At 36.7% G+C, this 144,179-nt stretch overlaps 1 long non-coding RNA gene and 1 pseudogene across 1 annotated transcript; both read left to right on the top strand.

The window, feature by feature from the left end:
* Positions 1–22,911: 22,911 nt before the first annotated feature.
* On the top strand, positions 22,912–130,498 carry LOC132023934 (uncharacterized). Its single transcript, XR_009406098.1, has 3 exons — positions 22,912–23,050; positions 113,173–113,227; positions 130,415–130,498. It is a non-coding gene; the product is annotated as an uncharacterized LOC132023934 (long non-coding RNA).
* A 3,934-nt stretch (positions 130,499–134,432) lies between these two features.
* On the top strand, positions 134,433–134,861 carry LOC132023933 (small ribosomal subunit protein uS12-like; annotated as a pseudogene).
* Positions 134,862–144,179: the final 9,318 nt, after the last annotated feature.

The raw sequence follows: 144,179 nt of genomic DNA, 5'->3' as shown, positions 1-144,179 counted from the left end.
TATTGTGGTAAGAAAAAAAAGTATTTGGACAAAGTATATATTTGACATTTGATGAGACAAGTTCATCTCTTATTTCATGTTGATTTTTGTAACTGTCCAGTGTGTGCCCAAGAAAAATATTTTTACTACTTGTGAGTAAAGACTTTTGTATGTGTCAAGGAGGTGAAGATTGTTAATTGTGTTCAGAGTGTATCAGTACTTTTAATTTGGAGGTATAGGGAGCTGATTGACTTTCGAGTTTTTAAAATGGTCTTGAAGTATTCCATTTTGTTAGTGGATTTGTCCATTTCTTCCAATCTTTGTCAAAACCTCTGTAATTTGAAGATATTTTATTAGATGTATGTATTGTTAGACATACTTAGTTGAACACTTTATTATATACTGGCCTCTATCTCTAGTAACAAAATAATTTTAAAGTCTATTTTGCTCAAGATAAAAATATTTGCTCTCCTTTGATTAGTATTTGCTCACTGAATCTTTGTCTTTTTCCTTTCAATGTTTATAAAGCCTCACGTTTTAATTGTATCTTTTTTTTAAAGTTTTTTTAAAAATTTATTTATTAGACAGAGATCACAAGTAGGCAGAGAGGCAAGCAGAGAGAGAGGAGTGCTCCCCACTGAGCAGAGAGCCCGAGGCGGGGCTCGATCCCAGGACCCCAGGATCATGACCTGAGCTGAAGGCAGAGGCTTTAACCCACTGAGCCACTCAAGTGCCCCTTAATTGTATCTTTTATAAATGGCATATAGGTATATTTACTTATCTGTATGTTAATCTAATTTTAGAATATCTTTTACATGGTAGATATTTTATTTATTTTTAATTTTAATTTTTAAAATATATGTAATTTTTATTTTTTCTATAATTTTTTAATATATTTGAATATATTTCTGCCTATTCTACTCTTGAATATTCGCTTATCCTTTTCTATGCTTTTCTCTCTTTTCTTGCTTTTACTTAAATTAACTAAGATTTATTTGCTGTTATTCATTTTTGGATTTTACACGTCATATTTATTAGTTTATCCTTTATCTTTTTCACGAATATTTAAAGTCTGAAGTACAGAAAATATGTTATCACACTTCTAAAAATATAAGAATTTTGCAGTAATTCATTTCTGATCACTTTCTCCTGACTATACTATTTTTATTCCAACATTTTCATGGTTTACACCTACATTTTAATTCTACAAATGATAAATTCTTTATATATGTACACACAACATTGTATGTATATGTGTGTGTATAGTCTGTACACTACTGTCTGAATCTCAAATTGTGCTTCTCAAATCATGCCCATCCACGGAAATACATTTGGAGGACATTTGCTGGCACACTAGTTTTGTATTTTATTTTCTTTCTTGGAAAATAATTTTGGTGGGACTATATATCTAATTAACAGTTATTTTCTTTCAAAATCATAAATGTATTTTTCTGTTGTCATTAGGCGACTGTTTTTAATGTTGAAAAATCCTTTTTGATTGAGCTGTATTTTTAAGATTCTTTCTTGTTTTTTTGTATTCCTCCATTATATTATGTTTCTTGGTATCTATTTTTTTCTTTAGATACTTTATTTATTTATTTGAAAGAGAAGGGGGGGATGACTGGGGGAGGGGCAGAGTGAGAGGGAGAAGAAGACGCCCTGCTGAGCAAGGAGCCCAATGTTGAGCTTGATCTCAGGACCCCGAGATCATGACCTGAACTGAAAGTAGATGCTTAAGCAACTGAGCCACCCAGGTACCCTGATTTCTTTACTGTTATTCTGCCTGGGATAGATTCTCCTTTCTGCATCTAGGTATTTATGCTTTCAATTAACTCTGGAATATTCTGAATGATGGTCTCTCTAAATTTTGCCTTATGTCCATTTTCTCTATTGTCTTCTCCTGAGGATCCAATTAGAAGCATTTTAAGTATCTTCATTCTCTAGACCTCTTAATTTCCCTTTGATAGTTCCACTTTTTAATCCTTATTCATTTACTTATGAGCACTATTGTCTTTGCTTCTTCTGACACTCATACATGTTGGCTTCTCTAATTCTGTATTTGTCAATCTTTGTTTATGGACTGATCAGATGATAGTAAGCCATGGAAACTTGCATGCATTCTTTAGGGAGCTTTCCTCCAGATTGGATTTGCATATGCTTCTTTTGGGCATGAGAGAATTCTGATTATATCAATTCAGTCTCCAGCTGAGTATCCTAGCATAATATAGGTGTTCTGAGCACAATTTCTATACTCCCTGGTTGACCATGGCTTAGTATCAAGATCTCAGTGATGCTGTTGGCATCTACTTTTGGGACAACCATACCCTTTGTCTACCTCTTACCATGTAACACTTTCAGTTTTACCTCTGGATATAGCTCACATTATTTTCTTTTTTCCTGCCTCCCCCCTCCCTTTCCCCTTTTTCTTTGTTTCCTTCTCTTCCTTTCTTCTGGACATCAGAGAACTTACAGATAAGTACTAACCCTTACAATCCCAGTAATAAAGTTGTCCCAGTTTTAAAATTGTCTTATCCAAAATGTAACAGTTCAAGATAGGAAGGATCCCTCATATTACTTAGTTAACTGTGTGACATTTCAACCTAAGGAAATATAATTTTCTTTGATTCTAGAAACTTCGCAGTTTCTTTGAATATAACTTCCATTTCTTCTGGTAGAGATGGAGTAGTAGTAGTAGTAGTAGTGGTAATAATAAAAAAAAAAAATAATAATAATAAAAGAAGTAGCATCAGTAGTTCTAATGGCAGTGTGCTGTGATGGCCCTTCTAGTAACTTCTGAGTAAAGGCAGATTAACATAGATGACTAATCCAGTGTAGCCTTGTAAACCAAATGAAAGCATACTAGGGTAGTAGTTTGTATTCTAAAGAATTTATAGAATGGAGAAGCAAAAGGCATCCTTGGGTACCTATCTTGTGGAATTTTTAACAGAAGGGCAGGGGCATCCTGTATTTTTAATAAATCCCTCCTTTAACTGGGAATAGTTCATTGTGTGTAGGTACCAGAGAAAGTATTGACAAAAGTTTGTCTCTAAGTAGAATTGGAATGAAACTCCTCTGAGAGAAGATCACCATTAAAAGAAACAAACAGGGGGGTGCATGGGTGGCTCAGTGGGTTGAAGCCTCTGCCTTCGGCTCTGCTCATGATTCCAGGGTCCTGGGATCGAGCCCCTCATCAGGCTCTCTGCTCAGTGGGAAGCCTGCTTCTCTTCCTCTCTCTCTCTGCCTACTTGTGATCTCTGTCTGTCAAATAAATAAACAGAATCTTTTAAAAAAAAGATAAAAACAAAAAGTATTTTAAAGAAAAACAAACATAAAATTATGATTAATACTCATTGTGATTTCCTTAATTTTTATCTTAAAAATAAATTATTCTCTTAGGTGTTCCTCAAACTCCTCTTTTTGGTACTGAAATCCATATACTTGGTCTCAGCCTGAAAACGTTTGATACCATTTCCTGTATTTGTTTGTTCGTTTGTTTTTTGAACGTTAATGTATGTAGATTTTTATTTTATTTTATTTTATTTAGATTTTTATTTATTTTATTATTTATCTTTAAGTTTAGTTGACACACAGTGCTACATGAGGTTCAGGTGTACAACATAGTGATTCACTTTCCCTGTGTGTTACTGATACTGTGTACTATTGATGTTTCTTTCTTTGCAACTCTCTGTTCATTTATTTATCTCCATATTCAGTTTTAATCACCACCGATTCACCAGGACAATCACAACTTGGTCTTCCTGCCTCTTATCTAAAAAAATCATTTACAGATTTTTTTTCCTTCATGTTCTAATCTGATCCTGTTGCTTCATTATTCATTTTGTATTTTTGATTTTTTTACTGACATCTCAGTCTGAGCTCTCTCTTATCTCCATCTATGTCCTCCCTATTCTCACACTCCCACGCCATACTAGATACAACTATTTCCCAAAATACCACTGATACATGACTGTGTGTCACAGATTTTATGAAAATTTTGGGAGGTTGCAATGAAGTGATTATATCACAGTGCACCACAGAAAATAATTTATATCGTATGATAGAAACCATATTCTAAAACACCAGAGTCTTCCCTGGGATTTTCCCCTTTTGTATTCAAATCTGTCTGTCAAGGGATTTATCTAAACAAAGGGCCCTCTGCTCAGGAGAGCAATCTTCTTTCTCCTAGAGGGCAAACATGGTTTTCAGGAGTACGTTTTTCCTCTGATGTTATGGAACATAGGAAATTTCTTCTCTGCTGCTTTCCTACTCTTTTCTCACACACCACACCAAACTTCAAATAATTATTCTTTTGCCTGTTCAACAATAGTTTGTGAGCTGAATGCCCTTATCCCTCTTCCCAGGCTAATGAAAGTAATGAAATTTCCATGTCCAATGACCTACCCCTTTGGCAGGTGCCTTGGAATATTTATTACCACCTTTGTAACACCAGGAAGGTATTTCTCTTTCTTGTGAATACTCATGTTCCTTAAAGATAGATATTGCTTCCTGGTACCATGCCATATAATAGCTGGAACAAAGTATGTATTTTATACTTTTTTGCAGAATGAATGATTTTTGTGTCCCTTAAATTCCTCCAAAGATATGTAAGTAGAATAAATGCTACCCTCAGAGTAGTATGAGAAGAGTTTATTAGCATAATATATGCAATCACAACAAAGTATTATAAAATATCACAAGCAAAAGAACACTAAAATAATTTATAAATGCCAACCCTTTATAATCATTGTCGCTAACCTTCACAATAACTCTGAGAAGTAGATAAATTAACATCCTGATTTTGTAGATGAGCAAATGAGTCTCAGACCTATTAAATTGCCAAAAGATGAATTATTTAGAGTTTATATTAGGATATGGCCTCCTAGAAGAGGGTCTTTTTGATCACAAATCACAGTCTTTGAAAAAAAATAATAATAATTGAGCATGCCTGGGTGGCTCAGTTGGTTAAGCATCTGCCTTTGGCTCAGGTCATGATCTCAGGGTCCAGAGATTGAGTCCTGCTGCAGGCTCCCTGCTCAGTGGGGGTCTGCCTCTCACTCTGGCCCTCCCCTAGCTCATGCTCTCTCATTCACTCTCTCTCAAATAACTGAATAAAATCTTTAAAAAAAATAATTTAATTTATATATCAGTTTGGAATGCCCCTCCCCTTTTTAAAGATTTTATTTATTTGAGAGAGAGAGAGAGAGCATGCATATGTACAGTCAGGGAAGGAGCAGAAAAGGAGAGAGAGGGAGGGGGAAAGAATCCCAAGAAGATTACACACTTGAGTGTGAAGCCTGACCCAGGGCTCAATCACCCCAAGGTCATGATCGGAGCTGAAACCAAGAGTCAGACACTCAGTTAACTGAGCTACCCAGGTGCCCTGGAAAGCCTTTTTCTTGTCTGATTAAAACTTCCAAGAAATGACGGTAGTTTCAAGTATTACAGTGAGAATCTTAGGTTAACTGGAACGGGATTGGAGATACCAGGTTCTTCCTAACTTCAGTCAAACAAAACAAAGATGAGGCAGAGCAACTGTTTTCAAAAGATAGGGAGGGAATTCAGGTCACCTAATTACCAATTGCCAGTATTGAATGTTGGTCCCTGGGTCTCCCACTTCAGCATTACTCTCTGCCTAATGCTCTTTGGTGTCTTGGCCAATCAAATTTATAATGGTCCAAAGGAAATGATGTACCCACTACTTCAGTAAAAACTTTATTTCACAATCTGAGAAATTTTCATGAGTAACACTGCTTTTTTGAGGATTAGCCAAAATTGTCACTTCAGTGTCTATATACTTTCATCCCACCTCTTTCTATCATAATTGCCTATAACATTTCTGTTTGGGAGGGACAAAGAGGATATTTCAGTTAAAACCATTGCCTCAAATCCTGTATGCTCCTTCAGACTTTGAAAGGGCCAGTAAGCTTGAGAAACATTGAACAGATATTTTTTCATATGTTCAGCAGATACTAAGTAACCTACTTTATAACTAATACTTTGTAAGACCCTGAGAAAAGAGTGAAAATGTGGGATTGGTGGAGGGCAGCATTAGTCCTGTTCTAAGTGAGCACATGGGACAAATAGAGCTTAATTGGTAGTTAAAACACAGGTTTACAGTTATTTTGTGAGTGAGACAGGTAGAAGAGAATGTCTATGAACTCCACAGCAAGAGACCTTCCTAAGGTTTTGGAGGGTCCATGATGCCTTCCAGGAGGCAGGGCTATCTCACCTGAGCACCTCCACTGAGAAGCACAAGGAAGAACATTATGTGAGGAGAAGCACAGATGCACGTAGGAAAAGGTTAATGACAAAACATTGTCAGTTTCAGAAAACAGGATTCAGTATGGCTGAGATGACTGAAGAGGAGCTATGGTCCAGATCAATATGCAAAGCAAAGGAGGAGTCAGGAGTGAAGGAGAACATCAGAAAAATCCCCCATGGGTGAGGGTTGGGGGGCAATTCTAATACTCATTGCTACCAAATATTATATACCGTTTGAGCGTTGAGTCTTTTGTTACCTGTTTTCTCTCAGAATCTCCATTAAAATGCAAATGTAGTTGGAAAGTGTATTAATCAAAACCCCTTTACAAGCTGAGAACTTGGTGGTTTTTAGAATAGTTGAGCGTGTAGGTGGAAAATTGCCAAAGGAAACTTCACCCATTCCACAATCTTGCTGCAGGCCACCTCCACTTGTAATTATCATATCCCCCTTCTACTCCCTAGGAGGGCCTGTATTAATGCTTCAGTGCCAAGACCTTAAGGCAGGGGCTTCCAGGCTGGCTGGAAGCAAACAGTAGCGAAAATGTCATCAGCACATCCTCAGTAGGTTTCCACTAGTTTCTGCAGACTCTGATATGTGATTCCAAAGTTTTCTGGGTAAGCTTCCAACTCTGGCCTTCTGAGATTCACCCATCACCAGTCTTTAATCCTCTCAAATGTTTGAAAATGATAATCATATCCCTCTTCCCTTGAGCTGTGAAGATTGCATTTTTACTTGGTTCTTCGTAAATCAATCCTTTCTGACACATACGCGATGCCTTTGCACCAGATTTACAATTGTATTGTTAATTTAGGACAAGATCAGTGTATACAGAATAATTTAAGGAAAAAATCTAAATAGATAGGCAGGAAGATTTTAAGTACAAAATCACAGATTCTGGTTATCTATATCGCTCCTTCATCTTTACCTTTTAACTTCAGAGACACAATAGGAAACTCTCAAATTGGGATTTATAGGGGCGCCTGAGTGGCTCTGTGGGTTAAAGCCTCTGCCTTCAGCTCAGGACATGATCCCAGGGTCCTGGGATCGAGCCCCGCATCGGGCTTTCTGCTCAGCAAGGAGCCTGCTTCCCTTCCTCTCTCTCTCTCTCTCTGCCTGCCTCTCTGCCTACCTGTGATCTCTGTCTGTCAAATAAATAAATAAATAAATAAATAAATCTTAAAAAAAAAAAAAGGGATTTATCATTAATTTACATTAGTGCTTGGTATCCACCGTATTCCTTATTTCATTGTTTTCAATAGCTTATTTGGCTGCCTTGTGGAATTCTGAGCCTAAAGATACACAGTTTTCCTAGAAAAGAAGGAAAGTTTAACAGGTCTTAACAAGCAAGTATAGAAGAGAGAGGTGTAGATAAAAGTATGCAGAAACAAAGGATGCTGACTAGGTGGCTTTTATATATGTTTAAACAGTGCCCATAAAGATACCATAGCAGAGTTTTATCATAATTCATTCCCACCCTACCCCCCACCTTCCTTTCTTCCTTTTATGCTAATGACTGGCATGATTCATTAATTAGACCAAGACAATTTTGAGGAGAATCTAAAACATACATTTTATGAGTTAGACAAGTGTAAGTTTAGTCTTCAGATGACTATTTTTTCTTCAGACTGTGTTATATATGCCCAGGATAATGGAAGAGGACCTGAAATAAGAGCAGAATTTATATGTATTTTATTTATTTGCAACATATAGCATTGTAGTAGAGATCATTAAGACTCACTATACTTAAGCTATAACCCATTTGGGAAAAGTAAAATGAAGTACACATTTTTACACATACAAGGAGTATAATTTCCAAATTCAATTATTTTGACTCTCCCCCATTCTCCCTTCCAAAGCCTTTTTTGCCAGACTAGATCTATGACTTTGGCTGTTGAGTTGATGAAATGAACCAGATAATTGCCAAATTTTTACTTTATTATATGCCCATGTAGACATAGCCTAATTGGACCATATAATGAAATGTTTAAATATATCCATACATTTTGCACGAAATGAAACCCCACGCCAGTCCTCCTCCTAGAGCTTGGTCACTAGGGTATTTAAGGATGCACAACTGCAGCTGATGCAGAAGTTCTTTCCCAGATGTTCAATTTGACCTGGGGCAGCTCAATCAAAGTTTGTAAGGTTTCCAACATTCCTAGTGGGAATTTTCAGAAAAGGAGGCATATGGATTATTCTGGCAAGTGGATATGCAGACAGAAACTCATGTGCAGTGACTCTAGAACTTGAAATCTCCATGAGAGCAAGTCAAATAATAGCATTATTTGTAACAATAGTATTAATAAATAATGGAAGGAACAGTGTTAGTGCTTTTAAAGGAAATGAGTCAACAACCCGTAAAGCAATGGCAGTGAAGAAAGTGAGGTTGCCCACTGAGAGAGAGAGCAGAGACGTAGGGGAGAGAAAACACAACAGGGGTGAAGCCTAATGCATAGCAACTCTATGGTAAGGGAGACACGCAGGCAGAAGTTCAGGAACAACTCCTCCTTCCGAGTTTATCGCCTGCATCCTAAATCAGTCAGATTAATGCCATATCTTTATGCCAAGATGTCTAAGCCATGAGGAAAACTAATTTTTACTTTAGAACTATTAAATTCAAACCAACAGTTACACACTGACATTTTTGTCAGATGGTCAGCAGTGTCCTGGGCACTCTGAAGGAAAGCAGGAGTTTAGGGCCTTAGACCTAGTTAAAAATTAAATAGTTTTGTGAGATTATGCAAGGCATTTGAATTTAACCCATTTTGTTTGTAAAAACAGAGCTATTAAACATCTGCCTTTATTTTTTGATACAGGAAATATATATATACACACATACACACATATATACATATGTGTATATATATACATGCATGTATATATATACATTTATGTATATTACATATACATTATACATAAATGTATATATATGTATATATACATTCATGTATTATGTATATATGTATATATACATTTGTATCTGTACATATATACATATACACACGTATGTGTATATATACATGCATGTGTGTATATATACACGTGTGTGTGTATATATATGTGTGTGTATATGTATACATATGTGTGTGTGTATATATACACACACATATATATGTATACATACACACGGACATGTACACACTGTACTCCAGATAGCTAACAAATCTAATTGAAGGTTAATATATGTATAAATATTAGGTTATTAGCAAAAATAATGAACTTGTGCACCATTTGTGGATTAAATACTGTGTTCCAATATAGGCAATATAATTACGCTAAGAAAGGAGAGCTTGATGATGGTTGAAAAGGATTTGTAAGAGGTTTCCTGAAAGGTGAAGTTTGACCTGAGTTCAGATGAGCTTGTTAGCTTGAGCGAATTATGGAGAATATTTTCCTGAAGTTTAAAACCATGAAACGTGAATCAGTGGTATAGAAGGATGACCAGTTAAGCCTGGGTCACGGAGGAATTGTGTTGAGTATGAAAGAGTACAGTAATGGGAAATATGACCATTGGAGGTAGGCAGAATTGGAGACCTTAAAGAGACACCAAGAATGTCCAGAAACCTCTCATTCCAATTTTGCTATGTTGGAGTGTAATGACCTGATTCTTGAATTCATTAATATTCTTCACTCATTGACAATGCCACCCACTCAGACACTTCACCCATTTCCTTCGTCTTCTTGAATTACACTCCGAAGACCTTGTTTCTTTCTCCTCCTCCTCTCAGGCAGACTATGCCAAGGTATGCTTGTAGGTGCTGCTGCATGGCAGAGAGAGGTGGTTATCTGGGAGCTGAGGAAGAAGAGTTGGAAAATGAATGAAATGTGTACTTGGGAACCATCTGTGATTCAAATCTGAGTTAAAAAAAATTATCATGTCCATAGAGTATATATAAAACAGAATATGGAATCAAAGTCAAAAGGTTGGGAGTGAGACTGGTGAAGAGACAGAGCAGACAGATTAAATGAATGGAAGAGCAAAAAGCGGGTATCTAAGATGTATGTCATGGATTGGGTTAAAAACTTTGAAATTTGTCATCACTAGGAACTAGCCATGCATTCAAGGGGAGAATGGAATCTTTACAAGCATCTTCTGATCATCAGATGTATGGTATAGATCTTAATTTTCAAGAGGTATTTACATAGTATTTTTATTTTCTTGAACTCTTCTCTTCAGAACTCTGAAAGCATATTCTTTTTCTTTCTTCACCCCCTAATCACTATGGTCCCCTTCCTAGCCCCTTTACCTCTCCTGAATTCTGAAATTCTGGTATTCTGTAAGGCTAAAATGGAGGGGTTGCAGAGAAAGAAACCACTTCACTCATAAAATAGAATTATTTATCCTGTGCTCTCTTTTTATCAAGTACAAGACTCTCGTCTACTACATATCACTTTACTTGCAAGCAAGTATATATCTGTATCTGTGAACTCTGAGATTCTCAAAGGCATGGGACATTTTATCAATGGGTTAGTTAATGGCTGCTTGCATAAACAAATGATTGTCTCTACCCATGTGGTCTAGAGAGGTATTTCAAGGATGTATTTGAAACACAGCCCAGCAGCTTAATTCTACTCAGACTTTTTACCTCATTTATCTAGTCACATGATTTATCTACGCTTACATCCTATTACAGGATACCCAAAATCATTCTCTGAACCCATTCTTGATTGTATCCAATCCATTCTGACAATGTGAATAGAGATTGTTTTAAGAACAAATATGATACTGACAAATTCCCACCCCATCCCCACATGAAAACCTGCAATTAATGTCCACCATTCTTAGAATGAAATAATTAATAATGAATTAATAATTCTTACCACAATTTAAAAGAATATTTTAAATATTGGAGAGCAACCCATTGGTGAACCATGATATAATATTTTATTTTATTTATTTATTTTTTATTTATTTATTTGACAGAGAGAGATCACAGTAGGAGAGAGGAAGGGAAGAGATCACAGAGAGAGAGGAAGGGAAGCAGGCCCCCTGCTGAGCAGAGAGCCCGATTCGGGACTCGATCCCAGGACCCTGAGATCATGACCTGAGCCGAAGGCAGCGGCTTAACCCACTGAGCCACCCAGGCGCCCCGATATAATATTTTAAAAGAAGCAGAAAAAAATGAATAGAAGATACCAAAGAACATCATCCATATTTAGGGTAATTATTAAGTGCACATATGTGCTTGGATATGGGCTTCCAATATAAAATGTAATTTTTACTGTAGATCATAGTTTAGTAATCATGAAAACTTTGGCCTCTGCTGATCTTGTCATTTTCATTTCCTGCTCTTCTTTGTCTTTTGCTTGCCCCACTGGTCTTTCCTTACAAGATAGCCATTGCATGTCTTCTATCTCAAGGACTTTGTACATTATCCCTGAAAAGCTCTTCTTCCATTTCTTTATGTGCCTAAATTATCCTCTAATCCACAGTTTAAACAAAGCTTCAGGGAAAATTTCTCAGCCTTAAGATGAGATTAGTTTGCCCTTTTGTATATTATCCTAACACTCTAAGTGTTACGTTTCCCTAACATGGATTCTTTGTCCTGGTCCATTATTTATTTAACAATATATGATTATTATGGAGCAATTATCAACACAGACTTTAGTCTTCCAGTTTTAGTACCAAAAAAATGACTTTAACTTAATGTATTAAGAATTACAGGATATATCCTTTGACATGGTGCTTGGTTTGCATATGAGATAATAATATTTGGAAGAATTCAATAGTTATGGATTAATTTCTTCTATTTTATCAGATTAGCCATTTCAAGCACAAACTGTAGTCTCTTTCTCTGTTTAAGAAGATCTATTTTGTCTCTCTAATTTAGTTCTGAGTCCATTTGTTCTCTCCCTCAAGCTCCTCTGGAGAATCAGTGTCTAATAACATTTCTTTTTTGTTTCTTTAGGCACAATCCTTTAGCCACAACTCTTTAGACTCAACCTACTTTAATTCATGGATTCATCTATGAAAACATCTATCCATCCTTTCAAATGAGTATTTATTACACATTAGTTGTGGAGTGGTAGATGAAGCTGCTTTAATAGAAATGCCCCAAAATTAATGATTAAGAAAACAACAGAGAAGTTGATTTATCTTTCACATAACAGTCTAAGGGGAGGATTTCAGGATGTTAGTGGCTCAACTCCGGGGGACTAAGCTGATGGGAATTCTGTTGTCTTTAATATTCAGTCTCTAAAGTAACTGGACTCATTGGCCCACTAGCACAGGGGGAGAAGACAGGAAGTTCAGGATCAGAAAAATCAAAGGAAGTGGAAGTTCACATTTGTCAATCTGCTCATATTCCATTGATTATAGTTTGGTCATATGGACAAACCTAGTCGGAAAAGAGGCTCGGACACATTGGTGCAGGTAGAATTACCATGTTCCATCTTTACCTGTGTTACTGTTGAAGAAGGGGATAGCAGATATAGAGAGACAATTACCAGTCTCTATTATATTGAATTTGAGAAAATCATGTGAAATGTTAAGAAAAAATGAATACTGGATTCTGTAATTAAAATAATTAAATGTAGCAGAGGACAAACTAGTATAGAAATAACTATAATACTGTGCCAAAATCATGTAAGTGGTAACTGGGAGTCATAAATGTTATAAAAATTCACAGAAGGGAGAAAAGTTGCAGATTGTGTGCCTGGAAGCCTTCAGGATATTGATGAGACATGAGCAGTGTCTGGAAGAATGACTGAGGCTTCAGCAGGTGAAAGTAATTGTCAGAAATGTACATTTTCCCTCAACTTCTCTGTTGCTCAGTTTTTCTGTCCTAAACATAAATTTCTTATCTACTTTAAAATCTGAAGGCACATATATAACATCATATTTAAGCAAGTGGTTGTTAATTCATTATAGCTGCCCAGTGTCCTACATTTTAAATTTTGTGGGAAGCACATTTTTTTTTTCCCATGGGGTTGAATTCATTGAAAAGCACCCCTTTTGGGAATCTAAAATATCTTTATGAATATAATGGGAAAATATAGGCTCTAAATGGAATCATTGGTTCAATGGCAATAAATAAGTTGGCATGTGCGTTGTGTCAAAAGCTGCTCATGGGCCCAGAGCCCACAGATATTAGTGAAAAAATCTGAAGAGGTCAGAAGGCTGCAAGAAAAACCTGCTCTTCATTATGGACAAGTCAGAGATGATGCCATTACCTCATATTGCCTCCAAGGTGACATGGAAAATCTCTGCTTTGTCATGCATTTGTTCAGGGTCATGTATAATGCACTGCTTATAGTAGTGGATATTCAGTCTCATGTGCAAATATATGATTGGTTCATCTGTTGAAAAGAAACTAAGTGGGACTATCACATTGTTAGTTGCAAAGAAAGAAACCTTTTCCCCCCCTATTGCTTTAATCAGCTAAGTGTTCATTCTCCTACAGAATATTAGAGTCATCCTTTTGACTTTGCACAGAAATTTAGGCAATAGATGTGACAAACAGATTGACTCCTACTTCTTAAAATCTAAACAGGCCTAATCTTTCAGGGGTCTGAGGTGTTACCTGGCACAGCTGGGTTTCTGTCAATTTTTCTTACCCATCTGCTGCCCCTCTAACACAATCCTCCACCTCAACTGGTATTTCAAAGGTATAATGTTTTCAAATTTTCACCATTTTTAAAATGACTATAGTAGATATGAGTATACCACCTGGTATACTCCTTACTCAACAGAAGGAAAGGAGACACTGTTGTTAGCTACTTGACTAAAAATGGTGAACAGTATCATCTAGCTACAATTCCTATGCTTTTCCTCAAACATTTTAAGGCCTAAATTACCTCTCAAAGCAGCTCCTAGCTTTTCATGGATCTTACTAGCTTAATCCTAGCCTCTTCTTCAAGACCTTTTGATTTTTCTTCTCTGATCTTCATTTTGTCTCAGCTACTTTCTTCCAAATAAAATTATATGACATCACTTGGTATGTGATCTAGTACAATGCATGTGTGCCATTCACAGATGTATTTATGATTCAGTCTTCAGTAACAACGTTGCACTCTATTAACACACTTGACAACCTTTGTTGTATGACATCAACCGATGAAGCAAACTGTTGATATTAGTTGAGGTAGTAGTTAAGGTTTGTGAGGAAGAAAGGAAATGAAGTCAGGAATACAGTATCTGAAACAGAAGTTTATTTTCCATTGGGGAACAACCAAGTTATATTCCCCAAGTCCAAGGTGGACAATGGTACTGTCGTTCTTAACATGTGGGAATTCTCCAGCTCTCACCATTTTTGTGTAGCTCTAAGAGAAAGAAATCAGGAGAGTACACAATCTTTTGTTTTGTTTTGTTTTCAGAGCAAAAGCTGGCATTCATACACAGCAGTTTTCCTAATTTCACTGGCCAGAACTTGGTCACATGGCCATAACTGGCAACAAAAAAGACTGGGGAATGTAATTTTTAGCTAGATGGTCATGTATCTGTCTACATGCTGTTAGTATAAATTAAGCAAATAATGGATATTAGGCTACAATTAGTTATCTTCCACATATTTATGTATGTATGTATGTATGTATGTATGTATGTATGTGCTGGAGATATCTAAGAGCCAGAATTCTTCAGTCGTACATACAAAAAAGTTCAGTTTATCAAAGGGTAAATGCTTCTTGATTCACCATCTCTCTGAGCTGAGGTCAGAAGTTTCTGCCAGGAATGCAAGTTGCTTTAAGGTGTGACTCTCAGACCAATTTTCTATAATCTTTTGCACTCTCCAGATAAAACAATGTGCCATCAATGTCAAGCTCTAAATGTTTTGTTTTTTTTTTTTGACATGCTACATTTGAGCAATACTTATCAGAATTTTTCTTTTAAAAAAATATAGTTGTGCATCATTTTCATTAAAAAGTCTGCCCATTTATCCTAATATTTAGATTTCCATTAAAATTTAACATCTTCTTTTACTTTAAAATCCCTGAGGTGGTATTTTACATATATTCTTCTCTCCATGCTGAAGAGTTAACCTGTGATAATTTGCACACATTTTTCTAAAGCCTCATTTTACCCAAGGATTTCTGGTACAACAAAGAGTAAATAAGCTACCTTTAATTGGCATTTGTTACATATTACAACTTCCATCATTATTAAAACACAGGGCTCTACTTTAGTTTTCTTAATCCAAATGTTTTTAATTTTTAAAAAGGTATCTAAGAACGTGGTTTTGTAATTGAGCAGAATGCAAAAACTTTTTTTAATCCCACCTTATGTGCTAGACCTTATGGGAAATTAAAACACAAGCACCACACAATTCACTTGGCCTTATGAAATGTATTCTTTAGTTAGGAAAACAGAATCCACTTTCATTAAACTATTAACATGAGAATATAGCACATGGTTAAGGGGCAAATATTATGTTACAGACAATAAATGTTTTTAGGTATTAGAAAAGGAGCTCCTGAAAAGCAGACTCTATGTCCTGTTTCTTCATGTTTTGCTTTGTACTCAGTAGTTACACAATAAATGTTTGCTGAAAGCATCAGCACTTTTATCCTGAGTCAGGGCCTTAAAATGGTTGTCCCAAGGTTCAGTGGACATGAAAGAGGATCAAATTCAGTAAGGAAAGTATAAAAAAGGTCAACACTAGATGAGAGATCAGAAATATTCCAACTAACTGATTCCAAAAAAGTTTTTTGGACATTTATTCTATAGTCAGAATCTACTACTACTTGGCCCAAGATTTCTGAGCTGCTAACTTCTCTGTGCAGTAGTCTTTAGTGTAGATTAAGAGGGGGAGAGGGGATGAAGGCATTCCTTACCAAATACACACTAGCTCATATTAGGGTATGTGTGGTCACTTGTGCATCTTAAAACTTCTTGGTAGAAAACTTCCCTATGTCTGTAGAAGGAAGGCACTAAATTTGGGGGTAAAAGCATTTGATCTATGTGGCCTCTTGAGTGCCATGTCAGTGGAACACATTAACTTTTCCCAGTGCACTCAATTGCCCTGTCCTTCACAACTGCATCACTATGCTGAAAAATGCGATTTTCATAGAAATGTTCAATTTTGCAGCTTAGAGACTTTGTGAAGGAGAAAAATATCATTTTTGCACTTAAACTTCTCCTTAAATTGCTCACTTCAGAAAGTTAAAATTGGCCCTGAATATAATGACACTAGATCAACATATGTTGGGATATTTTTAACCCTTTCATCTTTAGTTAGCTCTGCTGTCCTTTGGTTGTCTACTGCAGGTCAAACATCCAAACCAGAATGAAATAAACCTTCTAGCTTTTCCACCCTGCCCACAAACAGTTTGAAGTATCTGGATATTCTGAATGCTCAGATTTCAGTTTTTTGTTTTTATTTGGCAACTTGAAGATAAGTGACAATTTTGACACTGAATTCTATTTAGGACTACACAGGACTATGGAAATATTCCTGTAAAAGAAAGGCTGCTTTTAACTCAATATCATTCATCAACCTTCTCTTCCCCACACACTTACACCAAGGAGTCCTGACTTCATTTTCTTTCTTATTCTGCTTGTTTACAAGCCATCTGTAAAAGAGCTTCCTTTTCTGTGAAGACTAGGATAAAGCAGTCAGGTTTTAGTCATACATATTCAAAAGTGAAGTTGCAAGAGTCTTCACATCAGAAGATAAGGCTGTATATTTGGTTTTTTAAAAAATCATTGAGTGGTGTCTGAAGTTCTCTTTGACAGTTTATCTATCACGGTTCCTCTATTGAATATTCTAACACTGTGCCTATTTAATCTTCTGATGTAAACAAAAGTTTAGTTTTTTACATCTCCTTCACTATCTGACAAAAATTTGAGGCTGAATTTTGATTTATCTGTGAAAAACAACTATCCAGAGTAATGAAAATACCCCCCAATAAGCAAAATGCCTATAGCATAATTCTGTTTATTCTAGATTCTTTTCCTTATCTCTGGCTTTCTTTTGATCATTATCAGTTTAACAAATATTTCCTACTCACTGTAGATAAACCCATTGTATGGCACTGTGGGGAGAAAAAAAAGGGAACAGGAAACAATCTGTTTCCAAGTGAGTTTTGCAATCTCCTGGGGTGGATTAGTCACCCTTCGCTTCCCATATTTGCCTCATAAGTATTATTTATATTAAAAATTCTATGCTGACAAAATCCTATCCTCCTCCCCATCATCCCTCTCTCCATTCACATCAATAAGATTTATTCATAGTACACTTTTTTTTTTTGCAATTAGGGATGAAAAGAAATACTAGATACAGTTCTCATCTTTAAGTAGTTTGAATTTAATAAAAGAAAAAAAAAGCTGATTATTTATTAATTTATTTATTATTCCTAAATTATATAATCAATTATTTAGTTGAGGTCCCAAACTTCTGATTATAAGAATTCCCTGGTGTGCTTTTTCAAAATATTTTCCTGAGCCCTTCTGAGCTAGATGTTATTTCTCATCTTTAATGTTCAGGTGAAGCTGCTGGTTCATCTGCAGACTTTGAGTACCAAGACCTCAGGACATACTGAGGACATATGAGACCTCAGGACATACTCAGGACATGCTGATTTTATGGTGAAAGGATCCAGTAAACTATTTTTTATGTGGACCCCAGGTTTCATCATGCTAGGTTCCGTAACACTGATCTCATTTTTACAAGTGAGAAAAAAACATGGTACAGCCTGACTAAATGAGTGTTAGATCCAGATGGATTTTCAAAAACCTTTACTTTTCTCTACTGAATAATACTCAAGTGGGAGATAGCCTGGGCATTGCACTTTTGAAAAGCTACCCAGATGATTCTTATGCATCATCAGGGTAGACATCTCCACTCCAGCACTTACCCACACTTATTACAGCAAGTTAGAGTAGGATGTTAGAGCCCACGGAGTGAAGTGTGAATATGAATCATCACTCAGTTTTATAACCTCTGCTAAACGTAGTACTCATTGGTACTGTTCTCCTTGCAGGCACAGAATAGAATTGTATATCCTGGCCTCATGTTGTTGGGTTGGGCCAAGTGACAAGTTCCTTTCATAGACAGAGAAAGGTGAAACTGAAATGTCAAAGTCTTTTTCCAGTGTGTGAGTGAGCGCACCTGAGGAGTGAGGTTTAGAGTAGATTGACCCCTTTATTTCACCTCCCATGTTAATAAACCTTTGGATTTTAAAAAAGGGTATGACAATTTAATTGAAAGCACAGAACTAAACTGTTTTGCATGATCAAGGAAGAGGGGCTGATTGGCAAAAGTAGCAGTCATGAGCCAAAGAAGAGGGACTCCACTAAACTGAGAAGAGGGGCATGATATGAGAGGAGAATCCAGGGGTGGAGGAACGGAGGTGGACAGCAAGAAAGAAACATTTAGGAAAGAGGAATTTTTCTGAAAAGCTGAGAGGAGAATGGTGATCCAAATGGCAGGCAAAGGATATTTAAGAAGAGAATGGGTATTATCCAGTTTGAGTAATTTACGTATTACTAAGTAAATACATTAACTACTTATATGTGTGGATGCTTGTATTTAATATGTATGTATTCAAGACTGGAGCCTAAGGAAATGAGCTCTAAGAACTTGGAATATTAATAAGGATTGATAACTTAGTATAATGTCTTTGCAAAATTGAAGGAAATGAAAATTATTTTTGATGCCCATTCATACCCCCCCTGTAAATTCCTATTCATCATCACCTATAGACCTCTTTTCTTTCTCACCATTCTCAGGACAAACATCTATAACATATTCTGGATTTGCTTTTTTGTTTTTTTACTTGATTTCCTGTTGCTTTCAACTCATCTATTTTTCACTGTTGATGATGGTTTGTGTTACTTCTCCAAGGGCATTTTCATACTAGAAAATTAATAAATGAGCAAATATTTATGACAGATATTTATATGGACCTTTAGAAGTGACATTGTAGGCCAGTAAGACAGATTGATACTTTGGCCTGGGAAAATGTAATACAAAAATATCTAATAAAATTCCTGTGATTATTGAACTATTTTAAGGTCCAGACTAGAATACTTGGAAAAGGAAGAGATGCTATTTTTGAGGCATTTTGCAGAGTTTATCACATGTAAACTTCTCAACAAACTGTGAACCTGTGAGCTAGGTATTTTGTCACCAGTCTTACATATCAAAATCAGTAAACCAACAACAAATTAAAGTGAGGAATAAGACATGTGCCTATATTACATGCCCTTAGTAGTAGGTGTTGGAGTCCAGACTCAACTCACTACCATAAGATTCTGAAGATCCATCCATTTTCATTCTACCTCAACTCATACAAATATTTGGAAATGGAAACCTTTGGTCAGTTTTGCACCAGAAGGCAGAGCTATAAACATGGGTAGAATTTTAAAAGATGAAGATTTTACTAATTTTTTTAAAGCACAAGACTATCTAGTAATGGAATAGTTTGCCTCAGAAGTGATTTCTGCCTTGCTGAAAGGGTTCAAAGGGAAGACGGATGACAGTCAGCCTGAGATATTGCAGAAAGGACTCCTTCTGTTGTCTGAAGTTGGATTAGATGTCAGCCAAAATCCTTTCTAAATCCCCGATTCTATGCCTCTAGGGCCCTCAATGCTTTGTAGTGTGGAACAGAATATAAATAAGTTAAGAGAAGCGATCAACCAACAGATACTTATTACATTTCTACAGTGTGTAAGGCACCAAGATTCTCATCTCACACCATGAAGATAGCAGCTTCTCCTACTTACTCCCTGATCTCTAAGTGTGAAGGAGGCTTGGTGTCAAGAAGGAAGGAACCAAGAGAAAAAGCTGTCAAAAAAAAAAAAGGACTGGGGGTGGGGGGGAGCCAAATGTTAACTTCTCACCATTTGCTCAAGTCTGGCTCTTCATGAGCATCTTCTTAAAGTTTTGTGTTGACCTCTCCCTCTCCCCTGGGTGTCAGAATGGGGGGGAAGAATCCTGCTGATTGACTCATGAAACACATTACCAGAAGCTCTCTATTTTAATAGTTAAGGCCACGGAAGCAATTTGTACTTTACTTAGAAGTTTATTGCATTTTGATAATTGCTTTTCCCCTTGAACTGTAGAGTTTTAAAATATAATTTTTGACTGACTATAAAAAGGGGAAAAAAAATCCATATAACTTTAAGAGCATTTTCAAAGCTTTTAAAGTCTCCACTAAACCAATGCAGCCCAAAGTTACCTTGTTGAGTTGTTTCAAGTTAGCTTTATAATCATTTTTTTTAACCCTCCCACATCCAAAACACCCAGAGAAAAAGAAAAGACAGAGATATTCTCTCTTACAGAGAATTCTCTCCAGGAACAGTGTTTCTGAAGGATGCATTGAAGGGAAGAGAATATCAAATAACTCACCAACGAGCTTGGAGGGCTCTGTTTGTATGCACACAAATAAAAAATGAGCCTCAAGTACCCAAACTCATAGAACTCAGTAGTTGAACAGTGTCAGTGAAATTAGCTTTATGAATAAATTTTCCTACGGGTCATCATTTTTCAGGTGTGAACATCCATATGGGCTATTAATCAATGGTCTATGCTGGTTTATCAACATAAAAATAATGACTGATGGAGACCATCTCTTAGGAGTTACAAAAACCTTTTACAAATCTTCTCATACATACTCTGTACATTTGGAAAATATTTACTTTATCTAGATCCATACACATAGCCAGGATAGTTTAAGATACTATGTGCCATTTGAAAATGTTTCCTAGGATTGTTTTTGAATTTTTCCACTTCCGTCTAGCTATGTTTGTATTAGACTTAGATTTAATTAAATCAGCTGTTTTGTTTCAACACAGTGATGATTCACAAGTGTTGGTTAGCCAGTCATCTGAAAATCAAAAGAACAATTATCTGCTTGTCTATAATAATTTATATTCAGTAAACTATGTTCATCCTTTATTTATTTGATGATCATGACAACCTTTTATAGGATTATAACTTCTATTTTCTGGAAGAGGTCACCAAGCTAGCAGAAGGGTTTAGTGACTTGCCAGTACCCCACAGGTAGATAGCAATAAAGCCGGAGTAGAAACCAGAATTGTTGATTCAAGATTTAAATCGGAAGTACCCATTTTGAGACCAGTGAAGCAAATTATCTTCCACCCTCTTATTTCTGTGAGTAAATGTGGAAAATTGTGAATTTAGAAAAATGCAGACACCATAGGATAGAAGAGAGTTTTCCACAAATGGTTTATACTCAAACAGAATATTTCGAGTAGGGGGCAGTGCATGTAGAGCACTCATATTGAACATGTTTCCTTTTCTAGTGCAACTGATACTGAGTTTATTATAACATCTGTGTAATAAATCCATGGATGATAGACCCCTAGTGGGTGATGAGGGGGAAATTAGATGAATAACAGCTCATTTATCTAATATTCAGTACTTTTCAAAGTGCTTTCAGTTATCAGTGATATTTGATAAAACACCCTAGTGAGGTTGATAAGGCAGAGATTTGTAGTGTTGGGCAATAGAGCTAGTTAAGTGACAATGATGATTTTATAAAATTGAAAGCCTTGTAAACAACATATAACCTTCTACATAAATGTCCTTAAAAAGTAATGATAATTGAGCTCAGAACAACCACTGGACTCTTCAAGTGAATTACGTTACCTTCACACATATTCAGGGTATGCTGTTCTTCAGTTTATAAAGATGAGGAAACAAAAGCAGTTAGAAAAGCAGACTTCATTACTCGGGCAGTTAGTGCAAAACCAGCAATAGGTGGGAGCTAAGATAACAATGGACAGCCATACTTCATTCCTGGTGCCCCCTACTGTCTCTGTCAGAGGAAATTCTTCACTAGGTGGGCCATGAGTCCAGTCATCGTGGCACTTCCTGTAATTTTTTATGAGAAGCCATATCCTAGTGTAAGTATAAAATGCTTTTTTCTCCATGAGTTTTATGGAAGCTTTTTCCCTCTTTGCATCACAAGGTTGTTCAATATTGTATTGGGAAGCACTTTGAACTCCTAGGAAGATAAGTGCTATTTAATTGCAAAGTGTTATTAGTCCTATGACTGTCATTATGTGCACCAGCACAATTTTACAGTTAATGCATCTCAATATTACTGCTGTTGACATTCTTCACTTTTTTTTTTTTTTAAACTGGCTCAACGGCAGAATTGGATGTCTCAGGGGACTGGTTATTGGAAATTGGATTCAGTGTCTCTTGCTTCTAGGTTTTTAATATCCAACACATTGCTCTATTACCCCATGCTGAATGGTATTTTAGTAGTATCAATACTGTCCTCACACACAATTCACAATCCCACAACATTAAGCATCAGATCTACTTGATGGGAAAAGATCAATTTGCAGAGATGCAGAGATGTAGTTCTTATCCAGACTTAATGATTTTAACATTTCTACCTGAAAAAATAATTTATTTCATTAATTGTATCCCATTTTTCTTCTTTCTTTAAAAAGAAGATATTTTTAGTTAAAATGTTTCATCTGTACTTGCTAAGACAATCTCATATGGCATATCTTTTAGGTTCCTATTTCCCTTTACAAATTCTCCCACAACTAACTCCAAATGCATGTCTCCTAGTGAGACACAGATATTCATTTTGGTTTCATATCTGTTGACAAAAAGTAGTGACATATGTAAACTATATCAGGTGTTCTTTCTCATTTTGATCATCTAACAACTCAGTTCTTCGCCCGATCTCATTCCTTCCATATCTTAACCTCTCACTCCCATCTTATTGGCCATTACAGCCTGGATTGTCAAATTCCGTACTTGCCACCACACAGTACAGGCAGCTATTTGGATGGCTGAAACGGTGAAATTTGCATTTTGGAGTGAGGGAAGTAGAACTTTTGTGCAGAAAGGAAACAGAGTACTAAACATCAAATGAGCCAAAGAGGTAAGTAACTATTTTGTCTCCCAAAGCAAAGCTACATATTGAGAACCACCATTTATTCTTGATATTGCTATTTTTTACTGTCTGTGAAAATATGTGCAAAAATTAGGGATATAATAAATTCTGGCAAATGGAAACATGGCATTTGGGGACAGAATATGCCTTACAGTGTAAAGAATTATGGTATATGATTTTCTTATCGGAATTTTATTCTAAAGTTATATTCTTTAATTACTTGTGTGCATGTAACACAGGTCAGTTCAACTCGGTATAATCTATCATGTGTTCAATGTTCATTCATTAAATATGAATGAACAATTCTTTCTATAAGTGCTTTTCATCAGGGATTTTAAAATATCACTGGGTAAATAGAGCCTATAGCATGTATACACGGAAAAAAATAAAACAAAAGATATGGGTTAATAGATTCTGTAGCTCAAAGCACTCTGACAAAGCATATAGCATTTTACAATTAAGATCACTATTATTATCATGACATAATAAATTATGCAATAATAGCAAGCTATACTTTAGAGAATCAGAAGGGAAACACCAAAGTGACTTAGATGAAGGTAGACTTAGATTAATTTTCCTTAATGGGGAAAAAATGTTTTGATTTCAGCTCTAAAGGTTATGCTGGACTTGAATGAGCAGAAGTAAGATAGTTAATCTTTGTCTTGGGTTAAATTTCCCCAGAAGTGAACGCTGAGGCAAGGATTCATGTGTACAGGGTTCATCCAGAAGGTGCCAGAGTGGGAAATAAGGCAAGGAAGAGAAGCTAGGAAGCCCAGGAGGGTACAGGAATATCCTTCTACAAGGAACCTTAGGGAAACATGCTTCAGAATTATCCCATCCAAAAGCAAGCTAGCTGGGTTATTTACAGACCAACTACCAAGTCATTGGTTGAAAACTATTAGTGAGGATGTTCGTTCTTGGGCAGTTATGGCCAGACATGGAGTGGGTTCTAGAATTCTAGAAAAACAAACAAGCAAACAAAAAACCCAAAACAACAACAACAACAAAGCAACCCTCAGACACACAGATTTTTTTTTTTTATATAAAACATTAAACAGCAGGGGTGCCTGGGTGGCTCAGTTAAGCATATGTCTTTCGCTCAGGTAGATCTCAGTGTCCTAGGATCAGGGAGCATTGTGTCAGACTCCCACCGGAATCTGCTTTTCCCTTTCTTCTGCCCCTCCCTTCCCTTGTGCATGTGCATTCTCTGTCTCTCTTTCTCTCTCTCCCAAATGAATAAATCTTAAAAACAAAACAAAAATGTAAAACAACAAACCACGATTAAGAAATAATGATGGATTGGACTAAATGAGATGAAATTTTCTATACAGGTTAATAAGGATACCACAGATAATGAGGAAACAAAACTTAGGATAACTTATCCAAAGTCCTGATCAGGTCATAAGAACACCTACAAAATATGATTCTAGAGTTTTTTCTCATTGACTGTGAAATGATAAAAGAAGGAGGTTACATCAACTATTGATGGAATTGGTTGAGAATGCCGCATTTAGTATAAAATCATGTTTTGTAATGTGGACATAGAGTTCAGACAGGTTAGGAATTAAGTCCTGGTCCTATTCCTTATTGGCTATGAGAACTTGAGAAATTTACTACAATTTCCCAGTGGAAAGTGGAATTAACTACCATATACTATATTTAAATATTAAATATTTTCAGTCTGTAATAGTGTATAGCTCATGAGTAAGGTAATACAGTGTCTGCACGTATTATTAGCTCACAGTTGTTTGTTTATCCCCTTTGTCTTTCACCATTCTTTCTCCATTTCTCCCTCATTTTTTTTTCTTTCTTTCGACCTGCAGGTGTACCAGGGCATGGAAATACAGTGAGGATCAGTTCCCCGAGGAATTTAAGTCTAAAATTTGGGGCATTAAATAATACTACCAATAATAAGCAGCAACAAATTTTCAGTAAGGTCTACCTTGGCAAAAGTAATACTACACAGGTGTAGAAAAGTATGAATTTCACAGATTTAACAACCTGTAGAGATAACTTTTCAAACCCATATTTATGCTGATGACAGAAAACCTAATCTTGTCAATTCAGGGTAAAGTCAGTAGTCATTTCTGTCTAATAGCCATCTTTTTGAGACAGAATCTATGAATTATGTAGAGTTTCCTTCTTCCCCCTTTCTTACTCCCTTCTCTTCTGGAAGGAGATAAGTTAGTTATTAGATACGAGTTATTAATGAAGTATAAGATTCTCCAAACTGACTTCTTCTGTGATATAAGAATAACAATAGCATTAATGATGAGCAGAATAAAAATCATAATACTAACTGTTTACTGAAATCTATTATGTTTCAGTTGCTATTATACATTGTATGTATTTTTGTTTCCACTCTAATGCAGTGAGGTGGATACTGTAATTCCCCATTTGACTGATGAAGAATCCCCATTGATCATCTGCCTCTACTTTGACTGCTTCCACATTGCAATGTCTATGTCTCTCCCTGCTTCCCAGGCACCAGGCCCACACATGTCTTTCTCTGTCTTTTTCAGGTCTGTTAGTCTGCTCTCAGCTACTTCTGTATCACCTGAAAGCATAGGGAATTTTGGATGTTATGCCACATCACACTGACCTGTGTGAGACTCTGTGAGGCTGCAGCTAGCCATCATGCTGTGTAATTGTTTCTCTCCCCGAAGGCACTATGCCAGCATCAGGATATATGACTTTCCTTAGTGTCAATTTCTGATTTTAACGAAGAGGTTAAGACTTCCTTACTTCCACAGTGATGACACTAACATTTGGAATTGATGCAAATGAGGGATTAGTAACTTGGAGGTGGACATAACCCAAACAGAAAGACCATCTTCCTCTCTGCCTAACCCTGATGCGAATGGCTATTCTTTGGGAACATAAGGTCTATACATTTCTAGATCAGGCTGTTCTTTGGGAACATAAAAGCTGCCCATTTCTAGATCTAGATTTCTGTGTCTAAAGGCATAAGACTGGAGTGTCTGCATGTCCACGGACGGACATTCTGCTCTGTCTTTTCTCAGAGTTACTCTACTTCCCCAAGGAGAAGTAGAAGGCAGAGAGCACAGTCACCAAAGAATGATTTTGGATTGGCAACATAGGGAAGAAAATATAATTCGTTGGATTAAAACTTCAGTGAAAATGTGAATTAGGAATGGGTTTTATAAAGGAGAGACTGTCAGTTACACTGAGAAACTAATAGGCTGATTTCCATCCATTGGGACAAAGGAGAAGGCAAGTAGAATGAATCACCATTTTCCACTATAACAATGACAGTTGGAAGACTGTTATGACTCTTCCGATGATAATAATTTCCATTTCGATAGGCTCTTTTTCCAAGACATCTAAAGTATTTTACAAGTGATTTTTGCCATCCATCCTCATGTATCAAAAAGCAAAGATACAAATACTTGCATCCTCATTTCATAGGCAGCAAATGCGTCTGAAGGATTCTGAATACACTGTGCTTTTTCCAAAGAAATTTTTAATAAGGTAGGCTGTGGAAACTGAAGCATTCAGTCATATCTGGGAAGGAAAAAGGACAGAAATATAATATTTGGACACAAAATCCCCTACAAGTTCTTATTATCTTCTTATAACCCATATTTTGAAAAGAAGAAAATCAGAGGATAAAATATTTTCTCTGTGTATTGTGACTTTTGATTAATACCAATTTTAGTCCTTTAACATTTAGACTTTATATACGTCTCCGATTCAGATGTTGTTCTTTCTTCCCTCATATCATGATATTTGTTATCTTCTTTTTTATTTAAGCCAACATCGAGGATGAGATAAGCATGTATGAGATGCTCTGTAACATTTTATTTACTCGGTGAGTGTGCATAATCTCAGGTGTGGAATAAAGGTCTATAAAGTCATTCAGCACAAGAAAGGAACTGAAGAATATACTCATTAAGAGAAAGGAAATATCCTGTAAATGGTGACAATTTCCCTGATTCTTCCCCTTTTTTCTAATTTAGAACACAGCTGCACAATGATGTTGTCTTTCTCTTCCAGCTTTTCACTCATTAAAAAAGGAGGGTTTCTGGTAATTATGTATGGCAGGCAGAATAATGGCTATCCAGAGATGTCCACATCCTAACCTCTGTAACCTCTGAAAATGTTGTTACATGGAAAAGGAGCATTAAAGTTGCACATGAAATAAAGATTTCTCATCAGCTGACCTTAAGATTGGAGAGGACACTGGATATTTGGAGGGGTCCAATATAATCAAAAGGGCTCTTTTAATATAGAAGAGAAGGCAGAAGAGTCAGTGCCAGCCTAATGTGGTGGCCATTGCTATCTCTAGCTTCCTCTGAACTAAGGAATGTGGGCAGCCTCTAGTAGCTGGGAAAGCCACAAAAATGGATTTCTCCCTAGAGCCTCCAAAAAGTAATGCAGCCCTTGCTGACACCTTAATTTTTTTTCAATGTTCCAAGATTTTTTAGTGTTCCAAATGTGTTTATGCACCCAATGAGTGCTTCATGCAATATATGCCCTCCATAATACCCACCACCAGGCTCACCCAACCCCCCACCCTTCTCCCCTCCAAAATCCTCAGTTTGTTTCTCAGTGTTCACAGTCTCTCATCGCTTGTCTCCCCCTCCGATTTCCCCTTTATTTTAGCCCTGTGAGACCCATTTCACCCATTTCACTTCTGACTTCCAGAAGTATAAGATTATAAATCTCTATTGTTTTAAGCAACCAGGTTTGTGGCAATATGCTATAGTAGCAATAGGAAACTAATACAGTATGCAGTACACATTTAGTAAATAATTGAATGAATGAATGAACCAACTAGAATAAGTCAGATCCTTTCATTTACTCACATTCCAAAATCTGAAAATGAGCTGGGAGAACTAGAGTTCACAGGCCACTTTCAAAAGATAGAATTAAAAACCATGACAATAGCAATGCTTTTATACATCATTTTTTAGTCCTAGTGCCATGCCTTGCATCTGTGAGGGAGAGCATAGTGTGGGAAAAGGAATAAATAGTTGTCCATAAGATATCCCAAAGGAAATTTTGGAAGTGCTCCAGTTGCACAATAATAGTTATGCTAACATAGTGCCTATTGTGCTTACTGTGTGCATTGTTCTAAGCAATTTATGTCTATTAGCTAGCTTAGTCCTCACCACAATCCTCTGAGATACTTTTTCTATCTCCATTTTGTGGATGGGTAAGATAAATCTCATGGTCACACAGCTAGGAAGTAGCAGAGTCAGGACTCGAAGTCGTCATCATTAAAATATATTCCATCTACAAAACTCTTTTACTTCCCTGTGCCATTTTTAATAAGTAGTTTTTGATTTGAGCGTTAATTACTATGTTTTATGTCCATGTGAAGGGTAGGGATAAGATATTCTAGAGTGAGAAAACAATGTAAGACTGAGGGCAAGTCTAAGTCAGAGAAGCACTTTGCTCTGTTTTTTGTCTAAGGAATATAGAAAACTAGTGAAAAATGAAACTAGAAGGATATTTTGGGCTGATGTTTGGAGGTTTCTGGACTCTAGCATAAGAAATAAAATTCTATTCAGCCATCAGTAGGAAATATTTGTTTTTTAGTTGTTGTTGTAGTTTGGTTGGTGTTCCAGTATTTTGTTTTTGCAATTTAAGCACAGAAATAAGCTTTTAGAGTTTTCATGTGAGGCAGGTTGAGTGTATATTGGCTCATGTCAAGGGTGATGACAGCAGAAGCAATGAGGCATGGAGTTCAGTGAGGAGATCACTGCAGTCTCACAAATGAAGAGTGCTGGGGAGGTGAAGAAGTGCGTTGACTACTAACGTGGAACAGATGTAAGAACTATAAGACTATTATGTAGGTAGAATTGGTTGTGAGGCTCTCAAAAGGTGGGAGAAACAAGCTCGAATGGTTTTGAGCATTTGAGACTGGATGATAGACTTGTATTTAGTTTGTATTTGAAAGAAAGGATAATGAATTTGGTTTGAGGGAACACCATTGAAACTGAAGGAATCATCTACATCTGAGATATTTAGCCCCACGAGTAATAAGTGCCTGTTTTGTGCTTGCTTAGCTTTCAGGTATTTTGCAAACTCCTTCAGTAAAGTCTCCATTTTGGAGCTACTATTGTAAATTTCATTGATTGTAGCGATGACTGTGATCCCAGGGTCTCACTTGGATTCTTAGATACTCCATCAGTAATTCTATAGTCCTACTGCTCTGCTGCATTTTCACAACCTCTGGTTGGTGGTTGCTCTACCTGCTGAAATGAGCTTCTACTGATATAAAGAGACATTTTGGAAATTAGTAGAATCCTGATTGTGTAACCAGATGCAACCCAGTAATAGGCACCAGGACTAGACTTCTCCACCACCCGTAGAGATCTTCAGGTGTTTTTGAAGATCAGTGTGTTAACTGTGCGACTCAAAGCAGACTCCTCTCCTCTCTATTACAGATTCCTTAGACCCATTAGGCCATTAAAATATTGCTTTTCTACCACCTTGATATTAAAACCTATGGACCTTCTGTGGTTTTCTCTGGAGAGGTAGATGCTTCGGCAGAGAAGTAAGGGGTGTGTTCACCGGCTCAGCTTACACACCGGCCTGCTGCAACCTGCTTCTTCGTTGCCTGTATCAAACTCCTAAGCCATGAATATCTGTAATGACAATCTTCTTTCAATTGACTGCCCCATTTATATGTAGTTTAAAAATTCATCATAGTCAAAAGTCATAATGGATGTGCAAATTCTCATTTTTGTTAGAATCCATCATAATGCCTCACAATCCATTGCAACAATTACATTCAATCATGTTAGGAAAACTCTCACAAAGTTTATTACAATAATATTAAACACATCTTCCCCATTGGTCTTTAACCAAAGCAGTTTTTTATGTTGGAGTATAGTTTTATGAAGCTTGTCAAATGCCTATATTCCTTTTAGATCCAGGAAACTCCAAAGCAAGTGTTTGGTTATTTGAATCTTCTTTGACAACTGCCCCACCTCCGAGTGAATTATTCACTTTCTCTTTTTTCTCTTTCTGACACTAAACCTTCTACATAGTTCTGTTGTTATACTGATAATGCCTACATTTTTATTCCCATGCCTCTAAATTCTCCCAGTGCACCATAAGGTCTCTGAGGGATATATGGTTTGGTCCAGGAATGTCAGAATCAGAAAAAGTCGACTTTTGTCTCCACCTTCCATCAATGACTCCACTATGTGACTAGGTCTCTCTCATCTTCACTTTCCTCATCTGAAATACAGGACAGATCTCAATACCCCATTTCTTATATACCTTGAAGGGGTGTGGTACGCAAAGGAGAATGCTTTGTAAACCCAGGGTGTTCTGCAGCTGCAGGCCTGATTTTCACCTGCTGGTCCATTTCTCTTCTTCAGTCTAGATTTGTTGGCCCATCCTGACTCAGTGTTGCCCAATATTAACATAGGTGTTTCCGGTATGAAATAAGAGATTAACAAAAACACATACTCACATTCTCTCTCTCTCTCTCTCATACACACACACACACACACACACACACGCACGCACACAGATAACTGTTGCCTGTAGTGTCCTTGAACAGAAAGAAAAATGATATAAATAGCTGCTGTATGCAAGAACAGTGATCCACACCACGGTCAGACCCTTCCCAAAGTCCACTGGGAAATTAGACCTTATCAGTGTCAAGCATCAATTCACAATCACCACAACAAAGTGGCAGAAGTTGCTAGAGTGACACGCTCGGCTGCTGAGGCCAAGACTCTGTCACAAAGAAATGAAGAAGGACAATTATCCTGAGATTTAAGTCTGTGTAGACAGCCACCTTATATCATTCAGGACCAAAATTTTCACATTGTTAGAGCTCCCCAATGACTGTCCCCAACTACTGCCATATTACTCCCTATAGTTCACATTACTTTTTACAGAGTACACTGGGTCTGAACTTGGAGTCTAAAGAGGGATAAGGGCTACCACCAAATTACACTTGGTAAGTTTTGACAGCTTCAGGCAACCTGAGAAACCCTGAGCTGTTGTCCCCCTGGGGCCCCCCTAGAAAATGACACATGTATCTCATGAAGATATCCTAGCAGGTAGCATTGGAAAATAAATAAATAAGTCTCACTATAGAACACTGTCAGGTAATAAGTATCGAGTGGCTTTGGCAACTAAAGGCATCAGCCTCTTGGGGATATGTTAATCTGCTTGTGTCTGCTAGGAGGGAGGATGAACTGGCAGATGAAAGTCTGAGGCTGTCACTGCCTACAGGCAAGTGATGGGTGAACATCAAACTTCAATTCAGATGAACATCTCTACGCCTCGGTAGGAATTTCACTGTGGGGCTCAGTTGATTGGGAGGGGTCTGGAGGAGAGGAAACACACTGACACAGTCGTGCCACACACACCTCACCAGGCAACCTGACTTTAAGGGTAGTAGTGAATCTTCGTAAAGGGAAATAGAAAAACTTAAGTGCTGAATTCTGAGCTCTGCACAAGATAAGACTGTCAATAAATCTTAATGACAATAGGAAATATGCTTCAGTCCCTTATGAATTCTGGCCACAAATTAGTGCAACACACCGGCACATAATACCACTGAGATGAATATGCTTGGAAACAAGGAGGAATGTTCATATTTAAGCTAAATGCATATCGCAACATAATGTTTAATATTCAGGGTACATGAGGTCAGGCTGTGAAGGCACTGTCGCTGGGACAAGGCTTTTGGCTTTACTCGTAAATCAAGACACCTAAGGTCCTTCCTACTCTATTCCTTAAGATATTTTTCTAATATTCAGTGATTTGGTTGGTTCACATTCAAATTTTGCAAATTCAAGTTTTTGAGGAAAATGGTAACATGTAAATCAGGTTTTAATTTACCACAGGATTGGCTGATGAGATTATTTAGAGATTTTTTTTTTAACTCCTAAATATTCACTTCTTAACAGTATCTCCCCTCTATTCAATGTCAGATTGGCAAATACACCATCACCATCACGACCCCAAAATAACAAAAAACATGTTCAGAATGTTTTCTTTTCCTGGTCCCCATGTCCTGCATTTTGAACCGATTATGCCATCTCACCCTTACACTGACCATATGAAGTTGGTGTTATCGTTTCCATCTTGTAGAAAGTAAACTGAGGCAAAGACTGCCTGAATAAGATCACCAGCTAGCAATGGATAGAGCAAGAATTTGAACTTTAGAAGATTCTAAAACAAAGAGTATACACTTTGGAGACATTCATTTTGTCACCCTCATATTTAACATGGATGATCAGTCCTGGTCAGAGTTTTGAGTCGAATTTGTACATTGCAATAGGATGTTCATCAGGTGGCCGCGTGGTATTGTATCCTGCATCTTACCTTTCTTCAAACAAGATGCAATCTAGCAAAATTGTTGGTCAGACAGATTAAAACAAAACAAAACAAAAAACACAAAAAAACAGTCAGATAACCTGTAGAGCTTTAGTTGTGAAAACCACTGTGGTAAAAAAAAAACCAAAAACTGTATTATCAAATTTTTACTTACATTCTGTTCTCCCATTTCGAATGATCTCACTGAAGGACTACAGCTATGTGAAGAAAAGTCATCCCCCAGACATTCCACTCATAGGATATGTGTTGCTGTGTAATTCTTGATTTTCCCAAGGCAGGTCTAGTTCTGTGTAGTGTAGCCTTCTGTCATATGGTGCATCCCTATGTTTTAACTGGCAAATACAAACAGTGTATTTTTGAGAATACTGGCATTATCTATTTAAAAGTTAAAAAAAGTTAGATATAGCTATGTCTCCATATACAGAAATTAAATAATGTATACCTATACATATGTATGTTGAAGATGGACATATGCTTTGAATTATGAGCAGTAAATCTTAGTTTTCTGATTTCCATTGTAAAACTAAACATGTATTTTTGAGAAGTAAACAAAAAACACCTGAACCCTGGGACATGATATAATCATCCTTAAGAATGGAGAAAATCTCTTAAAAGCATATATTGAAAAGAAATTCAGTCTTATAAAATGCTAATGATCCTAGAGATATGTCTCATATTATAAATGCAAATTAGTTAGTATTCTTTTTTATATTTGGGAAAATGTATTGAGCATCCACAGGGAAAAAAAGACTGACAGCCTAAGAGAGAACACGCTGGAGTGTGAAGTTCTTTAGCTTTTAAATATCTTTGGTTCCCAGTATTCCTCAAGAGGAGGACATGTCCCTGTCTTTCTTCCTCAAATCCTTTCTTTAGCACTCCATGAAAGTTACTGCCTTTAAGAGATGAAATAGATTGATCTGAACTAATGGGGAGAGGCGTGCACGCGCTCTCTCTCTCTCTCTCTCTCTCCTTCCGTCCCTCCCTCCCCGTCTCCTCACTAGCTCCCTCTCTCCCTCACCTTCCTCTCCTTTCTCCCTCTTTCTTCCTCGTTCTCTCCCTCCATAAAGAAGCATACATATACATGCGCATTCATATATTCATGTACTGTAAAAGAATTACTAAACACCTCTTTGTTGTGATTTTTAAAAAGTATATATTCATGGTATAAAGTCTAAAAAGTGAAGGAAAAAAATAGAAGACATCAAATATAGCCCATAATCCCAAACCTAAAGAAATTAACTCATAAAGCTTTGCTCTTTCTTTCTCTGTATATGTATTTGCTTAGAAATATCGACAGTGGTACATCCATACACATATTTTAAAATCCTGTTTGATGCATTTAATAGAATTTTGAATATCTAAGATAGAATGGAGAAAGAGATTTCTCCTTTTTTTGTAGAAGAGATGGGATTGGTGTTGGGCAGAGTAAAGGACATATGGAGAAAAGAGAGGTAAAATACTCCAGTATTCTACAGAAGAGATACTATCAAACAACAGTTATAGAGGAAACTTCCGAACCTGGAGCTTCTGAACATGGCTGGCCAGGAGACCATTTGCTGAAAGGATCAAAACTTTTCAGTGTACCAAAGAGCTGTTCTTCCAAGTTTAAGAATGTTTAAGTTCTCAGATGGAGAAACAGCCATGTCTGAGAAGAAAACAAAACAACCGTTTCTATTACGATATCAGTAGAATTACAATATAATAACACAATTAATTGTCACTTAGGAGTTTCTTCTAGTGTGCAGTTGGAGAGATATCTCTCTATCTATCTGTCTATATCTGTATCTCCTTGATAATTTAGTTGTGTTAATCCAAATGTAATATTTTATGTTCTCTTAATAATGTTGACTTTATTAATGCATCTTTTTTTTTTAAAGATTTTATTTATTTATTTGAGAGAGAGACAGTGAGAGAGAACATGAGTGAGGAGAAGGTCAGAGAGAGAAGCAGAGTCCCCGTGGAGCTGGGAGCCCGATGCGGGACTTGATCCCAGGACTCCGGGATCATGACCTGAGCCGAGGGCAGTCGTCCAACCAACTGAGCCACCCAGGCGTCCCTTATTAATGCATCTATTATGATCCTTGTATTTCCCCAGCAAAAAATCAGTATATTACTTGGAGCACAGTTCGTACCCCCAAGAACTTTAAAATAAGGGAAAAAAAATTGACTTTTGGGTCCTAAAGTATAAAATAAGTACCTGATTCATAGCAAAAAATGCATAAACATATTAAAGCATTACAATGAGTCCAGAGCTAGTATGACAGAATTGTAGTCTGACTGAAGACTAATTTGTCTAGAGGGGGAAAAAAAAAAAAGGAGTAAGCAGAAGTTAGCAATAGGACCTCAGGTAAAGGAGGGATAAACTATAAATGCTTATCTAAATGCACCCCTAGAGTATAGAGTGCCCTGATTCAGGGTGTGATCTACTCTTTCTCATGTTAAGAATATCAACATTTTCTGCTCTCCTGTTCACTAATTCAATTTCTGATTATAATGTGACATCCCATGTAGCTCTTCCACCATCAATGAATGAGTGGTCAGAGCACATGTTCATCCAGGCTGTTTGACAATTATGTTACTGTCAATTGTTATATTGACAGAATAATAGAGAGTACAGATATGCACACTTGTATTTGTTCAACCTTGGGGTGCTGTGTAGATAGTTTCTTTCTTTTCAACACTAAGAGCCACATCTTAGACAATGTTGATTTTACTAGTTATGTATGCCTTGTCTAAAAATACATAATATGTAGTCTCTGATCTCTCTTGGCCACTCGGGAGTTGACATCTTCACGGCAACACCAAAACCTTCCTGCAACATTCCTCCATCTGGCAAGTGTGCCAGATATGTTTTCATCTTAGTGTCAGTATTTCTGTGTTCAGCTGGAGTTCAGGGATTGTGTGATAAAAGAATACAAAGGAAGGAGAGGAAAGACAAAGGTGGATTCATCTGCGATAGGGATATCAAAGGATAAAAGTTATGTGTAAGAAATCGTCCGAAGTGTAGGAAGATCAACAATTCAAGAATAGATAGAGAGGCCATATAGAATTAATGGCCATCCATGTTGCACCAGCAGAGGACAGAGAAAATGAAAAGAAATTCTGCTTCTGCTTGAGAGGGAGGAAAGGAAATGTCCAACATACCCACCCACATCTCTGCAATTAAGGGCAAAAACTAATGATCATTTTGGGCAGAAAGGACACTTATGATGACAGTGTCCTAAGGCAAAAGGTTCCATGATATCCCTGATTTTCAAAGACCTTTTTGAACCTTCTAATTAGATGATGCTTCATTATGTTCAACATGCCTTTTTATATAATTTAATTGAGTAGAGTATGTGGATCCTAATTCATTAATAGCATTCCTCTGGCAATTTCATATCCTATTATTATTCAAGCAAAATGCAATTTTTTAACCAGCAAAATTCTTAGGGTAATTTACCAATATCCATTTCTCCATAAAACCTATTTCCATGTAATGATATTTGCCGTGCTCTGTATGATAAGGCTTTGCTAACCTTCTGATTAACTTAGCATTTAACAAGCATTTATTTAACACCTTCTGTGTGCATAGGCAAGGTCACCCTGATGTACAGCCCTGGGGCACTGTCAGCTCCTCAGAATAGTATCTTGTATGGTGTGAAAGCATGTGGCTGCATGTGGCAGCACAGAGCTAGGCTCCGCTGAAAGCTTTGGGCAGACAGTGACCTAAAATGCCTGATTCCTGCGCAAGAGACTAGTTCTCAAACCTCTACAATGGTTATTTTCATGGATTGAATGTTTGTGTCCTCCCAAAATTCATGTTGAAATTCTACTCCCCAATGTGATGATCTTAGAAGGTGGGGATAGTTCAGCCATGCTGGTGGAGCCTTCATGAATGGGATTTGTGTCCATATAAAAGATACCCCAGAGAGTTCTCTTGTTCCTTGTACCATGTGAGGAGGTAGTGAAAAGATGGCCACCATGAACTAGGAAGTGAACTTCAGCCATACAGCAAAAGTGTCTCCACCTTGATCTTGGATTTCCAGTTTCCAGAACTGTGAGAAATAAATTTCTTGTTTATACCACACAGTATACAATTTTTTTTGTTATAGCAGCTTAAACTAAGACAGTTGTTTTGAAAGGATCACTGGTGAGAACCTGACTAGAGAGTGAAGGAGGTAATACCACACCTCTATGTTTTACAAACACCAGCCCCCATAAGGAGTAATAACGTCCCAAGAACTTTGCAATTGTCATAGGCCTATTCTGCATTTCTTGAGTGGTAAGTGGCACAACTTATGGTAGGGGATAATTCCCTTCTCTATATCCACTATATCCATAATTGCAGTTCAACTATATACCAAGACTTGTATGATGAATCAAAGAACACTAAGGAAATCTGGGTTGTAATAAAAGACAATTAAGTTTCTGTGTAAAAGTGTGAGGGAGGGAGAAGCTGGCTAAGACTGCACGTCCAGGGACCGCTGGAGAGGCATTTCTAGAAGTCTTTACAGGAAACAGTGAGAGGTGACAATCTGTTTGGAAGGAGAGGCTAGGCTGTTACACTGGAGCTACTGAATTAACATATCGAAGATACTGCTTTTACTCAAATGTTTATCAGGTGTGCTTGGCAGCACAAAGATTGAGATTATGGCTACAAAGTCCTCTCTCGCCATTTTAAAACCCTGACCTTGGTATCAGCAGAAAAAGAATGACAGAAATAAGCCTGCCTAAAATCCCACACTCTGGGCCCTCAGTACCATCAAATTTCACATGTGTACTGATGGTGAACCTACTAATTCTAAGATGTACCTCTCTGTATCAGTATCTCCTGTTACCACAAGGGTTGACTCCAGCAGACTTGGCTTCCCAGACTCTAAAGACAACTGAAATTCCATCTGGATTTGGGTAATGGGAAGCAAAAGTGAAAAGTGGGAGGACAGGAGAAGGAGCATGGTTGAGTTGTTTTCTCCCTTGTTCTGTGCATTAAAAAACATCTGCGGAATTCGCCACATAACATCTTGGAGCCATCTCCCACTGAGAAGGCTACTGTGTTTCATAATTACACTTTCTTGCTTCAGCCTATGAGCAATAGCTTCTTTTCGATGTAATCTCTGGGTTGCTTTACCATTTCCACCTGGCTTCTCAGATTTGCTATTGTGTAATAAATTTCCTGCATTAAATTCTCTCTAGTTACTGAGAGATGTCTGCTTCTTTGATTAGTCCTGAACTTGATACTATTAGAAACTACACTTTTTGATAGAGGCAAGTAGGGCTTCACCATCTGAAATGTGTAGTGTTACTATATATTCAACTCAGATGGCAAATTAACCTGCCACATACTGGTTCTAGCATTATTTAATTCAGAGCAAGGGTGATTTTTTTTTTTTTTTAGAAGATTGTATTTATTTGAGAAAGAGAACGTGAGTGGATAGAGGTGCAGAGGTAGAGGGAGAAGCAGACTCCCTGCTGAGCAGGGAGCCCAATGCAGGGCACCATCCAAGGACCCTGAGGTCATGACCTGAGCCAGAGGCAGATGCTTAACTGACTGAACCACCCAGGCGCCCCAGAGCGAGGGTGATTTGTAATTCCCTTAAATAGATAGCCTAGTTTTTATAGTGTGCGGTATATTGCCAGTTCAGTACCCTCAATGCTATTCTTTTTGTTCTTGTTGCTTTGTTTTTCGCTCCTGTTGTTTCTGAGTTTTAAGATTTTGAAATGTGAAGACAATCTTGAGAGATTTTGGAAACCAGTGAAAGTTCCATTTCAGTATCCCCATTTTTCCTTATGATGGTGACTCAAATGATACATGTCTTGATTTCCTGATCTTCCTTTTCATGAAAACATGGGAATTTAACATAATCTGCAGTTAGATTATAAAGTAATAGTGTGTTATTAAAGATTAGTAGATACTGTAAAGATTAGTAGATACAAAGTATTCTGTTATGGTAAAGTCACCTCTAAAAGCAAACCTACTTGAATACTTTTCATGAAAACTTAACATAGATCTAATTCAGACCATTATTAGGAAAGAAACTAAGATGTGTTCTATTAATCATGAGAGTATCCATCCCAACTGGAAACTTTAAATTTGTTTGCCTGTGTTCTTTTTTCCTTGAATGTTTTCTAGACATCAAAAACATTCTTCAAGAGCTACAACAATAGTAATTGACTTTTCACTGGGGAAATATGTCACAAACAGCTCAAATTTTATGATGTTTCTACAACTTTAGAAAAATCAAGTACACAGCTTCAAAGAGATAACAGTTAAAAATAAAATTTCCTAGGGAGGCTACCTTATTGATGGGCAGAGCTCTTAAGTTTTTGAGGTTCAATTCAGTGAAGTATCCACATGTTATAATAACCTTTAACTTGTCTGAATATGTTGCAACTGTAAATTGAATCTGAAAATATCCTCAGGATATCCTTTATTTTAAAACTTGTCTACTACTAGACTCTCCTCTTCAAATCTGAAGAGTAGAAAAATATTACACTCTGTTCTCTTCCTACACCTCTAACTCCTGATAAAGTAATGTTGCACAATGTAAACTAAGAAGTGTATAACTAAGTTTGATATTTAGGAATACTGTTCATGGTGTTATATCTAGATGAATAGGTGTTCAGAGAAACAGGAAGCTGGGAGAGTGAGTCTAAATATCAAACAAGACCCAAATACATGATAATTAATTAAACATATTCTCGGAGATGGAAGAAAAAATGTCAGGAAAAGGTGATAAGGGATTTAAGGGGGAACAGATTTGTAAATGAGTTGTTTTAGTTACAATGTGCTTAATATTTTATTTTGTAGCAAATTGTATGCAAATACTTCTAGAGGGAAAATGAATCAGAAATAGCTCTTATATTTCTCCCCATGTCTTTAAAAATATAAGACTTTTTTCATAAAACAAAGACAGAAACAGTTTGTTTAATAACACATAAAGATGGAAGTGATTATAAATTTTGTTATCAGTCCTGATCGTGTTTGTAAAAAAAAATCATTTTTGACATTTAAGGGACTCTTAGATCTCTGACAAGGCCCTGGAAAGAAAACATACTTTTTCTTAAGAAAGCAGAGATTTTATAAATTTTCATATAAAGCAAGGTCACATCTGAGGGTTTAAAAAATAGCAGGTGCTTACATCGAAACTTTCAAAATCAGATTTCAAAATTCTGAAAATGTAGTCATTTCTATTTTAAAAGGAAGGAATTGTCTAAAAATTATTGAGGGGTAAAAGCAAGTGATCTGCTTTGGCAAACAGAATGACAATTATAGAGTGCATGGTAAAACATAGGTTGAGAAAATACTTTTTGTTCTAGGCTTTTGAAGATTTTATTTATTTATTTATTAGAAAGTAAAAAAGAGAGAGAGCTCAAGCATGAGCATGAGCAGGGCAGTAGGGAGAGGAAGAGGGAAAGAATCCAAAGCAGACTCCATGCTGAGTGTGGTGTCCAAAACGGGGCATAGTCTTATGGCTCTGAGATCATGACCTGAGCCAAAACCAGGAGTCAGGGGCTTAAGCAACTGAATTCCCAGACACCCCTATATTCTAAGCTTTTGGATGGCAAAATCATATCAGGGGTGCTGAGGAATATATATATATAAAGTCCCAGCCTTAACCAAGGGATTTTCTCAAAAATCATATGGTATGATGTCTGTTTAATTTTTAGGGGGAAAAAAAAGAATACAGATATCTATATTTTTTTGTCTAACTATTTAGAAACTTTTCCAATAAGAAATAAAGTATTTGGCTATATAGCATATGTCTTTGGAAAAATAAAAAAAGTACAACAAATGAATTTTATGAGGAAAATGCTGGGGGATTTAGTAGACATTTTTGCCATAGGCTTTGAAAATTACCTAGAAGTAGGTTACATATCATTGAATTTTTTGAGGAAAAGATTAGAAGGCCTAGTAAACAATTTGCTGTAAGCTTTATTAATTACTTAAAACTGGACCATGTATCATTCATTTGAAGAGAATGGAGTATGTAGAAGACACTGACTTGTCCTTTAAAAGGAGGGGACAGGGATAGCTCTTAACCATCCTTCCCTCTGCTTCCTGCAGAATCTAGACTCCTTTCACAGTTAGCGAAAATCCTGGCTCAATCATGCTTCATTTGTACTGCAACTTCTTTCTTTTCTCTCAGGAAAATTATCCAGTCAACATTACCAGGCCTGATGCAAGGCACCTAAAATAGAGCATTTCTATTTGCTGAGCAAGATTACTGGTGACATTGCTAGCCTGCCTGGGGCTTTTTGCAAGTGACTGAAATTCACCCCTCCATATGGAGGAGCTGTGCTCCCAGGAGCCGGGATTTCAAATCCCACTTGTGCTCTCCGTTGAACACCCTCTGAAAAACACGATTGCAACAACCAAGTGTGGGATCCAGAGTGACACAGTGAGCCCCAAAGGGGGGACGTGGTGAATATATCAGTAAGGTTGATAATGAATAATTGAGGGGAGATTAATGGATTATTCACAAAGGCACAGGTAGGCCTAAGAAAAATCAATAGGAGATGGCAAAGCACTGAGGCTAAGCCCCGAGGAACAAGGGGAGAGAATAATCAGAACCCAGAAAAAGTTGTAGCAAGAGCACTTGCTGTAGCTGCAGCTGACCCACCATGTAAGCCAACCCTACAGGAGCTGTGACCTTATAAAGGAACACAGCCACTGCCATCTCGTGCCCTGCAGGAAGGGAATAGGTAAATAAATACCCAGACTTCTGTCTCCTCTCTTCAGTCTGTCTCCTCCCATTTGAGGAAACCCAAACAGAAGCCAGAGTGCAAAGGAGTTTCATTGATAAGGGTTCAGCCTCCGGAAGCAAAGAATAGGGTGAAGAGTAGAAAATAGATCTGGTCAGGCAAATGGAAAATACTGGGCTTAGTAAAGCTATCCATTCAAAGCTCTGTATCAGATCAGGCCTTCAGACAACTCAATCTCTCTTTGCCTGTCTAAAATAATTTATTTTCTGCCTCTTCCCTATTATTGAGACATTTCCTGCCCCAGTTATTCCTTGGATTCTCATTCAGGAACTGAAGGTACTTATATGTTCATTCCTTTCCACTTCCATTGGGAAAGAGAAGATAAACCATCTTATACTCTCAGCACTGGTGTTTTTCACTTTGGTCTTTGTTCTTCCTAACAACAAAATGAGAGACTTGCTTGGAGAATATATGAGAAAATCAAATATTTCATGACGTATGAGAAAAGCAACATTTATTGCTAACTCTGGGCAATAAATGTGTCATATGGGCATGTGACCTTGTCAGCTTCCCTTTCCTTTATGTGTAAGAATCAATGTGAATCTTGAGTTGAGATATTCATCAGGACACTTGATCTGGCTAAGCAGGAATTCAAATTTTGGTACTGGGAGTGTGACTTCTTCACATCTGTTCTCTGTATAACCACTTGACCCCTTATGCTTAGAGGAAGAGATCTAAAAATTATTAATTAATGGTCAACTCTGAGACTCTGCTATAAACAATGGTGTCCTTGAACAGAAGACAAAGTTTCCTATAGAGTTGGGCATGAGGTTCTTCTCTTTATTCTTTCATGGAATCAAGCATTCTGTTGCCTTGAAGATATGTGATTTTGAAAATGAAACTATACCCTTTACATAGAAATTTATGTTCCCTCAGGAATCTTTGTCAGCATTGTTAGCATTAAGGCTCTTTCCAAGGTTTTGGAGACAGCAGTCATTGACACTTAAAAAATAATGTTAAAGATTCATATGATTGACTGACTTTTGAGTACAAGCCAGACCCTTTCTGAGGTCCTTTGTTATATACTGAAGTCCTGCTTGGTGGAGGAAGTATTCAGATTCATTTTAATTTTGCATAATTATGTGACCTCACTAAGCACTCACAGATGACCTAGTCCATGAGATACTGAGTTACAACTGTCTAAAAGGAGATATGATTCCAACTAAGAAATGATGAATGATTGCCTTTCAAGACATGGCCCTTGAAAAGAATGAATCCCCTTATTACTAATTGTGCTATCTCTGGAGTAAAGCTATCAGGGACAATTATTCTTGATCACAGCTCCAGGTGTGTGCTTGGAGATGGAGGAGTGAGTAGATGACCTTTCTCTCAATATACTAGGTGGGCAGTTTGGGGAAAATTTTGAAAAGTAGTTCTGACCAAGAACATGGGGAAAGATAATAAAATAACATAATTATCACTAACCTTCTACCTATTATTGCTAATATGAGAGGATTTTACTCTATAGAATCTTCCTACTAAGGACTAAGGATTTTACTGTTATTTCTTTTTAAACCTTCAAATAACTTCAGATCACTTGACCACCTCAGTCAGAAGTGATATGCCTCAATTTCCCTCACTTCATTAGCCAGTAGTTACATGGCCCCTACTTAAAGACAAGGAATCCTAGGAAATGCAGGAAAGCAAATGGGATGTTTGAAGTGCTATGTCTTCCACAGAGAGATTGCTAAGGAGTGTGCACAACTAAGTTTGTTTGGATGAGTAGTGGATGAAGATGTGTTGGGAAATCTGTCTTTTCAGGAATAAGAAAGCAATTACATCTTAGATTTAAATTCTTTCATGGATGCAATCCTTTTATGGAATACAAGAATAGGAGGGCAACAAAAGACTTAGGTGCTGAAGAAATGTACACCACTTTGAGACAGTGCTTGTTTGGAATTTCTGATCTCTGTGATAGTCTAGCCTAACTTCCCCATGAATCATTCCTCAAATATAAGATTCTAAGTATAATTTAGTTTAAAGAGCTATTTTTAAGGCTATATGATAGATTTTGCTTTAATAGAGGGACACGTGTCTAAAGAGTAGATCATAAAAGCCATCCAGTTGTCCTCAAACTGATGGACATGTTAAAGGGAACATGGTTTGCTAGTTCTCTGGAAATCTGGACAAAACCAGCACTATATTTAATTCAGTACAACATGATTTTCTCCTCAGATTGAGTAGGCATATGGCTTTCCATTACAATTCGACAACCATATCGAATCTTGAGATCTAATTGTAGCTCATACTCCCTCTTTTGAAATGGTTGACTTGGGCAAGCAACCAACAACAGAAGCATCAGGCAGGTGTTCCTGAATCGTCTGCTGGTTTCAATTTGGTTATTCTGGCAGACCCTTTGGCAAGGCTGTCTGCTGATAAACTCAAACCTGCTCATTGTTTGGGATTCATGGGTCAGGAAATGAATACCTTAAAGTGAATGGTTTCATGTGCAGCTGACACCCAAGGATTTCTATTTACCTGAGAGACTGTGTGGGGCACCATTCGATTATAAAACATATGCTGAAACAGCAGGGTTTGAACTAAATACAAACAAAAATGTACCATTTGGCTTGGACATATTGATAAACAAGAGCAAACTATGTTCCCAGATGATATTTAGGTTACAAATGGACCAATTAAAATTCTGAGGGGTGTCTTTGGGAGTCAAAATGGCCCAACGTTATACTGATAGGAGGTAAATTAGCATGAAAGTGTGTGATGTGGAGGCAGACTTGAAAGCTATCTTTTTTCAGTGAAATCAAATCCTTCATATCTATCTGATCAGCATTAGTGCCCAGACTTGGGTCATAATAACTTGGATAAAACCTGTTTTGTCAGTTTGAAAATCCAATAAAATATTTAGGGATTCTATTGGAAGAAGAATGTTCAGTCAGTTCTCAGTCTATTAGCTTAAATTGTTTCATGGTGTCCATAGGAAACAGGATATACTAAAACCCTATACTGTTACTCAGAACCCTATACTGTTACTGTACTGTTACCGTCTCTTCCTAATAAACTGGCTTCCAGTGTAGTGACTCTCCAGATTCCTTGCACTTTGCAACCATCTGGGGAGCTATATAAAATTCTGATGCCCGAGTCCCACCACCCATCCTGGGCTTAATTGGCCTGAGGTATGGGATAAGCACTGGAATTTTGAAGGCTCCCCAGATGACTCTGATATACAGTTGTATTTGAGAACCACAGTTTAATCATTTGCCATGGTCAACTCCTGCTTTGGGCTAATAAAAGATCCTTAAGCAATATGTGTTACCAAGGACAGAAGCACCTGAAAGATTCATTGTCTAACATGCCTCTAAAATAATACTGCATTATAAATGTGAAGAATTAAGTAGGGACCCAGAAAAAATGAGAGTACATAAGAAAGAAAGACCCCAATTCTAAAATCAGCTTTGATCAATTTATCTTTGGGATTTAGGTTTTTCTGATAAGGAAGGTTCTCATGAGTTTTCTTTTCTTTTCTTAATATCTTTAAATATATAAATAATAGATTTATATAGATTTATATATATGTACACACACACACACACACACACACATATATGAGACAGCACGAGTTGGGGTATGGGAGCAGAGGGAGAATGGGAAAATCTTCAAGCAGACTGCACTGAACACAGAGCTAGATGCAAGGCTTGATCCCAGAGCCCTAAGACCATGACCTGAGCTGAAATCAAGAGTTGGTTGCCAGGCACTATGGTTCACATAAGATTTCTAAGTAATTCTATGCAGTGTACCTTAGAAAGGATATAAAGTGAAAGGTAAACTAGGTCACCTTTATTTCCTTAAGTCTCAATTTCATCATCTTAAAAATAAGGTTACTATACTAGCTAAGAATATCATGAAATTGCCTGCTGTATACAAACTTCTGTGATTGAAAGGTTAAATTTGACTACCCCTGTATTTGGAGTCCCTTGCCCTTTCTTTTACCAAATTTTGCAAGAATTATCCATTAGCCCTTTAATTTGAAGTCCTATTTGGGCCCAGGGAATTGGGAAGTTCAACTATGTTAGGAACTTCAGTGTAGTTCCTATGTGAGGTACAGGCTGGGCCTCTATACTGAGAGGGACACACCTGGAAGTAAACACCTATTATCACAAATGATGCTTTAGAATGGCCTTGGCCAGAATATTTGTGTAGGAATTGCATAGGCCCAGTGAGGCAGAAAGTGTCTTTGGGATCACTGAAAAGGATGCTATTTCATTCAGATAACTGATTACCAAGTAAGTTCAATGGAAGAAAAACAAAAACAAAAACAAAAGCTAGATGTTAAAAACAATTTTATCGCCATACAATATTGGGGATTTTTATCATAAAACTAGAATGATCTAAAGAAAAATCAGAGGAAATAGTGAAAAATGTATGCGCCATGAAAGTTACAGGAAAGTGCGTATTTGAAACTCATTCGGTTCATTAATATCTGCTAAAGACCATCTTGGTGACATGCTTTATTAACATTATTTTTCCAAGTTTCAATATTTTTCAAAGCACTCTTACAAGAGACCCTCACTAAATCTTTTTTTTTTAAGAAATAGTGATTCTTGGTTGGATAGGTGAGAAATTGATTGCTTATCAGAGATTTTTAACTCACCCAGGTTCTTCTCATAGTCTACTATTTTTTTCCGTCAGTCAAATATTGATTTTTTAAAAGATTTTATTTATTTATTTGACAGAGAGAGATCACAAGTAGTCAGAGAGTCTGGCAAAGAGAGAGGGGGAAGCAGGCTCCCTGCTGAACAGACAGTCCAATGCGGGGCTCGATCCAAGTACCCTAGGATCATGACCCAAGCTGAAGTCAGAGGCTCAACCCACTGAGCCACCCAGGCGCCCCTCCATCAGTCAAATATTAATACAGCCCAATCTATGAAAAGTACTTGGTGTCTTCTCTAATGTTTACATTTTGAATATATGATATTTCCTGTCCTGAAATATTTTATTCCTTCAGACAAAACTGCCTTCTTTGGCGTCTTTCACAGCCTAAGACAAACAAGAGTGCAAACGTCGGATGGCATGTTAAGTATCACAGTTGGTCAATCTCTTTCCATCCATGATCCCATAAAGAACGTCCAAAGTTATCTGGGGCCAAATGATGCTTGTTTCTATCTCTGACAACTTCCATCCCATCCCCACCCCCCACACCCCCGTTTTCAGTGTCAGAGTTGCTTTAAAGCTAACCTGAGAATGAATCTCTGAAGTGAAATGTAGAGAAGGCAACATTTAGCCCAGGTGTTTTGAGAATTGAGAGGGTGTTGGGTTAGTGGGAAAGTTCTAATTTGGGTTTTAATAATGGCATTCCCAAGCAATTAGCTGAACACACAGGAGGAAATTAAGGAGGAGGTGGAGAAAGAACAGCAATTTATGAGCAGCAGCATAACAGGCAGCTAAATGGGACTCAATTTTGTTCAACCAGACGTAAGGCACCCAGGAGAATTAGGCTAAAATGTTACCTTTCTTTGGCTAGTAAAGGATGGTTGCGTAATCTCATGTAGATCTCATAAGGACTTTCCTTTTGTTGAGATTGTGATTGAACATTGAGAGCAGTGCATGCTTGCTGTTCTGTGGCATCTGCGCTCTTCTTAATGGACTGCAGTATGCCTGTTTTTTGTTTTTGCCAGCAAACGTCAGTGGAATTATTTGTATATATTTCTTTAAAATATTTGGCGGAATTTTTTTTTGTAGGAACAGGACAGCACTTTCCTGTTTCCACGCACAGTTAGTGAAATTTACCCTCACTCAAAGACAGAATTTAACCATATATCAGTGCAATTAGTTCTCTAAATGTGTGCAGAGAAACCACTGAAAAACTTCCAATGTATTGACTATTGGAGTAAACGGTTTGCTGAAAGAGAGTTGTATAAAGCGAGACATTTTGGGAAGGAAAAGCTGAAAAGAAAAGAATCTATCTTCATAAGTTCATTTCTTCATGATTCCCTGTTGAAAATACTTGGAATATTTAGAGGTGTGGATTGAAGTTTAGGGTGTATACTTGTCAAGAATGATTATGGTTTCCCCCTCCAATCCTGAAAATTTGAAAAGGATACTGCCTTACAAATCTCTCTAGTTTTGAAATGGATTTTTCCATTGTCCTTTTAGAAAATCAGACTCTTAGTATGATAATTAGCTAGTTTACTTAACTGAGAAGCAAATATCCCTGTGATCACTCAGGCTGACAGAGAGAAAGAGAGCTGAAGAGCGAATCCATATTCTAATGACTGCAGATGGCCCCACCATCATACATCTCACCTGTTCCTAGGTGCAAGTTTTTTTCTTCTTAATATCCAAACTTACGTCCATTTTAGATCCGTGGGTTTTGTGTTTTATTTTGTTTTATGTCACCACTAGTTTCTCACTGGGGTTGGTAATTAAAAAAACTCTCCAAAGTAGATCATAGTTAATCTAAGTTTGTTTTTCCCTCCAGAGCTTTATAATTAGTAAAAGTTACTACCTTTAGGGCTATATACACTCCCTGTGTGTTATCCATTTCCAAAATAACACTGTTTTGGGTTTTTTTTTCTTTTTTTTTTTCTTAATAAGCTAGAAACATGGCACAATGCATAGAAAGAGATTTAGCAAGGTAACACAGATTGGTGAGTTCCAGTTAAAAACAAAAACAAAAACATAGTATACAGAGAAGGTGGCCATTTTGGCAGTTTTGTCAAGGAGTTGTAAGGTCGATAGCAATAGCAATAATGACAACACTAGGTTGCCAAGTTCTTCTTTTGGCTTAGGAACAAATTGTTTATGGCTGTCCACTCCCGATAAAGACCTCTGTGCTAAGGAACCTATTGAAAATTTGGGCAATTGAAGCCTATCTCGTTGCCTCATAAAGAAAGCAGCTTACCTGAACCATGTTACTGACACACATGCTGCTGGTTTTGAGCTTCTGAAATGATTGTCAGTTTATTCGGGCTTAATTCATTAATTGAATATGCTGACTTCTGTTGTTCTGATTTTTGAGGCAGTACTAATGTAGGGCAGTATAGTAATGAGGAAAAAGAATATTAAGATGATGTCTTGTAAAAGGAAATAAAAAAGGAGAAAAGTCACCTTTACTCTAAAAAAGATTGTATATGTTTTATAATCGAATGTCCCCATTAATCTCTTCATTACTTTTTAAACTCTGTTTATTTGATTAACTCATAAAATTATGATACAAACTTGTAAGCATACAACTGAGTTCAAATACAGTGGATTTTCCACAGCAGTCAATACCCGCTTTTAGTCAATATAATTTTGAGTGATTGGGTCCCTGATTAAAAGGCTAGTAGTGAATGACTATCTCCTCCAGGGTTTCTGTTTATTCAGAAATATTCTACTTTCTTCTTCATTTGCACGAACAAATGAAAAAAGGTCTCCTTGGTACTTTTAGGGAAGGAAGGGGCCATTCCTATTTTCTTGCATAAACCCAAGACCAAACACCCTTGAAAAGTATGAATGGCACTGTGGTGGTTTCATGTCTGAATTGTGGAGAAGATAATGCAGAGCCTATGACTGAGCTGCCTCTTTTCCCATTTTCAAAGATAGATTGGTGTTAAGAATCATGAATTGCAGTCCAAAAGACCCCCAGAAGTGAATCTGTCATAAAGCGCTCTCATGGGATCAGTTGAATATCCCTGTGTACTTTTGGGATCTCCCAATTTGGTGCAGGCAGAGACTCACTTGGTTGAGAGTATTACTCATTCAGCTTGGCTACATAACTAATTTTATTATTTTTTTCTGCTGGACTTAAATTTAAAGTTAAAAAGGAGAAAAAATTTTACAACACAGTTGAGTTGATTTTTTTTTTCCTTTGTATTTTGTCAACATATCTGGGTAGTTCCTTTAAAAAGAGATAAACTGAATAAAGGTGATTAAACTAAAGTGAGATAATTATTTTCAGCATAAATTTATAACCAATGTCAAAGACATTCATTGAACAAGCTGTCATGTTATAAGGAGGTCCACAGAATACAGAATATAAAAGTTGTCTGTCCTGGGAGACTTTACATTTTAAATGTCACCAGAAATTTCATCCAATTATATAATCTTTTGAGATGCATGAAAAAGTTCTGTTTTTCACTAGCCAAATGCCTTAGCCTATTGTCATTTGTCTCCTTGCCAAATTTTTCAGTAGTCTAATATTTGCACACTCTATTTTGTGTCCTTATCTAAATGGTAGTACTATATAAGTAAATGACAAACTTTTAGGACAGAGAAGATTTTTGTACCCATCTTCCTGGAGAAATATAGTTTGATTAGTTTGAAGGTAAATGTGATTCTGTTGTGGTAGTCAATTTCTTTTCCTCAATGCTGAATTTCTCAGTAATGCAACTTTGTTTTGTCATGGGAGGCAAGAGACTCCAGAATAGCAGTCCCCCTCATTCTAAAGACAACAGCCAAAAAAGATCTCAAACTAACAATTAAACAATACCAATAGGGGAAAGGGATCCAACAGTTTCCTTCATACTGACATTTTGGACTAGGTTTATCAGTTTATATAGATTACAGCAGAAAAGAGAAAACTAAGAATTCTATCTTATAATTGTATATAATATTACAAAATTATTTCACAGTATTTTTATATTAAATCTTTTTAGGAAACTTTGGGAAAAAATCATTAGCATGAGACTAAGAAATATTAAATAATTTAGTCCACTAGTTTTGTAAACTTAAGTTAGGCAAGTATTACCAAGTTAAATTTATAGGTGAGGGAGGGGAGGCACATCATGAGGAACTTTCTTGCCCAAGGGCTCAGAGACAGTACATAGCAAACCAGGGCTAGCAGCCATGTCTTTTGGCTCTAAGTAATTTTTTTTTTCAAGGAATTAAAACTTCTTCAAATCAATAAACTGGTGTTAATGGACCATTAGCAAAGTGAGAACAATCATAGAATTTCCTTCAATAATCTGTGATGGTAAGAGGCTGAAATCAAATGGGTTGACCATTAAGATGTTCCAGGGAAAACTGTGATATTGATTTTCAATTCTCAACCTTTTTCTTAGTGACATTTGGTTATAAGATTTATATGCTTTAAGAGCACAAGATGCAGCTACTCTCTGAAGAGAAGAGCTTTTGAAGGCCCCATACAGCTTAAATCTCATCATCAAAGCCATGGTTCCACAGCTTCAGCATGCTTCTGGCTTACCCCTGGGCCTTTTCAAAAGGCAGAATCTGATTCTGGGGCAGGACCCAGAAATCTGCATATTAAACAGACACTCAAAGTAAACTGATGCAGGTGATTCAGGGACCTCATTTTGTGTAAAACTGATCTATAGAGATCTTGAATTAGTAATTATGTAGGTGAATAATTACTGCTAATTTTGTAAGTGAGATAATATAGTGAATGAGGGAGATACATTATTAGGCACTGTCTAAGACAAATAGCACTGTTTTATTTATCCACAGAATAGATTCCGTTAGAGAGTCATTCCCCCACATTCCTGGGCCAGCTAGCATCTTTGCTGACGTATAGGGACAACTTTTAGATGAACCTTGTAGCTAAATTTTCATGGCCCATCTAGTCCTTGGCCTCTCTGCTTTGCCTGCCAACAAAGGGGCCAATTAGGGAAGATGGTTTCAGTACTTTTATCAGAGATAAATCCCTTCCCACTAGGGAATTATATAAGCCTACTGGCATACTTTGCATAACATGGAAAATCAGTTCTAGGAGGGGCTAAATATTCTGACTGAGGGCTAGAGGAAAACAAGGCCATTAATCTTTTGTGGATGAATGAAAGGTTGGCCCATTTCAGTAGGGTCTTGGGCACATTAGAATCAAACTTTTAAAAAGTGATCACACAAAGAAGGCAATGCTATCTGTGTGTCTTAACTGTAATGGTAATGCTGAATTCTTACACTTACTTTCACAGCGTATCCAGATAATGTAATATGTATCTATTCTAGGCTGTTACAAAAACAACACAAAACTAAGAAATCTAGCTACATAAAGGGGGGAAACAAAATGTAATCTTTTATTCTGAATTTTCATAGCAGTGTCTTATAAAATCTTTGTGTTATAGGAAGCTTTTACTCTATCATCCAACTCCTAAGTTTCCCATTGAAAATACATTTTTATTGAATTACATTTAAATTATTTAGCTATTTTCATAGGCGTAAAATAATCAGATACATAATGTATCACACAGCTCTCCAAACGTCCCTGATGGATGCTGTCTTTCTGCTAATTAAATCTACACTACTGTTAGGAGGGGAGAAAAGGGTTGGAGTTTTTCTTTCCTTTTTTTCTTTCTTTCTTTCTTCTTTTTTTTTTCATTATGCTCAGTTCCTTTTCTTTAAAAGGAAAATTAAAGGTCAGCTGTTAATTAGCTACTTTTGAAAAGTATCCATTAATATTACATAAATTACTGTCTACAAATCCAATTAAATTCTTAGGTCATATTGGAACTAAATAGATGATTTAATTTTCAGGGCACATTATGAAATGAGGTCTACAGGAGAAATCAATACAGACACAGCAAAGAGCTGAGGTGTGTTTGTATATGTATACAGGTTTTCTATATATTTTTACAAGTGATACATTCTGTGATAAAATGGGAGTATCCTGGAGGCTTAGTTAACCCTCTGGATTGCTTCTGAGTCCAACAGCCAAAATTTACACAGTAGTACCTCAGTGGTATAAACAAGTAAATAAATACGTAGGGAATATGGGGGAAAACAAACACATAGTAACTTATAAATATTTACATTGGAGTATAAGAAATGAAGTGTTCAGAATATTTGTTCCCCAATCCATTAATTTAGGTCTTCAGAAAATATTCATTTACCCAAATTTAGTATGTGTGATAGTAATGAGTGATAATCAGATTCTATCCATGGAGTAGAAAAACTGGGTATTTAAAGAAAAGAGAACAAAGAAATTTTCCCTTAAATTACCTTTAATTCAGTAATTTTCAACATTTATTTTGCCTTGTGGCTACCACGATGGCCTTAGAGGGTATGCTAGTTTTTTCTAGGGCTGCCATAACCAAATACTATAAACTGGGTGGCTTAAATATATGAATTTATATTCCCACTGTTCTAGAGGCTAGAAGTCTAAGATCAAGGTACCCTTGGCTTTTTGTCTTCTGAGACTTCTTTTCAAGGCTTGCAGATGACCACCCTCTTGCTATCTTTTATTGTGGTCTTTTTTCTGTTCTCCTGCATCCCTGGAGTCTCCCTGTGTGTCTTAATTTCCTTTTCTTGTAAGGACATCAGTCAGATCAGATTAGGAACCACTCTAAAGATTTCATTTTAACTTAATCACTTCTTTAAAGATCTTATCTCCAAATAAGGTCATATTCTAAGGTACAGAGAATTAGGGCTTCAATATATTAATTTGGGGTGGGGAACACAAGTCAGCCCGTAACAGAAGAGTACCATGGTGTATTAAAAGAACACTGTACTTCACTTAGACTTATTACTTAACATAACTAACATAACTAAGGAATTATTTATTTATTTTTTTAAAAAGATTTTATTTATTTATTTGACAGAGAGAGATCACAAGTAGGCAGAGAGGCAGGCAGAGAGAGAGAGGAGGAAGCAGGCTCCCTGCTGAGCAGAGAGCCTGATGTGGGACTCGATCCCAGGACCCTGAGATCATGACCTGAGCCGAAGGCAGAGGCTCAACCCACTGAGCCACCCAGGCGCCCATAAGGAATTATTTTTTTAAGATTGTATTTATTTATTTGACACAGAGATCGAGAGAGAGAGAGAGAGAGAGAGAGAGAACACAAGCAGGGTTAGTGGCAGGCAGAGGGAGAAGCAGGCTCTCCACTGAGCAGGAAGCCTGATACCAGACTTTATCCCAGGACCTTGGGATCATGACCCGAGCAGACTCTTAACCAACTGAGTCACCCAGGTGCCAACTAAGAAATTATTCTGAGACTAGGCAGTATAACATCGTGATTAAAGTCATGGGGTTTTAATTCACAAGTCATTTCAAATTCTAACTTTCCTTTTACTGTTTGAGAAAGCTAGCACATGTTATTAAAGTTTGTTTCAATTTCTTTATCTGAAAATAACAAATATTTCTGAAGACGTGACGATTAAAAAAATGTTTAAAACATTTATTTAGAATTTGCATGATAAAAAGATGTGGCTAATAAACGGTGGCTATTGTTTTTTAAAAACAGGTTTGTTGAGGTCTAATTTACCTAACATAAAATTCACTCATAGTATATGTACATTTCAATGGTTTTAATAAATTTACAAAGTTAGGCAACTATCAGCACAATTCAGTTTTCTAAAATTTTCACCAGCCTCAAGAGATCTCATACTTTTCTGAAGTCACTTGTTCCCATTTCCAGCTTTAGGCAAAAATATCTAGCTTTTGTCTCTATAAATTTGTCTATTCTGGACATTTCATGTAAATGTATGCATACATTTATGTTCTTTTACATTCAGCTTTTTTCACTTAGCATAATCTCAAATAAGATTTATCGATGTTGTAACATGTATTAGTAGTTTCCTTTGTTCCCTGAATAAAATTCCATTGTATGGATATATATTTTGTTTAATTATTCATCAGATGATGGATATTGGGTTGTTTCTGCTTTTGGCTATTGTGAGTAATACTGCTGTGACTGTGCGTGTACGAGTTTCCGTATGCATAGTTTCTTTTCATTTTTCTTGTGCAGACTCCTAGAACAGAAAGGGCAGAGTTGTATAGCAAAATGTTGCTTAATGTTTTAAAATTTTTCCAAACTATTTTCCAATGTGACTACACCATTTACATTTCCACACAGCAAAAAGTGAGTGTTCCCAGTTTCTGCACATCTTCCTCAATACTTGTTATTATCTGCATTCTAGCCATTCTAGTGGGAGTAAAGTAGCATTTCATTATGGTTTTGATTTTCATTTACCTAATGAGTAATGATGCTGACTGTCTTTTAAATGTTTTTATTATTCATTTATGTCCTTTAGGAAAATGTCTATTCTTTCCAGATCTGTTGCCACTTAAAATAATTCAGGTATTTGTTTCTTATTGCTGAGCTGCAAGTATGCCTTACCTTTCAAATTGTAGTTATAAATCCTTTCTCAGGGGTAAGATTTGTTAAGTATTCTCTCTCAGTTTGTGGTGTGGCTTTTTTTTTTTTTTCAATAGTAGTTGGAAGTGCAAAGTGCTTAATTTTGAGGATGTTCAAATTGCTATTTTCTTTTCTGAATTCTGCTTTTGTTGATGTATTTAAGAGATTTTTACTGAAGGTATGAAGACTCTCCCATGTTGTCTTCTAAAAGTTTTATAACTTTACCTAAGTCTTTAATGTATTTAGGTCTAAAATTTATTTTGAGTTAATATTTGTATATGATGTGAGGTAAGGGTGTGTGTTAACTTTTTCATGTGTGAATATCCAATGTCTCAGTAAGCAATTTGTTGAAAAGATGACAATTTCCTCATGTAGTTACTTTGATACCTTCATCAATAATGAAATGACCATAAATATGAGTTATTTTTAGATTCTCTGTTCTTTTCCATTGATCTGTCTCTGTCATGTTGATAACACATTGTCTGGATTCTCATAGCTTTGTAATATATTTTAAAATTGGAAAGTATTAGTCCTCCAAATTTGTTCTTTAAAATTGTCTTGGCCATTAGGATCTTTTACATTTCTCTCTCTATATACACACACTGTGGTTTCTCTTCAGATCATACATTTCCATATATAAGTTGAGTGCCCAATTTCTGCAAAAAAGAATGCTGAGATTTGATAGGGATTACACTGAATCTGGATGAATCCGTGTGGGATGAATTGCCATCCTAATGCTGTTGAATCTTCCAATCCATGAACATAGAATACCATGCCATGTATTTAGGTCTTCTTTAATTTCTGTCGGCAATATTATATAGATTTTAGTGTAGAAGCTTTGCCTTTTGTTCCTTAAATTTAATAATAATTGCTTAATTTTGGAGTGCTATTTTGAATGAAATTATTTTCCTAATTTCATTTTTGGATTGTTTATTACTAGTGTATAGAAGAGCAATTGATCTGTTTTTATATTTATCTTGTATTCTGACTTAATTCTTTTTTTTTTTTTTTTTTTTTTTTTTTTTTACAGGGAGGAATTCTTTAAGATTTTCTCAGTACAAGGTTATATCATCTATGAAGAAAGATAGTTTTACTCCTTGTTTTCTGATTTTGTTGTATTTTATTGCCTGGTTGTACTGCCAGGAATTTCCTTTCTTTTTTTTTTTTTAAATTTTACTTAATTTATTTATTATTTTAAAAGATTTTATCTGTCAGAAAGAGGCAGAGCAGCAGGCAGAGGCAGAGAGAGAAACAGGCTCCTGGCTGAGCAAGGAGCTCAATGCGGGACTTGATCCCAGGACCCTGGGATTGTGACCCAAGCTGAAGAAAGCCGCCCAACTGACTGAGCCACTTAGGCATCCCTGGAATTTTTAATATAATGTTAAATAGAAGTAATGAGAAAATGAAATCTTTGCCATGTTACTGATGTTAGAGGAAATATTCTGTCTTTCACTATTAAGTATAATCTTAGCTGCAGAGTTTTGTGAATTTCTTTTATCAAGTTGAGCATATTTCCTTCTATTCCTGATATGTTGAGAGTTTTTATTATTACTGGGTGTTGAATTTTGTCATGCTTTTCCCACATGTGGTTCTTATTTCAACATTATATCTTCTTATTAATGTTCAAGAGTTTTTTTTTTTAGAATAAATGCTTCTCAGTTCACTGTTTGTCCTTTGCCAATGTCCAGAGTCCAGAAGTTTTTGTTTTGACAGTTTTTTCCTGGTTTTATCACTGCTTTTTAAGGAAAGGATTAGCTGAGCTCATCATCTAGGCATTTCAGAAGTCACCCCCTACCACAACATAACTATTACTCTTGATTCAATTATTTAATTTCAGCCTTAAATTTTCTTCTTTTGTAAAATAGGATTTCTAATCCTCCATTGGTTTGTGGGAAGAGTAGATATGGGATATAATTGAAAATGCTTATTGGAGCACCTAGTATGTAGAGTACTGAGTAAATATTATTTGCATTCGAAGATCAGGTGAAGATAATAGAATAGGATCATTAAGAAGTGACTGAAAAGTGTGGGATTTTAATATAACTTGGGTAGTGCTATGGACACCCCAGTCAAACTAAGAAAAGAAAGACTCAATCTATATTTGCCACTGCTCCTTACCTCTTTGTTCTCTGGGATTAGTATATTTGCATTCCTTATTAAATCAGGGCTACCTTGTGACAATCTGCCTTTCTTCTCTTAGAACATTTTACTTTGAGTTGCTCCTTAGTTAATAAGTATAGGAATAATTTTGGAATGTATCTGATTTATCAAGACTTTGGAAAGTACAGTGGCAATATCCTAGGTACCAACTTACCATGATACAATCCATTTAATTAAAAAAAATGTTGTTGCTTATGGACATGTTCTTCATATCACAAATATCTGACATCATTAAGCAGGAGGTACAGACTCTAGTAAGTCCAGATAAAATTGAATTTGCTGTCTTGAGGTTTCTTTTTGCCTTCTTTCCCTTAATATTTTGGTTATTTACTGTAGTATATGCATTGTTATGATATGCATATTGGAACATTGGTAGACTTGTAGGGAATTAAGCAAAGAACCAAACCTTTGGAACTTTTAGATGAATTGAGCTAGGATTCAGCCCTATCTGCAAGATTCCATAATTTTAACTGACTCTTAAGGGATCAAGACAATATTCTGGAATTCTCTAAAATAGACTGTTCTCTATATTCTTGCCTTAAATTGCTTATCAAAAACTCTGTTCTCTTTAGTAATGGCTCCTAGTGGGGAAAATGTTATCCTGGTGGTGATGTTACATTTATTTCATATTGGGCTTGACTATTTTGCCATGCATATATATCTTGATCTATTCTTTATTCTTTAATCTCTCTTCTCTATTCTTTTAATAATGTCTCTCATTATTTTATGTTATTTCTCATGTCTCCTTTTCTTATTTTTCCCCTGTCTAATTTTTTTACCCACTTCTGTCTTACTTTTCCCATGTACCCATGCCTGTCTTTATTTCTTTTCCACAAAATGCCTCACTCACACTTGTTTCTTTGTCTTTTCTACACCATTCCAAACATATCTAAGTATATTGGGAGCAGTTTACACTCCCCAAATAATCCACTTGGAGAAGCAGTTAATGTTATCTTTCTAATAAACAATTTCAATTTTAGTAGCCATAAATATATCAGAGATGATGTTCTCTGCATTTTCATTAAAGCCAGAGCTTTGTTTGGTGTTTTGGTTTTAAACAAACACTTGTCCCAGCAGTGCAGCTCACCAATATAGAACAGAATTACAATGTACTTCCAGCCAAATTCAGTTTATTGTCAATTTCAGTAGTGTTTCTTATGGTAGCAATTATTTTCTGAAAGCCTGCAAGCAAGCAGCAGAAAACTGAAATCATCAAAGAGTTTTTATCTGCAGCAATTCCAGAAATGGCAGGTAGCTGATAGTTTAAACTTTAGTTCTCTGCAGTGGAATAGTGCAAATAAGAGAATGCCATCTGCCTGCTCCTGGAGGCTTTCTGAAAAATATACCCAAGTTAATCAAGTTTTGGGGTGATATTCGATGACTTTTGTTACTACTTCACTGAATGCTACAACATATCTATGACCCTTTACCACTGCCCTAGACACTCCTGAGATAAGTTTCACAAGTTGGAGTGGTTATGACTTTTTTTAATAATATAAATTAAATACTTGAATTTTTATTTCAGTTTTCTAATTACTTGGAGCAATATCTTCTAAACCTAAGTTCTTTGATTTAACCTGGGAGTTAGGGCTTTTGCTGAGAGTTACATGAACAGGAACAAATATAAAAATGGGAATCCAGCTTTGGATTTATTTTTGAGAGAATTCTTAGGAGATTAGATCAAGGGATGATTGTAAAATGTCACCCAGTTTATTCTACCTGTTGATGATAATTTATTTCATGCATACTAGATAGCAAGTGGACTGCCATTTTTTACAAATGTTCTGAAAGAAAAAGATTTTCCTTATTTCTTTAATCATTAACTCAACAGATATTTATTGATCTTATTTGCCATGCTCCTGGAATATAGTAGTAAAGAAAGCCCTGAGGTTAAAACTGTGAATAAGATAGAAATACTCTCTTGTAGCTTATATTCTAGTGTGGACAGGTATTAATAGCACAATTGCTTAAGTACAGTTGTAATAAGTATACAAAGGAGTCAAGCAGAGAGTGCTAAGAGGACATAAAACAAGGTGACATGGTCTGAATATTTGTGTCCCTCTCAAAATTCATATGTCAAAATCCTAATGCTTAATGTGATGGTATTAGGAGATAGAGCCTTTGGTAAATAAATAGGTTAAAAGGGTGGAACACTTATAAATGCGAATAGTGCCCCTATAAAAGAGGCCCAAGAACAACATTGCCCCCTTCATTAAGCGAGGACACAGTGAGAAGATGTCTAAAGAGAAGTCTATAAGCCTTCACCAAAATCTAACTGTGCTGGTACACTCATCTCTGACTTCCAGTCTCCAGAACTGTAAGAAATAAATTTCTATTGTTTATGAGCTACCCAGGCTGTGGTGTTCTCTTATAGCAACCTGGGTGGATTAAAACACAAGGGAACCTGTTCTTGTCTCCAGAAGCTTTCTTAAGGAAATTTGACAAACCATAAAAGATGAATTCACTCAGTAAATGAGGAGAGTGTGTGAAAGATCATTCCAGGCAGATTTGACAAAGTGAGAAAAGATTCTGAAGCAGAAAGGAACACAGAATATTTGGAGACCAAAAAGAAAGCCAGTATAGTTACAGCAGAGTCATGGAAGAGTTGTTGAAGGTGAGGATGGTGAGGTAAGCAGGGTTCGATTTTGCAAGGATTTATAGGTGAAATATTTTGATCTGTATTTTAAGAACAATGGAAATCTAGGATTTTAAGCAGGGGTATATCATTGTTCGTTCTTTCAAAATAACTCAACCTGAAATGTAGAGAATCAATCTTTGAGGCCAAGGGTGGATAGGATATTAGGAGGCCAACGCTAACTTAACTCAGAGGGGCAATAGAGAATTAGCTTTGGGTAAGGGGGTGTTTAAGAGTGTTTGAGGTGGCAAAGTAATGTGCGCTGAAATGAACCGAATAGGGAATGGAAGATGCCAAGATTGATTCCTGTGTCTTTGAAGTGTACAATTCGAAGTAGCCAGATTGAAAATTTATAGAGATATTAAGCGGACATTTGGCAATCCATAAATTTTAAACTGTGAAATAAACTAGGCTGGTGCAAAATACTGGAGACGATCACCCATGTGGCTCTTGAGGCCATGGCTAAAATCCTTAAGGAGAGAGTATGGAATAAGAAGACACGACCTGGGTTCTAGTCTATCAAAACTCTAATATTTAAAATTTGGTAGGATGAGGAACAGCAAAGGATATATTGGCAGAGAAGTAGAAGAAGAAATAGGATAATGTGGTTGCCAGGAAGTCAAGACACACTGTTCTACGAACATGGGATGGGTGTCAGTCATGTGCTGCCAAGAAGTTAAAGCATCTTCTTGTCCTAAGTGTACTCAGTTTTAATCAACCTCTTTTCACCTGCTCTACGCTGAAATTAAAGGGGGCATAGAAACTACTAACTTTCATTATTGACTATAGATCCTTTATCTCTTTTAGGTTAAGAATGGAGTCAGAGTACTGTCTGACAATAAGGAAAATCCCTCTTTTATACAAATAGGAGATGTAAATTGAAGCACAGTGCTCAGGTGGGCAGGAGCAGTGCAGCTGGATCCAGGGACTTGGGCTCTGCCTGCTTTTTAATATACCTTTTACTTACAATTACTCTTTCTGTAAATATTACGGAGAGAATAAGGGTCACATTAATCCATAGGTTGGATCCTATTGGAAATGTATAAAATAGGTAATTCTTAGAGTTTTAGGGAACAAGGCTTTGTTTTAATCATTATATATCTCAATTTAAAAATAGATAGGAATTAAATATGTATTTATATACTTATGTGCGTTTTCTATAGTTACATGTAAATAAAGATTTTTTTTAATTAAGAAATGTAATTCACATCATATAAAACTCACCACTCAAAGTGTACATTTGAATGTATAAAGAGATTTGGACTAATAAATGTCAAATCTTCCACTAGAGATTTGATGAAATCCATAGATAAGTGGGACTAACAGGAACATTTGTACTTGGCCTTAACATCTTTTTTTGCCTGATTCTGATCCTCTTCATTCTCCTTCCTGAGTTAACGTACTCTACCACCCTAATTGTTTTTATGAGATGCTTATGCAGATTCTTAGTTCTTTCTCATGATTATTGCAAATTCATACTTGAGATTTTCATCAGTTTTATCATAAGCACTAGCTGTAGCTGTACCAATATAATACTAACAGTGATCTTACCACTCCTATAATTTGAAGGAGTTAATTCTCAGTAAATATGTGATGTTAATGATCATTGGATATTGAGATGATCTCCCTCATCTAGGTATCATTCAATGATGGAAAATGAAAACTCTATACATTGTTTCCTAGCAATAATATACTTACTGTTAGGAAGAATGAAATGCCATCTATGCATTTCTTTGATGCAAAAGATTAACTGTTACTTTCTGTGACACTATCAAACCTTTATATTTTGCTAAAGCTACTTGGGATGTTTACTATGTAACTTTTTCTTAGTCATTATATGCAAACTATATATATGCAAGTTCTTGAGTTTATATTTCATATTCCACATTTTGAGTGTATATTCCACATATGCAGTTACAGAAATTAAACAATGACTGTCTTTAATGAAACTAACTGAAGTTCTCACCTACTAATTGTTACATTTCAGAATATAGAAAACTTCACAAAATAATTATAATTTTGAACTTTAGAAACTTCTTTTCTGTGACAATATTGGTTGATTTGTTTGATAGGATTTATAGGCTCATTTCCATTGAGGATACAGAACTACAGTCACCTGTCTTCATAGATTTCTCCTTGGTCTTTAGGATCCTTTCAAACATTGCCACAGATCTAACCCATTTTTTTTTTAATTTTATTTATTTATTTGAGAGAGAGACAGTGAGAGAGAACATGAGTGAGGAGAAGGTCAGAGGGAGAAGCAGACTCCCCATGGAGCGGGGAGCCCGATGTGGGACTCGATCCCGGGACTCCAGGATCATGACCTAAGTCGAAGGCAGTCGTCCAACCAACTGAGCCACCCAGGCGCCCCAGATCTAACCCATTTTGAATGGGCTTTTACTGAAGGATTTTGGATAGTCAATGAAGAACAGATCCTGCTTTTTACCACATATCCTGCTGTGTATGATGATTTGAAAGATACTTAGTTTAACGTGGCTTCTTGTATAGAAATGACAAATGGCATTTTATATTCAATTCTTTAAAATTTTATGGTGCTCAGTTTCAAATATTTTTAAAGCTATTTGTCTATAAATGAAATAGTCACTTTTAATAGTTTCTAGCTTTTTTCACTGATTGGTTTAAATGTGTCTTTTCAGGTTCTTTCTTATTTCCTTTTAATATTTTTTTTTCTTGTGACAACTACCACTAGTATCTCTGTTCTTACTCTTTCACCTCTTTATAGCACTTTATACTTCACCAAAAGTTTTGCAATAATTATTGCTTTTGATCCTTACTCATTAAAGCCCTGCTAAATACCCAAAACAACTCCAATTAAAATTAATGAATAGATAAATCAACTGAGACCCCCAAATTGAAGCAGTTCTGTGAAGGTGTCTTTGCGCTATAAGATCAGAACCCTGAGCCCAACTTTTCTAGAACTCAAACCTCTGATCATGGTATAATTCTTCTCCCCATAAATCATGAATTTCATTCTCAGGACTTACTCCTAAGGATATTTGAGCTTCTGGTCTATGCTTAGCAGTATGCTAGGAAAGGTGGGTGCAGAGAGTAGACATCCCTCCTGAACAAATATATAAACTAAATAGAAACCACACAATCCTTTCTATAAACCATCTGGAATGAACTTCACTGGGCATAACTGTAGAGAAAGGTCTTTTCAAGGCTTACTGGAAGAGGCTTGTCTTATTTAGGTTCATTGGAACTTGATTTTCCATCTCCTTATTCTATTCAGTGGTTCTATATCTTTTTATCCTGGGCTTTCTCCAGTTCTGTGGAAACAGGGCCAGGTCTGTGGAGTCATAAAGGAAAAAAAAAAGTTTACATTTAGAGAGTATACACATTTTTTTTTTTCAGTATGTCTATATTCCTTAACTATGAGAACCCAGCCCTAGACTTTTTTCCCCTATGTTTTAGCTAAATCAATGTTTGGGACTTGATGGAATCAGAGCAGGAAGGTAATGTGTTTTTCTAATGACAGGGCTGATTGGATTCCTCCCAACCTTGAATGGCTCTCTCTTTCATTTACTAACAATCTGGGTAAGTGTTGGGACCAAATGTGCTACCCGCCTAATAGTAAAAGGACAATAAAATCACATTTATAATACTGTTGTTTTCCTTCTCCACTGCTGGCAGCCGTGTAGAAGAGAGAGATCCAGTCCAAACTCATTTTCGCTATATTATGCCTTTGAAATGTCTCTGTATAATAAGTAACAAAGGCTTGCAGACTCTCCCTCTCCTCAAAATAAGGAGGGATCCTTCTACAGAAAGAGTGAAGAGATTGATCACTCATTTTCTTCAAAGTGTGGTATTCATAAAGAAAAGTTAGAAAGTTGGACTTGAGTCTACAGAGAAAACCTCAATCCACTTAAAAGCACTTGGATTCAGATTCCTTTTATTCTCTTTCTTCATTTTCCCTCTTCTCTTTATTCCTTGCCTTCCTTTTCCTTTTGTATTAAAATAAGTTTTATGATGGGATAGGCAATATGCTAGATTCAAGAGATAGTAGAGGTTGTCCCTGCTCTGAGAAAAAGTAATTACTGAGATTAAGATGGAGCCATGGCTATGTAGAAAAGATTGATAGTACAGGAGAGAGAATGGGAAAGAAAAAAAAAAGTTTTAATTCATATAACGAATAAACAGGGCATGAAAGAAAAAGTATGTGGGAGAGTTGTCACCGAAAGAAATACATAAAGCTCTAGTAAATACATAAAGAAGAGCAACCATGAAAACGGTAATGATCATGACACAGTAAGGTCATTTTAGGTCGTACAATGTGATTTTTTGAAAGGTGTACAATGTAATGATTTGAGATATCTATCTATCTGTATAGATAGATAGATATGTTGTGAAATGAGTTGTTGAGAAATGAGTTATTGAGAAGTCTAGTTAATTAACACATCTTTCATCTCATATAATCACCTTTTCTTCTGGGAAGGTTGATAAGAACACTTAAGATACTCTTTTAGTAAATTTCAAATATACAATACCTTATTTCAACATTTTATCATTTTTTAAAATACATTCTGATCAGAGATTTATTTATTTATTTTATTTATTTATTTTTTTTGGTTGAGGGTATTTCTTGAAACTTTCTCTATGCTTATGGTTAATTTTAAATAGCTGGTTCTTTTCCAGTTTTTGGGTTACTGTTCAGGATGTTCTGGGCATGTAGTCTAGCATTTGAATTGTGTTGTTCAAATGCTCTTTATTGCTTTTTTCAGCTTGATATATTAATAAAAAGGGGGGGGCATTAATGTGTCTCACAATGTTTTTCCTTCTTATTTCTCCTGGTGTTTGGATAATATTTATATACTCTGAGGTGTTTTTATTAGATTCTTATAAGTTTAGGATTATGTATCATTCTTGAAAATTAAATCTTCTAATATCATGTAATTAACCTTCTATTTTTTAGTAATATTTCTTGCTTTAAATACTATTTTTTCATATTAGTAGTAGAAAATTTATAGTGTCTTCCATCTGTTTTCTCCTGAGTTATTGTGTTTTTAGTGTTGTGTTAAACAGCTGACTTAATTTTTAATTGTTTATTTTATTACATCTTACTGTGTTCAGATCTATTACTACTATACTTTGTGCTTTCTCTTTCCTTCAGTTTCTTTCTCTCTTTCCTTTTAGATCAAGGTTTCTCAACCTCAGCACTATTGATATTTTGGGCCAGATAAGTATTTATTGTGGGGGCAGTCCTGTACATTATAGGATGTTTAGCATATTCCTGGCCTCTACCTAGTAGCAGTAGCCAATAGCAGCAAAACTCCCCCCTCACCTATGAGGTACAACAATAGAGCCCTACTCCAGACACTGCCAAGTAAACGTTCTCTGGGAGGCAACATTGCCTACAGCTGAGAAGGTCTGTTTTAGATTTAGATTGTTTGACTTCTGATTTTGTCTTACCCATTATCCCCCTCTAATAATATGGGCATTATACAGCCTGAGTCTATTATTTTAATGATTTGCCTAACACTTTTAATATTCTTATTTAACTTATAAAGTTTAGGGGAGGTCATATTTTTCCTTTTCAGAATAATAAAACTGCTAGGTAGAGCCTTATCTCTGATTACCCTTCTCAAATTGTTTGTTATTATTGTTTGGTATTTGAGTTCTAGGTTTTAAATTCACAAATTAAGCATTATTGCTATTGTGTACAATCAGTTTGTTATCATTACCTGGTCTTTACTATTTCTTTGCTCATAATGCCTTTCTATTATGTTTATGTAAATACTTATGACGTATAGATATTTCCTTAACGTTCTTAGCTTCCTTTTCTTCATCATTTTCTTTCTCTCTGGAAATCAGTTTTCAGCAAGTCTTCTAGAGCAAATCTGTTGGTGACAAATTCTCTCATTTTTCTTCCATTTGAGAATGTAATTTTTCCCACTTATTTTTCCTAAGGTATTGTTGCTGGATGTAGAATTCAGAGTTGACGATGGTTTTATTTCCTTTCAGTGCTTGCAGAACATTATGCCAGTTCTTCTAGTTCCATAATTTCTGATTGGGACTCGACTGGTATTTCATTATCTTTAACCTATATGCAATGTATTGATTCTCTGCCTGCATTCAAGGTATTTTTTTAGTTCCCACAGATTTGATTCTGAGTCACGAGTTTCTTTCATTCTTCTTCTTCTTCTTTTTTTTTTTTTAAGATTCTATTTTTTCATTTAAGACAGATACTGAGAGAGAGAACATGAGTAGGGAGCCAGGGACAGAGGAACAGGGAGAAGCAGACTCCCTGCTGAGTGAGGAGCCCAATGTGGGGCTTGATCCCAGGACCCCAGGATCATGACCTGAGCTGAAGGCAGATGCTTAACCATCTGAGCCACCCAGGTGCCCCATGCTTCTTTAGCTCTGTCCCAACTGGGATTTGTTCAAATCTGTAAATTTGTGCCTTTCATCAACTTTAAGTAATTTCAGTTATAATTATTTAAATAATTTTTCAAACCTGACTCTTCTCTGGGACTCCTATGATACAAATATTAAAACATTTGTTACTGCCTTACACATTCTTCAACTCTGCTCATTTTGTAAAAATATATTTTTCTCTGTTGTTCATATTAAATCATTTCTATCAATCTATATTTAATTTGAATGCATCTTCTGTCATCTGAGTTATGGTGTTGAATCCATTAAGTGTGTTTCTCTCTCTTTTGGTACTGCATTTTTCAGTCTCAATATAATTTGACTCTTATTTTTATTTATTTCTATTTCTTTGCTAAACTTACATTTTTTTTTCCAAGTGTCTGTGGTTGCCTTGTGGAATATTTCTGTGATATTTGCTCTAAAGTCCTTGTCAGAATATTTTAACATTCTTTGTTATCTTGGCATTTCTGTCTGTTGACCACCTTTTTTCATTCTGGCTATAATGATAATTCTGGCTATAAATATAATTTTGGGTATAATGAGCAGTTAAAATTTTTTCCTGGGCATTTTGACTTCTATGAGAGTTTATTCTCCATTGACATCTATTTTAGCATGTTATCTACCCTTTTAGGTCTAGAATGCTCATTCTGGCTCATTCATGGACTGTGGTTTAGATGTTAATGTGGTTTTCCAGTTTTTGCACTGCGATTCTGGTTTGCCTGACTTGTGTCCTGCAGAGACCAGTATGAATCCTTGGTCCTATTCCACTTTGTAGTTCAGTTCTCAAAGTGTTCATTGTGTTGATTCTGGCCAGGGTATTTTTAAGTTATTTCTTTATTTCTTCATTATCTATTTAGAGAGATGGGAAGTGTGTGTGTGTGTGTGTGTGTGTGTGTGTGAGAGAGAGAGAGAGAGAGAGAGACAGAGCAGGGGGAGGCCAGAGGGAGAGAGAGAATCTCTAGCAGAGTCCACACTGAGTGCGGAGCCTGAGGCAGGGCTTGATCTCATGACCCTGAGATCATGACCTGAGTTGAAACCAAAATTTGAATGTTCAACTGACTGAGCCACCCAGATATCCCAATTCTGGTCAGTTTTTCACATAGGTTACTTAAAAGTTTGCCTCAGACTCAATGCACAGATGTTAAGGATCCCTTCCTCCATATTTCTTCTCTCCATAATTTACTGTTTGGGAGGAAAAGGGCTCTACTCTCTATTCTTCACTTGATGCAAAGCGGGAATAGGTAACAGGACTCTACAACATAATATCTGCGTTGCATGGAATGAAGGAAGTTAGTACCATATCTGGTCATTATTTTACAAGTACTTTGATTTACTTTTGATTTACTATTATCTGGGTTCCTGTGTTGTTTTTGAGAAGTCAACTGTCAGTATAATTAACATTCTTTTGTAGGTGATTTCTCTAGCTGATTCTAGGAGACATCTATATCTTTATCTATATCTATATCTATATTTATATCTACACACAAATAAAGATTTTATTTATTTATTTGACAGAAACCACAAGTAGGCAGAGAGGCAGGCAGAGAGAGGGGAAGGGAAACAGGCTCCCTACCTAGCAGAGATAGGGCTCAGTCCCAGTACCCTGGGATCATGACCTGAGCCGAAGGCAGAGGCTTTAACCCACTGAGCCACCCAGGTACCTCTGATTCTAGGATATTTTCTTTTCTTTTAGATTATGCAGGGTTTTTAAAAAAATTATTGTACTTGGGCTTCATTTTCTTTTGGAATTAAGACACAATGAATCATTTGTTATGAAAATTCCTTATCTGTTTTATCTTTAAAAATTGCCTCATCACCTCTTTCTAGTCTCTTCTGTAATTTCTTTAGATATATTTTACTCTTTCTCACTTTGTCATCTGTCCATATTCTTTTATATTCTCCCTTCTGTCAGTTCTCTATATTCATTTGGTGGTATACTAAAACTGTCTTATACCAGCTTTCAAGAGCCAGTTGCAAAATATTCAGAAACTTTGTGAGTCATTTTAAAACCATCATTGGTTTGAAAATGGCAATGGTGAGAACATTTAGAATTGGCAAATTATACAAATCAAAGGTTACTTTTTGGAAAAGCAGTATTACTAGCATGTCTCTGATTGCATTCTCGACAATTTCTTCAGATGTATCATCCAGTTCCCCAATCACCTCATCAGCTATGTCTAATTTATTTTAATCATCCATTTATTTCCTAATTTCAGTTATAAATTTCAACGTGAAGTTGAAATTGATTGTGTCATATCCACCTCACCGCTTTTGATAATTTCTTGCTCCTAAACTATTTTTGATGCCCCCATATCACACAGATGTATAAGACATTATTATTTGATAATTCCAATGACTATATCTTAGTCTGCAGTACTGATTTTGCAGATTTTCAAAAATACATGCTTTTGTTGCTTATCTCCAATGTCTTGTTAAAACTTATTTCTGTTCCATAAAGTATTTGTAAATGTTCTTCAGTCAATTCACCGAGACTTACTACCCCTCCAGTGGTAGTTTTCATCTGTTTTGGTCTCCAAGAATTTCCTTTATTTTTCAGTAGGTTCAGAAATAGTTAAAAACATAACCTTTAAGGGCACCTGGGTGGCTCAGTCATTAAGCATCTGCCTTTGGTTCAGGTCATGATCCCAGGTGCTGGGATTGAACTCCGCATTGGGCTCCCTGATCCCTGCTTCTTCCTCTCTCACTCCCCCTGCTTGCATTCCCTCTCTCGCTGTGTGTGTGTGTGTCTCTCTCTCTAATAAGTAAATATAATCTTTTAAAAAATACAAAAAGTCAGGGCGCCTGGGTGGCTCAGTGGGTTAAGTCTCTGCCTTCGGCTCAGGTCATGATCCCAGGGTCCTGGAATAGAGCCCCACATCGGGCTCTCTGCTCGGCAGGGAGCCTGCTTCCCCCTCTCTCTCTGCCTGCCTCTCTGCCTACTTGTAATTTCTTTCTGTTAAATAAATAAATAAAATGTTTAAAAAAATACAAAAAGTCAAATTTATTTAAAAAAATACCTTTAAAAACATTTTTTTCCAGAATTGTTTGAGGGATTTTTTGAGGAAGTATTTTTGCATATCTGTTTCACCATATTGTTAACTACCAAAACCAATACGATATTTGGAATGTCAATTGAAATTATTTGCATAAATGCCTTAGATCAACATTATATGATTTACAGTCGTTATTGCTGGCATTGACTCTACATTGAATAGTGTATAAAATGAAAAAATCCATAGTGCGGTGGTACAGTAGATACAAATAGTGATCAGCAAAGTTTAGGTATCCTCTTCTTCCAGGTATCTCTCTTTGACCTTAATAATGGCTGTGTGACTCGTCCGGTCAGTGAATGGGGGCATAAGTGACATGTGTTATTTCTTGGTGAACATTTTAGAAGCAGTGTGTCATTATCTATGTTTCCTTCCCTTAATCTGAAAAGATGTGTTAATGTAAAGATACTATCTTTACATTAGACCCATCACAAGGACATCTGCTTTTGAGAACTGCCTAGTCCTTCAGTGATTATTGGCAGAATAAGAAAGAAATTTTTATAATTGTGAACCGCTGAGTATGTATGAGTGTGTATGTGTGTTCATACATAAGAATAAGTATGTATATACCTTTATAGCAGACATATAACGATGTATACACAACACACTCATATATATATACATGTATGTGTACATTATATGTGTTTGTACATACATAGAACATATAGATATTTTTGTCAATTTTACTATATGTTTATTAAAACATATATATGTATGCATATACACAAATTCCATATACTTACATATACATAACATATACGTATGCACATGCATACATAAATCTCTATTTTTTATAACACAGCTTAGCCTGACTGACAAGTATATATTTGATATGCTTCATGTTCATGAAATACTAGTTTATACCTCCTTAATATTTGTTACATTATTCCTACTGCTCCATATGCTTTTTTTGTTCCTCTCTAATTAGATAAATTATCCTTGGATCCTAGGGTCTTTTGAATACTTCTTTCTTTTATTTAACTTCGTGCAAATAAAAAAGGAAAACATGTCCTTTCTCACCATGTAATTTTCCAATTCTTAGAGATATGGATGACGTACTAAACTCCTTTTATTTCACCAAGTCATTCAATTCAATTTAGCATCTACAGTCTATTTTCAGATTGTTTTTGAAATAAAATATATTTTAAATTAATAAGTTTAGAAGCTTCTTTGTACCATTTCCAAGAATATGTCTAGTCAGTGAAATACTAGGAGGATGAGAATATAATATATACATGTTTTCTATCCCATAGAATATTATAAAATTTTTAAATAGCAGCAATGGTGATACATTTGTAAAATGTGCAATTTATAGGAAAAATAAATTATTTAGATTAAATGGTCCTTTAAAATAATAATAAAAAACAGGTTGTGCTCATTTATTTGGACATTCATTCTCTCACTTCAAAATAATACTGACTGGTTTCAGTCCATACCCTAAAGCTATAGCACATGTTTTATAACAGATGTTTTATTGCCTGGCACTTTGCAAAACTCATCCATCCAAAATACTATAATATGCCCCCAACCCCAACCACTACTGAAAATAAAACAGCAAGATTTTTAAAGCAACTGAAAATTGAACCCAAAAAGTCATTCCAGAGCTTAGGAACTCTTTTGTTCTTAAGTTTCTCCACATGATGTGCTTTCTCTTTCTTAATTAAACTTTGGTCTTAAAAATTGAGTACTGTGAGGCTTTGCTCTGCTTTTCCTTTGCATCAGTGCATCAAACTCATCAGAAATCATGACTGTGAATAATGTTACTTGTACAGTATCACTACTTTGACCTTTGTTAATAGTTTAAAATTTATCAAAAATCTCTCCTACAGTTCTTAACATAATGTCAGAAGTTGGACACCAGAGAGGAAAATCTGTTCTATTTTATTATATGCTTTTGTAAAGATTAATTCTGACTCCCTGTCTTCCTGACCGATAGTGTGAATCCACAGTTTGTACATACAAATGCTTCTAGTGTTTAGATGAACAAGGTAGCCGGTCCACGTAAAAGGAAATGCTGGTTCGGAATACAATAACAGTAGGGGTGGATAACAAAACTCCCAAAAAAGCAAATTCCAATAAAACTGCTTTGCTAGGAGAAAATTCAATCTTTGGTCTGCCGGTTTGCATCCCCTGTTTAATGCCTAATTTAACTAGATAGTGCTTATGTCTAACTTATATAAAGACTCATACTGGGAAGAACAGTTTTCACTGAAATATTTTGGTCTGTGGTACTTCTATAAGCCTAATGGAATGTCCTGAAATATATTTACACTTTATCCTAAGGCCTCTCTATCCTTGCATTTATTCATTCATGTACTTTGTTTTAATCATACTTCCTATCCAATGGGCCAACAACAGTAGCACTCTCTTTCCTTTTACCCACTTCCTTCTCCCTTAAACATTGGGTTCTTTTTTCAAGATGTTGAAAGGAAAAGGGTCTAAGTTTCTGTGATCCCATCCTAGATCCTGGGGATATTACTGTCATCTAAAAACAAACAGCAGAAACCCTGTGAGAAATGATTTATTACACATTTTCTTTAAGGACAGGCTATTAAAGCAAGTCAATATTATTATTTTGGAAAAGATCAAAAGAGGTCAATCTGTTTTTTTAAATAGTGTCTAAGTATTTTCCTCTTAACATTTCCTTCAGCTTTCAAAAAAAGAAATTAGGAAGGAAAGAGAGAAGGAAGCACAGTAGCCACTGGTTTGTTTTGTCACTGAGTCACGAAGGGATAATGTACTCAAGCTCCAAGAGATAATGATCTTTATTCTAAAGTTGTGGATATTATATCCTAGGAGCAAATGATCTCACAAGATGTGTTCAAATAATGTGGATTGGCCTGAGATTCTCTCCATTAATTAGAAATCCTCAGAGTATTTGAAGTTGTCTCTGTCTGAATGTTTGCTTTATGTTGATCCTGTAACCCCCAGTGAGAACTTCTGGTATGACATATGGTCTTCAATCAGCAACAGTGTCCTCAAGGTTAACCTAAATTAGGAACCCTGATAATTCTGTGTTTGCTCCTACATTATTAAATGGAACCTGCTTACTCAAATCAGGATGGATCCTCCTTGCTTTGGAATATTTGCAAGTTGCTAAACTTCAGTAGATGGTAGAAGTCCTATGGAAAGCTATTTCCTTGTAAATATGTAAGAGGCCCATGAGTGGGCTCTAGTGGGGGAGAGGGGAAAAGAGACTGATTCATGAAGTACCTAATTTCTTTCGAAGAGGACATTAAATATTAGAAGAATTAGGGTTCTCACACTACAGGTAATGAGTGATCATCCACAAAGCACTCCTGTAAAAGACCTGGAGTAGAAAATGGATCATATAATCCCATCTTTGGGGCCTTTTGTGAATCTGGAGATTTTCCAATATGGTCCAACTGTACAAGATCATAAAATTTCCCCAATATACATTTAATTTCATGAATGAGTTAAGATCTGAGAAGTACCCATAGGAAATAAGAGACTATAAGAAATCCATCATTAATCATATTCGCTTAATTTTTAGTTTCAGCTAAAATAGACTGATGAGGCCCTGAAAGTTAGAGTCTTCCTCATTTCTCCTGCCTCAGTCTTCCTCAGCTCATAAAACTGGGTCTGTGTACATTCTCCATCTTAGAATGAAACCAAGTTACAGGCAGAGCATGCAAACAGGGTCTAAGTAGCCCCTGGATTCCTTCTTCTTCCAAAGGCTCTGTCCGGGGATTCATTGTGCCAGAACTACAACCTGAACCCACATAGCTATGAATGCCAGCACTCCTGCATTCTCTCTTCCTGAACTATCCCATGATTTTATATTTTCTAGTTGTAATGGTTTGCTGGAAGACTCCAGGATTCCAGCCCCATTTATCTGCTGTCATTGACAAAGGGAACAAAATAAAGCTGCTATGGAAATGCTATAATGTTTTGTTACCTAATGAGAGGCCAGGAGAGCATTGCTTTTTGGGGGTAGCTATAGGGACAAAGAAATGAAAATGACTGTGTGGCTGGTGGGGAGAGGAGTTCTTGACTGAGACATAGGTTGTAAGACAGTGGCTCTGTTTGTTATTTTTGCTACTGATGGATGACATGGTCACACAGAACACAAGGTTAAACGGACATCCAAATGGAAGCTGGGGTGAAGGTAAGATTATAAGAATATATGGTCAGAGGGCGCCTGGGTGGCTTAGTGGGTGAAGCCTCTGCCTTCGGCTCAGGTCAAGATCTCAGGGTCCTGAGATTGAGCCCCACATCAGGCTCTCTGCTCAGCGGGGAGCCTGCTTCCTCCTCTCTTTCTCTGCCTGCCTCTCTGCCTACTTGTGATCTCTGTCAAATAAATACATAAAATCTTAAAAAAAAAAAAAAAGAATACATGGTCAGCCCTCATTGTTTGTGGATTCCATATTAATGAATTCTGTATTCGTGGATTTACCTAGTCACTTAAAATCTATTCTTAACCCCCACATTAATACTTGGTGAACTTGTGGTCATTTGCGGGCATGTGCAAGATGGTGAAAAATTCAGGTCACTCAATCAGCGCATTCCCAAGTAAGCAGAACAAGACAAGTTTCTGCTTTCTTGTGCAGCTCTCATGCTGTAAACAAGTGTCCTTTTCATGGTCTATTTAATGATACAATTTTTTTTTTCCATTTTTTCTACCTTTCATTGGTTAACTTCTCTGTTTAAAATGGCCCCCTTAGTGTAGATTGAAGTGCTGTGTAGAGTTCCTAAATGCCAGAAGGCCGTAATGTGTCTTAAAAAGAAAAGATGCACCAGATAAGATTTACTTAGTTATTAGGCATGTTATAACTCCTAACTATAATTTAGGAGTTAAAGTGCCATTGGCTATGATTTCAATGTTAACAAATTAATGATATGTATTAAATAAGGTGTCCTTCTACAGAAACACAAAACAAGGTTATGTATTGATTGATTGATGAAACTGTGACCAAAGATTCACAGGAAACTAACCTTCTGTGGTTAGTATTTTGTTAACTCAGGGTTCGCAGCCACTCTGTGGCACGTAAGTACTACAAATAATGAAAATCAGCTGCAATTTGTTTAACTTCTTTATTCACCTTTTTGGTGTCCAGCTGGAGAATGAACATCTCTTGTGGTACAGTAAACCTGAGAATTTTCCTACACGCAGAACATTAGGACACTTGTCATGTTCTAAATGCTTCTCTCATAAGAACACCTAAGCCCCTTGATTGTGACTTGTATCCAGCCACACCCTTCTTTGTGAAAAATGACTTTGCAGTTTACATAGATGAAAATGTACAGCAGGCTTCTGACATACTTGCTTCAGTGGTGGACAGCGCTCTGGCCCAGCAGCTCTAGAGATGTACTTCAACTGCAGGGGTGACGGCATGCTCAAACTCAAGAAAATTCTCTTTCTCTCTCTGTCTTTTGTCCCTTAAGGAAGAGTCTCTCAAGATCAGGTTCTTGTTTCTAAATATACCCTGAGCTAGGGGGATAACCACTATAGTCACAGATGCACTTATGTGATCATTTCCCTTTTTTTCCTGAAAATTACAGGGCTTCATGTGAAAAGAACCAAAATTTCACCATAATTTTTGCTGACTTCAAACTTGGGCTGTTTGCAGGAGTGAGAGAAATTTGGAGTTAGTACTGAGCTCGATAAGGACAGGTTTGCAAATCCATCTATATAATTGCCATTCCTTCCAGAGGCCCCAGCTAGCCAGAATTCTGACACAAAGCCTGGTAATAAAGCTGCAAAATATCCACTTGGAATCTTAGAGTTACTAATTCATTGTTATAACATGGTTCTCATAAAATTATGTAAAAAACTCATTTTACGGTTGTCAGGGGAAATAACTACCCAGATAAATAGGCATGAAAATACCATAACTACAGCATAGAAAGCCAATTCAAAATTGGGCCCCATCCCCAATCTCCTAATTGGCCTTATTATAGTGTCATAGGAATGAAAAGTTCTGTTAGCAATAGTTTTAGGTTTAGTCCACTGTTCTGTAAGATATTGCACTGTATGCGTTATTGCTTAGAGATTGTGCTGTAGTTTGCTATAGTATAAAACCATTTTTTTGCATCGATTCCTATATGAATTTGTCGTACATAAGCAAAAATGGCAAGGATTTCTGTTTAATTCCTACAAGCATTTTTAGTACTTATTCTATGTAAAAAAGACTTTATTAATTAAGCAATGTCACTTTTTAGTTTTTTTAGTTCAGTTTTGTTTTTTTTTTTTTTCCTTTTAACAGAGGGAGCAAGTAGGAAGGAGGGGCCGTGAGAGAGGGCTAGAGACTCTTAAGCAGACTCCTGGCCCAGCACAGAGCCTGATGCGGGGCTCGATTTCACAATCCTGAGATCAGGACCTGAGCCGAAATTGAGAGTCAGATGGTTTAACTGCTGAGCCATCAGGTGTCCCTAGAATATTTTTAAATGTAATTTTTCCCTGTGTCAGGGCTTCTTATCATTTGATACTATATTTTCAAATAACTAAAGAAAAGGCAGAGCATTCTGTTCATATTTTCTTCTAGGGTAAAATCATAGTAGGACTCCTGGGTTCTCTGAGTCTGAAAAGGAGGCAAGTCCATGTTTATAATTACTTCAAACACTTCCTATACAAATTGTTTTATTAAAAAGTATGTATTTTGATAAACATCTTAATGTGCATATGAGGCTATATCCAAATGACATAAAACTGACATGTAATGTTGAAGTTAGGATAAAGAGAAATCATTACATTGTTCATCTATACACACACACCAGTGAACAAAAGAGTGATTCTAATGCAATCCTATAAACCAGGGTTTCCTCCATGAATAAATGTCACATTTACTTTCTCTAGGACAGAAACCTATAGTCCCTATTTGCCAGGAGTCCCCAAACTTGGAGAGAATACTCTTCTTTTCTACTCAAGAACATTCATGGGATAGACTTACCAGGAAAAGATTTATTGGCCTCAGGAGATGGTGATGAAGATTCAAAATTTAGCAGAAGAATGATAAATTCCTTTACCTCTTTGCCATGATAACTTGAGGCACAATGAGGGAGGCAGGACTGGGGGACAGCAAGTGGGATGGGGACTCATGTCTTACATTGTAGAGGTGTGGGAGAATATTCCTAATCTAAGAAAAACTGCGTGACTATGGAATGCCTTTACGTTGATGACTGTATGGATGCAAAATGGCTATGTCTTTCAGGATATACTAACCAGGTCTAATCTGGAAAATGAGAACAATTTAGTACATGTCATTTCTATATTCCAGTGTTTGGCTTTATACTGTACTCCCAGAATGCACTGAGCCGTGTGTGTGACACATGCTGTCTGCCGTGTTGCCTTAGCAGATGGGGAGGGAGGGAAATAGGGGGGGTGAGCTGGTAGAACCACAGCTCAGGACAGCTTATCGGAGGACAATAGACCAAGCGAGAGCCTTTATTTATTTATTTTAATTACTTTTCTCTCCCTCCTATTAAGTGCCTCCTCCTTTGTTCTTAATTTGAAAGCATCCCCATCCCCATTTAATTACTGTGCTTTTGATGGACAGGAACAGAGGACAGAAAAAAAAAAGAAAGCTGTCTCCTTCGTGTCCTATTTGACACAATATAATGAATGTGTGATGGCCAGTTTATTTTTTCCTTGACAACTTAAATATTTGAAGATGAAATGTGGAATTTAAGAACATAATGCCAGAGAGCAGAGAGGGAGAAGAAGAAGAAAAAAAGAAGAAAGGAAATTAATTGGACCAGGAACCAAATACAATACTCATTTGTGAATTTGCCTAATAGTTTAATAACTGCCAATTTGGTGCAGGGATTCTGTGTAATTGTAATAAGAATTTCATCTTCAGCTCTTTCCAGCAAAGAGGACTCAGCAAATAGACTGTGTCCACCGGATGCCCTGGTCCTGTGTTTTATTATGTTTACTTTATAATCCCATCATCCCCACGCCACCAGCATGCTTGAGGGGTAGTGAAGGCAGCAGCGGCGGCTCCCTCTCGGCCCCCTGTCTTTCAGAGCTACCCTAAGGTACTTAAGAATGACAGTATAAAGAATATCTGTGCAGATGAGCCTGTAGATTTGGGGAATTGCCTGCTTATAGACAGGGATTCTTTTGGTAGACTTAATTCCTTTAGCAAGGGTGAAGGACCATCTGTGGGGATTCCTGTCATGTATAAGGAAGTTAGTCATGCTCTCTGTGGAGTTGAGTTTCTTGAATTTTAATGAAACCCATGTCAATCTGTCTCTTCTATACCCTAGTGTTAAAATCAGTGGTCAGCTACTCAACAATCACAACAGTAAATCACAGTAGATAAACCAACCAGGACAGCTCTGAAGAATTTAAGGTTGTGTTCCCCCCTCAGCCCTCCCTTCACAACCAGGACTCTGGGAGAATACATAATGAAGCGGTGGCATTTCTGTTTTAAAGGGACAGCCGGGGGTTCAAATCAGGAATCTCGATTTTATTTTATTTTAAATGTCTTTCCTCATTGGGAAGTTTTCCTCCTCTGTTATTATTTATGTTCCTTTTAATAGATCTGTCATGGATTCCGGGGCTTTTGTATAGGTTATGTATGGTAAAGCTGTACTTTCACAAAATGCTCTGGGAGAAATGCTGATTCTAACTAAAGAAAATGAACTGTTATGTAGAAATTAAGAGAAAATGATGTGTGTGCCACCTGAATATAAATTAACTGTGAATGATGTAACTCAGGGAAGCAGGTGGCAGTTCTATATGAGATATTTACAATTAGCTGTATGCATCACTCTGAGAGCACAGCGTAGGAAATATCTCACCCAGATTGGATTGGCTCCCAACGGGTTATAATAGCATTACAGACCTCAGTGTAACTTTCTAATTCTTCTGCGATGTGTCACTACCATCTCAAAGACAAGGTCATTGGAACGTAACTTTCATCGTCACTTTGTTTGCATGGATAAGCCAAAAATGTTTCTATGGGGAGGACTGACAGAGCTAGTTGGAACTGGAAGTTCTTTTTGGCAGAACAGTTCTGGCACCAAATGCAGCTCTAACTGGTTCCTTAATGGTAAAAGCCACAACCTCCATTTATCTTCTTGTTTGAGCTACTAGTTTGAGTTACTGGCTGGCTGTCTTCACAGATCTATTGTCTCTATTCAGTGTACTGTTTCTCTTTGTTTTGTTCTTTTGTTGGTGAAGGTAAACACCATTGTAGCATGCTGGCAACTTCTGTATTTTGGTCTGAAACTGATAGCCCTCCCACTTAAATTAACGTACATTTCCTCAGCTACATCTTTGAGTTAAAGGCATTATGGACATTAATATGTCAGTGTATGTGCTAACCCGCATTAAAGCTCCATTTAAAATATTGCCTATCTTCTATTCAGATTAACACACATGGATGTAAAGTTTCCTTTGCCATTTTTTTCATGGCTTCATCCATTTACTCTCATTTGACATTTCAATGTATCAGAAATTACACTGATGCAAAGTCTCAATAAATAGAAAAAGGGCAAAAAAAAAAAAATAGAAAAAGGGCAATATCAAGAGAAACATTTTACTCTCGGGGAGTAAACAAAGGCATCTCTTTATTTTTTTGGTTTTTCGGTTTTGTTTTGTTTTTTAAAAAGTAAACAAAAGGCATCTCAGTTTTAGCTCTTAGCATTTGTTTCCTGATCGTGTCTTACGCCATTTTAATCTACTCAGTGGAGGGTATATACTAGGTATTCAACAAAGGTATTTGCTTAGTGACTATATAATATATTAGCTATTACACAAAAATCTAGTCCTTGATTTTGATTTGTTTGTAAACTTGGTTCTATGGAAATCCTGTGGTTTCCACCTTAGAAGCCAGCAGCTCCCAAATACTATGTATTTGTTAGTCATTTATTTATGAATTAATTTAGTTACTTATTTTAGTAAATATTTAGTGAGCACCCACTATGTGACAGTTACAGCTCTAAACTGGCAGGATGACAGAGAGCCAAACAGATGTATTATTCCCCTCTCAGGGAGTTACCATCTAGGAAACGCCATCTGTACATGATCCAAATGGCTCAATGCTCTTAGAGCAGATGTAGCAATTCATCTACTTTTTACACAGATCTCACCTTCAGCCCTGACACACCTCTTCCTCCAGTTGTCAGAACTGTTAGCTGATGATTATTCAGATTTGGATTCTCCCCTGAATTCTTCCTCTGTCAAAGTGAGCTTCTTTCAGTCTCACATCTTTCCTTGGGACAGCCCACATTCATTACAATGGTAGGATTCAGAGACCTGGAATTCTTTCCCCAAAGGGCGGGACACTTTTTACAGGCCACCATCTTCAGAGCTCCTATGGGGTTCTTTGAAGCTTTTTTTGCAATGACATCACAACTCATTTTCTCCCTCTGCCTATCCTTCTGCCTTTACTGCATAAAAGGGAAGTCCTTGTGTAGTACTCCCCAATAACTCTTGTGGATGCAAATTTCTATCTCAAATTTTGTTTCTAGTGCAAGCCAACTTAAGGCCTTGGCAACTACCAGTGGTGAACTTCCGAAGGGTAACCTGATCTTGGATCAGGAGTCTAAAGAGCAAATTAAAAACAAGTGGCATCTGAAATATGAAAAGATGTAAGAAAAGGTCCAAAATTAGGGCCCTAAAGTAAACAGAATCAAAATCCAAAGCAAGTAGAATCAAATCAGAAGGAGTGTACTTCAGTTTTTCCCTTTAAGAAGCTCTTTTAAATGTCCACCCTCAAAGATTAGCAGGAATTCCAAGCTGACTTTGCAAAGAGTGTCCTCTCCTTGACCTCTATTGCTTATTTGAATATTTTCTGTTCCCTGGTAATTTCAACTCTCCCGAAAATCATAAAACATCTATAATCTCTGCCAAAAATTAACCTTAGAGTTTATATTGTGTGTTTTTATTGTACATACAGGTGCTGTCTTGTTTTCCAATTTAGTAGTTTTGCCTCCTCTGAGGATCAGGAGCCATATTTCAACTTTCCTCTCTCTCCACATTGCCAGCATTTGGTAGAGTGCAGAATATGTAGAAATGTCTCAATACTTGATAGCTGTTAAAGGAGAGAAACAAATTCCATGCATTCCTTTTCAGAAGCTTGGAAAATTATTTGGGAAGTTGAAAACAGTAAGTCTGTTAAAGCTTGAACATTGTCTCTCCCCGCTATTCTTGCCTTATATTTGGCTGCATATGCTTTCAGGATACAGACTTATGATGAAATATTAAAAAACAAAGTCAAAATTGAATCAAAGCAATTGAAGAGCACAGTACCTAATTTATTAGTATAGTAGAAATTATTAGTATAGTAGAAATTACAATTGCTTTTAAAATAACTAAATCCAAATAATCTCATTCCCATCATAAAACTATGACTATGCCATCTTCTCGAGGTTAATAATGGGTTCCAAAGCAATAATTCTTGTGGATATTTTTCTCACTGCAGCTTCTGGTTTTTCAAAGTGTGGGTCTCTCTGTGCCTTGTCATCTCCACATAGAGTGTTTTCATTGTTGTTGTTGTTTTATCTATGGCCGTGGTATTCTTCATCTATTCCTTTTTTTTTTTTTTTTTTTTTTTTTTTTTTTTGCTGGTAGGATAAAGAGGCTGGGCCTTTGCAATTTTTGAGATACTTGAATTCTCATCTTCAGGAAGGAAATTCATTTCATATGAGGAATCCATTTCTGGAGTTGGCTAGAGTGTCATTTGATCAGTTGGATGCAGTCATATAACATCAAGATCCCTTTCCCCTCTCTGGTATAATGAATGGGGTGATTTCTTTCTCATTTTATTTTGGAAATCTCAGCAAAAATTAATCAAGCATGTTTTACTAAACCCTAGTTGCTAAGCCTCACAAGTGATATATTCATTGCCTCTACTTAGAAGGAGGGGTTGGGATAGGGCAGAAAGAGTATTCATTCCTTTTCATGAATGCACATAAATAGATTGTAAGAATTTCAATTACGGTATTTGCATCCACAGCTTTATTTTTAAGATCAAATTTGGTGCCCCATGATTGCTTATTTATTATTCATAAAGTATATGTTACTTTGATTTTATACATTAATGGTCTTCTCAGCAGCAAAGATATTACATCCAAACCACTTTCTCTGTAGTTACTGACATTCGTGAGAGACTACTTTGGGATGTTCTAGGTTTTTAAATTTTCAAAAAACCATAGTGTCAAGCCAAGAGAATACAAACATTTTACTAAAAAATAGGGAAAAATATCAATGTCACTTCACTGATTAGGATATTTAAATAAGAAATATTAGAAAGGATAGGAATATACTACAACTAAAAAAACTGGTGATGTACATCAAAATGCATTTAGGGCATTTCATTAAAGTGATTCATAAGATTAATTATATATATGTGTACACCCACATATATCTGTATATTTCACACATTCTCTGTTATAAATAGTAGCTTTACAACTTTTCTTCCACACAAGATCCAGATAGTCTTCCTTTCTACGGTTTCTAGTTCAAATTAATAACCATCGTTAATTCCTCACGGTAGACTGTGGAACTCAATTTTCTGTTTTGTTTACATTTTCAGAATCTTCTATAATACTAGGCCCATAGGAAACATTTTGTAAATGTCATTAATAAATTAATAATGCAAAAATTAAATGCTATTTTGATATCATAAAAAAAATAGACAAGGGGCGCCTGGGTGGCTCAGTGGGTTAAAGCCTCTGCCTTCAGCTCAGGTCGTGATCCCAGGGTCCTGGGATTGAGCCCTGCATGGGGGTGGGGGGGGTCTCTGCTCAGCAGGGAGCCTGCTTCCCTTCCTCTCTCTCTGGCTGCCTCTCTGCCTACTTGTGCTCTCTGTCAAATAAACAAATAAAATTAAAAAAAAAATAGACGACAGATTAATTTTCTCACATCCTCTTCTTTTCCTCCAACCTTCTCAGTGTTTTCCATTCAATCTTCAGAGCAAGAAAGATAAACTAGTAATAAGGTCGGATGGTCCAGTGATGTCAGTTGAGTACTGTGTGGAACCAGAATTCTTTTTCTTTTTTAAAGATTTTATTTATTTATTTGACAGAGACCACAAGTAGGCAGAGAGAGAGAGAGACAGAAGCAGCCTTCCTGCTGAGCAGAGAGTCCGATGCGGGACTTGATCCCAGGACCCTGAGATCATGACCTGAGCCCAAGGCAGCGGCTTAACCCACTGAGCCACCCAGGCGCCCTGGAACCAGAATTCTAATAACTGTTAGTGAAAAATCCCATCTCTACCGAAAACAAATACTGAATAAACTACAGTAATTACTGCTGTGATAGAATACAGAAATGAGAAGTCAAGGTCCATGGTTTCAGGGGTTTATCATCTCAACAGGATGTGGGCATTTATCCCTGTAATCTCTAATATGTGTGGAAATTGAGATACCAAGTTTTATATGCTGTTGCCTAATAAAGGAACACTTAAATTTCATTTCAGAAGAGTAAGTGTCTCTTTGGAATTTATAACCCAGGACAGAAGATCGCTTACATAAAATATCCTACATATCTGTCATATGCCGTATAATGTAAAGTAAAAGTTTTCTGTCTTAATTATTTTCCTTACCTAATGAGCAGTATAAGGTCAACAGTTCGCTAAGCACTTCTTCCTGATGTGAAATTCAAGTGGGACCTTGGAGATATAAATTTACTTTCTTGCACTAAAAAACATATTTAAGTCAGTAACCCATATTAGACAAATAAACAATTAGCCTTGAGGATTTTGATATCCTTCAGTACATCTCAGAAAGAAAATAGAAAGAATGTGCCATCTGACATGTCAACATTCCTCTAATACTTCTCTACAGAATGGGTATCCCCCCTCCCACCCCCTGCTCATTTACAGTGTTCTTTGAATTCTCAGCTCAAGCAGGCACTATTTCACACCCAAAGCTCAGTGTTTTACTCTAACACAATGCTCTCACTTCCAGAGTTTATGCTGGGGTGGGGGTGGGGCGTGGGAGCCCATTGCTCTAATTTGAATAATTTATTTTCAAATTTCTCTTTTAAACTTTCTCTTCATTTCTCCACAAATAAAAAACATACATATCATCCTTAGAGCCTCAGGAGAGGCCGCTAAACTCAGTTGTCTATTTTGTTTAATCTTCTTTGGGATCTATAGGGCTAGGACCACAGAAGACACTCTGTGAATCTTAGTTAGTTATAATTGGATTAACAGTTACCCAGTAAAAAAAAATAGACAAGGGGCGCCTGGGTGGCTCAGTGGGTTAAAGCCTCTGCCTTCAGCTCAGGTCGTGATCCCAGGGTCCTGGGATTGAGCCCTGCATGGGGGTGGGAAGGTGAAATGAAATGAAATGGGAAGGTGAAAGGCAGACAGGTGATGAAGTAACACTAAATCTTAATGAAGATTTAGTGTCACTAAATTCCAACCACCACTGCTGAAATTTAACAACTTTCATTACCAGTTGTTGTCTTCTTTTCCTTTTTACTGAGGAGGTCACTGACCTTGTTTTGCCTTTATCAAGACCTCCCTAAATTGTTGGTTATATTGATTTCAATTTCAGAAGAAGCTCAGACGGGAAAATTCCTCCTTGGCCATCAGAGAAAGTTAAAAACAAGCCAAATAAAGGTACCAAAAACAAACAAAACCATAAAGGGCCAGAGAGCAATGTTTATAAGTTTTCAAATAGAAGCTGAAAAACACCAATAAAGTTTGGATTTAGCTCAAATGTACCATCAACCTCAGGCAGCTCCCTCCCACCCCTACCCCTTTTTAATGGTTCATTTGTCTAGTCCCCCTGGAAGATCTATAGAGAAAATTACCAGGGCAGAATGTAGATCCAATTGCACATCCTGCTACAGGAGAAACGATTCCTGTTCTCATCATTGGGATCAATAATTTGCTAACACAGTATTAGCAAGAGCAACAACTCCACCAGGTTAAAGGAGTTTTACACTGAATAATGACGGCCTAGGAAAGGGAAAAGCTGAGCGAGTAAATCCTGGCAGCCTTTTACTATTGAGAGAGCACATGCCAGTGAATCAATAGTGGCTCTGGTGAGTCTAGGCTGTAAAGATGCTTTATTGTTCTGCCTAAGTACATTGGCAGAGATGCTCCTCTTAATATCTGTACACAGGAGCCACTGGGGTCCAGGCCTGCCCTATTAATGAAAGCATTTCCTCTTCAGAAGAGTAGAACTTCTCGGGACACAGAGCATGGTTGTCTCCTATCCCTATAGAAACTATAAAAAAGGGAAAGGGACAGGGATGGGAAGAATGACAAAGGAAGCCCCAGAGAGGGGTGGGAAGAGAACTATGCTAGGGAAATACCACTTTACCCCAACAGATTTTAAAAACAGATCAACAGGATTTTTCTCCCAGATGTCTTCTTGAGTCCTTTAGTTAAGTCTGTATTCCTAGAAGCAAAGGCTATTAGAATCAATGTGTTTCTTGGTTGGCTTCCGGGACAAGTAAGTCCCCTCTTGATAAGAAAACAAAATTTTGGAACAGTGACTTTAATTTACCAACGTCATCAACTATGGAGAAGCAGCTTAGGCAGCATTGTAACACCCTTTGCTGATCACTAGGCTGGAGTGATCTTCCCCGGCCCCCAGTGCTAATCTACAGTTTATGTCCCTGGGGTAGTCTTCTTAGTCTTCTCTTGCCAAATATTAAAGAAAGAAAGGAAATCTGTTCATCAAGTATTTCTGGCTCTCTACTTTTCAAGAACACAGGGAATTTTTACTTTCTGTCCCCATTTTGGTTGGATGGATCACGGGTCAAGATATGCTAATGAATTGTGAGCAGATATCCTTTTGGTACTGGAGTGGTTACTTACCCATTAAATACTTGAGTTGCACAACATGACTAAGAGAAAGGAGGCATGAGGTGTCTCTCCTGCAGAAGCCTGAAAAACTCAGAGTGACCCTTAATTAAGTTAAAAGAAAGGCAGGCATATAGCTGAAGATATAGAGGAAAAATGTAAAAATAAACAAACCCCAAATGTCCAGGGGGAAAAAAAATGCTGTGGGTGTGGCTTTTGACCCATAAAGTTCACTATGGTTAAGTAGATGAGACAACAACCAAGTTTCTTAGAGACTTGAACTTCCAAAAGAACCACCAGCCTGGACTGAAAATCTAACTGTTTTAAGATTTAAATTACTGCTCTCTGCTATCCATAGGCAAGAAGCAATCTGGAAAGGCTATTCAGCCTCCAAGTGAAGTATAATTTCAAAAGCTCATTTCAGTTGTGTGTGAATAAAGGAGATGGGGGGGGGGGCGGCACTCCCTGAGTGGAGCCAAGGACCAGGGAGAATAGTGGTCTGAGCATTCTTCTCATGAAGCTCAGGACATAATTAACATTTCCCACTCACAGAGTAGGGTCCTCACCATATCTGCCAAGAGGATTTTAGAAGTGCTACAGTCCATAGATAGTTTTGTGTGTCTTCCTTTTCTGTAAATGGGTTGTATCTGTGATTACCTTATTTCTCTTTCATTAGGGTTTGGGACACAGTAGAAGCAATTAAGTCATCTTCCAAATACATAGATTTGCTAACCAGATGGACTTGATTCAAGACACCTACATACAACCCCTGATGTACTATTAATGTCACATTCTGTAAGATCTTGAAATAAGACTTTTTGGATTGTCCCACTTGGGAAGGAAGTAAATATATGTTGTCTGAGGAGGGAATGGGATCTGAATATTTTGTGACCAGAAGGTTATAGACCTTGGTTATCATTAATGCTGTTTATTAAGTATTTCCAGCTCTCTGCCATCTGATCAGATGCTTGGATTCACTTCCTGAATTTTTTGTCCTTTGGTAATGCCTTGTGACTAGACACTGAGTTCTGAGTAGCAGTAATGCTTGTTGCTACTGAACCAGAACTCTCTTCCCTTTGAGCAGGTTTAGAAGCAGTGCCTGCTTAGTAGCTGAGGTAACAGGATAAGGAGGTATAGAGCAGACCATAGTCAAACCATAAGAGACCTATAGACAAACAAGAAATAAACATGTATTGTCATAAGGCTTTACAGTGTGACAAATTTAGTTCAGCCTAACCTATCCTATTCTGACCAGTAGAGAATCTCTGTCATTACTTTCTTTTGCATATCTAATACATACAAACCAGGGCCCTGCTTAAAGCAGATGATTATCATAAAAAGAACAAACAAATGCATGAATAAAAGTATAATATACAAACATTTAGAAATAATTATTTTTACCTACTTTTGCCTCTAATTTTTTTTTCTCAATTTTATGCCCTGAGACTGAAAACCCGAATAACTACACAGGTTTATGCAAACTGTGAAATTTTTCTGCAGATAAAAGTAGTTATTTCTATGTTCTTCTGATAATTGGTATGCATAATTTTCAGAAGTTTTTACGGTGGCCTCTCCAAATGACTCCAGAGGTAGATATTCTCATCCAGCAGCCAAAATGGTTTCTATAAATGCATTAGATTGTAAAGAGCGCTACTAGCTGGAAATACTCCCATATAGCTCATCACATCCTTAGAATGATATCCTTAAAAAATATTACCTCAGATTGTCTGTCTTCTCAGATTTTAGACCCATGCTTATACAGTGGCATTCAGACATTGGCCACTTGATATGCTTCAACGACTGGGGGATTCAATTCTTTCCTGAACTTGGTGATCAGATTTATAGGGTCTTCATTTTATGTATGTATTTAGAGTTTATTTCATCACTTAAAGACTGTGCCTGAGGATCCTCTTCTTCCTAAAATGAGGAACCATATTTGTAAAGGTAATGACAATTCATATTTGTGGCCAGATAAGATTTATGTAAAGTTCTTCTATTGTTCTTCTAATGTGCCTACATTATGCCATTGCCTGAGAAAGTGGCTATTTGAAGCAGTATTTTCTAAAGTAATCTACTTTCAGTGTAGTGTACCACTGGTGCATTGTAGAAACATTTACAGAAACGTTAACTATATTCAGTAGTACATGGTTTTTCAGGGTCTAGCCAGATGAAATAAGTATCTGAAAAAACCCAGCTCTGTTCTCAAATGCATCTCATTGGCAGCACTCAACAGTCAAGTTAATTATTACTGGAGAAAACTTCATGGAGGACTGCTTTCTCTTATCGGTCCCTTGTTCCCTGTCTGTGGGAATAACTTAATATATATAAGTAGAGTTGCAAAGTGATACAGACTATTCCTGAAATCTGCTGGAACAGGCAAGAACTGATTATCACCATCATGTCAACAAATGCAACAGAGTAGATTTCCTGAGTAAGGGTGTGTCCAGTTCGACAGAATAAAAGAATATTCAAGATGAGGCCCAGGTATGCAAAGTACTCTTCGATTTCACAGGGGTAATTAGCGGAAGAGGCACTTTTGCTACCAAGGATACTGACTCCCTCTCTACTATTTCACTCATCAGAAAGTCCAAACACTGAAATTCACATGTCTAAAGCAGTCAGTAAAAATCATGCCATGTTATGAGTTGACTCACCAAGTCTCCCTGTAATGAGTATATAAAATGCTAAAATAAGTAAATCCAAAGTTATTTCTTTATATCAAATAAGTTGTAGTTATTTGAATTTACCAGTGGTTTTTCAGAGAATCCTTATGCACCAAGGTTCTCCTAAGATACCTCATGGATAAGTATGCCATATAATGTATTGCTCAAACTAGGTCAATTCTGGAAGTGAGATGGGGCACTATTTATAAATTCGCCAGACGCACGGATATAAACCAGAGCTATACTGGGTAAATCAGTTTATACCATCACCTTACTCATTGCCTTCCAGAGTAAAAAAAAGACTGTCCCTGAGCAAAGAGTTGGCAGCAGTGGGATTGTGTGTCTCCCCACTTCAATTCAAATAGAGGAGATCTGCTTTTCCAGCTTATATTGGAGTTGCGATGCATAATTTCATTTGAAAAAAAAAAATGTTTTCCATAACAATAACAGCAAAATGGCTTGAAAACCACTGCTTTGAATGAAGCATCATCATTTGGGTACCCACCATGGTTATGAAATTAACAAATTATCATTCATGAGTTTCTCATACAAGTCATCTTTGTATGATACAGCAGTCAGAAGGTTAGCAATTTCCTGGTATCAGTGTGCTCACCTCAGGACTTAAACTCCATGTGTCCTTTTCTTACTTCAATATTGACACTGCCTCAGACCTACACATTTAGACTTATCTGGATGGAAAGTGAGAGGTCAGGACAGGGAGGAAAGGTCAACCTCCTTGGCACTCCCTCCTTAGTCATATTTAAACCACCATTACCATAAATAATGAAATAAGAAAAGAACTGAACCAGAGATTGGGAAGTGGAGTAAGAGTAACATCACAGTTTCCAGTCTTTAGTTGCATAAATAATTAGTTTAAAAACATGACAAGAAGAAAGGGCTATGTTTTATGCCTAGAATGACTTCCTCAGGTGTCTTAATGTCTTTGTGAAAAATGCCTGCATTTTTCTGAAGGACTTGAAGAGAAGAGGAAATACACTAGTAAATCTTACTTCCCATTCTCCTAGGTGAAGATCAAGAGCTTACCATAATGTGCTGAAGGACAAGGGATGAGTCTGTATTATCCTGGTATTCTATTAAGCATCAATGCTTTTGGGGGGAGAATGAATGTATTCTCTGAACTTCTATTAGCATGTCTTTCCATCCTTGACACACTATTTCCTTGCTTCAGTGTACCTTTGATACGCACATGTTCTGAACTCTTCTGAACGATTCTCAGCTTTGTACATTGGACCCGGCATACTCTTTGGTTCCATATATCAGTGACTAGGTACATGAGATTAGATGAAATTGTTATATAACTTTCCCCTCATTTTTACTACTCATGCTCATAATTCTAGTTCCTGGAGGTCATCAGAATATGTCAAAGTGGAGCGATTTATAAAACAAGTCACTAGTTTAACATACATACACTAGTTGTATGTGATATGTTTGTGCATTATACACAAAGTACTGCTTAAAGCCTCCAAATCTAACTTACCCATCCAATAAGCTTGGTTTTACTACTTGGAAATTCCCTCAACTATTTATTCTGCCCTAGTCATTCATTTGATAATATAACCTAATGTTAACTTTCCTGTGCCTAGAACTCTACAGTTACTGAGGTACAGTTATTGTTTTTTTTTGTTTTTTTTTAGGAGTTAACAATCCAGTACAGAGACAAAATAAGTTTAAGTAATATTGCCTTTCAATATACAATTCACAAAATGTGAGTGACAAACAATAATTGTCTCAGAGTTATCAAGATGGCTACATTAGTGGAGTCAGCAATAAATTGGGAAGGTTTTATCTCTAAGGTTTTTTTTTTTTTTTTTTTTTAATTTTTTTTTTTTATAAACATATATTTTTATCCCCAGGGGTACAGGTCTGTGAATCACCAGGTTTACACACTTCACAGCACTCACCAAATCTAAGGTTTTAACCTTAGAGGGCAACAGAAGGCATGTGACATAAAAAATCCAAAGAGTTGGAAATGGAAAATATATTAGGTATTTCTGGGAAAGATTTGTCTTTCTTGGTTTAAATTGTTTACTTTTTGCGGCTCTTTTCTTCTTGTCTGAAGTACCTTTCTGAAGCTAGAGGTGAATCAACCAATTTCCAATTAAGTGGAGACTAACTTGAGTGAAAGCTACATGCTGCAGTGTAGCTCTTTTCTCCGTATCCATTCAACTAGCTTCATCTGCCCACCTCCAAGTTTCTAGTTACAGAAGTAAAATAAAAGCTCTCTTTGGTTATCTCACAGTAGCTGTTTTTCTGTTTCTTGTAGCCAGACACAATATTTCCCTGATTACAGTGGAGTTAGAATATTCCAAGTGAAAGTAAAAATGATCTTTGATATATGAAATACAGAGAAAGGGATTGTCCAGAATGGAGCCAAGCATCCTTGTGAAGGACATGTCTCTGGAATAGGAAAATATGGCACCAATTTTGCTCAAAGAAAATACTGCAACTGGAACTTACTTGGTATCGGCACTCTCCATTTTCATACTCATGCTTGGGCCATGTTGGTCTATGGCTTATTTCAGCTCTAATAACCTGCCCTGTGGAGATCCCAAAGAAGAGAAAAATGTACATTAAATATGGTGGGGATTTTTGCCTTTCTTGTTTTTATCATGTTTACCATAAATGTTGAAATCCTCCCTCTTTTTGTGCTCATACTTTTAAAATTTAATTTTTAAAGTAACGCAAGATATATGTCTATTGTCAAACAACAGAGAAACATGCAGACTAAAAAAGGAAAATCGTCCTCACACCCCCCCCCACCTGTCCCTGCCCCTGGAAGCATCACTTCTCCATATAGCTAAGCAGTATTGTGAATTAGCTGTGTGTGCTTCTGGACCTTTTTATTATCCATATATGGTTACATATCTCACATAAACAGGCACCATTGCAAAAATTATTTTTGTTACACTTTTCATATGTTCACCTGTTTTAACATTGATAGATCAACTTTTTCATATACATTTTTATGTACTTTTAAACTTAATTTACCTTGGATATCTGCATGTTAGATGCGTATCTTCCTCCCTCTTCAGTAACTGAATCATATTTCATAGTCTATTAGTCAGGACAGGGTTGGTTATGCTACATTAACAAACAATCTTAGTGACTTAAAATAGCAAAGCTGTGTTTCTTAACCATGATACATTTTCATCTCCACTCAGTGGGAGATCTGCTCCATGATGCCCTTGCTCTGGGACTGAGGCTAAAAGAGGAAACATCATCTGAAATGTTTCATGTTACTGTGGCATGGGAAGAGAACACAGCTAATTACATGTTGTCTTCTGAAGTCTTCTACCCAGAAGTGGTACACATGAATACCACTTATATTTTCTTAGTCAAAGCAGGCCATGTAGCCATGTCTAACTCAAAGAGGATGGAGAAATACATTTCTGGACCATTTGTCCAGAAGAAGGCAAACTGAAAATTTGTTTCCCTCTTTGCCTAATCTTTCCCTAGCTGATATAATACAGTAGATTGCATCCCCAGAAACTATCTTTGATTCAGAGCCACCAATCCTTGAAAACTCTGGGAATTTCCCTTTCTTCAGAGTTATCCTGGTCAATAGTCTATGGTCCCTTTAGGAAAAGTTAAGAAATAGTTTTATAGTTTTGGCAGGATTGTGGGGTCACTTTTCTCAAGAAGTCTATCCTATCTCATTTAAAGGTTTCTGGATCTGTGGATAAACTCAGTACTTGATAATGGGATGAAAGTTTGTAAGTCTATTCTGGGAATATGATTCCATTCATGACCCTGACCCAGGGATGTTTACTTACGTAGACATAGTATGAATTCAAAGAGCTTCCAATCTATTTTGCTCCTGAAAACCCCACAATCTGGTAACCCCATTAAGAGATTTTCATGGTTAAGCCATTTTGAGTTTTTCAGTCCTACTTTCCATTATAGTAACCAGACCCATCTTGTCTCTGGCAGTTCACTGTTCCATTGGACTCTCAGTTTCTGAGTTCCAGAAATCCGGAAGTATGTTTCAGTTTTACCATCTCTTACTAACAGCCATGGCTTTCAGAAGCCAGCTTCTGTAAAGCTACTTGGAAGTGTTTGTACTTTCCTTCCCAATGTATTTTTTAATGTTTTGATGAAAGGTATGTATTCTGGGTCTTCCGAATGTGCATATTTAGGGGATGGATAAGCAACTACATGTAATCCAATCCCAACACTCTACTCTGAGTGTTTAGGTTCCTCTTACCATAGTATGAAAAGGAAGCTCTGGTCTCTCAACTGTACTTAGTGTAGAGGTTAAGAGTCTAGAGTTTAGCAAATCAACTAAGCAGAATGTGTGAAAATTCTCATTCCTTAGGCTAAATTACCAAATCCAGAATCTTTGTGCAGTTTAACCTGATCTAACAATTTCAGTAATATTGGTCTTACACCTTCAGGATCAATCCCCACATATATTCAGCAAGGTTCTGCCAATATAAATATAAATCCTGTGATTCTTTCCATTTGCATGGTGATTCCTTCTAAGTCAAACTTTATATGTATTTTAATAAGGAGTGTTAGAGACCTATGCAGTCATTGGAAGGGCTGGGGGAATTGAACACAAGGAAAGCTGCTGCAATTGGTACCACTTTCCTGGCATTGGAATGGTGGTTACCAGAGTTTGTTGGGAAGCCATGGGCATGTCTAGCTTGTTCTGCTAGGAATTCAGTCGAGTTACCAGTGTGATAGCAATAAGAGCTGATGGGTCTTACAAAGAATTGACACATCATTGCAAGGCAATTTTCTTGACTCTGGATAATAAATGGCTTCAGGCAAGGTGGAGGTAACTTCTCAGACAGGAAAGAAGGAGCTAGCTGCTTTGCTGGTAAAATATGCAGTTGTATCGGATTTGGGGTTTCTAAGTATTCAAACACAGGCAGCAGAATCTATCAAAATGTCCCCAATTCCAGTTCTCAGGATCTCACAATTTCTTTATCGTCACTGTGCTTTGATTTAGGAAATACGATAGAGCTTTGACTTCAACATATGCTGTAACTTAGCCATTAGAAAGACCAAACATTGAGTGTGATGATCAGAAACATTAACCTTGAAGCTTTAAGAAATAAGAGATCCTTCTATATCAAAGAAAGGAGCTCTCTGCCCTTCTGACCATGTGTTATCCTGATAATTTAAACACCAACATTTATCACTTTTTGTCTGCAAACTTTCCAGTGTAGTCAATTCCACAGTCCTTGTGCTCATATGCAGTTCAATTTTCACTAAATTGTTCTATTCCAATAGCAACTTGGTCCCTGCTGTCTCTACAGACACTTGATTCTAGCACTCATATGCAATATTGAAAATTGATTCATTATTGTCTCCAGCTGGTCACCAGGGTCATATTTCACATGGTTAAATAAGCATCTCTTATTTCAAATCTAATATAATCAAAGCACCTATTCCAGATTCTCATTTTCAAGATTCTCTTTTCCAGAAAAGAGTTTCCCATATGATCTACTGTGTCAGTAAGTCAAGCAATTCTTGCAATTTATTATGCTTTTGATGTAGCTAATTAGTGGATGAGTTGGGAGATTGTGTATCAGGGAAGTTGTTACCACTAATATAAATTTGCAGCATCAAAATGATGGCTCCAAAGAGTTTACTAGGAAATCATAGGTATATTTAAAAACTCTAGGAAGCGTCTGCTTAATCACATATAGTGGGTTAGATTATGCTCATGGACCACACTAGATATGATCAATTTTGACTTCACAGGTGATTTTCCAACGTATATTCTCTCAGTAATCATGTTTCCATTTTCGCACAATTTTACCAAAAATATATTAATATTTTAATTTTTAATTTAATTTAATTTAATTATTAATCTTGTAATGATGTGTCAATTCTTTGTAATATATTCCAAAATTATGGAAGCAAAGTAGTGTCTCAGTGTTAAAACACTTTCCAGCCATTTGAATAAATTGCTATTTTTTAACCAAGAAAAATCTATGGTGCTAGTTGCATTTTTCTATCTATTTAGACATTTTTAGAATCCTTCATATCTGCCTTTGCTGTGGATAACTTTCTCTTGGGTTTAGGATCTAATCTCAGACAGCATCTGAGAAAGCAGATAGAAAATGGAGAGAGACATATGCATTTTCGTTTTTGATGATTGATTTGGTGCCAACTCCATGAGTTGAACATCATCCACCATCACTGTTGCCAGTTACATACATAAAATATCAGGCAGGCAATGGATTTGAAAGGACCTGCCAAGTACAGTGTTGAAAACCCTAGAGATATTGATTTTACAGTTTCTCCAGTGATTCTACATCATGCTCCTTTACTTTCTGGCAATCTTTATAACTTTTACACTGACATAAATTGCCATAAAATAAGCATCCAGTACACCCCTCCCCTTCCTCCTCTAGAAATGGTTAAGGACACTCCATTATTCTATTAACATGTTTGACCATTAATTCAGCTGATCTCCCTGGGAATGACGAGGTGACTTTAAACTTGGAGGGCAATTTGTACTGCCCAGCAGATTTATTATTATCCTCTCTAGTGGAAAGCACATGAATTCATCTAAACATTTATTTTCCTTAGTGTGCCACTATTTTTCTTTTTATGTTTTTTAAAGTAGATTTAGTGGCAGAATATTAGCAGCTGAGGATGCCGCAGTTGTTGTCTACTCAGCGAGGCAGGCAGTTCAGCTCCCTGAATGTGGCCTCAGACCCAGAGATTTTTGCCTTGCTTTAGTGAGAGAAAGCCAAATGGAAAATAGGGAGGGCAGTACAATGCTCCTTAATTGGTGAGAAATTAGTCAGTCCTTAGATGAACAAAAGAGCTCTAGGCCATAAAGATGGTTCTATAGATAAGTCAACTACTCAGCCTAAAATACTGCTGTATTAGTTTTTTATTTCTTCCATAATAGATTACCGCTAACTTTGTGTCTTAAAACAATACAAATTTATTATCTTATGCTTCTTTGAGAATTTCCACACAGATATCACTGGTTTAAAATCAAACAGTCAACAGAGCTGTGATCCATTCTGTAAACTCTAGACAAGAATCTAGTTCCTTTCCCTTTCCAGCATCTACAGCCATCTGCATTCCTTGGCTTGTGGTCTGTTTCCTTCATCTTCAAACTCAGAAATGGTGACTTGAGTCCCTTTCACACTGTATTTGTTGATCCTCTTTTCTACCTCCTCTTCCACTTTAAGGACAGGTGATTAGATTGAGTCACTTATTTAATCCAGGCTGATTTTCTCATTTCGAGGGCAACTGATTAGCAACCTTAACTGAACCTACAATCTTAACTCTCTCTTGCCTTGTAAAGTAAGATGTTCACAGGTTCTGGCGATTAGGATATGGACATCTTTGGGGGTCATTATTGTGCCTATCATAAGTGTTAAAATAATAACGATCTTTAATTCTGAGTAAGGATATATAAACTGGGTATTTCACATTTAAAATGCCACATATGAGTCACCCTAGATTTCCCAAAATAAAAGGAAATAGAACAACAAATTGTGAATTAATATTTTTTTCCCACTGGGAAGTGGGAAAAATGGTTCATTGATTTTTGTAACGGTGCCAAAAAATTCAATGAGTTAAGAATAGTTTTCTGAATAAATGGTACAAGAACAACTGGACATCCACATGCAAAAGAAATCAAACCCCTTCCTTAAACACCTCCCCCATATATACAAGATGAATCATAAACCTACGTATACAAACTACATATACAAACTAAAACTACAAAGGTATTAGGAGAAAGCATAGGGGGAAATCTTCAGGAATTAGGTAATGTCTAGGTATTAGGAGAAAGCATAGGGGGAAATCTTCAGGAATTAGGTAATGTCTTCTTACATATGATACCAAAAGCACAAGCAACAACAGAAAAAAAGTAAGTAAATTGTTCTGTACCATGACTAAAATCATTTGTGCTATAAACAAAACCATCCCTAAAGTGAAAAGACCACCCATAACATTGGAGAAAATATTTGCAAAATATATTTAATAAGGGACTTGTATCAAACATACTTTAAAAATTTAAATCAATAAGATTTAAAATCTAAAAAATAAATTAGACCTGAATAGGTATCTCCCCAAAGAAGACATACAAATGCCCAACAAACACATGAAAAAATTTTCAACATCATTAGTCATTGGGAAATTGCAAATTAAAACCACAGTGAGATATGACTTCACACTCACTGTGATGACTATAGTTTTTAAATATATGCAATAATGAGTCTTGGTAGTAAGGCAAAGACACAGGATATACCATGTATTGCTAATGGGATTGTAAAATAGTGCATCCATTTTAGAAAACAGTTTGACCGTTCCTCAAAACATTAAACATAGGATTACTGTGTGACCAAGAAATTCCACTCATATTTATATCGCCAAGATAAGTGGAAATATATGTCCATACAAAAATTTGTACACAGATTTTTATAACAGCTTTATTCATAATAGCCCCAAATTAGAAGCAACCTAAATGTTCATGAAATGATAAATGGAAAAATAGAATGTGGTATATACATACAATGGGATAATATTTGCCAATAAAACAGAATGAAGTGCTGATACATACTACAGTGTAGATTAACCTTGAAAACATTATGCTAAGTGAAGTCCATCACAAGAACAATACAATTCGATTTATATGAAATGTATTGTTCTATGGTTTATATGAAAGGTCCAGAATGGGAAAAAAGTGTAGATTTAGGGGTAGCTAGAGTGGAGAAAACAGAGATGGGGGAATGGGAAGTGAGTATTAATGGGTATAGAGTTTGTTTTGAGGGTGATGAAAATGTCCTGGAATTGGATTGTGTTGATAGTTCTACAACTCTGTGAATGTACTAAAAACTACTGAAGCATACATTTTAAATGAGTGATTTATATGGTATTTAAATTAGTCTTATTCAAAACTGTTTAAAAAAGGGGTGGTGGCAAAGTTAATGTGTAATTGTGGCATGTAGGTATCTGAAGGGCCGCCATAGTTGTGCAATGATGACCAGTTAAAGGTGATTCTTGGAAGTCAAACAATGCCTAGAAATTGCCTTATAATACATTAACAGTTACCTATTAGTGTTAATGCTCGTTATAAAAAAATTGCTTCTTTCATGTATACGACTACCATTAGAAGAATGTGGGTCTAACATCGTCTTGATACACCTGACTGCCTGCAGTTGGCCATGAACAGCAGGACTTAACACTTTAAAAAGATAGATGTGTGAGTTTGCTCATATTTAAAGTGAGCATAATAACATCTTATTTTTATGGTTTGTTGTAGACTGAGAAATTCTGCATGCGAGTGCTTTGCACAGTGCTTGGCACCTGATGGTTTCTTAGTAACCCAGAAGATACCATAAAGCAGACATTATGCTCTGAATTTGCTGTAGGCTGCAAACTGTTATATGATCTGCTTTCTGGATGTTTTACCTGGTTATCCCAATGTACTTCAAACTCAGCTTGTCCCAAACACACACCTGTTCCCCAAGGCCACTCTTCCTTTATCCCAATGGAATCACTCACCCCTACGGCCCCCCTATCCCCAGCTTAATCAGCCACTGATTGTAATGATTCTCCTTCCTGAATGGGCTTTGGTTCCCTGGTTTAGGCCCACATCATCTCTCACCTACATGACTGCTATACCTTTCTGATTTTTCTTTTTAATCTCATGTGGTCATGATTATCCCTGTAGTGAAATAGCATGCAGTTATAGAAAACACAAAACAAGAAAAAGAATAAAGAGGTTCTGGGCACCTGGGTGGCTTAAAAGTTGGTTAAGCAACTGCCTTTGGCTCGAATCCCACATCGGGATTTTCGAATCCCACATCTTTCTTCCTCTGACCCTCCCCCTTCATGTGCTTTCTCTCTCTCTCTCTCTCTCTCCCCCCTCTCTCGCTCTCATTCTCTCTCTCAAATAAATAAAGTCTTAAACAAAAATAAATAAATAAATGGGTTCTAGTGGGGAAATATACCAAAGATAGATTAATTAAAAATGAAGTGCTAACTAGTATGTAAGATGTGCTGTGATTTGTGAAAAAAAAAAATACACATATGCCACACATATAAATACAAATATATATGTATATACACATATTATACCTATGTATATTTGCATCATTCTTATATTTGCATAAATATTCTCTAGGAGGATATTTACAAAACTAATAATAGTTTTGCCTGTTTGTGGTGATGGCCAGTGACTGGGCATATGGACAAGGAAGGTGAGAGAAATGAAAGTTCCTTTTATACTGTTTTAAATATTTTTCTTATCTTTGAGCAACCATTATTCATTGCTTTCTCAAATCACTAAATCCAAATTATTAAAAATGAAAAACAAAATTAAAAAAAAAAAAAAAACCTGAGAAACCACTGCAAAATGGTACCAGGAAAACAATATTGATAATTTTGACTTTGGATGGATCACTTTGGGGGTTAGAATGTGGTGCTATTTATTTTAATGCTTTGATTATCACTTAAATGAGGTCTAGTACTCAGATCCAAAATAATATCACTAAGTTGACCAAGATGAATAAAATCTCTGGAGTTACATAAGAGTGGTTTTAAAAGAAAGGGTAAAAGGACTTCAGATCATTTAGCACCTGCTCTGACTTCACCTCAAACTGACCTTGGTAGAGAAAAGTGTTCCTCTGGAGGAGACTTGAGAATGAACGGTCAGACAGTTGATACCAGTGCAATGAAGACAGAGAACAAAGGGATTTTGCATGCTTGAACAAAATCTGTACGCCATTTAATTAAAGTTTGGAGACATCCCTGGTGAGCTCAAATCCCTTCTCTTAGATGAAGGGAAGGGTGCTACTAAGGGAATTGGTGAGCTGGGTCCAAAGCACTTGCCTAGCATCTGACACTGCAGTTATTATATTTAGGAATAAAGGAACTATAAGCACTATCCCCTGAGAATGGGAATACAACAGGGAGGGATGGGGCTGGCTGAGAAGACCTCAGCATAAGAAAGCACACCAGCTGTTTAACACATGTGGGAAAATTGAGACACTGAATACTGAGAACCCACTCTGCTTCTGATCTGGTCTCCGCCATAATCTAGTTAGGTTACTGTGAGTGTTTCCTCAGTTACTCAGTTTCCCTGTTTGCAAAATGCATTTATGGATGAAGATAATTTGTGAGATTCCTTTATTTTTTAGAATTCTGTGACGTCAACTGGCAAATCAATATGCATCTCATCCATTTGGCTGCATTTATTACTATATTTTTGTATGGCTTTGAATAGAGAAGGGCTCAAATTATTTTCATGCTAATGAATAAAACACAAGAAAAACATTAAGAACTAAAGGTCTTTCTCTAAGATGAGAATTATTCACCAAAAAAAACACCCCAAATTTAAAAAGCCTACCCACTTGAGGGGTACCTGGGTGGTTCAGTAGGTTAAGCAACCAACTCTTGGTTTTGTCTCAGGTCCTGATGTCTGGATCCTGGGATCGAGCCCTGCATCTGGCTCTGCACTCAGCACAGAGTCCGCTTCACTCTCCACCTCTGCTCTTCCCCTTGCTCTCTCTCTCCCACTGTCTCTCCCTCTCCTGCTGCCTGTTGTCTCTCTCTTTCTCTCTCACAAATAGGTAGATAAAATCTTTAAAAAATAGAAAAATAATAAAAGGGGGGAAAAACCCTACCCACTTGAAATCTTTACACATTAAAAAAAGGGGGAGTCATGTTCATATTAACTCTCCTCTCAACCACATACATAACTTAGTAAGGTTATCTAATCTGAGCAATTTTAGGTTTAAACAAAAATAAATATGTTTCTCCATGCCCTGGTTTACATGGTAGCTGTCCTCATTACAGACCCCCAACTATATGTGAAATTTTTGTATTATACAAATATGTAAGAATTTGTATGATATCTTATGATTTGGGATATTTGTGCTTTCTTTTTCTTAGTGTTGAAACTATCTGAAAATGAAAACTACTCCTAGAGTTTAAGAAGTACCATAACATTACCAGGTATATTGGAACTACATGATTGGTATCAGGAGGTAAAGGACAGAGGGCATGTGTTGAACAACAAAGTGTCAAGTTAAGAGAAAGCATGAATCTGTTTGAGAAAGGAAGTCATGTGAATTGTGTGTGTGTAGGTGTGTATGTGTCTTCCTAGGTCTTGAGAGAAATTAAAACTTGGTACAGAAAAAAAAAATAGGCTCATTCTCTGTCCCCCTCTTCAGTCATTTTTCAGTTAGACAGCAAACATTGATGAAACATCTATTTTGTAGAAGTGATTGTCATGCTCATCATTTCTCAGCTGTAGTTTCTTGCACAGAGGACAGACTAAGTATCCTGCTGGGATGAACCAGGGTTTGTTCCTCAGTGGTAACATATGATGATCTGCTTATGCACGGTCCAGCAGGAGTTCATAATGTGGAGAGATGAGAGGGCAAAGACCTTACAGGCAGAGAGAATCACATAGGAAATGGTACTGAGTATAAATGGAGTGTAGGCATATGAGAACTGCCAGTGGAATGGTATGACTTGAATTACACGAGGGGTAGAACGGTAGATGGGGAGGTCTGTTGGGCCGTGATGGGACAGTACACACCCATGCCATCCTAGATGTTATGTCATCTTCTAGGGTTTCATTCTTCAGTGGTTGAACCAGGTCTTATCTGCTATCAGCCAGCCCATCCCCATGCTGTGTGGAGCAGAGTATGACAATTCATGTACGCACTTGGTGTTTTTTTTTTATTACAAGGACATTCAGTACCAGTGATGCTTCCTTTCTCATATCCATTCCTTTCATAAGTCCCTCCACCCTGCTGCCTGTATTCGGGGTATCTTAGCCCTGGCACAGGGAAGCCAGCACATCTTCAGGCCTAGTTAGTTTCAGCGGTTGACAGGAATTGAAATGCTAATAATTTTTTTTTCCCTGAGTTCTTATAAAGAGACAAATGAGTCACACAGCTGCAAACCATCTGATGGCAGGAAGAATCTCTGACAGCTTCATTTGAAGTTCCAAAGTTCCTGTTTTATGACTTGTTTAATGTTTGGTAAAAGATAGGCTGCTTAAATTAGAGAAACCTTATGGTAAAGTCTTGTGGTAAGTGGCAAGTTTTTCCAAAAAAAAAAAAATTCTGAAAGAGAAAAAAATACACAATTTTGCAAGCTTGTGGAAAACAAAACAGTCTTTCCTTTTCTTTTGATTATTTTTCATTTAACTGTGTGCAGAGTGTGCAGTACTGTATAACACAAATATTTTTCTCAGCTTGGTCCATTAGTTCAGGGCTTCTTCCAGCTCTACTCAAAAGTGTCCTCTGTATATGTAGAACAGTCCACAGCCTAGATGGGACAACTATTCATGTATTGAAGAAAACAGAAAGTAAACCAGGATAATCCTCAAATTATTGAGGATTATTGGAAGAGACAGTCCACAGTGATTCCTTCACGGTAGGTTAAAGTCTTTTGGATAATGCACACAGTGGGTGGTGAGGCTCATAATCTGAATGATTTTATCCTCATGTCTCAGAGACCCATTTCCCTTTCATTGTTTTTCTCACATCCCTAGTGAGAGCTCCAAGTTTACCACTAAAGATTGGTGAGTCTGTGGACAAGTCAACTCTTCACTCTGTTTCTTTGCTTCGAGAATCACAGTACTGCTTCCTAGTTCTTAGACATACAACTACAACTTGGTAGTAGTCAAAAATCTGTCATTTTACATGTGAAAAAATTGATTTTTAAAGAGGGTATGACAAAGTCCTAGAACAATAAGTCTCAGTGGGGGGCACTTTTACCCTGAGGGGACATTTGGCAATGTCTAGGGACATTTGGGATTTTCTCAGGTAGGTAATGGGAAGAGGGGCTGGTTTTACATCTGCTGGGTAGGGGCCAAGAACTCTATTAAACATCCTACAATGACTAGAAGGCCAACAAAACATCAACCAGACCAAAATGTCAATAGTTCTGAAATTGATCAGGTCTGACCTAGAATAACAGAATCCAGGTTTAGAAACTAGGTCTACTCAATTTGAGTCTGAAGTCAAGCAGTGTACTAATTTGCTTATCAATGATAATAGTTTAATTCCTCCAGAAACTTCCTAAAGAGTGAAATGCACCATGACAGACAAATGTGGGGAGATATTACTTGTCTTGCATGTACTTGAGAGCACATTTTAATTTATCCAGGTAAGTGATGGAGAGTTCCACCTATTTGCAATGGCAGTTGTGTAATTAGCAATGTAGTTTATCCTTTGATTATGAAAGATCGTTTTTATGTTTGCCAGAGAATCCATGCCTGTCTTTGAGGGTTGCTTTCAAATCACTCCACATTCCCTCTGTCTTTCTATATATCTGTCTCCATTCTTTGATCTTGAATGATACTTGTCAGCCTGCACTCTCTAATGTTGTAATTTCCCACAAATCTGCCGTTGAACTGAATCTAAGCCAGACACCCATGAGACAAAAGCTCTGAAAGAAGAAGCCTCATACCCCCCCCCCAAAGGTCTCATTTGATATTGGCTGAATCCTAAAATCTGGATTCCAGAGCCTCAGTGTAAGTGGGCCCCAAACAAGCTGAACTGTCAGAGCAAAGTGTCTGTGTTGTATTTGTTACCCAGGTTTTGTAATTGCTGAGGAAGTTAATGGAATTGTCAGACCATTGATAAAAGTGGATGCTGAAGAACAAGAGGCAGATTTAATGAGCAGCTCACCTCTGTCCTCCTAGTGCAATAAGCTTGCTATTCCAGGCCTGACACCCCTTTGTTCCAACCTTCTCTAACATGTCTGACTTACCAAAGAGAAAGTGGTCAGTTTTCCCTATAATTGCTTTCAAACTTCTGTCTCTGATAAGTGCCTTCCTTCAGCTTGTTCTACAAATCACCCCTTTAAGCCTCATTCTAAATATGCTTCTTGGAGTATGTATAGTGATTAGATTGAATGTGCTGCTTGAGGTGAGGTCTAATAAAACACACTGCATTTTTTAAAAAATAATAATGGAGCAGAATAATCTTTAATATAGGTTTTTTATTAAAATAACTCATATCTCTCTTCAGGTCAATATGCTGTAGTACCTTCCCATTAAGGAGATATTATGTCCTTTTATTACATTCTACGAGACTCATTATTCTGCATTTATCTGCATTGAATTTTCTATCTATTAGCCCAGGTATTTAAGTGAGCTAATTCTTTTCCTACCTGAGGATTGTTTTTCAGGGATGACCTTTCCTCCCAATTTAGCATCATCTGCAAACCAGAACACTGGAGTGTAAGTAATGTGCTTGCAGTCAGTTATTTAAGATCCATAATAGCGGGCTATCCAATATCATTTTTGGACCAAGGTAGCTCTGCCATGAGTAGCTTAGCTGTGATTATGTCCTTTATCTCCTATTTCAAAACATAAGAAGGCTTGATTGTAATAAAAGCAAGAAAAAATACCTTGATTAAAACAAAACCTTAGTTTAAGTAGAAGTTTCTTCTGCTTGATTTCTTTGTAACGCAATGTCCTCCAGGATGAATCTGCAGAGCACCTCTCACATCCTGGCAGGTAACTATTCACTTTAAAACCCTGGGTCACCAAGATAGACATCACTTAGACCCAGAAAATTGGTGCAATTAATTCCAGGCCTCTACTTCAGAAGTCCCTGAACTGGTAACTGTGGGTCAGTGACTCAAGGAGGGGGTGGGGCAAAGAAGGGGACAAAGCTCAGTTACTCACCTACAAGGATTTCCCAAGTTAAAACAGAGGGACGTGCCTGCTTGTCCACACACCATTTAGGGAGAAACCTTCCATTTGTGAAATATTTTTATTTTCAAGTCTGCATTTAATATTGGCTGATTTTCTCTGAATAAAATGGTAGACACAACCTGGATTCTTTCAGAGTGAATTCTTCCTGCTCTGAAAGCTGTCTGTGACCCATACACTCCTGACTGAGAAGGCTGATCTTGGATCATACAAATCTGGAGTGAGAAGTGTTAGCAAACATATGAGTAAATAGATGTAAATGGTCCGTGTAAACAATATGGTTGCTGTTCCAAAGCATAAAGATAATGATTGCATTCTACTTTATTAGAGGACTGAATTGTCCTTTAATAAATTACCATGCATTTAAACAATGCAGATTTATTATTTTGCAATCCCGTAGGTCAGAAATCCACTATAGGTCTCACCAGGTTAAAACTGAGTGGATGGCAGTCCTCTGTTCCTTTCTGAAGGCTCTAGAGGCAAATCCATTTCCTGCTCATTCAGGTTGTTGGCAGAATTCAGTTACTTACAAGTTAGGACTGAGGTTCCACAGCTTTGCTAGATGGCAGTTTAGCAACATTCCCAGCTTCTAGAGACTTCCACATCCCCTGGCTTCAGCTTCCTTCCTCTATCTTCAGTACCTTCAGTGCTGTGTCAAGTCCCTCCCATGCTTGGAATCTCTCCTGCCTCTTCCTCCATCACATCTCTGACTTCAACAGGGAAAACTCATCTACTTTTAAGAGCTCATGTGATTAGACTGAATATACTGGATAATCCAGATGATCTCCTCATCTCAAAATCTATAACCCTTAATTACATCTGCAAAGTCCCTTTCGTCATGTAATGGCAATTACTCAGGTTCTAAGAATTGGGACAAAGATATCTTTGGGGAGGGAGTATTATTCAGCCTTCTACAGGGCTTTAAAAAAAAACTTTGATTAAGTTTTAATTATTACTAATAATTAATAATTAATTATTAAGACTAAAATTATAGTGTAAAGAGTTTTAACCTTATCATAGTCTCAAGAGTTAGTCTTTGCTAATTAGTCCATTTTCCTGAGCATGTTTGACCTCAGCAAGCTAGATTTCTAATGATAGCCACAAATAGCTCTTGCAGATTCCTACTATCTGGACTCCAAATGTTTGTTGCTGTTTTAGCAACATTATCCTTGTATATACAGGATAATGTACTTGCTCATTGATTAATTTATACACATTCATTGATTTCCTACTTTATACCATAGACACTATTATTAGCATCACTGCCAGTCCATCTACCTTGAGTCATCTTGATCAAGTCAGTCCAAATTTCCTGTTATGTTTTATATTTGAAACATACACCTTTTTACCTGCACAACCCTCTGACAGAGCTAGAGATTCAATTCCCGTGGTTAGTGGATATATTATGGGTTGAGGGGGTGAGTCTAGGAGTCAGAAATCCAAACTTTCCTAGGAATGTTTTAGGACAGTTTTGAATTAGAATAATCCCTCTTTCTCATCACTCTGCCTGTCCAAGTCTTCCAAGAAAGTAATGATTAGAAGTAATGAAGTATTTCTCCAGAATCTCAGTATCACTGAGTATAAGATCACCCCAAGGCCATTTTCAGGTTTCTGTGATACCTGGGCAAGACCATGGTAATTCTACTAAGTCTATTTTCTGAGACCAGGTTTTTCTCTGAGTTATTTCTGGAGAGACTAGAGGTCTTCCTTCTTTTTTGGATGTTTAACTTCATGGCCCATCCCCCAAATAGCCACATCCTAAGCCCTATATGTTGTGAATATGTTATGTTACATGGCAAAAGGAAATTACGGTTGTAGATGGAATTACTTATCATTTGAGCTTTAGACTGAGAGATTATCCTGGATTATACAGGTTGGATCCTCCTAAGTGAAAGAGAAAGATGGGGGTTTCAGTGGCAAAGTGATGAGATATGAGAAAAATTCAAGTAGCCTTTGCTGGCTTTGAAAATGGAAGGTGTTTACTAGCCAAGGAATGTAGGTGGCCTCTAAAAGATGAAAAGAGAGAAGGAAATGGATTCTACCCTGGGGCCTAAAAAAGAAACATAGCTCTGCCAAAGCCTTGATTTTAGCCCAGTGAGACTCACATCAAACTTTGCATCCATAGAACTTTATCTGTGACCCTCAGGCATACCCTTTTTGTACTTCAGACTCCAAGCAAGAGAGTTCAGGATCTTTGTACTGCAGCAGAAAGTGGGATATATGCAGCCGCATCTCCTTTGTCAGCTGGGGCAGATATGCTGGCCCTGGGGAATGAATAGATTACAAGGGCTGCCACCTATATATTCTTTCTCTCCTCCTGCTGTAAGTAAACTCAGTACAACTGGAGCCTAGTGTGCATGCGGTCTCTTCTCAGTGACCTTCCCTGCCTAGCATGTAACCGCTTCTTAAGGTTGGCTGTACAGCTTGGCCACTCAGTGAGCAGTAAAACAGTTTAATTAATAATACACAATATAGGGGTGCCTGGGTGGCTCAGTGGGTTAAAGCCTCAGCCTTCAGCTCAGGTCATGATTCCAGAGTCCTGGGATCAAGTCCCATATCGGGCTCTCTGCTCAGCAGTGAGCTTGCTTCCTTTCCTCTCTCTCTGCCTGCTGCTCTGCCTACTTGTGATCTCTGTCAAATAAATAAATAAAATCTTTAAAAAAAATAATACACAATATAGGGGGATGCCTGGCTGGCTCAGCTGGTTGAATATCCAACTCTTGGTTTCAGCTCAGGTCATGATCCCAGGGTTGTGAGATGGAGCCCTTCCTGGGGCTCCACACTCACCAGGGAGTTTGCTTCTCTCCCTCTGCCCCTCTCCCTGCTCATGCTCTCTCTCTCTCTCTCAAATAAATAAATAAATCCTTAAAAAATAATATAAAATATAGGTGCATTTAGTGTTACATTATTCTGTATGCCTCAGCTCCTGTCTTCACTTACAAAGTTGAGAGGACCAGATTATTTGCTCTCTGGAATTCCTTCAAGCTAATCAAGAGCCTAGAGTTCCATGACAATGCGAGCTTGCTAAAATATAGCTTGTTTCTCCTCCCCCACACACCACAATTTATTGCATATTTTCTATAATACTATTTCTAATACAATATTCTTCAACTTCTGTGTTAGAGTACTGTGTTCATCTTAGTGATGGGTTTAACATCAGTTAAAATATACTGTGTCCTAAAAGCAGTTCTTAAATCTTTCCCACAGAGATAAATACCTATGGCTGAAGTGGACTGCATCTTCCCCGCCCCCCCCCTTGCATTGTTTGTAATTAGGTGGTACATATAGCCTAGAGGATGGGCTATGGATTCTAAAGTCAGGCTGCCTTCACTAGAGTCCTTTCTCTATAACTCACCAAAAAAGATTTAATATAATTGACTAAATATCCCCCAATTGTAGGGTTGGTGTATGAACTAAATAAAATAAAGCAAGCAAAGCATTTGGAACAGTTCCTGGAACATCATAAGTATGCAATCAGCTTCATAAACTTTGCAGTGTTTCTGGTCAGTACATTTTATTAGTGACACATTTAGCATTTTGTAATTACCACTCTTACTATATACAGAGGTCTTTCAGGTGGATTGTAGCATTATAAAACAGCTAATTAATACATGAAAATAAAACCACAGGCTCATCTTTTTCCCGTTGACCATGTTAAATTGTGGGGGGTGGGGGTATTATACAAACTGGAAAGTAAAACCAGTTTCCTCAGTTAATGGTGGCACACTGAATTCTTCACAATAGCAGGAAGCTCATATGTCTTTTGGCTTCTCAACTCTGCATTTTTTCAACAGAACACAAAACAAACTTTCATAATAATAAATTATAGCTATTATTGTCATTCTCAGTTGGCCTGAGTTCTTTTAAGAAATGTTTCCACATTCTTCACCCTCTCTGGGCATCCATGTCTCAAGAATGAGAATATTATTTTCTTCTCAGAACACTGACACTGGGGCCAAGTGAGACGAGTGGTTGCTCTTTATTCCATGCCTGGGAAGCAGTGGAATGAAAATAGAACAAAAATGCGTACAGTTTAATGTAAGCCTCCTAGTAACCCTCAGATAAACATCAATTTACCCTATTTTATAAATGAGAAGACCAGGACCCAAGATAGATTAAGTTACCTGAGGAGGTCACTCAACTAGAAGTGGGGAGAGCTGTGGTTGGGATCCAAGGGTCTCCCTAATAGACACCCAGCTTTCTAGTGTTGGGTACATGTTATGAAGTAGAATGTGGGTGACTTCATTTTTTCAGGCCTGATTCTGAAACCATGTAGAATTTCAAGAATTTCTAATATCTTATTATATGTGATATTTTTATGAGAGCACTCAAATAATCTACTTCCTCTCCTATAAAATGGGAATGCTTTTCTATTAAGTTAACAGAGGATAAGCAGCAGATATATATCATGTGACACTTATGTATAGGTTTTTTAAGACTTTAGCTTATGCAGTTCATCTAGCATCCTTAAATTTATAAAGATCCTATGACTTCGTAAGTTCCTTATTATGTATGGATTCATTCTCCTACTTCGATAGCATCCTCTGGGACAACTGTTTTTATAGAGTTTGTGGCTTCCTATGAAGATGCCACTTTGTTGGTGACTGAAACACCTCTAAATTAATTACAGCCTGAATATATTGACCAGAAAATCAATTGATGCCCCATGAATTAGACTTTAGGTACTAGTGTGGTGTGTGCAATGTAAGGTTGGCTTTTTGCTAAGCATCACCATGGCTCACTCTAAGTTTCTTCTATGTAAGGAGCATGGGCCTTTAATCCCTAGCTATCATTAAGCCAGGACTGCACACAGCTAATACCATTCTCAGAGGCACTCAGTGTCATTGTCTTTATGTGAGCATGAAGAAATGGGACATCCGTTTGGTCCATTCAGTTCAGCGCCTTTGAGGACCTGCTTCAGAGGTATCAGTCCTTCCACAGCGAGCAAGCTAAAACTGTTTCTTTGGGGATATGCAGCCTATTATAAAGACTTCGCCACTGTACCTCATTGTTGCAAGTCTGGTTCGATTGCCAAGAAAATGTTATGCTTAACTCTGCTCCTTGGGGGAGGATCCTTCCCCTTTCTTCTTCTCCTCTGAGTCTTAGGGGGATGGGAGACAGCATTTAGACTTCCTTGCGTTTTGCTGTTCACCTGGTGATTCTGTATCTTTGTAAAAAATGCTCACCCATTTTGAAGAGGAAGAACTTGTTTCCTTATCTTCCACTGAAACCATGTTGTTAGGCTTTACAAAGATTAACACAGCTCCATGGGGGTTAGATGGTTTCAATCTCTTCTGTGTCATAGACAAATGACCACCCTCACACCCAAGGAGCTACAAAAAGCAAAAACCTGTTTACTAGACATAATAAAAAACAACCATTTGTTTCCTCTTGATGCCGAAACTAGAGGGTTGTCTTTGCTTACTAACTTATATGGGGTGCTCTTTGTGCTTCTTCACACTTTGAATTTTTTTTTTTTTTTTTTTTTTACTTTTGTCTACTATTATCTCTCTCTTTTTAGGGTCTTCTCCAACTTTAAAATTTGGACAAGTTGGAACAATCCTTATTTCATTCTTCTAAAAAAATTTTAATAATGCCCAATTTTAATAATTGTTTTTAATAATTGTTTTAATAATGCCCTACAAAAGCCATATCCATCTCCAGAGATATCTGGGGGGAAAAAGCCACAACCCACGATTGTTTGACATTGCAAAGATGACGTAAATTTAAAAGAGAAAGACTGTCTACAATTCTCTTGACTTTGTGATACCTACTTATAATATGTCATTCTGACATTTATAACTAGATGAAGTGCGGCAAAACAAATAAATTAAAAAAGCCCTACAACAATGCAAAATAACCTTAGTTACCTGGATCTAACGTTAAAGATTGAAAGTAAGATGGTGGGGGAGAAAAAGAATAAGAGGAAGAAATAAAATAATTTGCAGATGGTTCTTCTCTAAAAGCAGAATGAGTAAAATCTCTTCCTAGGGTCTTAAATAATTGAAATTCTATCAAACACATATATCCCCCTGTAACAGGTTCACACAATTTTCACAACACTGTACATTGTTACTTTCTTTGGCTTTTGCTTCTCTGCACTCCCTGAGGATGTTCTCCAATGATTATTTCTTTCTGTCTTTATTTTGCTCTTCTTCTTCTTCTTTTTTTTTTTTTTTTATTCCAACCCCCTCCTGTTCCCTGAGGAAGTCTGCAGCCATAATGCTGAAGCACTGCTAAATGCAATAAGGCAAAAATCATCACGGCTTGATGGCACCAGAGTGCCAGCGCTTTGGATAAAGAATTATCCCACTAACACAGCATGAACCAGCCAAAAGGAAAGAGAAGAAAACAATCCACAAACTCATAGTGTATTTATTTTTTATGATTCCAAGAACCTTTATTTAAAAAAGATAAAACGGGAATCATTGGATGAGTATATTTGAAGGCGGGACTCTCAGAGGCCATTTGGACCAGCTGCGGTTTGTGTGCTGCTCCTTGCCTTGGGGCTATTGAGCTGGGAGGGAAATACACACTGTCCACCAACTTCAAGCTGATATTGAAGGTATCCTCTCTGATTTGTTCGTTGTCACAAAAGCTATGATTTTAAACTAAGTTCTTTCTAATTGGAATTTTTTTTTTTAAAAGGAGTTGGATGAGTTCTGGGTTTAAACTAGTAAGGAGAAAAACATATTTTCTCTTGAAGTCTCAACCTAGGTTATAATAAATATTAAATATTTATGGTGTGTGTGTGTGTGTGTGTGTGTGTGTGTGTGTAGAACATTTCTGCTTTCTCTTACTAAGCTTTACCCATTAAATAGGAACTTTTCTTGTTCTCCTACTTATATTACTCTTACCTTCCCCCAAAGCACAAGCATTTATGCTGGGACTTTGATTAAGTTCTCTCTCTTTCTGTCTTTCTCTCTGTGTCTCTCTCTCTGCTCAAACTCAGATGTATGATTTAATCATCATGGACTTAGGCGTTCACTGTGATGACATGAATAAGTATGCTAGAGTGATCCAGTTTAATTTAGCTTGGGCATGATTAAGATTTTCCTTAATTTCATTGTAAAGGTATCCTGTAGCCAAATCCAAATACTGCTTGTGCAGGTTTTAGGTTGCCAACTAATCTTCATTGGAAAGTGTTGGATGTTTGTGTATAGATGAAGATTTATTGATTTATTTGGCGTTCATCTTCATTTTGTTTTTCCTATTTAATACATCTCTCAACTTTATTTAGATAGCCAGCAGGAGAACATCCTTTCAGTCAACAAACAGATCGTCATCATCAGTGTAGACATTTTTGCAGTAAACTTCAAATTACAGCCCCAATTCCTAGTACTGAGTGCTACATTTCACAACAAATTACGAAGAATTCTACACATATAAAAGGCCCTTTTCGATTATTTTACTTCTGAACATTTTGTTTAGCTACTAATAGGATTTTAATGATGATATTACTAACTATGATAGGCGACAAGGCCTGCAAAGCAGCCCTATTAGGAAATTCACTTTTTTGTTTTATTGCACTGCTCTCTGGATTGCTTCTTCCTATACTTCTGGGGTTTGTTTGCTTTTCTTCTTTTAAAATCCCCGTTCAGTATGGTGCTGTTCATAAGATGAAATTGCTGAAGAAAAATTAGTAACTTAAACAAAATTTTCTTGAGGGATTTAAAAAATTCAGTGTTCTATACTCCTAGAAGAGAACTCTTAAAGGTAAGGGGAGGCTTTGGAGGGCCTTTATTTTGTACATTATTTTTCCATGACCTTGTCTCAAGTTAATGGGAGGAAAACACTAGAAACCAAGTTTGGTCCTTGCCTTGAGACATTCATTTTCTTAGTGACAAATTCCCAAGCAGTGCTTTTGTGGACCATATTCTGTTCAGTAGTTTTGTGACCTATTGGGTGGCATGGGAATGACATTATCACTACAGCTCCATTTGTTCCTTTTAACATACATTGTCATGTCCTTTGCCCCATAAGTGAGATATCATTCTGTGCTCTGAGATTACATGAGTTTGGAGGAAAGGGGCATTTTAGAATGTAAGTTTGTTTGTAAGATACAGTAGAGTGTATATGTGTGTGTGTATATGTTTGTGTGTGTGTGTGTGTGTGTGTGTGTGTGTGTGTTTTTAGTTATATAAGTCGACATTCCAGCAAAGGTGCTTACTACTTGTGTCACCTGGAATAAATAATTTTTATTTTACTAATTTTAATTTCCTTTTTTTGTTATTTGTTAAAGTGATGCATTAGGCTAATTTCTATGACAAATGATACCTAAACTCAGTTATAGAAAAAAAAAATTATTGCTTGCTTACGTTACTCTGGAGTACATTCCTGCTCAAGTGACTTTTGGGGGGTTATTCTTCTCCAAGAATCTATTTAGGACTGAAATTCCAACATCTCCCAAGGACCTTGGAATGCCTTACTATATTCTTCATTTGCATAGCAGATGAAGGTAAAAGGAGAGCCTGGAGTATCATGAGGAAAGCTTTTTAGAGACTAATCCTCTAAGTAGCATAAATCAAATCAACCCTTGTTTCTTTGGGTAGAATTCAGTCAGTGACAGGTGTGGCCCTGCCCAAATATAAGACTAGCTGGAACATTACTAGGTCAAGTGGTATATCAGGGGAGGTGATTTGGAGAACGTGCAGTCTTACCTCTGCCAAATAGGAAAAATCACAGCAACTGTCTCCCAAATCTGTTCTGAGCAAAAAGAGAGATAATACATATAAAATAATATCTTGTATACGTGGTGAATGCTATAATTGTGGGGAAAATGAATGAAACAAAAATAAAAGGTAAAATAGTAATATTTTATAGGGCTAACGTGATAAATGCGAAAGAGAGGTACAGGCATATTATCATGGGAATTCAGAGTCACAGAGATCATTGTTCACTGCGAGGATTGATGTGACCACCTTAAATGTGGGACACCCCCCACTTCTGTCCTTAGTGACTTACCTCTTCACTCCTATATTTTCCTTTGGTGATTTCTTATCTCTTCTCATGGCTTCTATTACCATGTATAGATGACAGTTAATACCAAATCGGCATCTGCCTCTTTGATGCCTCTCCATATGTATATTCATATGCTTAATGGAATACTTCAAATTTTATTAGGCTCCAACTGAGTTCATCACACCTTCCTTTTCTGCATTTATTTTAACACTTCCCTTTCCCACAATCCTCTTTGCCCCTCTGTGTTCTTTATCCCCTATCATCTCCTCTCTGAACCTTCTTATATAATCAGCCCCTAAGTGTGGACCAGCTTACCTCCCAGATATTACTCCATTCCTCTTGTCCCATCTCACTCACGTTGCTTGAGGACCAACCATCTCTAATGCAGACTACACATTCCATCTTCACAGAAGCCAAAATGTCCCCTTCCGTCCTCCCCTAGATGTAAATATCTAGTCAGCTGACTCCACTTTCACAAGAATTTTGACTCCCTATTTTTATTAAGTGAGCATAGACTCCTTGGCATAGCTTAGAACACCACCAAACCATATCAACTCTGTAGAATTCTAGCTTTTTCTCTTGACGCTTTTTCTCTCTACAACAACCATACTGAACATCTGTCCATTTTGCTCATGCATAATGGACTCTCTTATCCCTGGAACTTGCCACATGCTATTCCATCTGCCTGACATAGTTTTTTCTTCCTACCCACCTGTGAGATTGTGATTTATAATAAGAAATATATATTTGGTCTTGTCCCTGGATCCTGACTCACAGCTCCCAGAAGCCTTGGAATTTCCTGAACTATAAGAGCAATGGGAACAGATTTTGTCATAATATTTGGTCTCTTGCCTTCAGCCTGAAATCACTTCAGAGCCATAAAGGTAGAATGGGTGTCTTACTATTCATAACACGCCCCTTTCCACCAGAGCTAGGTTTATGTTAACAAGATGACTTTGGAAAAATGCCTAATCACCTTCTTACCAGAAGAATCAACCATGTGATTAGAAGTTTGAAACTTTCATCCCCTTTCCCTGACCTCCTGGGAGGGAGGAAAGGCTGAGATTGAGTTTAATCACCAATGGTCAGTGATTTAGCATTCATGCCTATGAACTGAAGCCTCCACAAAAAACCCCAAAGGATAAGGTTCAGAGAGCTTCTCCATGTGATGAACACATGGAGACTGAGGGAAAGTTTCATGCTGGAAATGCCTGGAAGCTCCATACCCTTTCTTGATACCTTCCCCTATATATCTCTTCCATCTGGCAGCTCCTAAATTATATGTTTGTTTGTTTTTTATAATAAACCAATAACCTAGTGAGAAAACAGGTTCCCTGGGCTCTGTACGCTCTCAGAAATCAGTCAAACCCACGGGGGTCATTGGAACCTCCAGTCTACAGCTGATCAGTCAGAAACAGAGGTGACAACCAAAGTCTGTGATTGGTATCTGAAGTGGATGGCAGTCTGGTGGGACTGAGCCCTTAACCTGTGGAATTTGATGCTATCTCTGTGTAGATAGTATCAGAATTTAGTTGAATTGTAGGACACCAAGCTGGTGTTGGAGAATTGCTTGTTGGTATGGGGAAATACCCCTTCCTCACAAACATACACACATTAGAACTGGGTGCTAAGAATCCTTACCTCCCATCTCCTCGAGTAATGAAAAAATAAATCTAGCTCACTCTTACCTATTTTTTGGAACTATCTTCTCTGTAATTTCTTCCAGGAACCACTGTGATCCACCACCACTCCCTGACTCACCACCACTCCCTGATTCTTACGTAAGTGTCAAACTGTCATCTTTACCCTTCTGTATCCATTGATCGAACTAGTTTGTGGTTGCTTTACTTTTGAAACTAATGATTTCCTACCCCCAGTTGATGTCAAGAACCATGAAGCTATATTTGAGTTTTATCTTCTTGTCCTCAGCAACTACCCTGGTAGAATAAGACATTGATCATATTTTCGATAATCATGGATGACTTCAGGAATTGTCGTTTGAACTGAGTCTTGAGAAATGGAAGATTATGAAAACTAAAGCTAAGGGGTAGACAGTGGCCTTCTCCCATGAGAGTAAGGCACAGGCAAAGTCCCAGAGGCAGCTGTGCACAGACTGAGTCTCGTGTGGCCACAGCCACCTGCGGATCCTGATTAAGGTCATGAATGAAGGGAGGAAATAACAGTTGCTTTCCTACTGTCACAAATGCATTCTCTGAAAGAGGAACGAGGCTCACTCTGAGAGTTATTCTTTCAGACAGGGCAACATCCACATTTCTAGAGAAGCAGCTTCGTGTTCAGCTTCTAGCATTTGGGTGGGATATGCCCTGAGGAGGTGGCCCAGGAGCAGTTGGATTCCACTAGGAATCTGCCTAGCAGCTATGCTTTCCTCTGTAACCCACCTGCACGGGCTCCTTGCTCCTCTCTAGCCACCCCAGCCACTCTGCAGATAGGATGTCTCCAGCTACAAAGGAAAGCAAGGCCCTGCCAGCTGCTATTTCATGGCTCTCAACTTCCTCCGGTGGCTGAGTGTGATCATCTTTGCAACAGCATATGGAGACGTCTTCTTGGGGTATTTTGTTGTGGCGGGAGCTGGGAACTTAACAGTTTGGGGGAATTCATAATGAAAGGCAGCTCAGGGGGGCAGATATGTTCTTTTGTTTTCCCCGTGTCCCTTCTCCAGTGTGAAGTTCTAAGGAAATGAATTTTACATAATTTATTGTTATAGAGGAAATTGTCTTTTGTTCTTGAACCACTAATGCTAGTGATTCCTTAAACAAGCCACCTCTACCACATCTTTTAATCTTATAGTATGCTCCTTTCCAGAGCTTAGCTACATCATGGATTCTCCTAATTTCAAAACTATAGTAGGAGTAGCCGAACAGGAGTCAAGAAACAACATTTACTTTACACTTAATTACCGAGTCAGTGTCCTGGTTTCCACATCTAGGAAGTACAGCATTCTGTCTGTGATAAAGATACCAGGGAACATTTTTTATTGAGAAACCTGAGAATGCTTTCCATAATATAAGCAATGAAATTGGGGTGTCTTTTGTGATATACATCACCGATTGTTCTCCAGATTCCTACTATTTCTTAAGAGTTTGTCATTCATGTATTTGTTAATTCTTTTTTTTTTTTTTTTAAAGATTTTATTTATTTATTTGACAGAGAGAAATCACAAGTAGATGGAGAAGCAGGCAGTGAGAGAGAGAGAGAGAGGGAAGCAGGCTCCCTGCTGAGCAGAGAGCCTGATGCGGGACTCGATCTCAGGACCCTGAGATCATGACCTGAGCCGAAGGCGGAGGCTTAACCCACTGAGCCACCCAGGCGCCCAATTCTTTTTTTTATATTATTTGCATTGCAGATTATTTCAAATCATGTGGTTTAATTTATTCTGTGGAATTCCAAAATTGAATGAATAATCTGTATTCTCTTTTATGACCATATTGGCATGAACTATATGCCTTTTAAGAATTCATTGTAATCCTTGTAGTTCCTTCCCCTCATTTAGTGCATCATCATACTCTCCATATTTTGGCCATTTGACTGATTTTCTCTGGCACAAATAACCATAATACTGGGCAATGTGATAAGGCCATGATTCTTTCCCTCTAACTGTGAGAGAGAGAGAGACTGGGAGAGAGGGAGGGAGGGGGAGAAAGAGAAATTTGTTGAAAGCTTAATAAATCTTTGACTCCCCATTTCTCCTGGTTTGTGAGTGTGTTTGTGTGTGTGGGCCCACCCTTTTCTCTTACTGAAAGCTCTTCTCCAGTTTACTTCTCCTGTTTACTCTCACTCTTCCATTCTCCTACCACTAGAATGTGCCAATTCTGATCATTTTGCATGAAGCCTTGAGAAGAGCCAAGTTTCTGTCTTTACCAGTGTCTTGCTGGTGACCTCAAGCCTAATAATCTCTTGGCCTCTCAAACCTTGCTATCTCCACCTGCACAGGAGACCTAATAAGGTTTTCTAATAAGCCATATAAAGACCATCATGTTTGTATGGAAACTTGGAAACTTGTAAGGGTAGGCCCAGTGTAGGCCACTGTTGCATGCAGTTACATTGGCATACTCACCCCTTGGAGTAGCCAAGCAGAGAAGCAAATAGAACATACTCATTGTGGCTTCTGAGTCCTCTGATGAGGTATGTATATACTCTGGCATGTCCTTGTTCCCTCTACTGGCAGCTTTGTCCAAAAGATTAATCATTTAGCTAGAAATTTCAGGAGTATATAGCAAGAACAGTAGACTTGGAGATGAATCTTGTTACTCCCTCTATCTTTTCATTTCATCCCTTCCCGAATACTAGCTACAGAGCAAGGAAGACAAATGTAGTTGTCCATTACCTTGCCTGTAAAATGATGAAGCATTTATAAGACATCACACCATATTCACTCAAGAAATGCTAATCTCAGCTCAGGTTCTACAACAAAATGGTGTGAATGTTGCAGGGAGCTGGGGGAAGGGCATGCGGTGAGGCAAGGGATTCAAACTTAAAGGATCTAAGAAAAGGGAAAACATTTGTGCTTGTGTAACTTGGGGTAATGGCTCTATTTAGTTCAGAGAAGGGGTTATGATTGGCATGTCTGATGGCATGGACAGGCATTCTGGAGGGGCTGAGAAAACTGTTTCTTGACTTAGATAGTTACAAGGGATTTTTGCGCTTCCTGTGTTTTGTGATAAAAAAAAAAATTGCTTGAAAAATAGGATATAAAGTAAACTGTCAGGGTGCCTGGGTGGCACAGTCTGATTCTTGGTTTTAGCTCAGGTTGTGATCTCAGTGTTGTGAGATTGAACCTCGCATTGGACTCCACGGGAGTAAGGAGTCTGCTTGAGATTCTTTCTCCTGCTCCCTCTGCCCCTCCTGATCGTAGTCTGTCTCCCTGTCTCTTTCTTAAATACATACATACATACATACAAACATACATAATTTAAAAAAATAGTAGACTGGCAAGAGATTTCTAAAGAGATTTAAGGACCATAAACAAATGAGACATGACAAAAACATGGGAAAGAACGAATATAAAGAAAAAGCGGTATTTCACTGTGAAATGCTACAGACAAGTCTAGCATAAGTGAACCCTTGCATGTAATAATGACAGAAATCTTGCATGGCACTAGCATCAGTAGTTCCATTGAAGCAGTTGGGATTTTCAACTGCTTTCAATTTTCAAGTGTGAAATTAGAAATTATACAAAATTCTTACAAAAAGATTGTGAAAAGGAAGACCGAGATTGCTTTCTGTTAACTACTTTAGTAAATCTCTAATTCTGTATGGTGCAACAATTCTGCAATTTACATAGCTTCCTCAAAGTCTCTTGATAGCTATATCCAACCTTTGTACTTTTATATCTTTATCCAACCTGTCCACCAAAATAAGGTTCAGATATTACCTCCTCTGAGAAACTTTGTGTGAACAATTCAGCTTAAAGTAGTCAGGGGGAACTTATTGGCTCTATGGAAATGGAATCAGATTCCATTGAAAATATTAGCAGTTTAATCTATGACATGAATTGTATCTCTCATCTTATGTATATTTTTTACTTCTGTTTGGTAATGTACTTTGGTCACATGCTTTTCTTACACTGAATCCATGTAAAACACAGACCATATAAGAAGTAGAAGAATTAAGCAATATGAAAAGTAAACTTCTCCAGAAAGCAAAGAGTTTTAGAAATTTGACATCTGATTGGTCTTTAAAATTGGCTGATGCACAGGAATTTCATATTTGCTTTTCCATTTATTAGCTGGACTTAATCATATATTCATGTTTGGATTTTCATATACCTTGGTATTTGTCATTATTTATTTCAGTCTAATATTTATAAAAACTATGTCTGGCCTGAATATTTTTCTTGAGCTCCAAACTTGTGTTTTCAATGATGAAGGGGATATTGTCACCTCGATATACTAAAGGAACCATAAATTTTATTCATTTTCTGTATCTCTCACTGCCGCCAATACTGACAAAGTCATTATATTTCCCATAACAATTAATGGAATTAACATGTGCCCAGTAACACAGGCCAGATCTTTTCCAATCACCCTCACCTGTTACTTTTCACTTACCTTTGCATCCAATTATTTACTAGTTATTTACTTCCTAAATAAATACCTCTTACGTCTAGCTGTCTTTTCCATCCCGACCATCACTGTCCTGACTTGAATTTTTTATCCCTGTACCAATGAGATAGCTTCTCGAGTAGCTTTATTGACTGTAGTTTCTACTCTCATCCAATTGAGTTAGCTTTCTAGACGCAAATATATTTATGTACAATACCCTCCCCCGCTAGAGACTAACAGATGGAATCTAAGCATTAGGATCCTCAGGGTTCGGTCCCTATCACTCTCTAGTCTCTCTTCTCTCCGTTCTTCTTCCCTAATTTTCCTGCACTCTTCCTCACAAGGGTTATGTTCTAGTAATGCCTAATGACTATCAATTTTCTGAGTAGATATTAGTGTTTCATGCTTCCGAGATTCTATTTGTGCTGTATATGCTACGTGGATTGTCCTTTCCTCTTAGTTTACTTATAACCATTATTTCCCATTTGAAGCCCAAGTAATTTCCCTATTCTAAATTTTTCTTACTTTTTGAAGGTAGCTTGGAGAGTTTTGTTCTATTTTTTAGTTATCTTGCACATATCTCATTTTGATTCCTTAAACTCTGTCGCAGTTATTTTGAAAGTCTCTCTAGGCCTATCTCTGTCTCTTCTGGGAGACTAAAATTTCACTGTGGGAAGGGCCAAATATGTTCACCATTTTATTCCCAACATCCAGCATAGTGAGTCCACAAAAATGTTTGCTGAATCACTAAATGAGGGAATGTGTTGCAAAACACGAGTGGGCAGTACGTGTGAGTCATTTTGGAAGATGAGAAACTTTTGAGAAACTTCACAGCAACATGTAAAGCATTTCAAAAAGTTAATAAGACCCAATTCAATTAAAGTAGAGGTACTGCAGTCTTCTGTAGAGCAACACATCCCCATTGTAACAAGGCTGGAATCATAAGTTAAAGTGTTTGGAGTATTCCCTTTGGGTCACTGAGGAAACATCAGCTAATTTCCTTCATTCCTCTTTATTATTTCATAGAATATTTCACCTAGGTCCTCTTTGCATAGTGACCATTACCACATGTATTCTGAATAATGACCACCAGCAGGCATTCCACCCTTACAAGCCCTCTTGAAAAGAATAAATGAATAAGGTATCTTGGTGTACAATTTAGTCTGTAGCATTACTGAGCCAGTCAGCTAAACCATAAGGCAGCTGCAAATTTGGATAATGCACAAAATGCTCAATTTGTTGGCCATATGTAGACGTAGACTTCGTGATGAATAAGCAAAGACTAAACCAATCCTTTTCTTATGAAGAATGCCCATGCATGTTGATGAGCCATAAGATGCTTCCTCTGCTGAGTCAGGAAAGCACAAAAGGAAGGCCCCCCCTCCACCCCTGCCAAAAAAATCCATCTTTTACAAAAAGGAAGCATACAAACTTCCACTAAGTTTCACTTGCCTAGAGGTTTAATTTATTCATACCTGTTAAGGACACAAAAGCCATTCAGTCTATTGACTTCTAGAATCAGTAAATTTATTACTAAAGATTTGTACATGGAAAATGTGGTCAATGGAGACAATTCACTACTGCAGAAGGTCAATTGGACACATTAATGGCCAATTCTCTAAAGCATGAAGGATCATTTTAGGGCTAGCATTACTATTTGTAGTTAAATAGACAGGTAAATGTTAAAAGGGCAAACAAATTTCATTCCCCTAGGCATTAGTTAATGGCCAGAGACCAGGAAGTCAGCTCACATATCCTACTCATCTGTCCCAGGCCCTTTGACTCCTGTTCTGGGGAACTAAAGTTATTTCTTGGTGCCCTCTAGCAGTCTTTGGTCTAGGTGGCCTTAATTCTTGACTGGCCCAGTGTATACCAGGCACACTGTGAACAGCTTTGCTCCAGCTGTGCCATGGCCAGGAGGAGAGTCCCCTCTGCAGATTCTAGGCTGAATTTCAAAATGTGAAAAGTACGTCTTTCATGTCCTTTTAATCTTAGTACTACCTTCATCTTTTCCCATTCCTGTCAAGTATCCTAGAATTTCATGGTGGCCCTCTCCATTGTCATGTGACAGAATGACTCTGTCACTTCACTATTGAATTTTCATTCAAGACAATCCTCCCAAAGTAATACCACGGACAGGTGATTCTTCTTTGACTCTCCACATCCACTCTACCCTGTCCTTTGAACTATTGCGTATGGAATTTTCAGTCAGTAACAATTAATCTGTCAGAATACATCAGACAAGTCTGTTTAACAAGGCCTCTGATTATTTTAAACTGAGGAAGAAATATTTGTGGAAATTTTGGGTGGCATGGCAAGATATAAATATATTTCAGCAAAGGGGGCTTTTGGAGACTGCAAATCATACCACTTTTACGACTGGTAGTTTGGGTCTGAAATTTGCCATTACAGGAGAACAAAACAAAACTTAGTGCCATAGATTTTTTTTCTAACATATCTCAATTCTTACTTTCTCTGGAAAGTGTTCCCTGGATATTTCAGCTCACAGTGATCCTGCCCTAGAGACTGTAAAGAGAAGTAAATGGTAAATAACATACCCCTCATATTGGAGAGAGACCTTCATGTGTCACTGGTCCTGAGGAGTTATGGTGCATTTGCTCACTTACAAAGTTTTCTACCCATTGGGCACTAAGAATATTTTTCATATATATAACTCCTCATAACTAGGAGCCTTTTTTTTTTTTTTTTTTTTTTTTTTTGCCCTGTGCTCCTGCTCTCAATGGGGTCATTTGAAAAAGGTACAGAAACTGCATTCTAAGCTCCCAAAGGCATCTTGGTTTGCAGAAGGCTAGAGACTGGCTCCAGGGCTTGCAAATGCGAGAGAGGGTGTTTCACCTCAGTGTCCCTGAATCCCAGCCAACTCGGGTTAATAGTGCCCAAAAGTCATTTTCTGGCCTACTCACATGGTTGGAAGGGGATGGCGGGATGGCGGCAATTTCAGGCATCCACCTCCCAGATGAGCATGGCCATATGGACTCAGAGCTGGAAGGGGAAGTATGATGAGCTTGGAGGCAGCAAATATGAATGAGTAAGGAAGCAATCTGAGCCAGGATGCCAGGAAGAGCAGGGCACAAATGAGGAAAAATTGTTCAGAGGAAACAGCGTATGTCTGGGGAGGAGGGCACCTAAGTTTTTCCTGGCTCTACCTCTTTTCAGCTAAGTGACCTTGGACAAGCTACTTATTCTATCTAGGAGATTTCTGTGGATTTTTTTTTTCTCCTGTATGTATGTGTGTGAGATACAAGATGAATTTCTTCACCCATACAGTTTCTTCTAGCTCCAGAACTCCGAAGGAGAGATTCTTCAACAGCATTTAGTTACCAAATAATTGCATTATACTTTATAAATCAGCAAACACACCTTTATATCAGTTTTATTTGTTTATATTTGAAATAGAAAGTACCCATAACTGCCTTATAGTTTCCTCAAGACAATCTAATGACTAATTCTGTTACAATTAGTTATATGTGCATTATGAATACACTTTTATGTTTGCTCTCATTCAGTCTTCTGAAGAGTCTTATGAAATATGATTATCCCCTTTATTAAAGATCTGGAAACTAAAGGTAAGAGTATAACATTTCCCAATGCCACACAGCAAATGAGAATCCCTGATTTTTTGACATGAATTCCAAGCTCATTCACTGTGATACACTAACTACAAACTGAATTCCATAATAGACCTAAAATTTCCAATGCTTAAATTCTGTAATAGACATAAAAAATGACACAGTCCCTTCTTGTTATAGAGTTCACAAATTATCCATGGAATCAACACACACACACACACACACACACACACGAGAGAGAGAGAAAATATTACAACATCAACATCAACATTACCAATCTTATTCTTGGTAAAGTGGGACGAATTATTCTTCTTACTATTGAGGCTCACTATAAAATTATAGTAGTAAAGGCAGCAAAAGATTGGTGGAGGGATGAGCACATACATCAGTGGTACAGAATAGAGAACCCAGAAGAAGATTCACACAACTGTGCCCAACTGATGGTTTGACAAAGGCACACAAGTGATTTAGTGGAGGAGGAGGGTTAGCCTGTATGATAAATAACAGGGCCAATTAAAGATCAAAAGGGGATAGATATCACCATTTAATACCTAACACTATTTAACATACTTAACTCGAAACCAGTCACTGGATTTAAATGTAAACATAAAACGGTTAAAATTTTTAGATCAAAACAGAGGAGAAAATTCTCAGCATCCAGGGTGAAGCAGAGTTTTTAGACTTAAAACCAAAAGCATGACCCATAAAAGGAAATACAGATAAGTTGGACTTCAACAAAATTAAAATCATTTGCTCTATGAAAGATCTGTCAAGAGGATGAAAGAGCAAGCTACAGAAGAGGACAAAATATTTGCAAATCACATATCTGACAAAGGATCAATGTCTAGAATATATAAAGAAAACTCAAAACAAAATATCAGTTAGAAAATGGGCAGAAGATAGGACATTTCACTAAATGGGATATACAGTTGACAAAAGAGCATGAAAAGATATTCAACATCATTAACCATTAGGAAAATGAACATTAAAATCACAATGAGATATTACTAATGCCTATCAGAATGGCTGAAAAAATGAATGACAATATCAAATGCTGGGGAGGATGTGAATAAACTGAATTATACTTTCTCAATGATTCATAAATTGCTGATGGATATGTAAAATAGTCCAGTCACTCTGGAGAATAGCTTGGCATTTTCTTATAGACTAAATCTGCATTACCATATGACCCAATATTTCCACTTTTAGCCATTTATTCCAGAGAAATTGAAATACAAATTCATAAAAGAAAAATAAAAGTCTGCATACAAATGTATATAGCAGCTTTTTTGTAATAGCTCAAAACTGAAAATTATCTTAATGCCCTTCATTCAGTGAATGATGAAACACATTGGTATATGTATGTCATGGAATACTACACAGAAATGTAAAAGATTGTATTACTGACACAACTTGGATGAATCATGGTAGCTATGCTGAATGGGAAAAAAAAAAAAAAAAAAGACAAACAAAAACAAAAAACTATGTCCAAAAGGTAACATAGGATTCCATTTCTTTGACATTCTTGAAATGAAAATCATAAGGGAGAAAAATGAATAGTTTCCAGGGGTTAGGGAAGAGTGAAGGGAAGAAGGTGGGAGTAACTGTAAAAGAATCATAGCAGTGATCCTTTCATGATGGAAATGTTCTGTGTTTTGACTGTGATGGTAGCACCTGAGCCTGCACATGCAATAAGGCTACACAGAGTTACACACACACACACACACACACACACACACACAAGACTGCACGTAAAACTAATAAAACCTCAAAGTTGAAGGAATATATCCACGTCAGCTTTCTGGCTGGGCTGTTGTAGTATATCTGTGCAAGGTGTCACCAGAGGAGGGGGCAATGGGTCAAGAGTATACAGGATTTCTCGGCATTATTTTTTTTTAATTTTAAATATTTTTAGTTATTTATTTGACAGACAGAGATCACAAGTAGGCAGAGAGGCAGGCAGAGAGAGAGAAAGAGATGAAGAAGCAGGCTCTCTGCTCAGAGCCCGATACGGGACTCGATCCCAGGATCAGGACCTGAGCCGAAGGCAGAAGCTTTAACCCACTGAGCCACCCAGGCGCCCCTCTCGGCATTATTTCTTACACCTAAAATAATTCTACTATAATTTCAAAATATAAGAGTTGACATAAAATATAAAAGAAGCTTCAAAACATATCAAAGGGTCTTGAAGGATGACATGTAATATTTTGGACCTCAAAGAAGCAAAATGGTTCAAGTGTTCCTGAACAATAGTTTGCACTTTGCAGAAGGGCAATGCAAGGACCAAAGCCATCTCAAGTTCATCAAGAGGCCTGGGGGCAAAAGACCCTTGTCTTTGAGTCTCCATACTTTCCAAAGACAAGTTGTTAGGCATGTCTAGTGGGTGGTTCTCCCTTCAAGACTCTGAGCCCACATGTATCAGACTGTCTGGATCAACCCTACTCATCTTGCTACAGACCGGATTGACAAACTTCATTTTTGTGTTAATCCGCTATATTTTCTAACTACTGGCCATATTAGGTTTTCTGTCCTTTGCTATCCCCAAGCAGGGATGGGTGGACAGGTTTCCTGCTGTGAAATAGAGCCTGTTTTTCCCAATTGTTAAGCAGCTCTCTTTCACGTTCCCATATAGACCGGCAATGACTCATTGCCTTCCCCTCTTATTGCAGAAATGGGGCCTGGGAGATTTGTACATACATCCCAAATGTTACATATTAGAATTGATTACACCAACACAACTATTAAGCTTTAAAAGGTATAATGTTTTAAGCCTGCTCAACTAAAATACTATAGTCTATGCACAATCAAACCTCTCTGAGGGGATTAGGCAGAAACCATTTTAATTTATCCGTCTTGGAGTGTGATACGAACAGGGCAGCAGAGAACCTGCTGAGTGAGCACTTGTTTATCCATCAGCAGAAGAGTCTCCTTGCTTTGGAAAAATAACCCTGTGCTTTGCTCACCCCATCCACTTAAAAAATGGGAGGCCCTCCTCTACGCATGCTCCCAATTGACTCTTGCTGACATGTACTTAAGGTTTTCGAGAACTTATGCTTTTGATTCATGTGTCTTCTTCCTTTGTCTGTATCAGAACTTCCTCTAGGCAAGAGGCCTCCTACTACAGCTCCATCTACTCCTAGCAGGCTTCTGTGTCATACCCTAAATCAGCGTATCAGTACTAAGTTACTTCTGTGAATATGAATACTTGGTATCATTTTTTATTGGATGTGGAAAACTTTTTGAAAGTGTATTGTAAAAAATGACTGTAATTGAATAGGAACGGCACTCTGATCTGTACTTTAATAAGGCCATTTTTTTTTTTTTTTTAGTGCCATTGGCAAAAACATGTGCTGGAAATGTGGCTATGCCTTCTAAATTAATATTAGTCTTCTGGATTCCTGCAGTGATTGAGGCAAAATTCTGAGACAAGGCAATCAGGTGCTCAAGAACCTTTAAGGAGGATTTGACATACCACATGTAGAGTCTGCCCGTCTTTCTTGAAAGCTCCCTCTTAGACAGAGGGAAGAGGTGAAGACACTCAGAAAGTAAGGAAAATGATATATGAAAATCTTCAGGATCTGCTGCACTGTTAAAATATTTGTAGAGCTATTTGAATGGGATAGTAAAATTTATTTGTGATATAAGGGTCTTCTAAGGAGTATGGCAGAGATTTGAGTCTTAACACTTGTACTGGGATTTTTGCTAAGTGAGGTGACATTGGACTTGAATATTTACTATTCTCTGTGTCGTTTTGCTCCTTTTAAGCATTTAACTGTACTCTACCGTAGGTATCCTTAGCACTTGTCTCTATAAAGAAAATCTTATGTCTTACCCTCTGTGGAAGGTGACACCTGCCTCATTTCGTCTTGGTAGAGTATAGTTTTGGTTTTCTTGTGTGTCTAGGTATAATCACCCTTTCCAACTCTGCAGTATTCCTCATGGCTGGCTTACATTATGACTTAGCGTTCTCCAACAGTGATCTGCTCCCTGAAACATCTACAGTAATGCTCCTTCTGGTTAAACATTGTAAGGTTTACATTATAAGTTTAAACACTGTAAATCACTAATACTATCCCAGTACAGATGTCATAGAATATATATTAATAAACTACGGACTGGTCTGTAATCAGACTTGGAGGTTTTCTTACAACACAGTCACTCCCTTCTATTTGTATGTTTTCCATACCTGCTTTTACACTATAAGGACAGAGTTAAATAGCTATGACAGACACCATGTGGCTCACAATAGCTACTGCCTCACCCTTTGCAGAAAGTTTTCCAATCCCTGTTATGGAGAGTGGTGGCTCTCCAAGCTCTCAAGACATCATCATCAGGTTGAATTAAATGAGCAGAACTGTTGCTAGTACAGCTAAGTTCTGCTGAGATGAAAGAAAGATATTTAGTTTAGTTTAGTTTAGTTTAGCTTTAAAACTTAAGAGTGGAAAATGAAAAAACTTGAGGGTATCAGGACTGATGAAATACTGTAGGAACTCTGCATTGTTGTTACAACTCAAAAATATCATTACAGATCTTCTGTTTCTCATTCCATCTCTCTGCTCTGTCAGTGCTAAGCTCGTGGCCTGGCTCTTATGTCCATCACTCATCAAGCTAAGATAGTAGGTGAATTTGAGATAACACATTGTCATATAGCCAGATTTAGGATCATAACAAAGACGTATTTCTCTTCATTCTTTTTTTTTTAATGATAGGATAAACCTTTCTTGGAAACCCATCAGTAATCTTTCCCTCAAGTCCCAGTGGTTAAGTTTCAACTTCCCTCATTTTCTTCTTCCTTGAATATTAAGAAGAAAGTTCCAACATGAGAAAGATGTGAAGCATTTTCAAATTATAAATGGTTTTGTTTTGGGGGTGGGGGAGAAATGAGAGGAAATGAAAAGATAACAGTGCCTCCAGTGTTGTGTACGAAGGATCGTATATGAATTTCCACATTTTCATCTGACAAAAGTCATCATATCACAGAGGAGAGGAATATCCTGACCATGGCTTCTAGAAGTGCAGACAGGACTCTTCATAGGTGTTCACAGAACTTCTGAACAGGAATCCTAAGGTGGGATGTTATGGCTGGTTCTCTACGTCCGTGTTTGAAACTATGGTGAATTTTAGAAAAGTGTTTCAAAAAAAAATTTATATATATATATATATAATTTTTATATATAAAATAAAAAATATATATTTTTTATTTTATATATAAAATTTATTTTATATATAAAATAAAATAAAATTTTATATATATATATATATATATATATAATCTTTGCATTCCAAAATATTCCTCAGCCTAAACACCAGCCCTAGAGTCTCTCATGTAAAGATATCTTGAAGGATATTGATTATTCTATCAGTATAATTTTATATCAGGACTATAGATTCCCAGAAGTATTCACACTGAATGGGATTTTCCACCTTTTTAATGATTCCGAATAGACGTCCAAATCTAGCAGGTGTCTTTGAACAATTATTTCTGTCCGGATAAGCATGTGTAAATGCCATATTCATTTCAGGCTTGTTCTTCACTGGACCTCTACTTGCCAGGGACAACAGGAAAATGTGCTTAATGGTTGTCAAATGACAATAAATGAAGTTGGTCCTTCTTCTTCAAATGGTCATTTACAAATCCTCTAGTACACCTGTATTTTTGAGCTGTAAAAATTATTTTAATATTTTAATTTTAGAAGACTATTCAGAAGTCTAAGAACAAATAATCCTTAAAGACATAGAGAAAAGACTCCTGGAATGAATTTATGCATATTATAGTTTAGCTTATAATACTTTATATTGGGCTTGTGGATCAAAAATAAAGCAAAAGAATATGATCAATTTGCTTTTGAAAGTCATTAAAAAAGCTCAATTGATAAAAAGCTGCTGATGACATTTGCTTTAAATATATCTAAACTAAGCATTGCAAGTAATTATATGTAACTTATATAGGATGAATTGTCTAGGAGGAAAACATAAATATGGGTGATTATGTATCATAAATACATATGCATATGCATACACACATAAAAAACTTCTGTAGTATATATTTAATGCTTTTAAAATATATAATTTTGATTACTTTTCAAAGAAGGCTATTTAATTTCAATAAGACCTATAATTGAGAGGAATTGACATGTGTAATTTTTTTAAGATTCTTTTGCAAGTTTTGATATTAGTTAGGATTATATTGATCAAATAAGTGAAAGATAATTTCTTTCTCCAAATCCTGGGACAGTTCGAAAAATAGTGTTATTATTTACCTTAATGCTTGGTCAAATTCCCCTATGAAATCATCTGGGTTGGTGTTTTCTTTGAGGGATATTTTAAATTATGGATCTAGTTTCTCTAATAGTTATGACTTCATATTTTCTATTTCTTCTATTAAATTTGGAAATTTGTGTATCCTGGGGAATTTCCTCTTTTATATAAGTTGTTAAAATTTATTGAGATAACATTTGTGCATGTATTTCTTTGTTGTATTTTTAATGACTCTAGAACCAGCGTCTGTGTCCCTTTATCATGTCTGTTACTGGCACTGTGTCCTTTTTCGTTCTTTTTCTAGTTTCTTGATCATTATACCTACAGATTTACCAATTTGTTTGGGCTTTTAAAACAATCAGCTTCGCCTTTATAATGTACTGCTTTTTGTTTTCTACTTTAGTATTTTTATTTCATTATCTGTTTACTTCTTTTTGTATTTTTTCTAATGTCTTTAAGGGGAGTATTAGACCATGAATTTTAAATATGGTCTTTTCTCACATATGCATATAAGGCTGTAAATGTCTCTCTGTGCACTACTTTAGCTTCATTTCGCATATTTGCTTACAGCTTTATTAACATATAATCAATATAAAATAAACTGCATGCATGTAAAGTATATACTTGAATAAATGTTCACATAGTATACACTCATGAAACCAGCACGACAATCAAGATAACGAACCTAGCCATCACTCTCCAAGGTTTCCTGATGCTGTTTTGAAATCAGTACTCTCAATTGGGGATGCTGCCTGTCACCAGGCAACCACAGATCTGTTTCTGCAGCTGTAGTTCAGTTTGCACATTCCAGAATTGTAGACATGTGGGATTGTGCGATATATACTCTTTTTGACTGGCATATTTCAATCCGTGAACTTATCTTGAGATTCAACCATGTCAGTGTAGGTTTCACTAATTGACTCGTTTTTATTGCTGAGTAGCATTCTATTGTATTGATATGCTACAGTTTATATCCATTCACCTGCTGATGCACATTTAGGTTGTTACCAGGTTTACGGGCTGTTATAAATAAAGCTGCTGTGAAAATTAGGATACAAGTAGTTTTATGAAAGTATGGCCATATATATTTCTCTTGGGGAATTACCTAGGAATGAACGGCGAAAGTTTTGCCAAACTCACTTGTACGTTTTAGTAACTTTTTTGTATAATCTAACTGTCAAGAATCTTTTACTGTCAGCGGTGCAGATGATAACTCTTTTAGGCTTTTTAGACAATGTAACATCTTTGTCTCTTTCCCTACCCCCTCATTATTGTCCTGTTTAGAATCTTTAATACACTATTGAGTACGAGTGGTAGCAGTAGGCATTCTTGTCTTGTTCTTGGTCTTAGGGACAAAATATTGAGTATTTTTCATAGTGTCTTTTATCAGATTGAAGATGTTCCTTCTAAAAGCAAATTTAAAAGATGGAGTGATTATAAATGTTATATTTTTCCAATACCATAATACATTGAATTTCACAGTGCTCTTGATCATTGATTACTGATTAATTTATGATTGATTAATGGCCACTTGATGGGAAAATTACATGGCCACAAAATAAAAGTCATTTCATGTATATTTGAGGAGTTCAGTTTCACAGATAGGTCACCATTTACATGAGAGAAAATATAAGTAAGACCACGTTTTCCCAGACTAAATTTTATATATTTTATTCAAAGGCTTGAGATAGGACCTTTCATTCACCTCATAAGACTTTTTATTCACCACAACATTCCTTTAGTATCATGAGTTCTATAACCACAATAAGATAAATAAAATAAACAGAAATGTTGCCAGTTTTACAATGCATATAAATTCTACCCCAATTTAAATGATATGGTTGATAAATGTAAGTATGTTTTATCAAATGTTCTGCCAGGTACAATCAGATCATGTTCCATCCTAGTTAGTTAGTGCATTGTGAAAATACATAAGATTTGTGTTAATCACTATCATTTGCCTAGGTTAATAATGTTTTGTTCTCTCATTCCACCATACTGAAATGTTAGAGACTTTCATGCCTCTTTGCTATTTCTTTTGCTGCTAATATCTTTATTCTCCATAGTACAGGGTGAAGTTAGACTCATTTTTTAAGACATAGATCATATAAGATGACCCTAGCGATGTCTACCCATCTGCCCCAGACACAGTAAATTGCTCCCTTTTCCACATTCTAGAGTTACCTCTATTAGGGGACTTATTACACTGAATTATGACATGTTTATATGCCTACTTGCCTCAGCTAAATCACATTTCCTTTTTTGCAATGATGCCTAAAAACAGAGACTGTGTTCTTCATGCCCAGAATAGGGCTTATGAAAATCCGCGGTGATGTTTTTCGGCAGTGACTTTTAACTGAAAGAATGGATGACTGGTGAATTTTGTCATAGGATGTGTCAAATTTCTTGACTTTTCAGAGAAATTAGACATCTGAATTTTATAAGAAATTCTCCTTGCTCCTCCCAGCAACTTTAGTTGAGGAAACTCTAAAGAGGAAATAAAATCTATAACCACTCTGCAAAGCTGTCAGTGACCTTGAACAGGACACAGAGATAAGAGATAGGAATCTGAAAATCAGTGGGACTAAACTGAGAATTGACAGAGAGCTGGCAAGAAGGCTTTGGCCTTCGACCAAGAACAGACCACAGCTCTGAATTAAGGGCTGTCGAAGAAATAAGAGTTTACTACTCAGGTGAGCTTGGGGCAGGAAGAGAAGCTTGGGGGGCGAGGTGTTTGTGTGGGTGGGAGAGAGGAAAATAGACATTGTCAGCTTTTTGCTTCTGCGTCTGTACTTCACGAACTTAAACACGGCATTGTTCACATCAGTCAGAGGACTGAACTTCAAAAAACTCGGTCTTAAATTTTTTGAACCCTGTGGCAAGAAGGGGTTATCTCTTTATTTTATTGTCGTAGTCATATGACGAGGAAGATAAGTTTTCACTGGAAAACAAATTCAGTTGTGAGTACCCAGTAACTCAAAAAAAAAAAAAAAAAAAAAAAGCTACTTTGGTTTGAAATGAAATAATTCAATCACAAACAGTTCCTGTTCCTTGACAGGTCAATTTGATTTGCCCCTCAGCCTGACAGTAGGGCTGTGAATGAAGAGGACACATTTCCAGCAGAGTACCTGAAGCGCTAAAACATCCTACACTTCATAACACTAAAAGGAGATTTGACCAACCGGGAAAGATGCCCTATTGGCAACTTTACAAAGTTCTTGGGAGAAAAAGCAAACCTATATGTTTGTTCTTTGAATACTTTATGCAAATGTGTTGATGTATATGCACATCTTGGTGAGAAAATAAATGCAAAAAGATGGAAGTTCCAAGGAATGAATATGTTGAATTGCTAAAAGCAACATATTGCAACTTATGTTCTGAGAGCTCTTTGCTCACCATGAAATCCCCAAGCTGAATGTATTCCGAAGAAATGCAATAAGGTATGGAATAGTTCCAGGTTCAGATGTGAACACAGATACAAACACAGTGAATGCCGGAATGTGTATTTGATGCTGTTGTGCAATGTTGAGAAAATAAATTGGATGTTGTTCATGTTGCTAATGCAAAAACAGAATGAATGCTAAAATGAAGTTATCTGCTGATTTTGGAATCTCATTTATCCCCTGCTGATTCATATCATCTGTTTTGGTTATACACATGATGCAAACATTCGTTTTGCGAAATCCCACTCCTAAGTCTTCAACAACTTTACTCCAGCTTTCGAAAATTAGCACAAGTTCAAATACCAAGAGAATAAAGTAATTGATTTCAAGCTGGTTATAAATGTATTTTCTGGGCTTGGTGCTCTGTGGAAATAAAAATTTTTGGTAAAAAAAATTTTTTTTTAGAAGAGAAAGATGCTTCCTACACATAGTAGGCATACCAAAATATTTTTAGAGGAAAAAAACCACAACTTTATTACTTTCCTAAAGAAGATTAAAAAGAAATTGGAAGAGACAAAGACGATGTACTTTTTGTACCACTAATTACAAAACTATACTAAATAATAATCACAACATAAAGCAGTACACATTTAGGTGTCAAGGTTGGCAATAACCAATTGCTATAGGGATTTTAAAAAGGGGGGCATGTCATGGATTGGACTTTATGGTGAATGTTCTTAGAGGATTTTTATGGTCAAGCACTGAATGAGAACATAAGAAGAAAACATGACTAAGCTGTGTACATGAGGAAAGTCACTTCTGATCGTAGTTTTGGGGTTTAGTATTTAAATACAGAATTCTAGGCTGTGGAGAAATTCTAGAGTTCAGATTAAAGTTGGCTGCTTGAGGATATTTACACTCTCCTTTTGCCTACTATATCCAATTAGACAGTTGAAACCTAGCCAGCTTGTTTTATTCTTGAATTTTACAATAAATTGATCCTTTAATAGCATTAAATAAATCTTTTCTTGTAAAAAATAGATTTGCTTTACAATTAGGTTGGGAGAATTCATGCTGTGGTGATGGTTGACTTAGATAAACTCTAAATTTATGGTATTTTTGAGTCTGCAAATTTAGTTATTTAACATATTTATTTTTTTAATTGACTTGAATAATTCACTGAGTTTTGCAAGTCAAAAAAAAAAAAAAAAAAAACTTTCTGGTGAGCCAGAGGTTGGTAAATGGAGCTTAGTGTGACAAAAAGTTCTCAGAATTGATTGACAATTTGAAGAAGCCAGATACAGTTTTTTTAGGAAATCACATTTGATTAGTTTGTGCCTATTGTTTATACTTCAAGACATAATATCTATAAAGACCATCTCTGTGATGATTGAGTGTTGGTCAGGCAATCATCCATGTAATGCTTAACTTCCAGGTAACTTTCCAATCTCTGAATATATTCTCACAAATAAACAAAACACTGGCACACTGAACTGATGAAAAGAAACCTTCCTTTTCCTACTCTAAACACTAATTCTGAATATGGCGAAGGGATCCCAAGTGGGCACAGGGGTCTGAATGAGATTAGAATTGCAACATTAAACCTGACATATATTTAAGAAGTGAGATCTTTACACTCCTAAGTGTCCTGAGACAAAGCCTAAGGCCATGTAAGGAATGGATAGGAACTGAGTTCCCTGAATCATGGTAGAGACACAAAGGTCTATATGCCTCCTTTTTTTGTTTTGTTTTGTTTTGTTTTCACTCATTCAACAAAGAGTGATTTAGGGTTCACTATATGCTAGGCACTGGTAAAATAGCAGTGGAAAAAAAAAAAAAAAGGAAAGGGACGCCTGGGGGGCTTGGGTTATGATTCTAGGGTCCTAGGATCGAGCCCCGCATCAGGCTCCTTGCTCGGCAGGGAGCCTGCTTCTCTCTCTGCCTCTGCTTGCTTGTGTGCTCTTTCTGTCTCTCTCTCTCTCTCTCTGATAAATAAATAAAATCTTAAAAAAAAAAAAAGGAAGGAAAGAAAGAAAGCAAAACTCTCTGTCCTTTTGTGGAAGGAAGGGGAGATACAAAGTAAACAGTATACATTAGACTGTGACAGATAACAGGGAAAAATTAACAAGTAAGAGATATAAGGAATGCGGTATTTAAGTCTAAATGAAGTTTTTTGAAAAGTATTTACTAAAAAAATCTTGAAGTAAAGGATAGAAAGAGGTGAGTCAAGGCCTCAGAGACATATCCATGTGTACACCCAGACAGAAGAAACCATAGCTACAAAAGCTCTCAATCAAGAGCCTTGCAGGAGAATTCAAGAACAATAAGGTGATCACTGTGGTTGCAACAGAGTAAGAAAATATAAGTAAATTATATTATAAAATTGAGTGTAAATGAGCATCCAAGTCATGTGGATATGTTCAAGGGAGGTAGAGGTGAAAATGAGAAATTTAATTCTCAGGCTATGGTAATCTTCCAGGCAAGAGATGATGGTGGATTGGACCAGACTGGTAACAATAGAGGTTATGAAATTATCTTGGCTATTGTTCTAAGATGAAGTCACTAGGGTTTGTTGACAAATTGTATATGTGTAAGATAGTTAGAAAAAAGTAAAAAAAAATGATGCCAATATTTTTGTTTTGATACTGGAGGGATGAAGTCCTTAGCTAAAATGAGGAAGATTGTAGAAAATGCTATTTTTGTCAGAAAAATCAGAACTCAGTCAAAAGATATGCTAAGGTTAAGATGGCTATTAGAAAACTAAGTAGCTGTCAAGTAGACAGATAGATATATGAGTCTGGATCTGATGAGAGATGTCTGAGTTAAAGATGTAAATTGGTAAATCATCAGTGTATAGATAATATTTAAAGCCACCAGACAGAATGAAATCATCAAGGAAATAAGTATAGATAGATTCATGGTTATTAAATCATGTTCTTGAAAGACTGTATCTCCTGGCCCAAGGTAAGTTGACAACTGTAAGTAGGAAAAGATTCATGTAATTATAACTAGAAAACCAAACCTGCTCCAGGTGAGAGGGTGGGATCTGAATCCAGCCTACTCACCTTAGCACAGGGCTTACCTTAATAAATTCATAAGAAATTCCACACACTTTAATGTAATCTGTGAGTCTTGAGGGAGAGAAGCAAAGCTCTGCAGCATAAAATGCTTCTGATGTCAGACTTACAAGTCTCCATAAAACAAACATTCCCACTAAAGACAACCCAGTTGTCAGTATTTACAAACCGCAATAAGATATCAGCAAGTACTTAAAAAGAAAGGCAAAATGTACACACGAAGAGCATGTTATGAAAATAAATGCCATCTTTGAAAAGCCGAAAAAAACCGATTACGAATGGTAGATGTATTAAAGTGAATTACACATACATGAAGCTAGACATATAGTGCATTAGAGTTGAGGAAGCTATCCATAATGCATCTCAGAAAGATAAAGAGAATGGATATATGAGGAAGAAATTAAGAGATGGAGAGAATGGAATAAAAAGGGCTAAGTTAAATTTAATGAATACTAAAGGACAGAATGAGGAAAATGAAGTAATAAAAGGATAATGGCAGGCAATTTTCCAGAACTGAAGAAAGTTATAAGTCTTCAACTTGAAATGAGAATCCTACTGTCTTAAGAAGTATAAATAAAAATAAATCCTCTTTGTTCAGACCTGTGGTGTGGGTAGGATGGGCAAGTGTCTCAGTCTTTGCACTGGCAGGATACTCCATAGCCACTGAAGAGATCATGATAAACAGCACAAGAAAACCCATGTGGGTGCTGACCTAAAGCCCAACCCTTTTAGAGGTACTTCCCATGCAATGGGAATTGTCCTGGAAAAAAAGTAGGAATTGAAGCCAGACAGCCAAATTGTGCCATCAGGAAGTATGTCAGGGTTCAGCTGATCAAAAATGTCCAAAAAAACCACATAGCCTTTGTACATAATGATGGTTGTTTGAGTTTTATTGAGGAAAATAATGAAGTTCTGGTTGCTGGATTTGGATGCAAAGGTCATGCTGTCAGTGATGTTACCTGGGGTTTGCTTTAAGGTTGTCAAAGGAGCCAGTACCTTTCTTTTGGCCTTATACAAAGACAGGAAGCAAAGACCAAGATCATAGGTTTTGATGGTGAAATATGACAGTAATAAATTTTCATTTAAAAAAAAAAGTAAAACCACACCTAAATTCGCATCTAAACTCTACAGGTGGACTGACCTTAGACCTTCTCAAAAGCAACAATATATGTAAGAAGATAATAAAATAATATATTCAGGAAACTGAGAGAAAATCATTGTCAATCTAGAATTATATAGGTAGTTACACTATCATTCAGGAGTGAAAGGGAAATAAACACATTTGCAGGCAAAGACAGAACCAGTTTTACCATACATAGACCTTCCCGTAAGGTCTAATAGAGATTCAGTTTTAGATTTTTGCATTTGTGTTTTCCTTTTTGGCACAAAGACTTTAAATCTAAATAGGGATTGCCCTATTGAGAAGAGGGGGTGAGAGAGAAGGAAACAAAACTGTTTATATTTTTATATATTTTGGATGTATTTGGCTTCAGGAAACAAATCTGAAATGGTTTAAATTGTTATAAAAATGACTAATAGAAATCAAGAGGTAAAATAGATTCTTGGTTAGTAAATCAGTGGGTAACTGGATATTAACAAGGGTCCAATATTTTGCCGTAACTTCAGTAACAACTTGAATTTACCAGCTAAATTTGGAACCATAAATTTATGGCAGTGTAGCAGTTGGAACTGTAGCAGTTCTATGAATGATATACAGGAATAACCAGTCTCAGAGGAATACATGGGTTTGTTCTGTTCTTGCTTATTGGGGAGAAAAAACAACAACAAAACATAGTGAGGATAAATTTTCCAAAAGCCCCAGGTAGACTTCCCTCATGATCCATTGACCAAGATTAGAGCACATTCCCATTACCAAACCTGGAGGAGAGAAAGAAGCTGTTATAATTTACATAGACCTATTCACTGGGGGAAGATTTGATGTTGAGGAATTAATCACAAGGAAGAAAAAGGGATCACAAGGAAGAAACGGGTAGGAAGTGTAGAAATCTAAGGCCTCATCTTCCTCCAGAGGAGGATGAACAGATTGACACATTTATCTGTATTTAATTTAGATATAATGAGATAAATAATAACCCCAGAAAGCTGGTGAATAATCTTAAGAACACGAATAACATACAAAAACTCATCAAAAGCAGAGCATATAAAAGAAAGATAAAATTATCAGGGAAGATTTTATAATCACAAGCCCTCAAGTAAAGAACATAGTTTCAAAGTGCAGAGTGAACTCATAGGGGCATCACAGACCCATTACTGAAAATCCATGCCCATTTAGATTGTTCTCAAACAAATACAATAATTATTCTACTAAATGCCTTTAATCCTCTCTGAGACTTGGTACAAGAGCCAAGGGAGCCAAATATTTGTAAATTCAATATAATAGGCGTGGCTAGTCTTCTGACTGCAAATATTTCCTAAACATTAACGTTGTCCACAGTATATGTGGACAGTATACAAAGTACAAAGTCAATGGCATATCATATATATTTTTCTCACTTTGTCAGGGCAAATTCTAGGTAGGACTATCACAGAAGTTCCATGCCCAGTAAAGAAAATAATCAGGACCCACCTGCCTAAAAATATTCTCCACCTGTCCTTGTGCTGTATAGCCAACTCACTTCTGTTAAGGACCTAGAGTTGGCATGGCAGGGAGGAGGGAGGTGGTGTATCTAACCTGTAACTAGCAGGCAGTCACACCACACAAACTTCTGCAGCAAACCTATAACCTTAAACAGGCATACCTCAAACATAACCCCTCTTCGTTCTCTACAGGATGTCAATTCACTGCTTATTTGTTATTTAATGGTTATATATTTTGTATACAACGTCTCTATATTTGGAGAAAGGGATAACCATGACTGGTTTTGCAGGAATTGACCAAAGTTGACTGGTGTATCTACACTACATGCTAGATTGTCCACTGGCAGTGTTGTCAGTCACTAGGAGAAATCATTTTGGAACTAAAATGGCTTATTAGGTAAGACCTTTAAGTGAGAGGGCTGAGGTTTCTAGAAAAATCAAATCAGGATAAAGACTTTCAGGATTTGTATTTAGATATAAAAGAACTGACCGGTAGATTAGCATGTGAGATCAGGAGTAAAAGATGGAGAGAAAGCCTAGTATGTGAAAAGAACATGAATATTGCCGTCAAACCCTCCTGGAATGGAATTCTGGCTCTGCCATTTATCAGCTTTTTGACTTTCAGCAAGGTATATTTAACTGTTTTAAAAACATTTCTTCATCTGTAAAATCAGGGCTTTTTTTTTGAAGAGTAGAAAATTATTTTTAAAGTATCTTTTAGATATTAATACTTAACACTTGTTGAGTAGAGCTTTTGTTTTATTTTTTTTTAATATTTTAATTATTTATTTGACAGACAGAGATCACAAGTAGGCTGAGAGGCAGGTAGAGAGAGAGGAGGAAGCAGGCTCCCTGCTGATCATAAAGAGGAATCTTTGTATTGACCACAGCCCTATCTTGGCTTCTTTAATATACAAACCTATGTAAGAAATTGTGCACTTTGGGCTTTCATCCTAAATTGTGAAAGACTCTGTCATCTCCTTCTCTCCTGGTAGCCTCAAGTGCACAAGAAATATTGCAGGACTAGAGGGAATTAAAGGGACACAGACGCAACAGAGGATGTCAAAGGCTCTCCGATGCATTGATGTTTTGCTAAGGGCCAGCTTAAATGGTAAAATAGAAAACCCAATCAGTCCTCAGGGGAAACAGATTTGCAAATGGGATTTGAATAACAACTCGGTGTTACAGCACCAGAAACCCACCCATTAATTTGTGGATCTCAGATTTCTGTGCACAAAACAGTTAAATTCATTTCCAACCTTGTTACCAAGACTTTTGCAAAAACAAATAATTGATGTCTCTGACATGTTACAGCATGGAAGCAGGAAGTCTAATTAAATAAACTTGTTCAATAGCAAGTATATCTATTAGTCAGTGATACAAGTGTCAGCAGGTTGATGAATGTATAAATTTTTCATAAAAGTATTTGTACATCTCCCTGACAGTCATTTGTCCCTAGATGTACATAGTTATCCATGCTTGGATATGAGATTAAGGCATTTCAGAAAAGAAATCTTCTGTTTTTATTGTGAAATACAACACATACTGAAGAGGCATAAAACATAAAGATACAACTTAATAAGTTATTAGGAAGCAAACATAAGTAGGTCAAGAAATGCAAAGTTGCCATCACTCCAGAAACCCCCACATGATGAGTTCCCAATAACAAATATTTCTGGCCACTCCCCCTTTACTTAAAAGTAAAGTTAAAGATGATTTTGATGTCCATGGTAATTTGCATCCTTGTTTTCTTATACAGTTCTATATTGTTGGTATGCACCTCTAAAGTTGCTACGTTACTTTTGCCTGGTTTATTAGAGCCGTTGGTGTTGCTATGTTACTGTGTTGGTGTTATGCCACTAACGCTTGTTCACTTCTGTTTTACAGTATTCTCTTGCATGACTCTACCCCAGTCAGTGCATTCAGTCTTCTTTTGTGGCCAATTGAGTCGTCTGGGTTATTTCAAACAGTACTCTTAGGAATATTTTGTACATGACCACTGGTACCATGTACACACATTTTGGGGGAATGCACATAGGAATGATATAGCCTTTTTACTGTTTATCATTGTTATATGTATATGTTTAACAGAATAATCCAAAGAGTTTTCCAAAGTGGTCGTGAAACTTAAATTCCCATAAATAGCATATAAGATATAAGCATATATATCTTATAAACATATAGCATATAATATATATAAGATATATTAACTGTTAACACTTGCCAACATTTGATATTTCAGTCTTTTTCTTTTTCGCTTTTTTATTTAAATTCAATTAGCCAACGTGTAGTACATCATTAGTTTCCAGATGTAGTGTTCAGTAATTTATCAGTTGCATATAACATCCAGTGCTCATCAGTCTTTTTCATTTTAGTCTTTCTGGTGGGTACTGATTTTCATTTTTATGGTTAGTAGTGAGGCTTATCACCTTTTCATGTACTTTTTGGCCTTTCATTTATCTTTTTTGTTGTGAAGGACTTGTTACCTACCTATTTTTAAGATAGGATTGGGTATCTCTTTCTTATTGATTTATAGAAGGTTCTTTCTCTCTCTCTCTCCTTCTTATTTGTCTCTATCATATATTTTTTATGTATCATTTAAATATGATATGATCCTTTTGTTGGTTTTATGTTAGCATGATCTTCTCCTACTCTTTAGCCTGCCTTTTATTTTCTCACCAGTGTCCTTTGAGGAAGAGATGTCCTTAATTATCTTTAGTGTTTTTTATAACTTGCTTGGAAATATTTTTCTTTTTACCTTCGGGAAGCATTTTTTTTTTTTTTTTAAATTTTGGGCTGTTTACATTGAATTCTACAATTCACTTGGAATTAATTTTTGTTTACATTGTAAGGTAGAGATTAAATTTCATTGTCTTCCACATAGAAAATCAATTTTCCCAACATCATTACTACAATGACTTTGATTTCTTTCTCTGCTCCCCGGAGTTTCACCTTTCTCACCATTCAATTATCCTTGTTAGTATGGGTGTCTTTCTGGCCAAATGGTATATTAGAATATCCTTGCATTAATCATACTCTAGTTAGTTACCTGCTGATACAGTCTGACTTGATTTCACGGGCATAAGTCCTTCTACTTTATTTCCTATCTTTAAGAGTTTCTTAGCTCTTCTTGGTTCTTGCATTTCCATGTGCTTATTAATACCAGATTTCATGTTGCATAAAATAGAGTTTGGGATTTTGTGTGAGATGCCAATTAATCTGAAAATCAGTTTGAGAGCATTAACATCTTTACAATGTTGTACCTTTTAACTCATCTACATGATGGATCTTTCAATGTATTTGTCTCTATATCAATAATTTCTGGTTTTCTCCTTAGGTTTCATATATAAATACACATGTATATGAATAAAAATATATGTATTCCTATATACTTAGTTATAAATCTTACTTTTTGAGAAAAAAATGTTTGGTTGTTAGTGAATAGGAAAAAAAGGGATTTTTTTATGTTGACCATATAAACAACTTTGTTGAACTTCTTAAATTAATTCTTTTATTTTTTTTTTTTTAAGATTTTATTTGTTTATTTGACAGACAGAGATCACAGTAGACAGAGAGGCAGGCAGAGAGAGAGGGAAGCAGGCTCCCCGCTGAGCAGAAAGCCCGATGTGGGACTCGATCCCAGGACCCTGAGATCATGACCTGAGCCGAAGGCAGCGGCTTAACCCACTGAGCCACCCAGGTGCCCCCTTAAATTAATTCTAATAATTTGTAGAGTCTTTTGAAGTTTTAGTCCACAGCCATATTATTTATAAAATGACAGCTTTATTTACACTTTTCCAATATTCTTTTTATTTCTTTATTTTGGAATACTCAGCTAGATAGGGTCCTCCTGTACATACAGGAATGTGCCATTTTGAATATCAGGAGAAAAGTTTTTAATATATCACCTGCTAGTATGAAACTTGTTTTTTTTATACTTTTTAGCAGTTAAAGAAGTTAGGATAAGATATTTTATAGATCGATGTTGAATTTTATTAAATACATTTCCGCAACTGTTGTTATGATAATAGATATTTTCTCCTTTAATCTGTGAAATGTGAGTTTTGATTGCATTTTAAATATTAAATCATCCTTGCATTCATGGAATAAACATAATTTGTTCATTATTTATTTTCTTTCTTTATTTTTGTAATCAGTCTGTTAATATTTTGTTTAGGATTTTTACCTCTTTGTTTATGTGAGAAATTGGCCTCTAATTTTTTTTCTTAATGTTCTTGTCAGGTTTAATATTAGTGCTTTGACAAGTCCATAAAATAAGCTACAGACTCTTCACTCTTTTCTCTATTTTCTCATTGATTCTGTGAAAGCTAGACTTTATTTCTTTCTCAAATGTTTAGTGGAATTTGCTGATAAATCTCTTCAGTTCTGTACTTTAAATTATGAAAAATTTTCTATTATTGATTCAATTTAATAGTTACCAACTTTCTATTTCTTCTTAGATCAGATTTATAACTCATACTTTTCTAAAACTATGCCCATTCACCTGTATTTTCTAATTATTATATTTATGTGCTAGATATATAATCATGACTGATAACTGCTTATTTGTATTTCTGATTCAGATATTTGAGAAGGAGATTAATTTTTTCAGTGTTTTCAAATAATAAATTTTTGGCATTGATGATAAATGGATGGACAGATAGGAAAAATACTATTTATTCTTACTTTTATTATTTTTTCCATTCTATCTTGTTAGGTATATTTTGGTTTTCTTTTTCAAGCTTTGTAGATGCTTGACTTTTTATATTTTAGTTTAATTTCCATGTAAACAGTTAAGGTGATAGATGTTCATTTAAGTACCACTTTGGTGACCTCACACAAGTTTTGTTATGCAGTGTTTTCAGGTGTCATAATTTCAAGATATTTCCTAAGTTTACTTGTCTTTTCTTTATTGTCTCATGAATTATTTAAAGGCATATTCCTTAATTTTAAATATAAGTTTTTATCAATAGAAACTTGATTTTTATTTCTAGCTTGTATGCCTCATAGCCAGTTGGTCACACAAAATTTGTTAAGAATATTTGCATAGTCAGTATATAATCATTTTTGTAAACTTCATGGGTGCTACAAAAGGATTTTTAATGTATTTGCTGAGAGCTCTGTTCTAGATATGTGACCAATCATAAACATCCTATCTTCTACATTGTCATTTCACCATTTTTTGTCTTCTTGATAAATATGATTCTGAGATATATGTTCCAATCTCTCGGTATGATTGTGAATTTGATTGTTTCTGTAATATTTTTTATCAATTTTGTTTGAATTTTTGAGGCCATGATATCTGACACAAATTTAGACTCTCTTTTCCTATTGAAGGAATGCTTTCATTACAGTTTTTCCTCTTAAAGTTTAACTAATATTAATATAATTGTGCCATATTTCTTTTATGTGATGTTTGTATTGTATATTTTTCCTACACTTTTGATATTGGCATATTTCAATTGTGTGTCTTATAAACATAGAGGTTTTTTGTAACAATACTTGTCATCTAAGTAGCTTAGTTGATTCATTTACATTTAATATGCTTGTCGATTAAATCCTGGCTTAAATATATCATCCTGTTAAAGACCACTGAAAAGAAAAGATGGACAAGTTATTTTTTTCTGAAAATTACAAAATCCTGAAGACATAATCAAATAGTGAGAATTTTTCAGGCCAAGATCTCAGAGAATATTGAAATCCAGAAGATTGGTGTTGGCATTTGAGACTGTCCTGCTTTAAGGCTCTTTCCCCATTCACTAGTCTCTCTCTTTAAGAATCACAAGTAACTGAGAAATTTCATGACATACTGTTTGTATTTGAACATCAAGATAATTGCCCAAATAGTGATTTTAATCTGATTTTGCTAGAATCACAGACTTCATTAAGTTAATCACCGTTAAGAGAACCCTGAAAGCAGAGCGCAGTTTTAGGATATTATAGAAAAATCAGGTTATTAACTACTGGACAAAGGGAGGAACTACTTTTCCTGACACAGTAATAACCCTAAAAGACAGGATGCCTGGGCGGCTTAGTCGGTTAAGTGGTTGCCTTTGTCTTAGGTCATGATCCCAGGATCCTAGGATTGAGCCCTGTGTCAGATTCCCTGCTAAGTGGAGAGCCTGTTTCTCCTTCTCCTTCTGCCTCCCCCACCCCCCACTCATGTTCGCTCTCTCTCTCTCTCTCATTTGTGCTCACTTGCTCTCACTCTCACTCTATCCCAAATAAATAAATAAAATCTTTAAAAAAGAATAAAATATATAGGATCACTATGGGTTTTGGTCTTCCATATTCTAAAATTTGATCTATGAAAAGACAAAGATTTTTAAGAACACACAGTGTCATAAATATATCTATGGCCTGTCCTCTAGATTTTAGAAAATTCCATATAACTGATGCATGTATGCCTACAAAATGAAGCAGCCAATACCTTGTTTGCAGTGCTTTATTTTCCCATACTTTTTTTTTTCTAGGAAAGATGTTGGAAAAATTAGCAGAGGATACCAAAGTTGAGAAGAGAATAGGTGACCTAGGAAATAGCAAAACCAAAGAAAAACAATGGGAAGATGAAAGGAGAAAAAGTAAATGAGGAGTATGGAGAGATAAAGGAACCTAAAAGGAATAATATGCCTCAACCTTTACCATCAAAAATTTATTCATATATTCTCAAGCTTAAAGGGCAAACATTAAAATTTATCATAATGAAAGCATGATTATTAGGAGACTTCATGATGCCCCCTGTGAATGTCTCCCACCTCCCAGTTGTGTTGTCCTTACCAAGGTACCTGCCATGTGAGTAGGGTTGTAATTTAACAAAATCTGCTTTAGATGGAACCTGTACTAAACACAACCCAGGATACAAGAACCATAGGGACTAGTCAAGCAGAAACTCAAAGCAGGAGGTTAAGTTTTAATACTGGAAAGACAAGACCAAACATAATTTTGCCTGAGCCAAGATTGAGGTTATAGAAGGAGGAGTTTATTCATATATTCATGGGATCAGACAGGAATGGTTTGGGATGGAGGAAGGTGACTCACAAGGTGATTGTTTCAAATATCACTGCGTTTTTGCTGCCTGCATTATCGGTGGCAAAAGTAAAAACCAAAGGGTACTTAAGGCGTCTGTTGTTAAAGACATTTAATATGATTGCTTCCTCTAAAGCATTTATTATTTTTCTAACATGCTATTTTAGCACTACTCTAATTGCTAAAATTAGAAACTTGGCCTTCTAAATGTCAAACCATGTGAAAACATATGGAATGAAGTAAGTCTGGAAGGGACAAGAGAATGGAAAAGATATATGCAACAACCTTACTCTCCTCTCTAAAACCATGTTTTTGCTTTAATCCTCTTTCTAAAATGCCTGAATATATACTTCTACCTCTTGGCCTCAACTCTTCTGTGCTCAGAGAAATTTCTTTTATAGGAACAGCTTAAGATCAAGGAAGTCATATATATCGGTTTCAGGCTGCCAGAAATTGTCTTTTTTTAATGAAATCTTTCATTTTTATTCAAATGAAATCTGTCATATACCACCTTGCGTCTGTCGTCTCTTTATACCAGGTTTCTTCTGTGAGTATTATTATTTTAATACAATTATTAATTTTAATGCAATTTATACCGATGGGTTGTTAATACATGCTGATTGATTGGTTAGCATGATAGTTCTAGTTTTGATGACTCTGTTAATGGTGATAATGACAAAAGCTGAAATGATGACTACCTAAATGGAGGAAATTTTTGAATATACAAATCTGAAGATGG

The sequence above is a fragment of the Mustela nigripes genome, chromosome 8, assembly GCF_022355385.1.
Source record: "Mustela nigripes isolate SB6536 chromosome 8, MUSNIG.SB6536, whole genome shotgun sequence".
Classification (NCBI taxonomy): domain Eukaryota; kingdom Metazoa; phylum Chordata; class Mammalia; order Carnivora; family Mustelidae; genus Mustela; species Mustela nigripes.
The sequence above is the reverse complement of the archived record's forward strand: the minus strand, read 5'-3'. Positions and strand labels throughout refer to the sequence as shown.